The sequence below is a fragment of the Acomys minous genome (assembly GCF_964271855.1).
Source record: "Acomys minous genome assembly, chromosome: 7".
NCBI lineage: Eukaryota > Metazoa > Chordata > Mammalia > Rodentia > Muridae > Acomys > Acomys minous.
In genome coordinates, this window is record NC_140488.1 from 105,802,951 (window position 1) to 105,944,971 (window position 142,021).

General features: G+C 48.6%; 3 protein-coding genes and 1 pseudogene across 5 annotated transcripts; 2 read left to right on the top strand and 2 right to left on the bottom strand.

The window, feature by feature from the left end:
- Positions 1 to 48,529: 48,529 nt before the first annotated feature.
- LOC311601763 (germ cell-less protein-like 2) lies at positions 48,530 to 117,022 on the top strand. 2 transcript variants are annotated; one of them, XM_084789483.1, is made up of 2 exons: positions 48,530 to 48,602; positions 115,086 to 117,022. In XM_084789483.1, the coding sequence occupies exon 2, from the start codon at positions 115,185 to 115,187 to the stop codon at positions 116,685 to 116,687; it is 1,503 nt and encodes a 500-aa protein (XP_084645609.1). In that variant the 5' UTR covers positions 48,530 to 48,602; positions 115,086 to 115,184; the 3' UTR covers positions 116,688 to 117,022. The 2 variants fall into 2 exon arrangements, with proteins under 2 accessions (XP_084645609.1, XP_084645610.1); XM_084789484.1 differs by lacking the exon at positions 48,530 to 48,602 and adding an exon at positions 88,975 to 89,050.
- Positions 48,532 to 72,780, top strand: LOC311601764 (germ cell-less protein-like 2). Its single transcript, XM_084789485.1, has 2 exons — positions 48,532 to 48,602; positions 70,845 to 72,780. Exon 2 carries the CDS (start codon positions 70,945 to 70,947, stop codon positions 72,442 to 72,444), a length of 1,500 nt encoding a protein of 499 aa, XP_084645611.1. The 5' UTR covers positions 48,532 to 48,602; positions 70,845 to 70,944; the 3' UTR covers positions 72,445 to 72,780.
- On the bottom strand, positions 80,806 to 81,510 carry LOC311601430 (ubiquitin domain-containing protein 2-like; annotated as a pseudogene). Its single transcript has one exon. The product of its transcript is annotated as a ubiquitin domain-containing protein 2-like (transcript).
- Positions 97,852 to 98,580, bottom strand: LOC311602119 (uncharacterized protein). Its single transcript, XM_084789794.1, has 2 exons — positions 98,365 to 98,580; positions 97,852 to 98,190 (listed from the first exon to the last, which is right to left on the bottom strand). Exons 1-2 carry the CDS (start codon positions 98,512 to 98,514, stop codon positions 97,972 to 97,974), a joined length of 369 nt encoding a protein of 122 aa, XP_084645920.1. The 5' UTR covers positions 98,515 to 98,580; the 3' UTR covers positions 97,852 to 97,971.
- Positions 117,023 to 142,021: the final 24,999 nt, after the last annotated feature.

Below are 142,021 nucleotides of genomic sequence, written 5' to 3' on the forward strand. Positions count from 1 at the left end.
CAAGTCTCATATAAGGGAAAACTCATCAGAATAATGGCTCATTTCTCAATGGAAATATTGAAGTCCAAAAGAGTTTAGAGCAATGCATTTCAAATCCTAAAAGACCATGGGGACAAACTTAGACCAATATACCCAGAAAAACTATCTGCCAGAGTTGAAAGAGGAAGAAAATCCTTCCACAATAAAAATCATAATCCACAAGCCAACATTAAAGAAAATATACAGATCAACATTTCAAGTAAATGAGAGGGAAGTGCTTATCCAAGAGACTGTAGGAAAAAAATAGAAAGCAATAATTACTAAAGCACTAAATACAACTGAAAACAAAATCAATGTAGCCAAAATTTGACAACACAATCACTTCCATTAACACACACATTTCAATAACGAATTTAAATACTAATAACCTCAATTTTCCAACTGAAAGACACTGGCTGGCAAAATCAAACTATCTGATGTCTACAATAAACAAATCTTGGCTTAAAAGATAGGCAGCACCTTAGATTAAAAAGGATGGACAGAAGTCCAATCAAATGGGATCAGGAAGTAAGCAGATATTACTATCCTAGTATTTGACTCAATAGACTTCAAACTAAAATTAATCAGATGAAGAAAGACACTTTATTCTAATCAAAGGAACAGTTAACCAAGAAGACATCCAAGTAACATAGTATAGACTGAGCAGGATATATGAAAATACTGAGAAAGAGCAAGAGTTGTAGGAGTATTTGGAGGGAGGAAAAGGAAGAAGGAAATTATGTAATTATATTATAATATCAATACATAATGAAATAATCTTTAAACTAAAATGTATTATTAGTGTAAGATTCTCAATAAAGATGAATTTTCTTCAGCTGTCAGGAGGATAAAGCTCATATCCCTTTGGCTAACCTTTTATATTTAGCAAAGTGTTATTTAACTAGTGAAAAAAGTTCTAGAAATCCTACTACTGAAATTTTAAGACAATTATTGAAATAATTCTTGGAATCTACATGGCTCTTTTCTTCTTTACTAAGAACTGAGATGTTATTCCCAGAACTCATGAAAGTTCATAACATTCCTAGGTAATGAGGAAGTCAAGATACTACTGTCTTTTGTAGATTTGATCACCTTTTTATTCAACTGCATTTTGATGAATCTGGCCAATGTTGATAGACAGAATATTATTTGTGATTTCAGGGAGCTTTGATTTTCACAAGGTAGAGGGAAAAAGATATAGACAACCTCTATAATTCTAGAGAGTCATGACTGAATTAAGAGATAGATATTAGCCAAAATAAGGATACTAATTCCAACAGGAATTGTCAGAGCAAGGTATGAGAAGGTATTTGAGTAAATAACTGAATAATAATAAGTTACTCCATATAATAATTTAAGAGAGAAAGGTTCTAGCTCAGTGGTTTTCAACCTTCCTAATGCTGTGACCCTTTAATATAGTTCTTCATGTCATGGTGACACTCCAACCTCAAGATTATTTTTATTGCTACTTCATAACTATAAATTTGCTACTGCTATGAATCATAATGTAAATATATTTTACATGTGACCCCTGTGGGTGTCAATAGACCCACAGGTTGGGAAGCACTATTCTAGAGAGAGAAATTAGCTGAAAATTGGTAATATTAAAGTTGTTTGTACATAGCTATGAATTCAGTAAGAGTGTATCATTATCCTTCTCTCTACAACTAACTTTTTGTTGTTTTCTGGTATTTGTTTTATTGAAGTACCAAGACATTAGAGACAATATTACTGTCTGTTACTCAATTGTTATCCTGACCTTAGAGATAAAGTGAAGAGACTAGAGGTAAATAACTAATTAGAAATGGGACAGATTTCCTTCCTTACTATAAATCATATAGGCCATATCTATGTATTAAAGCTAGCCCATGGATGTCATAACACATATGTCTCTAGCTATATTTTGAAGCAGGCACTACAAGTCATCTACTTTATACCGTTTCTTTCTATAAGGGTTCTGGATGACAAATAAGCACATGCCAAACACCAAATATGGGCTAGGTGCATATTAATCTTCAGAAGAGTTTGGAAGTAAATTTTTTACTATCTTATTTCACAGATAAGGAAATAAAGCTTACAAAGAAAAAGTAACCCAAGGTCACATGGTAAAAGTGTTGGACATAAAGTTAGGTCCCTTGGCAACAATACTCTAATTATTTCTTTTTAATACTGGCATAAATAAATAAGAAAGAAGGTAAAACACCAAAGAAGATAAGCAAAGAAATAACTGATTTTTCCCATAGATTGCTCTTCTTCCTCTCTCATCATCTTTCACTTACTTTGTTCCTCTTGTTGTATCTACTTCATTCAATTGTGCAATACATTTGCTTACTGTTTGTTTTATATGTGAGGAAGACTCACATACCTTAAAACTCCTACACTGATCAGCCATCGGATAGGAAATGACCTTGGGCCATGTAGTTCTTTGTAGTTGAGGCAGTGTAGAATAGGTGTGACAGATGAAGCAAACTAAGTCCTGAGTTGAAGGGGAGCCTGGGTGTTGCTTTTCCCCATTTACAGAGTCACTGCATATTTTAATCAGAGAACTGACCTGAGTTACATTTTCAAAGTCTGTCTATCCTCTTTTGTGTAAAGGGTACAAGTACAGGCACTATAACAAGGCATTTGGGTATGTTATAACCACAGGGTCAATAATATGTCTTCATGATATTTACAGTCAAAGTGAAGGTGACAGTAAATATAATAGTATGTTAAAGGATATGTCAAAAATCCCTAACTTTTGGAAAAACTGAAAATTTGACCTGGGTATGAAAGGGGAGAATTCATGGATAGCAATAATAAATGGGGAGATTAGTTAATGAGAAATGTAATAGTTTAGCAGAAAAAACTAAGGGAATTATAGAGCTAGAAAACCTATGTGAAAAAAACATGAAAAAGAGCTGGGCACTGTTGGCTCAGTTTATTAACAATTAAACTTTATTATACAACCCAACTAACACACACAAGAAGGAAAAAAAGGTTAAAGGGATAGAAGAATAAACCTCCTGGAATCCTTCGGCAGGACGGGTCCTTAGGTGTCTCTGTCCCACGAGCTGGTCCAGTCCCTTCCTCTCTCTCCGCGCCTCTTCCTTCTCTCCTTCTACCTCTTGTTTTTCTCTCCCCCACCTTCCCAGTCATATGTAAAGGGCGGTCCCTTCTCCCTTCGAGGGTCAATTAGGAAAACAATAGCCACGGTGGGGTTCCTAGGTAGGCTTCCTGAATTCCAAGCCCAGGAAGGCTCCAAACAGTCTCTCACAAGGTATTCATGGTGTGCCCCAAGGGTAAAGCCCGCCAAGACTGCTTCCACCTGCGACAAAGCTTAATCTTTTCCACAGGGCACGGTGACACACAGCTGTAATCCCAGAACTTGGGAGGCAGAGGCAGGCGGATCGCTGTGAGTACGAGGCCAGCTTGGTCTACAAAGTGAGTCTCAGACAGCTAAGGCTACACAGAGAAACCCTGTCTCAAAAAACCAAAAGTAAGGAAGAAAGAAAGGAAGAAGACAAGCTATGTATAGAAAAACATTTTCCAGGTAAAATGAACGAAACCCAGGGTATTAGATAGGGCTTTGGTGTATTCAAAGGTAAATAAGGAAGCTAGTTGGACTGAAGCTGGAGAACAAAAAACAGTGACATAGAAGTCAAAGAAGAAATAAGAGGCCCAAATCTATAAGTTTCCATAAAATATTGTAGGGATTTTGGCATTTACACTGCATGAAACTGGAACCCTGTCAGGTTAGAATCCCCAAGAAACAGACCATGAACCAAGGTTAACACTGCTGACAATTCATTAAGAATGCCACAACCTGCGCAGGAAATGTGAGTCAGAACTATATGAGAAGTCAAGCTATAAAAAGACTCATTGACAGCCATATCCACAGGAAGCTCTTGATCTAGAATGGCCCTTCAAAGTAGGAAGACTCACATACCTTAAAACTCCTACACTGATCAGCCATCGGATAGGAAATGACCTTGGGCCATGTAGTTCTTTGTAGTTGAGGCAGTGTAGAATAGGTGTGACAGATGAAGCAAACTAAGTCCTGAGTTGAAGGGGAGCCTGGGTGTTGCTTTTCCCCATTTACAGAGTCACTGCATATTTTAATCAGAGAACTGACCTGAGTTACATTTTCAAAGTCTGTCTATCCTCTTTTGTGTAAAGGGTACAAGTACAGTGGGGAAAGTATGGAAGTAAGAAAAGTAATTAGGGTATTGCAATTTTAGAAATAAGCTTGAGGTCCCAATGAAAGAGACTGCTGTAGTATTCTATTTTATTTGGGGTCTTATATCTCTTCTTATCTTCCTTCCAACCCATGCCTTGTCCTTCCGGATACCTTTCAACCACCCAACAGTAGGTAGGAGAGAAAGAAGGTTAATGGGGAGAAGGGGGTGGAGTTCTCTTTAGCTACTTCGGCTTGTTAGGGTCCTCAGGTTCTTTGGCGCAATACCAATCTCAGTCGTCAGGATATTCAGCAGTCCAGCTAACCAGAAAATAGCAAATGAAACAGCAATCTTCCTCCTCTTCTGACTGTCTCCTCAAAGCCTTCCTTGAAGCGTCCTCTCTGTCCCTGGGCTCTGATATTTATTCCCCTTCACATTCCTCAGAGTTCAACTATTTCAGCTGGTAAGATCACACCCCTCTCTGAGCCTTTTGAGGTTGTTATCAACTGGCAAAGACCAGGCCCCCACACGAGGCAATTATAGTTAACAGAGTGGATAAACTAAGGCAGACCCATATCCCACACTTGGGATTAAAACAAAAAGATGTTTACATAACATAACTGAGTTGTGTTTTTGTTGTTGTTGTTTTGGTTTGGTTTGTTTTTTTTAGACAAGGTTTTTCTGTGCATCGCTGGCTGTCCTGGACTCACTTTGTAGACCAGGCTGGCCTCGAACTTACAGCGATCCGCCTGCCTCTGCCTCCCGAGTGCTGGGATTAAAGACGTGCGCCACCACCATCTGGCTTCATAACTGAGTTTTTAAAGAAACCAAAACTTCCAATACAGACTGACGTTCTTAATAAAATATCTTTACAAAGCAAAACATTGCTTCCAGCCAGAAAGGTGTGCTACTCACAGAACCAGAAAGAACAAACACCCAGACTGGAAGCTCACTTGGTTCTTACTCTAATGCAGATAGTGACTGATTTTTTTGTTTTTGTTTTTGTTTTTTGTTTTTTGCCTGTTGACTGGGCTCTGACTGCACAATCTTCCATGACTGGCTAGTTTGTTTTTTTTTTTAATCTACACAATGGAAAGTGGGAAGGAGTAAACCACTTAACTTACTCAAGTTCTGATAATGCAGCAAAGGCTTTGTATATGCAAAAATGTTACCAAGTAATGGAGGGGTTAGATATTTGAATAAAAGTTTTACAAGGTAAGGAAGATAAAGAGATTTGCATAAATGTTTTATTTAAATCCATGGGATTCGTGGACTTGTTCTAGAGAATGTGTATAAAGGCAAACCAATAATGTTGCACAGAACACTGTATCATAAAAGGCTAAGGGAGGAGTGTAACTAGGCTGCTTCTGCCAGTGGTTAGTTAGGTAACATTATTTCCAGTGAAGATTGCTTCAGCAGGGAATCAACTCCTGCCCCTGCATAATTCTGGGCTTTCAGAGTCTTTGGCCATCCCAGCTACTCTGAGTCAATTGAAGCTGTTGAGGCTCATTGCTATTTGATTGATTCCATGGACATTTATTGGATTCGTTGTTTGATGACTATTTGCTGGTTCCCATAGAAGTATTCCTTGGCTACGGGTCTCCCTTCTTTAAACACTAAAGAAGAAAAATCAAGAATATACACTCTGCCAGATTTAGCCAGGAGCACAATCATTGAAATGGCTTTAAGGCTTACTCCTTCCCGAACCTTCAGATACTTGAGATGCTATTAGTTCCCCTGTATACAATTGTGACTGTTCCTTATGAGATTCTATTCTGCACAAGCAGGAATGATTATATTCTAAAGGGATACTTGTGTCCCTCTTTGGGTATCACATTGTTGAAACAACAGTCCTCAGTGATTTGAGATTTCCCTCAGGAATCTCATGATGAGAAAAGGAAAGGGCCAAAGCCTGGTGCCAGCCAGAGGAAGAAGAGATTTCACGCAGTTCTGACAACTTGTCATATTACTTTGAAGAAGATACTGGGACTGGGACAATGATGGGTAAATGATAGATGGAACCAAACATTGAACAGGACTGTTTAGTTATGCATACCTTCTTCTAACAACTTAACTCTGGACCTCATGTTGAGACTCAGAAGATGGACATGGGTGGTAGTGTTCACTGGAACTCTTTGTGCCTTTTTCAATGTGGTCACATTGGGTCATTTTCCCCATTTAAAAAAGACTATTACTTGTATCTTTTTTACTTATTAAATTTAATTACTTGCATCTTTAATTGGCCAAGATGTGAGTAGTCTGTACGTAATGAGTACCACCAGTTGAAGGTAGAGAAAGAACAGATATACCAAGGTAACTATGCTGACAACTCATCCTCAACAAAGAAAGGGGGTATTGAAAGCAATGTGAATATATCGTTGTTTCATCTGAAGTTGATTATGCCTGTTAATACAGACAATTTTACAGAATGGAGGAAATGCACATCGTAATTTTGTACAACAAATAGAGCACATGAAGTGTATGTTGGCTTTACATAATTTGCCAAGACCAGCAGACCCAATGGGCTAAGCAATTATACCAATTATAGGCAGGGGTAATTTTGAGAAATAGAAAGAGATTCATTCAAGATGGCTACATTGAAAGAGGAACAGATAAAGGGGTCCAAGTCTACCTGACTTAGACTTTAGGCATAGAAGAAGAATTGGGGAAAGAAGCAAAAGGTGTGTACAATTAAGCAGTCCTGGTCTAGATGCAGACTGCTTGATCATTTTCTCGGCACCAGTGTTGCAAGGTGCTCCAAAAAGTCTTCATTTCTTGCGGGGATAAAGTGGCTCTCTGGAGATGCTAATTTCTCCTCTGGAATACAGCTTTGCACTCATGGATAATTGCCTTCATATGGGTGGAATATATGTCTTGTCCTGCAAGGGTTTTTGCTGTTGCTAGGATCTAGGTGACTATAAGGTTAGGAAAATGGACAGTACTACTTCCCCCCAGAGATGGCCAACGATTATCTTCATCTTAAGCTCCATTTACCCTGTCTGCTCCACAGGTGTCCTTCTCCCTTCACACTTGAAGCAGGAGGAGAGAGATTAGGTAGGTAGGAAGAATCAAAGCAGGACTTTGAGCCAAAGGGAAGGAGACACAGAATGAAGGCCGAGATTCCAGGCTCTTGTGTTGCTTTTTTTGGTTACCCTGTGAACCCACACGAGGTGCCAGTGCTGTAAAAGATGTTCTTTTTGGCCCGGCTCATTATGACATGGGTCCTTTATCCTATTCCACCTTTACTAGCTAACTCTCCTTACACTGTTTACTGCCTACTCCTAAGTTCCAGAATACTTCTTTCAAAACTCAACTTCCTAGTCTCTTGGCTTGTATATCCTACTGGGATGTACTTTGTTCTTGCTGGGCATTTCTTGTGTATAAACTGGCTTCATTTGTCAAGATGCATTTCATTTTTGAAGGCTGTTCAGCTCCCTAACTAAGTCAGTTGCTCACTGCCTCCTTTGTACTTATACAGCTTTTATTTCTCTGTTATAGCACTTGCTGATCACTCGCGCTCTGGCTCTATCCCAAAATGAGAGCTCATCAGAAGTAATGGCTGTGTAATCAAAGCACTCGCCATAATCTAGATACTTTCCTTCACAAACAAGTTGCCCTCCAGGGTTTCAGAAAGTGTTTTTAAATACTTGGTAGCTGAAAGACGCAATATTGTCCCGAGGTCTTCCCCCCCCAACACACACACACATAAAATAAAATAAAAGGATTTTCCATAATAGTCTTCAAAACCACTAGTGAGGAAGACCACTCTCCTAGATAATACTGCTAGTATTTCTGTGGCATCAGAAGTTTGCCTACACTGCATTGTTAGGACATAGTCCTGGACCTGTAAGCTTGATCCCACAGCCTGAATCAGGCCTGATCTCCCTGTAGTTCTTGCTTGGACTGAATACTAAATGTGTGCTGTGGTCTAACAGTTCTCAAATTGTAGTGGCTGGGTCCTAAACACTCCTTGTCATGCATATTCTGCTGAACCAAATCATGTGATGTAAAACTTCCTGCCACCCCTAAGTGGTTTCAAAAAGTCAAACCTCTCCTTTGTTGAAGGGATTGGTCCAAGGGTCCTCAGGGAGATTGTTCAGAAATTTTGTCCTGAGATGAAGAAAATAAAGGAAGAAAATACAATGTTGTTAGAATTATGTAGCCTTTACTTTGTACCTACATGGTTTTTCCCTTTGTCCTTGAGCTGCATAAGGCATCCCAGCTTCTTGCTAGTGTTTATCTTTTCAGTATACACAAAGCTCTCAGATGCATAATACTGTTTTATGTGTTTTAAATGTTTACATGTAGTACTCATACCAGACTTTTCTTCAAGTAGTTGTCTAGGTGTGGGTGAACCAGGTGGAGCCTCTATTTGTCTTAAGTGCTTTACAGTCTTTGGTGAGGATCTGCGCCGAGCAAGCATGTGAAAATGCTGCTGTGGTTAACAACGTAGTAGTCATTTAGAAACAGCTTTTGCTAGAAAGCATTGCTTACTCATTTGAGCCCATAAGGTAGCTAAAAGCCAGGGATGCCTGCTTTCATTTTCTATCTTAACACCTCATTGTCAGCTTTTACTGTGTCCTGTTCCAGACCCTCTAAAATACCTTAAGGTCTGTTGTCATTGTCATAAACCCACGGTGCCCTTTGATTTCAGGTTCGATAAACAGGTTTTTTTTTTTTTAAAGGGACAGAGTTAACCCCAAGCCATGGTGACTCTCAAAAGCCAAATCATCTCCCAAACAAAAGCCACTATCTGGGACACTGAGGCTGCAAAAGCAAGATAATCATTTCATAGAAACCAGGCTTCTCCCTCAGGCAATAAGGAGCTCTTTGAACCATCTTACAAAACCGGAACTGAGATAATAATCAACCAGACCATACTTGCACCAAGGCTGCTTGCTCCTCCCCCCAATTCCTCATCTCTTATAAACTTATACTTCCTGCCAGTGCCTAAATGTGGACTTGGGGGGTCATTGAAGCTCTTTATTTGTACCTACCACTGTAGCCACATTGTTTAAGTCCCTTTCCTCCAACTTTTCACCATTATTTGTCTCTTGAATGGGTGTATTGGGTAAAAGCCTAGCTTAGAGCACTAGGAGCCAGAGCTTTCACCCTACAGTCTCCAATAACATTAATAGTACTGTGAAGAGCAACTTGAAGTGAACAGATGAACATATCTGTCACAACTAGAGGCAGATACTGGAAATGTGAGCAATTTTTTCTATGAATGTCTTTCTAATAATATCTTCCTTAGAACTCTATGCAGGCAACTAGCCAAAGCAGTTTAATCAATTTTATTTGACAATATTGTGGTGACATTATATAGGAAATACAATTCCCTGTTTAGTATAGCTGAAAGGGAAGTGAGAGGCCAGCTCCTGGACAGAAAATGCATCCCATATAAATCAAAAGGCCAGTTATAAACTAGACTGGTCAGTACATGCTTTCAAGTGTTTTATAGAACGCTAACACAATTCTTTTGTCTCCAAGAAAGAGAGGGAGTCAAATCAATTAATTATTTACAATCTCACTCCCTCTGAATTACATTTTGCAGCTTAAAAGGCCACTGACTGAAAAAAAAAAAACCAGTTAAATAAAATAAATGGTGCCTCAGGTGCTGGCTATTTGTTTTGCTTGATTGGTTTGTGTATTTTCCTTGTTTTCTTCTCTTCACTTTGTTTCTCTTTGATTTCCTTTTTCCACAGGATAGAGTCCTTCCATGCATCCCAGACTGCCTTCACACTTGTGCTCCCCCTCCTTCAGCCTCCCTAGGACAAGAACTACTACCATGCACCATGATGCCTGGCTGGGTTCTGCATTTTCCTTCTTACTGTGTTTCTTGTGTTTCTGTTAAGAAAGGAGCTAAATAGGGATATCTTCTTTCTCACTTAATGAATCCTCGTGGTCTGAGGAGTCTTAGTGATTGGTTTGCTGTACTCTGGAAGAAATTTCTAACTGCCAGGTTGATCGACCTTGACAGAGAAAATATTACTAATGAATGTAGGCTAAGATTTTTGACAACAAACAAAACGAACAAACAAAAATAGCAGGACCAACCTGGAAAAGTTCAAACTTTTAATTACAAAAATTTACTGTCCTTGTTTTTCTTTCTTTATTTTTGTACAATGGCTGCAAATCCCACATAACCAAAGACAGATGTTGGTGGGGGTAACATGTATGTTGGGTTTAATATAATGTTGTAATCTACATTTGCCTTTCAATGATGACTCTATTTTGTAGAAATAATGAAAATTACTGGTGATTTTGAGCAGAATGGAAATAGGAACAAATGTGTCATCCAAAAGGTGCAAAGTTAAGAAGGACAGAATACAGCCAGAGTAGTTTAGCTGGAGAAAAACTTATTGCAAATGTATGTATATATATATATATATATATATATATAGAGAGAGAGAGAGAGAGAGAGAGAGAGGGAGAGAGAGAGAGAGAGCATTAAACTATGTCCTGAGGCACATACTAGTAACTAAAATAGTTTCGCTTTTTATAGAGATTTTCCCTTATTTATCTTTGATTTTATTATCCTCACTTATATTAATGAGCAGGTATATGAGGGTTTTCTTTTTTAATGTATTTTATTAATTTATTCATATTACATCTCAGTTGTTAGCCCATCCCTTGTATCCTCCCATTCCTCCCATCCTCCCACTTCCCCCCTACTCCCCTCCCCTATGACTGTGTCTGAGGGGGACCTCATCCCCCTGTATATGCTCATAGGGTATCAAGTCTCTCCTTGGTGACCTATTATCCTTCCTCTGAGTGCCACCAGGCATCTCCATCCAAGGGACATGTTCAAATATGGGGCACCAGAGTTTGTGTGAAAGTCAGATCTCCTTCTTCACTCAACAGTGGAGAATGTCCTCTCCATCGGCTAGTCTGGGTAGGGGTTCAAGGTTTATTACTGTATACTTTTAGTATTTTCCTGTTTCTTCTGGTGGAGCTGATTCTTAGAAAACCATCTCATCCTCCATAGATGATTACTGTGCTGTCCTCTTATCTACTTCATCCTAAAAGTGAGCACACAAGGTAAGCTTTTTGAAACAGTACTGAGGCTTGGGAAGAAGCTCAGAATTAAGATGGGAAATGCTACCTTGAGTACGACGACAACAACTGACAACTATTAATGTAACATTTATATAATTCCTGATTGTTTTGTGGTTCTTCTTGATGTAGGTGTATGTAATAATACAAATGTCTATATAAAAATTTAAAAATGAATAAAAACTTAAGAAGAAAAAAATTTAAAAGAACAAATAGTTACATAAAAAATGGCATACCTTATTAATCTAAACAATACCCAGAATTTTTTCTTCTCCATTATAGCTCTGGTTCCCAGGGAAAATAGGATACATTACATCTACAGGCTGGAGCAGTTCATGCTGGGCTGGAGCCATAGCTCCATGCTACTGGCTGCAGTAGCCTAAGGAGTTGTTGCTTTCCCACGTCTCTATTTAAGTGAACCCAGATCCTTGCATTAATTGCAAAAAGGAATTTCAGTACGAGCCAATATTAAGCAGAGTTAGAGTTTCCTAAAAAGCATTTTAGACATATATTTGGGCACCGGGGGGTTTATTAGAAAGAGAAGTGCATACAAGAAAAGAATAAGACATGCACACTCAAGTATGAACAGGGGCTGCTCAAAGCAAAATCACACTTTATTGTCTTTGTATTAGTCATAAATGTGATTTTGTTGAGATCTGCAGTATTATCTTCAAAGGGTTGCTGAGGAACTTATCTGAGGTTTTCTGGCAGTTCCTGAGATGCACAGGATAGGAGTTTAGCTGATAAGTCAAAACCTTAGATCATAGGAATGTAGTGAGTTAGGAAATCTTGCAGGCATGCCTAACCTTTGAGGTTGTGAAAATAATGGTTGTCTTTTGCAATGTTCACTCTTGAGAACTGCAAAAGGAAATAATAAAAACAAATGCTTTTTTATCTATAAAAGTCCCTTTTGTCCCACTATTCTCATCCTCTGTCTCCAGTGTGCTTAATGCTTTGTTTTATGTCTTCTCTTTTGGGAAAACCCTGCGTGAAGTAGAATATGGAAATCTACTGAATGTGGCACACATGTCTGTCTCCAGTCACATTTCTACTTTTCCTGGACTGTGACTAGGTCAGAAAACAGTGACAGATGATTGGACACTTCTCTTTTTAGATTGATTTTGGGTAGGAGCTAAGAAACCAGATCACCACAAAGATCAGTGCTAACTCAGCTTAGCATTGGGAGAGTGATCTGATAGTGATGTTTATACCAATCTGTCAAGAGCACACATAATGTGTGAAAGTCTTACCAACTGATGAATTGAGATGGGGATTACACGAGGAGAATATCACCAGAAGAGACCAAACAGGAAGTGAACAGTGTGCAGTGGGGTCCGTTTTAAATTAGAAGCCAAATAATTTTTTTTTATCAACTCTAAAGGCAGCAAAGTGGGAATAATATCACTTCCGATGTGGCATCACATTTTATTACCTCAGTACCACTGGGACTTGCACAAGATCTCTAAAGCACCAGCAACAGGTTTTGCCAGTACAGAGAAGCAAGTACATACTTAGATATTATTTATGAATCGTAAAAGTACAAAGAATACAAGAAGAATAGGACTAGAAATTAGTACGGGAGAAATAGAGTAGAAATAAAAGGGAATGGCAAATCAAAGGAAGACAAAAATTACAAAGAACACAGAAAATTTATCCAATGGATTGGAACAGAAAGCAATTCCGATAAGAAAAAGAAATATAAATCTTTTTTTTTAAAGTTTCTTTCTTTCTTTCTTTCCTTTTTTTATTAATTTATTCTTGTTATATCTCAATGGTTATTCCATCCCTTGTATCCTGCCATTCTTCCCTCCCTCCCATTTTCCCCTTATTCCCCTCCCCTATGACTGTTCCTGAGGGGGATTATTTCCCCCTGTATATGTTCATAGGGTATCAAGTCTGTTCTTGGTAACCTGCTGTCCTTCCTCTGAATGCCACCAGGTCTCCCCCTCCAGGGGACATGGTCAAAGGTGAAGCACCAGAGTACGTGAGAAAGTCATATCACACTCTCCACTCTACTGTGGAGAATGTTCTGACCATTGGCTAGATCTGGGTAGGGGTTTAAAGTTTACCGCCTGTATTGTCCTTGGCTGGTGCCTTAGTTTGAGCGGGACCCCTGGGCCCAAATATGCCTATCATAATGTTCTACTTGTAGGTTTCTAGGACCCTCTGGATCCTTCTACTTTGCCATTCTCCCATGCTTCTCTCATCTAGAGCCCCAATAGGATGTCCTCCCCTCTGTCTCAGTTTCCTGGTAAGTGAAGGCTTTCGTGGGACATGCCCCTTGGGCTAATATGCAGATATAAGTGAGTATATACCATTTGACTCTTTCTGCTTCTGGGTTAACCTCACTCATCATGATTATTTCTAGTTCAATACATTTGTCCACAAATTTTGGGAATTCCTTGTTTTTAATAGCTAAGTAGTATTCCATAGTGTAAAGGTACCATAATTTCTTTATCCATTCTTCTACTGAGGGACACTTAGGCTGTTTCCAGGTTCTGACTATTATGAATAAGGCTGCTATGAACATTATGACGGGCAGATCTGGGCCCAGGGGTCCTGCTCAAACTATGGCACCAGCCAAGGACAATATGTGCAGTAAACTTCGAACCCGTAACCAGATCTACCCAATGGACAGGGCATTCTTCACAGTTGAGTGGAGAGTTGGGTCTGACTTTCACACGAACTCTGGTGCCCCATATTTGACCACATCCCCTGGATGGGGAGGCCTGGTGGCACTCAGAGGAAAGATAACAGGCTACCAAGAAGAGACTTGATACCCTATAAGCATATACAGGGAGAGGAGATCCCCCTCAGTCACAGTCATAGGGGAGGGGAGTAAGGGGAAAATTGGAGGGAGGGAGGAATGGGAGGATACAAGGGATGGGATAAAAATTGAGATGTAATATGAATAAGTTAATAAAAATATTTTTAAAAATTGAACAGAAAAAGCACAACATGTATTGTTCTACTAACTCTACTTTGTCACACACTGGCAACCTCTTTAACACCTAGAGTGACTAGATGTTGTAAATTAGGACTCCTTTGTCCTGTATATATACTATGTACATGGCAAAGCCCAACACAGTGGGCTATGGTTCCTCTTCCACCCATGGAGCAGAGACTCAGAGCTCTGCATTTCCTTCACCTGGGAACCAGGACACAAATATAATGTTGTCAACGCAGGAGAGGTTTGCCTATTCCTCCCCAAACAATATTTCAGGTGAATCCTAACAAAAAATGTATTTACATAATGTTTTCCTACTACTTATAAAATATGTCAGGCACTTCAGAGCATCTAGAGAGACATTTCCAAATACTTGGCTCTTCAAACACACACACACACACACACACACACACACACACACACACACACACACACACACACGGTGGGGGTAAGAAATGAGGAACAGAATGCATACACAATACCATAGTTAGAATAAAAAAAAAAGACATCTTCTTCACACGACCAATCTGGCTCTGGACCTCTTCCTCCTCCTGCTGGGTCTACTGAACAAACAAGGACAAGTGTTGCTCCTGTGGTCTTTCTAGAGGCGGCCTAAACAATTCCATTTCAAAGTCACTTCTAGAAGACATGTCTAAGATGTTTCTTGTCTTAAAGATGACTGGGTGCACATATGATTTCCTACCTCTACCCTGCCTCCACAATCTCTACAGCTAGATGTCCAGATTCAGCCAAAAAGTCTCTTTAAAATGGTCGGGAGAAAGGTTGATACCAGCTTTTTCATATTACAAATACACAGGTCTTCTAAGGCAGCAGGTAAATCTTGGCCAGCGTTTCCCACTGGCAGCATGCGGTTGTTGCATCCTGGCTTCTCTCGGGTGGAAGGAGGACCCGCTGCCTGAGGATAGCTTATTCCTCCTGCCAGTGTGTGGGAGTCTGCTCACCTTCCTCGGGACCATCGAGGGGGCTCATGTTAAAAATAGAGGTTGACACCCCCTTCAAGGACCTTTGGTGTCTCATACGGATGGTTACACTGGGGAAGTGGAATTGTTAAACTTGGTGTTTGAGCAGATGCTGTTACCAGGTGGTAGAGGTGAGCTAGGAGAAAGAGTAGTACTCAGAAAAAGGCACTGTACCTGCTGGCACAGGTTGTCTAGCCATTGTTTAGGTGTGCATTTAGTTATTGGTGCCAGGTATTAGAGGGTAAGTCCCAGTGCCCAAAGGATGTCAGAAGTAGCAAAACACTCTGTCCTGCTAGCCTTTTGGGAGGGCTGTCTTCTTGCCGTGGCCTTTGTTCATTCTCTCCCTAGCATCTTCACACTAAGTAGGGTAGAGAAGAGGATGGGTTTTTGCCAGAGCCCCCACATTCCAGAGGACAGTTTACAGTTGTACCCAAACCAAGAAAAATGATGACAGTACACAATAAATGAGAGGTGAAAAAGTTGAAATTATACCAAATACCATAATGACAAAATTTATCATTAAAGGTTAGGTGAAAAATACTTGAAAAAACAGAAGAAATGAGCAAGCATCTAACCTTATGTGGCCTGCCAGAATTGAATCCATAGGGACATTAAAAAGTGAGAATGGACTAATTTGGCAACAGATAGGACTCAAAAATACAGGTCAGAACCAGAAGCAGATCAAGCCTTCACAGGCCATCCTTAGTGACCCACTGGTCTCCACTAGGTCCCACACTTCAAAACAGCAGCACCAACTGGAGGCTGAGAGTTTCAACGTGAGAAGCCACGGAGAACATTTCAATGCAAATTATAATAGAGGAATTAAGTGCATCTGGAGGTTTTTTTGGTTTGTTTGGTTGGTTTTTCATTTTCAATTCCATGGAAGTTTGGGGAATATTGGACTTTAAAGAATATTCCATGTGTCTTAGTCAGAGGTTTTTTTTTCTTGCTGTGATAAAGAGTATGGCCAAACATAAGTCGAGGAGAAAAGGGTTTATTTGGTTTACATTTTCACGTTGCAGTCCATTATTATTGTTGTTATTTACTTTTTGTTTTGTTTATTTCGAGACACGGTTTTTCTGTGTAGCCTTGACTGTCCTGGACTTGCTTTTTGTAGACCAGGCTGGTCTTGAACTCTCAGTGATCTGCCTACCTCTGCCTCCCGAGTGCTGGGATTAAAGGCGTGCGCCACCACGCCCGGCACAGCCTTACAAATTTAAACTATTTAAATTTTGTCTTTAAAAAATATCCACCTCTTTAAAAAAAATCTAAAGTCTCTGAAAACTCCCAAATCTCCTTTTGAAAAATTTGAAGTCGGGGCTGGTGAGATGTGTTAAGAACACAGACCAAAAATAAATAAATAGATAAAATAAAAAAATAAAAATAAGAACATAGGTTACTCTTCCAGAGGTCCTGAGTTCAATTCCCAACAGCTCACAACTGTCTATAAAGAGATCTGATGCCCTCTTCTGGCATGTAGGTGAACATGCAGACAGAACACTAACACATTAAAAAAAAAGTCTGTAAATAAATAAATAAATAAATAAATAATTTTGTAAGTAAAAGAAAGAAAAATGTATAGTCTCTCAACTCAGGGCTCCTGTAAGCAATATATATATATTTCTTCAAGAGCGAAGAATCAGTGCACAGTCACAATCAGATCAAAGCAAAGCCAAACTGTAACTGTGGAAACAACCCAGTGTTCAATTATCTGGGATTCACTTATGATTTTCTGAGCGTCTCCAAGGGGCTTGGGACACTTCTCGGGCTCTGCCCACTGCAGCACACACAGCTTGTCTTCTAGGCTCAGGCCAGCTCCACTCAAAAGCTACTGCTGTCTTTGGTAGTCATGTCATGGATCTGAAATCTCCAAAAGTCTCTGGTCCTTTGCCTTTCTTGAGGCCTCTTCATGGTGTCAAGCGTCAGTTTCTCTGCAAGGCCCCTTTAATCTTAGGCCATCAGCTGCCACTGAGGCTGCACCTTCACGGACGGCCTCTCCCGGCCTCTCCCAGTGCCAAGTCAGCTGCTCTTCATGGCTTCAAACCCAGTACTACCCGGATGACTCTTACACTACTACCAAGTTCAGCTGCCAGCACAAGGTACAACCTTGGCCACCTCTGGGACACAGCTTCTGTGTGCTGACTCTCAGGAAACACTTGCCAGAAGATTTTAACTTCAGAAATGCTGGTCTCTCCTCCATCACCACTAATTTCTCAGCTCCAGCTAACCAGCATCAGTTGTCCCAGCACAGCCAAGGTTTCATTTCAATGGTGCCAGTCTCTCATTAATCACAGCTGAATCTTCAGCCCCAACTGAGCAGAACCATAGACTCTTAATTAAAAATAGCAAATAGTCTTGAAGTAGTAAGTAAGTAGTCCCCTACTTCCCTCTGGACCTTCACAAGCCACGCCTCTTTCATCTTCATTTCTCTCAACACTCTTTTCTTCCAAGCTCCCACAGAACAGCTCACTAAGCTTTGACTCTCCAGAGACTTTTCTTGCCCAAAGTTCCAAAGTCCTTCCATAATCTTCCCCAAAGCAACATAATCAGGTCTGTCACATTAATACCCCACAATCCTTGTGCCAATTTCTGTCAGGTGACTGTAGCTTGTGTCAAGTTGACATAAAACTAGACAGCACATCATGGGTGAGTATGTACTTTTCAGCTTTTGGATGGAATGGAATGTCTTAGTTTCTCTTTTGAAAGTTGTCCTGCAGGCAAATGGATGGATCTGGAAAAGATCATCTGGAGTAAGGTAACCCAGACACAGAAAGGCACACATAGTATGTACTCACTTATAAGTGGATATTAGCCAGGTAGTACAAGATAACCATGCTACAATCCACAGACCTAAAAATGCTACATAACAAGGAGGACCCTAGGGAGGATGCTTAGTTCTCATTCAGAAGGACAAACAGAATAGACACTAGAAGGTAGAAGAGAAGGAACAGGATGGGAGCCTACCATAGAGGTCCTCTGAAAGACTCCACCCAGCAGGTGATCAAAACAGATGCTGAGATTCACAGCCAAACCTTGGGGAGAGCACAGGGAGTCTTATGGAAGAGTAGGGGGATAAAAGGACCCTGGAATGGACAGGAACTCCACAAGGAGACCAACAGAGCCAATAAATCTGGGCCCAGGGGTGCCTGTGGAGACTGATGCACCAACCAAGGACCATGCATGGAGAGGACCTAGACTCCCTGTTCAGATGTAGCCAACAGGCAGCTCAGTATCCATGTAGGTCCCCTAGTGAGTGGAGCCGGGGCTGTCTCTGACATGGACTCTGTTGCCTGCTCTTCAGTCACTTCCCCCTGGCAGGGTGGCCTTGCAGGCCACAAAAGAGAATGCAGGCTGTCCAGATGAGACTTGATAGGCTGGGGTCAGTTTGTAGGAAGGAGAGCTCCTCCTTTCTGAGGACTAGGGGCAGAGGATAGGGGATAGTAGAGAGGGAGGGTAGGACTGGGAGGAGGTGAAGGAGATAAAGTGAATAAATTTAAAAAATAAATTTAAGTTTAAAAAAAAGGTCTACAGGCATGCGCAGAGGTCCATTTCACAGATATTTCTAGATTCTGTCACATTGACAGTTAGCTTTAACCTTCCTAAATCTCTTTTAGATTAATTTGATCTATGATATCATTTAGCTTAATTTTTTGTTTTCTTTTGTTGGAATGATCTGTCTATTGATGACTATGTTGAAGTCACATGATTAGTGCTTGGAGGTTAATCTGTATCCTTGTATCCAATAGCATTTGCTTTGTTAAGTTAGCTGTGCCTGTGTTCTGTGTACCTTTAGAATTGTAATGTCTTCTTGGTGGAATCTTATTTTTATCAATAGAAAGTGACTTTCTGAATGTTCTCTGACTGGTTTTGGGCAAAAAATCTATTTGATCAGGTATTAGCACATGCTTATTTCTTAATTCCGTTTGCTTGGAGTACCGTTCTCCATCTTTACTCTAAGGTAGTATATATATATTTTATGATGAGGTGCCTTTCCTTTTTTTGTTTTGTTTTTCAAGACAGGGTTTCTCTGTGTAGCCCTGGCTGTCCTGGACTCGCTTTGTAGATCAGACTGGCCGTGAACACACAGGGATCCACCTGCTTCTGCCTCCCTGAGTGTTGGGATTAAAGGCGTGCACCACCACCTCCCAGCTGAGGTGCATTTCTTAGAAGGATCATATGGATGAATTTGTATTTTAAACCATACTGGTAGTCTGTATCTTTTTTAATAAATATTTTATTTTTGTACATATAAATTTATATTATTACACATATATAGAAAAGATTACCTCTGGCAAGAAGAACCATGACACAATCAGGAATTATATAAATGTGACATTCTTAGTGTTTTGGCTATTTGTATTTGACAGCCTTGAAGAAGACATCTTTTCTATCTTGGTGCATCTAAATTTCTGAATGTAGTCTGTATCTTTTGATTGGGAGATTAAGACCATTAATATTCAAACTTGTTATACAAAGGTGTATTTTAATCCTTTCATTTTGCTTTTTATAGGATTTAGTGTTTTGCTATTTCTCATTTGCTAGTGTGATTTAGTCTTTCCTGTAGCACCATGGGTATGTTTATCTTTCTCTGCAGATATCTCCTGCAGGGCTAGCTTAGTGGTTATGAACTCCTCTAGCCTGTTTTTATCATGGAAGGTTTTTCTTTCCGTGGCAGTTTTACTGAGATCAGTTGTCTGAGTTGGCATCTGTGTCCTTTCAGAACTTGAAAACCACCATTCCAATCCCTGTTAGACTTTACATTTCTGTTAATAAACCTGCTGTTACTCTGATGTGTGTGCCTTCATATATGCAGAGATTTCAGTACTTTGTCATTTATCCTAAATTTCCTGAAAATGTGATTCACACATGGGCTGGGGCTACCAAGTTGATGACATGGAAGGCTTTGCCTTTTCCTTTTGCAACAGGGTCTCTTTGCATAATCCTTGCCTATACAACCTGTTAGATTGACTTTCAACTCACAAGATCCACTGGCTACTGCCTCCTGAGTCATGAAATTAAACGTGTGTGCCACCCCACCCTGCATTCAGGTTTTTACTTTAACCCACCTCACCATTGCTGCTCTATTGGAGTGCCTGGAAGAGGGTAATCCTGGTGTCTCTAGTCTCGTCTCTCTCTTCTGCTACCATCTGTAATTTTTGTTTCACTTTCTCTCTCACCCCCTTTTATTTTTTAATTATTTTTGTTTTTTATATATACATTTATATTAGTACACACATATACAATAAACTACCTACAGCAAGAAGAACCATGACACAATCAGGAATTATATAAATTCAGTCGTAGTGTTTTGGCTATTTGTATTTGACATCCTTGAAGAAAACATCTTTCCTATCTTGGTCTGTCTAAAATTCTGAATGTAAATCAATATCTATCATATCGCATCTTCATCAACTTAAAACATCTATCTAGACCTAAAAACATTTTAACCCCCAAACAACTAAGCATAATTGTAAAAACTAAGCTATCTAGTCTTCAACTCCATCAGAGACTTGAGAAGGAATAAAATTAATTATATAAGTAGACAGGAAGTGCAGGTTAGCAGCTTCCAAAATGAGAGAATGGCAGACAGTTTGCTGCCTGAACAGTCACCCAAAACTCCCTATAACCTTGTAGCATCATCTTCAGCCTTCTGTCCCAGTATATCTGACAGACATATTTGTGTCTCACCCCCTTTTAAGCCCCTTTAAAATTCTTAGGCAAAAATCCATGACTGGGGAGACCATAGGCCCTAAGGAGAAACATATTCTTGCTGTTAATGTGTATGATCATGTTGTCAAACTGCCTTGTAAATATTTATGTTTATACCCACACATTTACGCTACTTTCAACTTCAGCCAGTGAAGCTTTTAAAAAATAATTTATATATTTTTGTTTTATGTACATTGATGATTTGCCTTCATGTGTGAGAGAGTTGGATTCCCCTAGAACAAGAGTTATAGATAGTGTGAACTGTCATGTGGGTGTTGGGAATTGAACCTGGGACCTCTGCAAGAGCAGCCAGTGTTCTTAACCACCAAGCCATTCTCCAGCCCTGAGTAAAGCTTTGTTTGTAGTGGATAGTGGTTAATCCAGTGACTCATAACTGGTAAAAGTACTCACCCTAAGTGTATATTACTGCTCAGCTATGGATAGTCCAGCTATATCAGCCTCCCAAACCCAAGACTCAGGGAATATCACAGAAAAAGAAGGCCAAAATAATCTTAGAACCAGTGGGTGGTGAGGAGGGCTGTGGGATGCTGATTTGTGGGCATGATATGCCTCAGTGGTCACCTGCATACAGGCTGCACAAAGCCAAGCCAGTCAAAATTCCAGTATAAATCAGAGGTAGGGGATGTGTCCCTGAGGCCTCACACCTACTGGAAGAGCTTTTAGCAGTTGTTGGCTTTGGAGGGAAAGACAGTCATGATTTTTTGGGAACAGTGGTGCTGGTAGATTGTCTATACAATGGATATACAACCAAGTGCAACACTAATTGGCCTCAGAAGATTGTTGGTGACAATTAAAAAAAGAGGACATGGCCAGGTGTGGTGGTGCACACCTTTAATCCCAGCACTCAGGAGGCAGAGGCAGGTGGATCGCTGTGAGTTCGAGGCCAACCTGGTGTACAAAGTGAGTCTAGGACAGCCAAGGCTACACAGAGAGACCCTGTCTTGAAATACTTAAAAAAAAAAGACATGAAGTTGGCACTGAGACAGGGTGGGGGAAGTAGGGGGGTTGTGGGGAGGTAATACTGGGCCAAATGATCAAATGCATAGGATAGATGTATGAAGTTTTAAAATAAGGAATAAAACTATTACAAAAATGTAAATCTCATTAAGCCCACTTAACCATGTAGGTCATCACAATGGTCCCTTTGGCTATTGTATACTCTCACCCTTGTGTGATTTCCAGTGTTCACTAGTAAACCTCACTTATCTTCTACACTCTAAAAAATATGTCTGTCACTGAGAATACAGTGTCAATTGTATGTGGCTCTTTGTCCTAAACATGGTCGTACCCATTCTCTATCACTATGACAGAAGAGCTCACTAGACTGTGCACATCTAGACAGGATAGGTTCTGAATTCTTCTGTTTTGTAAAGGAAGCCCTCCACCAAAGAAACTACCTGCAGATTTAACAGACAGACAACAGAATGGGAGAAAATTTTGCCAGTGAAATGGTAGGTTATTAATATACCCAGGATTTATGAAGGCCCACAAACACCAAAAACCAAACTGTCAGTCAACAAATAAACTAATGAAATGAACAAATCTCATAAGAAAAAAAAAGACAAAGCAGAATATCTTTTAGGTGTTTACTATCTCTGGCTATGAGAGAAATGCAAATTAAATCTACTTTGAGATGAGAGCTCATTTCAACCAAGTCAAAATGGCTGTCACCAAGAAATTTGAAAACAAATGCAGTGAGGATGCCAGAAAAGAGAAATCCTTTCTCATTGCTGGTGGGAGTGCAAGCTAGGGTAGCCATTTCGGAAGGAAGTATGATGGTCCCTCAAAAAAGTGACCCATCTGAACTACTCCTGGGCATATATATGCTCAAAGGACTCTTTGTTATACTACAGACCGACTTGCACATGTATACATGTTTATGTTCGTTCTGTTCATATTAGCTAGGAAATGGAATCAGCTTAAATTCCCATCAATAGATGGATGAATAATAAAGACATGGTGTTGGTACATGATGGAAGTTTGCTTAACTGTGAAGAAGGGCGATGTTTGCAGGAAAATGGGTGGAACTGGAAAGCATTATATGAACCAAGGTGATCCAAATTCAGAAAAACTTCAAGTGCATGTTCTTTTACGCAGATTCTACCCTTCTACCATATAATGTGTTCTTGTATGTATATGAATACATGTAATGTGAATAAAATGTAAAACACTAGAAAGATTAAGAGAAGGTGAGAAGATGTGCTGAGGAAGGGGTAGAGTGCAAATGGACACTTGTGAAATGGAAACAAAAGGATGAGCGGAGGAAGAATGTCAAGGGGCGGGGGTGCAGGTAATGAGGAGGGAGAATAAGCCATTGTCATTTGTTCTGTTTGAATATGCAATTATAATACCTAATACTTTATATGGTAATTTAAAATTAAAGTAATTTATAAAACTTAGACTAAAATATATGAATGTGCTTGGGGTATGCTTTTGAACTACATTAGTATGTGGTGGTTATAGCTGCTGCTGTGGAGTTTTTTTTCTTTTGATTTGAAAAAGCAATTAGCAAATATTATGAGAAATTGAGACTGAAAAAAAACTTATACAGGATTTTACCTCAGGCACACTCAACTAAAATGTTAACTAATCGACACATTAACTATGAACATTCTTCCTGATGGAATATTTGAACCTGGTGTTTTCAAATCTTAACTTTTGAAATGGATGCTGAGGAAAAATATCCTGCTGCAGGATTTATAACAAGACAAAGTGTGACTTCTGTTAAAATACACTTTCATTGCTGGGCATGGTGGTGCATGCCTTTAATCCCAGTGCTCGGGAGGTAGAGGCCGGTGGATCTCTGTGAGTTTGAGATCAGCCTGGTCTACAAAGTGAGTCCAGGACAGCCAGGGCTGTTACACAGAGAAACCCTATCTGGAAATGCTCCCCCCAAAATGCTTGATTTCTGGGCTTCAATCTATAGAGGATATACATATATTTTGTCAGTGCTGATATGAGATAATTCTGTTGCTAACAGATTTCAAACTTAAGTTCTAGGGGGAAAACCATACTTTACACTGAGCATCCCTCAAAGACTGACTCATTGGAATTTCCATGACTGTGGGGAGGTTGTAAATGTTGCAGGTCCAGAGCCTAACCTAATTGCAAATTATCTTGGATTATGTGTACACTCCCAAATAGCCATTTATTGCCTACCTTTGTATATGGCATAGGTTCTTATCACTATGACTTAAAACCTTTGTAATGTATTAATTTGAGGGATCACTGGCTTCCACCAATTCAAAAGCTAAGAATGTCATCAGACAGCATATGAGACCTATAGAAGAGGATTCCTTGTTTTGCCTATCTGTTGTTTCCACTAGTTTAAATAATTAATTAGTTTATTTTTGAGAAAAAGTCTTAGGATGTGGCACTGACTTGTCCTGGAATTCACTATATAGACTAGGCTGACCTCAAACTCACAGAAATCTACCTGCCTCTGCCTCCCGAGTGCTGGCACCACCATGCCTGTCACCAACAATGTACTTTAAAAGTATCTGACTTATGTCTTTCTTTTCTTTGTTCCTATAAAGACTTCATTAATCTGTGACTATGTTGAAACTTGGATTTTCAGTAAAGATAATCCCTATTCCTGGGCCACGGTCACTCTTTTTGGCTCCAGAATAAACTCTTTTTTGCAGTTTTTCGAGACAGGGTATTACTGTGTTGCCTTGGCTGTCCTGGACTCACTTTGTAGACTGGGCAGTCCTCAAACTCACAGACATCCACCTGCCTCTGCCTCCCTGAGTGCTGACATTAAAGGTGTGTTACACCACAGCTTGCTCAGAATTATAAATATTATGTTTGCATTGTAAGTAATGTCATGATATTGGATGTTTTTAATGTCTAATTGTGTGTGTGTGTGCGTGCGCACGCGCACACACACGCGCACACGCAAAGACAATATTAGATCTCGAGTCTTTGTTAATTAGGCCATTAAACTGAATATTTATGTTCATAACAAAATATTATCTTTATGTGATTTATGTATATGATACTACGATTATGCAGCTCTGGTAGATGCAGCGTGATGAAAATGCTATTAGAAATTAGTTTCAGATACATCTTTAATTACTTTGTGTGTATTTAATATTGCCAAAAAGCATATTGTTACCAAGGAAAACTCCCGTTGGGGAGTTCTTATTTTCATTAATTAAAGAATTTTAAAACAGATTCAAATGAAAGCTTGAGGACAATTTTATAAGAGTCTGAGAGAAAAACAACAGGACAGCCAAACTGTAGATCTTGGCTGGTCCCTGGAGGAGGGAGACAGAGAAGGGAAGGAAGCAAGCTCTTTTGCAATGGAAGTCGTAAGGAGCCATATAGTAGAGAGGGTGGGTGAGGGAGAGAAACAGCAAAAAGCCCGGAGCACGAGAGAAAGATGCGCAGGATTTGATTAGTATTCAAAAGAAAAGGATAAAATGAAGAAATGGGAAAGGTTATGTTCTAAGTAACTAAAATAAGCAGACAGGGTGTTTGTTTGTTTGTTTTCAGTTACATGTCAGAAGCTCTTCAGTCTTTTGCCATAATTGAGGGGCTTCTAGGACGGATTAGTGCTCCTGTCTCTCTAACACCTTCAGATAACTCAGATTTCTTGGCCAAGTGCTTAACAGGCCGCGATTCTTTAACTCTTCTATTTTTGGTTGTGAGCCTAGCCTTTAACAGCTGTGCCATCTTGCTAGCCCTCTGTAAGTCTTCAAAGGAGGCGAGAATAGTATGCAATGTTTTCTAAGAGTTTAGAATGTCAGGACTCTACCCAAGGCTAAACTTTGAACTTGGATTTTCTTGGTCCGACCCAGAGGAAATAGCTTTGCCTTGGACCACAACAAAGCTCAGATACCCCCATCTTTTTTTATAAGGAAATGTAAAAGACTGGCAGGGTTGATACCTTTCTAATGTTAACAAAGAAAAGTGGAAGTGGGGTTCATCCTCAATAATTTCCAAAGTTGCTAATCTGTGTAACATTATAATAGAATTTCTGCATCTAAAATCCATTGTGTAATTTGCTCCTTCCTTCCTTCCTTCCTTCCTTCCTTCCTTCCTTCCTTCCTTCCATCCTATTCCTCTATTGTTGCACAAAAAGTTAGTGATATGGGACAATTAAGATCCTCAAGAGCACTGAGGGAGACTTTCTTTCTCACATCAGGTGAGCATAAATAAGTTTACAAGGATTCAGGACAAAACAGCCTCAAAAGCATCCTCATGCAAGTGGCTTCTGGGTCCTTTGTCTTAGCAAAATGAAAAAATTTCAATTCACACACAACAGGAGGCTGATTTTGGAAATGAGCTTTATTATAGGATTTTTATGTGAATGCTTAAGAGGAAACAAATAAGGCAGAGCTTTGGTGTAGCAGAAGCAAGTCCAAGAAGATGGGTTGCCATGGAACTTTTAGTTTAGGGGTGGTATGTTCAGCAATGGAAGTCAGCAAGTAGCTATATAATACAGGAAGGGGAGGACATGGAGCTTGCTTCTGAGAAGGAGTGAGAAAACCCAGAGTGTCACAGAAAGCAGCTTTAGGCTTTTGGCCTATGAGAGAGGAGGGGGAGGGATGGAGGGAGAGAAGGAGGGAAGAAGGGAGGGAGGGAAGGAGGGAAGGAGGGAGATAGAAAGGGAGAAGGAAAAAGGTGACATTTCTTGAGTTTGAACTCCAAAAAGCAGGCAGGCTTGGTGTTGCATGGTGGAAGCTCTGTAAGGCAGTATGTTGTTGAGGGGGCTTCTGGAAATTTAAAGTACACTATCTCACAGTGGAGCTAGATAGCTACCTCTCTCAGATCCTTATCACATCTTCAAGGTAAGTCAGCTTTCCTATGGAGAGTGATCCCCTAGACAGGTGGTGAGCAGACTAGATGGATCAATACTGTGTTATTTCTTTTTTGGATATTTTATTTTATGGGGTACAGAGGTGTGTCAATGCTTAAGAGTTCTTCCTGCTCTTCCCAGAAGACCCAAGTTCAGTTTCCAGACATCCAAGTTGAGCAGCTCATGCCACTTGTAACTCCCACTCTAGCGTATCAGACACACTCTTCTGGTTTCTGAGGGTGTACTCACACATGTGGCACACACACACACGCACATAAGATTTATATATACATGTATGTATGTGTATATAAGATTTATATATGTGTACACACACACACACACACACACACACACACACACACAGGCAGGTGTCTGCAGAGACCAGAGAGAGCAGCGGTTATGTGAATGCAGTTGCCTGGAGAGGCCACAGAGAGGCAGTGGGAGTATGAGTGTGGGTTCCTGAAGAAGCCGAAAGAGAAAGTTGGCAAATCACTGCAAAGACCAGAGAAGGGCAAGTGGGTGTGTGAGTTAAGGTGTGCGCATAGACCAGAGGTTGGCCGTGAGCATGTAAGTGCCTGCAGAAGCCAGAGGGAGGCAGTGGACGTGGGAGTACAGGTGACTGCAGAAGCCAAAGGGGTATGGTGGGCATGTGAGTGCAGCTACATACATATGGAAGTATGGGGCAGTAGGGATGTGAGTGTAGGTGTCTCCAGAGGCTGGGAGCAGTGCGCATGTGATGGATATGCTTGCATAGGCCAAAGGAGTATGGTAGGCATGTGAGTGCAGATACCTACAGAGAGAGGGGCAGCGGGTATGTGAGTGTGGGGACATGCAGAGTACTGAGTGGGCAGTGGTTATGTGAGTGTAGGTGCCTGTTGAGGCCAAAGTGGTTAGTGACCATATAGGTACAGGTGCCTGCAGAAGCCAGCGTTGGGGGGGGGAGGGGTCAAGTGGGATGTGAGTGCAGATGCCTGTAGAGGCCAGAGGGGGGCAGTGGGCATGGGAGAGCTCATTCCTGCAGAGGACAAGCAGGCAGTGGGCATATGAATGCAGGTGCCTGAAGAGGTCAGAGAGGGGCAGTGTATATGTGCATGCAGGTACCTCCAGAGGCCAGGTGTGGGCAGTGGCCATGTTAGTTCAGGAGACTTCAGATGACAAAGTGGAGCAGAGGGTATGTGAGTACATGTGCCAATAGATGCTAAGAGGGCAGTGGGACTCCGAGTGCAGGTTCCTGTAGTGGTCAGACAGGCATTAGATATTTGAGTAAATGTTCCTGGAGACACCAGAGGGGGCAGTGCACATGTGCTTGCAGGCGCAGATAGAGACCAGAGGGAAACAGTGGCCATGTGAGGGCATGTGCCTAGAGAGGCAAGAAGGGCAGTGGGCATGCTACCGTAGGTGCCTCAGAGGCCAGAACAGGGCGGTGTGCATGTGCTGTATGTGCTGTAATAGTGGGGCACCTGGGGAGGGGGTGCAGTGTGAATGCCACTGGAGGTGCCTGCCTAGTCTAGGATGTTTAGTGGCCATGTGAGTGCAGGTGCACACTTAGACCAGTGGTGGGAGGTGGGCATGTGAGTTCATGTTCCTGTGAGGACAGGAGAGCAGTTTGACCAGGAGTGTAGGGGCTTCCAGGGGTCAGATGTGGGAGATTGGCCTGTGAGTGCAGAGGACAGATGGGGCAGTGTGCATCTGAGTACAGTTGCCTGCAGAGAACACAGGGGGGCAGTGTGTGGGAAAGATTAAGCTTTGTCACAGGTGGAAGCAGTCTTGGCGGGCTTTACCCTTGGGGCACACCATGAATACCTTGTGAGAGACTGTTTGGAGCCTTCCTGGGCTTGGAATTCAGGAAGCCTACCTAGGAACCCCACCGTGGCTATTGTTTTCCTAATTGACCCTCGAAGGGAGAAAGGACCGCCCTTTGCATATGACTGGGAAGGTGGGAGAGAGAAAAACAAGAGGTAGAAGGAGAGAAGGAGGAGGCGGGGAGAGAGAGGAAGGGACTGGACCAGCTCATGGGACAGAGACACCTAAGGACCCGTCCTGCCTTCGGATTCCAGGAGGTTTTACTCTTCTGTCCCTTTAACCTTTTTTTCCTTCTTGTATATGCTAGTTGGGTCGTATAATAAAGTTTAATTGTTAATAAACTGAGCCAACAGCAGTGGGTATATGAGCATAGGGGCCTCCAGAGGTCAGGTGTGGGTGGTTGGCCTGTGAGTGCAGGTGCCAACAGGGGTGGTAGCGAGCCACTCCCGTGAGTGCATATTCCAGCAGAAGACAAACAGGCAAGTGGCCCTGTGAGTGCAAATCTCTGCAGAGGTCAGAAGGGATTGGTTTGCCTGTGACAGAAGATGCCTTCAGAAGACAAATTCACAGTGGGCATGTGAGTATAGGTGCCTAAGGAGGACAGATTGGGGCAGTGTGCATGACTGGAGGGACATGCAGACTCATGGTAAGCAGTGGGCATGTGAGTGCAGGCTCCCGTTGAGGACAAGACAGCAATGGGTACATGAATAAAGTTGCCTGCAGAAGACAGAAGGGGCAGTAGAAATGTGACTGTAGGTGCCTGCTGAGGCCAGAGTGTAGCATTTAGCATGTGAGTGCATGTAGGAGTAGAGGCCAGAGAGAGGCATTGGGCATTGGAGTCCAGGTGCCTGCAGGAGTCAAAATGCGCAGCAGTGGAAATGTGAGTAGAGTTTTCTGATGAGACCTGAGAAGGGCAGTGCCCATGAGATGCAAGGATCTGGAGAGAGCACAGTGGGGCAGTGGGCATGTGAGAGTAGGGGCCTGCAGAGGCCAGAGGAGTCAGTCAGCATGTGAACACAGCTGCCTGCAGAGGACAGGAGTGCAGTGGGTGTGTTCTTTCAGATAACTGCAGAGACCAGAGTTAGGAATTGGGCATAGAATGCAGGTGCCTGCAGCCGCCAGGAGATCGGGGCAGTGGGCATGGGAGCAGAGGTGCCTGTAGAGGCCATGGGAGGGGGCAGTGGACCTGCTAGTGCAGGAACATGCAGAAATCAGAGTGGGACAGTGGGCATGTGAGTGCAGGTACCTGCAGAGGACAGGCTATCATGGGCATGTGAGTCCAGGTGCCTGCGCATGACAAATGGGGTCAGTAGGACTGGGCATGCATGGACCTGCAGAGTCCAGATGGCTGCTGTGTGCCTGTGAGTACATGAGACTGCACAAGACAAATGATGGGCAGGGTGCCTGTGAGTGCAGGTACATGCAGAGGATAATGGAGGTGGTGACATGTGAGTACAGGTGCCTGCTGATGCCGGTGGGGAATGGAATTTGAGTGCAGGAGAATTCAGAGGGCTAAGGGAGCAGGGGACATGTGGGTTCCCATGTGTGCACAGATGCCAAGAGGGCAGTGTGCATGTGAGTGCAGCTGAGCACCAACACCTGATGTGGTTGGTGAGCATGTCAGTGCAAATTGCTGAACAGGCTAAGCCACCATCGTGTATGTGAGTGCAGGTGTCCAGAGAGGCCAGAGAGGTGCAATGGGCACGTGAGTGTAGGTGAGGGCAGAGTACATAGCAGGGCATTGGGTATGGAGTGCATGCACGTGCAGAATGCTGGTGTCTGGAAAGGCCAGAGAGGAGTAATGTGCATGTGAGTGTAGGTGAGTACAGAGACCATAGGGGAACAATGGGTATGTGAGTGTGTGTGCCTACAGAGGCAAGGGAGCCAGGGGTCATGTGTGTGCAGTTGACTATGGGGAAAAGAAGACAAGGGCATGTGAGTGCAGGTGCCTGCAGTGCCAAGTGTGTCTGTGAGTGCAGCTGAGCACAAAGACCAGATGTGTTTATGGACATATAAGTGCAAATTGCTGAACAGTTGGGTCAGCCATTGAGGACTTGCGTTCAGGTGTCTAGAGAGTCTAGAATGGTGCAAATGGGCAAGTGAATGTAGGTGAGGGCAGAGGCCATAGGGGAACAGTGGGTATCATAGAGTGTGTGCATACAGAAGCAAGGGGGCCCGAAGTCATGTGTATGCAGTTGACTGCATGGTATAGAAAAAGATAAGTGCGTGTGGGTGGAGATGCATTCAGAAGCCAAAGAGAGGCAATCGGCATGTGTGTGCAGGTGCCTGCCAGGGACATGCAGGCATAGTTTTCATGTGAGAGCCTATGTTTGCAGAGTCCAGAGAAGGGCAGAGGGCCTGTGAGCCCAAAAACCTGCTGTATCCAGGGTGTCAGTGGACATGTTATTGCAGATGCCCACAGAGTCCAGTGGGTGAAGGGAGCATATGAGTTCAGGTCCCTGCAGAAGACAGAATAGCAGTGGCTCATGTGTGCTGTGTCAGCAGCTGTCAGGAGTGGGAGGCTGGCCTGTGAGTGCAGGTTCATACAGAGGCCAGAGAGTGGAATGTGCATGTGAGTGCAGTTGCCTCATGAGGCTACAGAGGAGGAAGAGGGCATGTGAGAGCATGTACACCAGAGAGCAGAGTGGGCCATTGGGTATGTGAGTGTAGGTACCTGCAGTGGCCAGGTGGTTAGTGGCCATGTTTGCACAGGTGCCTTTCAGAGGCCAAGAGTGCAGTGGCTATGTGAGTGCAGATTCCTGCAGAAGCTAGAGGTTGGCATTGGGCATGAGTGTGCAGGTGTCAGTAAGGGCAAAAGGAGAGGCAGTGAGCATGTGACTGCTACAGATAGCAGGAGGGCAGAGACCATGTGAGTGTGGATAAACACCAAACCAGAGGTTGGTAGTAGACATGTTAGTGCAGATTCCTGCACAGGCCAGGCAGTCAAGGGGTATGTGAGTGCCATTATCTGGGACGTACAGGGAGGAGCAATTGTCAGGCAAGTATATATGAGCACAGAAATAAGGGGTCCAATAGTCATGTGAGTGCTGTTGACTGCAGGATATAGATAGTGTCGATGCCACCCCCGACCAGCAGGAAAGACACCAACACCGGGAACTCTTCTACCGGAGTGACCCCGGGAAAAGCTCCCACAGAACCTTTATAGTGTGCCTGGTCCTATCAGAGACTGCCACGTTGTCGCTCTTGGTTGGTGTGTGTGGATCACGCCACCTCACGCTATGCCTTCAGGCATGCGTATAAGGGGCTCACTCAAGAGCGCATTGCGCCAGGGAAGCAGCAGGGGGTGCTGCTATCTGTGGCTCTCCACAGTTTCCCCTTATTCATTAAATTTTGAGCAAGTGGCACAGAGAATGCCTGGTAGGTTGTCTCCCCTGCACTGGAGAAATAGGAACCTAGGTTCTGACAAGATGGTTGAACATTGGCCATGTAGCCCGTCCCCAACATCTTCTTCTCCTCCCTCTCTTATTAGAAAAGGAGGTAGATGGATCCATTATATACAGGTGAGCTTGGGTCCCCGGAGGGAGCGGGCATTAACCAGAGGTGGAGGGAGCATTGACCTGATCCTCCTGGGGCCAGATTGGCCTGTCAAGATGTCTTTTTGAGGAGGAGAGGGAGGTCCAGATCTGCTGTCTGTGGGCATCCCCAACATACAGCGAACAAGACAGTTTCTGACATCAACCTCTATGCAATCAGGTTTACTTCTCGGGGGACTCAGAGTTGGACAATCGGGTCCTCCCCCTGCGGTACCTCATCCTACACCCCTTGCAGGTGCCCATGCCTTACGGCAGGCAATATCTGAGTATATGCCATTCTCACCATGCCAAGGAAGGGGAAACGGAAGCACATTAGTATCATGGCCTTGGTCTGCCAAGTGAACGGAGGATCTATACCAGTCACTGACTACTTCTCTATCATGCCAAGCCACACTTGAGGAGATTGCCCAGCCTCCAGTGCAGCAAATGCTTGCACCATAAAGGCCTGCGTGCGATGTTGGCGGGCGTGCATTCTGCATATGCACCAGAGTGCTAGGCAACTGATAAGGACCAGACACACTGTCAAAGTTCTTATTTCCACCCATTCCTGCAGATGAGAGAAGGCGTTCTGGAACCACTGCGACAGCCCAGAGACCATGGAGACGTCAACTCGTGTAGAATTGATGTGCACTATGGAGAGACGCAGTTCCTGCAGAAGACTATCCAGGCTTCTGCTCCAGTTACCTGCAAGATGCTGGGAGAGACTGCTAGACAAGTTAGCCGCTCTACTGAAGTTATGATAAGTTACTGAGGTGACACATAATCCTGGATATCTCCATTGGCAGCTAAGCTGCATAATTTCCATCAAAATGTCTATTTGTTCTTGAACCAGGTCAATACGCTGGTTTACAATCATGATTCCTCCTTTTAGCTGGCTATTGATGGAGCTTTGTAGATCTAGGGCCTCTAGATATGAAGGCAGGCCATCAGCCAGAGGCCCAAGTGGCATTAGCCTGCTGTGGCTTGTCGCACCAGGGGCTATCAAACCAAGCACCTGTTTGATTGTATAATTGTACACAATCACTGCCTTCAGAAATGTTGTTAATAATCTGAAAACATAAGCTTCCCTTAAGGGGAAAGCCCATATTTTCTGTATCAGGTGCAATCTCTTTTGTCAATGAAACATTGGTGGTGCAGATTCTTGGGAAAATTGCGGTTGTATGTAATACTGGTAATGGTTTTGGAAAACCCGACAAGATTCCCCACCTATACTCAGGCTGTGTCATGGAGCCCGGAATGTTTCCCACCATTATCATCCAGATTCCCATCTATGGGGTCAGGCTCTGCCAGAAGCTTTGAAACATCATCATTCCTTCTTTTTGTAAGTCGAGTTAACCTTTCAGGCACCCACACTGGTTGGTCTGCATCCTGTGGAAAGGCACAAACAGATCCTCTTGCCCAGACCAATACTGGGTCTGGGCCCTTCCACTGCCCTGTAAGGACATCCTTCCACATGACTGTGCCTTTATAAGTAGAGTCTAGGCTCTCATGATGCTCGGCGGCCGTCATGCTGGACTTATCTAATTGAAACAAATTTATGGTTCACATAGCCAAAGAAAGGCACTCTCTAGGTGTTCTTTTATACCCTATTCCCCTTTTTTGTTTTTGAAGGCATTCCTTAAGGGTGCGATGTGCTCTTTCAATGATGCCTTGTCCCTGAGGATTATAAGGGAGGCCGTGAAGTAACGTAACACCCATCTGTGCACAGAAGGAGGTAAAAGTAGCAGATGTATAAGCTGGACCATTATCAGTTTTATAAGTTTTTGGCATGCCCCAGGCACTCCATGCCGCAAAGCAATGATCAATAACATGATGGGATTTTTCTCCTGTATGTGGGGATGCAAATATAATACCTGAGGCAGTGTCAATCGAAACATGCACATATTTTAGCTTCCCAAATTCTGGTATATGAGTGACATCCATCTTCCAGATATGCAAGGGACATAGGCCTCGAGGATTTACCCCCAGGGGTAGTTGAGGCCTAAAAGGAGCACATGCTTGACATTCTTTCACCACAATTTGTGCCTCCTCTCGTGTAATGGCAAAGCGGGAAGCTAAAGTTTTCGCATTAACATGAAAATAAGAATGGAATTGACGGGCTCGATCCAGATTAGTCAAAGCAGTTAGGATTAAATGGGCCCATGTAGCTTTATCCACTATATCATTACCTTCTGATAAAGGCCCTGGGGGTCCGGTATATGCTCGAATATGTTGAATAAAGAAAGGTTGAGTATGTTTCCAAATGAGGGTTTTTAATTGGGATATCAATTCTCCAATCACACTTTTCATGTTAATTTTCCCTGTTATCTCTAACTCTTTGACTATATTAACCACGTATTTGGAGTCAGAGAGAAGATTAAAAGATTGTGGGAATTCTTGAAAAACAGTGATGACAATTTGTAGTTCAATTATTTGAGGTGAAGCAGAGGCAAATTTCTTTATTACTGGCTGGCCTCCATCAATTGAATATGCTCCACGCCCTGTTTTAGATCCATCAGTAAAAATAGTGGGACAATTTTTTAATGGTTGCTTAGATGTGACCACAGGAAAAATAATTGGATGCTCTGAGACAAACTGGAGAATGGGATCTTTGGGGTAGTGATTATCAATATCACCAGTATAACTGCAGTGAAGTATTGCCCAATTATCCAGAGTATGAGAAAGTACTTCAAATTGTTGAGCTGTATAAGGTATAATAAGCTTCTCAGGCCATTGTCCAAAATATTGTAGGCTTTGATGTAAACCTATAAAGGCCAATTGTGCTACTGCATCAGGATAATGACTGAGTGTTTTTCCTGGGGAAATCTTTGGATGAATCCATAATAAAGGTGCCGATTGCCATAACACACCCGTAGGTTGTCTATATGAGGGCAAGATTAATAATTGGAATGCTATATTGGGATCCCATCTGGTAAGACTTGCAGTAATTAATCCATCCTCAACAAGGGATAAGGCCGCTCTCGCCTCAGGGGTAAGAATTCTAGGGGAAGTTAAGGCAGGATCCCCAGGCAAAATATCGTACAGTGGTTGTAATTGAGAATTAGTGAGTTTTAAGTAGGGTCACAGCCATTGTATACCCCCCAGCAATTTTTGGAAATCATTAAGTGTTTTCAAACTATCAGTTCTTAATGTAATTTTTTGTGGGGTAACTCTATCCTGACATATTCTTGTTCCTAGATAATCAATAATTGTAGCCTTCTGCACCTTCTTTGGAGCAATGAACAATCCTTTTACCTTTAAGCTCAGGACTAGCCGGGTGTACGCTTGAACTAAAACCTCCTCACTCTTTGCATAAATCAAAATATCATCCATGTAATGAAAGCACTTAAGTTGAGGAAATTCTTTCCTAAATCCCCGAATGGCATCAGTGACATATAACTGACACATCGTAGGACTATTAACCATTCTTTGTGGTAACACTACCCATTCAAATCTCTGATCAGGCTCTGTATGATTTATTGAGGGTACTGTGAAAGCAAATCTCATTGTGTCTTTTGGAGACAGAGGAATGGAGAAGAAGCGATCCTTGATGTCTACCATAATAATATGCCAATTTTCAGGTAAAGTGGATGGCAAATGGAGGCCTCTTTGGACTGGCCCCATTGGCATCATCTGATTATTAATAGCTCGCAAGTCATGTAATAACCTCCATTTACCTGATTTCTTTTTTATAACAAAGATGGGTGTATTCCATGGTGAAACTGAGGCCTGTAAATGACCTAGTTCCAGCTGTTCCCTAACCAGCTCATGAATGGCTTGCAATTTTACTGAGGGCAGGGGCCACTGGGGAACCCATACAGGTTCCTCAGTTTTCCATGTAATGGGAATTGTATCCTCAGTGGCCTCTAGGAAAAACCCAGACCCTTACGGTCAAGCTTTGGGATGCCAGCAATAGGATCTGGGCGTCCCTGCAAATTTTTTCCAAGTCCTTTTCCTTCAATATATCCCATATTATTCATCATCTCCTGAGATTGTCTGCTGCTGGGATTGTCACTCCTGATTAGTGATCTTATATCCCATTGCATTCAATAAATCTCTTCCCCACAAGGTTATGGGGACTTCTAATACATAGGGTTGGAAAACTCCTCCATGTCCTTCTTCATCTTTCCAATTTAGCATTCTGGCACTAATATTTGGGGTTTTCTTGAAACCCAGCCCTCTGAGTAAGTGACTAGAGGTTTGAACAGGCCATCCGGGGGACCAATCACCTTTAGCAATTATACTTTTGTCTGCCCCGGTATCCATAAGGTCAGTGATTGCTTTTCCTTCTATTAAAAGTTTTAGAATGGGGCGATTTTGTAAATTCGCAGCCACGTAAACTGAAGCTCCTGAGGATCCAAATCCCTTCTCTCCATGTGTTTGATCTTTTGCCGGGAATAAATTATGACAGCTAGGAAGAATGAGCAACTGCGCTAGCCGGTCACCGGGTGAAATTGCTCTCACCCCACAAGGAGATGATATCATAATTTTTACAGTGCCTGTATAATCTGAATCAATTACACCGGGATGAATAATAAGGCCTTGCAATGTAGTAGAACTATGGCCAATTAGTAGTCCCACTGTGTCTTTTGGTAGAGGGCCAGTGAAATCAGTGGCTACCAACTGAGGCCCCATTTGTGGGGTCAGTATGAGTCTGGTGGTGGAACAGAGGTCGAGGTCTGTGCTCCCTCTAGTAGCTCTCCGGGGCATTGCCATTCTATGGGAGGACACAGACTCGGCCACTGTTCTGGAGCTCTGGTCTCCTCCATTGCCCCATATATTTGAGGGCCCTGAGGACAAGGGTCCCGTGTCCCGTTTTTTGGCCATGTTCCTCCAAATCCTGCTGCTAGTGGTTGACCATTAATGTCTTTTACTGACCGGCATTCATTGGCCCAACGATTTTTTTTCCTGCATTTGGGACAGAGGCCAGGTGTTTGTGGCGGAGGATTTTGACTATTCTGATTAATCCCCTTGGGACACTGGTGTTTGAAATGTCCTTCTTTGCCGCACTTGAAACAATTTTGAGGACCAGTAATTCCATTTCTATTCCTTCCTTGGGCTGCCTGCATCACAGCTGCAGCCAATCCTGCATTTGATAATGGTCCTCCTATCTCTCTGCAGATCTTTAACCACACATCTAAAGATTTATGTTTGTATGGATTTATGGCTTGTCTACACTCCTTGGTACACTGCTCAAAAATAAGTTGTTTTATCAAAGGCATTGCAGTATCTGGGTCGCTGAAGATCTTTCCAGCGGCATCAACTAATTGGCCACAAAGTTGGCAAATATTTCATTGCCTCCTTGAATAATTTTAGTGAGATTTCCGGATACTTCCCCTCCTTTAGGAAGGGCTTTCTATGCCCTTCTGCCAATAAAAGTAATTTGCTCAAAAACTTGCACCGGATATCCTGTCTGTTGGTTAGCGAAACGTCCCTGCCCCATAAGCATATCCTGGTCCCATGCCGGTTGTCCGTTAGCTGCATTGGCAGCTGCCTGCTCAGCTGAGAACTCAATGTAATAAGCTTTCCAATCTAAATAGGCGCCAGGTGAAAGGCAGGCTCGTGCTAAATTTTGCCAATCTGAGGGTGTCATGCACTATCTCCCTAGAGATTCCAAAGGCTGCGGTCGTGCCATAAGCACGAACAGACTCAGCCAGTCTTTGGACAATTTTAAAATCCAAGGGTTCATGATAACGATTCCCTTGTGCATTCTGAAAAACTGGGTAACAATGAGGGGCATTTTGCAAATGAAATTGCCTCCATACCTCAGGACAGGCAGACCTACCTCCCCCTGGTATATAGGGCGGGGGTCTTATTCCACCTGGAGATTCAGGTGGCTCTGGCTTAGGAGCTGAAGGCTGCGTAATCTTAATCTCCTTCTTTTTTGGTATAATAATGCTATCTAGCTATTCAGCCAACTCCTCTAATTCTTTGTCCTCAGGGCCAGAATCATCCCCTTCAATACTTCCTCTGTCTGATCTTACGGACCGTTCCTCTTTCACTTTCCCCAAAACATAATTCCCCATTTTGTCCGAGTCCCGGAACTTTATTGTCTCAAAGCCTGAGAACTTAACAGTTATGTCCCACTTACCGGGAACTTACCAGTTAGCTGCCCTGGCTGCCGCAAGTTCTGAGATTCCCCGTAGGGGCCACCAAAATGTTGATGCCGCCCCCCACCAGCAGGAAAGACACCAACACCGGGAACTCTTCTTGCAGCAGTTTATTCAGGAACCTTGACTACCAGAGTGATCCCGGGAAAAGCTCCCACAGAACCTTTATAGTGTGCCTGTTCCTATCAGAGACTGCCACGTTGTGGCTCTTGGTTGGTGCATGTGGATCAGGACATCTCACGCTATGCCTTCAGGCATGCCCATAAGGGGCTCACTCAAGGGCGCATTGCGCCGGGGAAGCAGCAGGGGGCGCTGCTATCTGTGGCTCTCCACAAGATAGAGCATGTGCATGTGTGTAATGTAGTGCAATGCCTACAGAGGCCAGAGAGGGGCAGAGAGCATGTGTGTCCAGATGCCTGAAGAGGACAAGTTTTCAGTTGACACATAGATAAAGAGTACAAATAGATCAGGGTTCCAATACACATGCAGGTGTAGATGCCTAAAGAGGTCAGAGATGTCAAGTAGGCATGTGAGTTCATGTTCCTGCTGAGGACAGAAGAGTAGTTTGTCCAGGAGAGTAGGGGCCTCAAGAGGTCAAATGAGGGAAGTTGGACAGTGAGTGCAGGTGCCAATAAGGGCTTGCAGTTAGCATGTGCTCATACATGTGCCTGCACAGGACACATAGAGGCACTGGTCCTGTGAGTGCATATCCTGCAGATGCCCACAGAGGTCATAATGTGGCATTTGTTATGTGAATGCAGGTGTCTCTGGAGGGCAGAGAGGTGCAGTGGGAAAGTGAGTGCAGGTGCCTGCTGTGGCCAGAATAGGCAGTGCGTATGTGAGAATATGTAGAGCAGAAAGTGGAACAGTGGCATCGGAGTGCAGGTACCTAAGGGGCCATGGTGGTCAGCGGCCATATGAGCACACGTGCCTGCAGACTAGGAGTTCAGTGGACATGGGAGTGCAGATGCCTGTAGAGGTAAGTGTGGGGCAGTGTGCATGTGAGTGTGGGTTCCTGCAGAGGCTAGGGCAGGCAGTAGGCATGTGACTGCGCATGCAGAGGACAGGATGGCAGTGGACACATGTGTGCAGTTTCCTGAAGACAGATGATGTCAGTGAGCATAACAGTGCAGTGCGCTCTGAGGGTGAAAGAGGTCAACGGGCCTGAGAGTGCAGGGGCCTTCAGAGGACAGAGAGGGGCAGTGGGCCTGTGATGCCAGGTGTCCTCAGAGGACAAAAGAGTGCAGTGTGCGTGTGAGTGTGGGTTCCTGCAGAGGACAGGGTAGCAGTGGGCTGTGAGTGCAGGTGGATGCTGAAGACACATGAAGGTAGTGACATGTGAATAGACATGACTGCTGAGGCCAGAAGGGTAAAGCAGCCATGTCAGAGAAGATGCCTGCAGATGCATGAGAGAGACAGTAAGGATGTGAATACAGGTTTCTTTAGAGGCCAGACTGTGGCAGTTTGAGATTTCAGGTGCCTGCAGAGCCTAAGGTTTCAGTGGAGAGGTAGGTATAGATGCCTGTAGTAGCTAGAGATGCGTATTGGGCACGAGAGTGTAGGTTCCTGAGGAGGGGAAAAGGAGACAGTGGGCATGAGAGTGCAGGTGCCTGTAGAGGGGAAGGAGACAGTGGGCATGAGAGTGCAGGTGCCTGTAGAGGGGAAGGAGACAGTGGGCATGAGAGTGCAGGTGCCTGTAGAGGGGAAGGAGACAGTGGGCATGAGAGTGCAGGTGCCTGTAGAGGGGAAGGAGACAGTGGGCATGAGAGTGCAGGTGCCTGTAGAGGGGAAGGAGACAGTGGGCATGAGAGTGCAGGTGCCTGTAGAGGGGAAGGAGACAGTGGGTATGAGAGTGCAGGTGCCTGTAGAGGGGAAGGAGACAGTGGGCATGAGAGTGCAGGTGCCTGTAGAGGGGAAGGAGACAGTGGGCATGAGAGTGCAGGTGCCTGTAGAGGGGAAGGAGACAGTGGGCATGAGAGTGCAGGTTCCTGTAGAGGGGAAAGAGACAGTGGGCATGAGAGTGCAGGTGCCTGTAGAGGGGAAGGAGACAGTGGGCATGAGAGTGCAGGTGCCTGTAGAGGGGAAGGAGACAGTGGGCATGAGAGTGCAGGTGCCTGTAGAGGGGAAGGAGACAGTGGGCATGAGAGTGCAGGTGCCTGTAGAGGGGAAGGAGACAGTGGGCATGAGAGTGCAGGTGCCTGTAGAGGGGAAGGAGACAGTGGGCATGAGAGTGCAGGTGCCTGTAGAGGGGAAGGAGACAGTAGGCATGAGAGTGCAGGTGCCTGTAGAGGGGAAGGAGACAGTGGGCATGAGAGTGCAGGTGCCTGTGGAGGGGAAGGAGACAGTGGGCATGAGAGTGCAGGTGTTTGTAGAGGGGAAGGAGACAGTGGGCATGAGAGTGCAGGTGCCTGTAGAGGGGAAGGAGACAGTGGGCATGAGAGTGCAGGTGCCTGTGGAGGGGAAGGAGACAGTGGGCATGAGAGTGCAGGTGTTTGTAGAGGGGAAGGAGACAGTGGGCATGAGAGTGCAGGTGTTTGTAGAGGAGAAGGAGACAGTGGGCATGAGAGTGCAGGTGCCTGTAGAGGGGAAGGAGACAGTGGGCATGAGAGTGCAGGTGCCTGTAGAGGGGAAGGAGACAGTGGGCATGAGAGTGCAGGTGTTTGTAGAGGGGAAGGAGACAGTGGGCATGAGAGTGCAGGTGTTTGTAGAGGAGGTACTGGGACAGCAGGCATGTGGATAGAAGTGCCCCAGAGGCCAGAGAGAGGCAGTGGGTGTGTGAGCACCGGAGCCTGCTGAGGACAGAGATGGAGAGTAGGAGTATGAGTGCATGTACATGCAGAGAGCAGAGTGGGCCATGGAATATGTGCATATCTGTGCCTGTATGAGCCTGAGTGCTCTGTGGCCGCATTTGCACAGCTGCCTTCTAAAGGTGAAGAATACAGTGGGCCTGTGTGTGCAGAATCCTGGAAAAACCAGAGGAGGCAGGTGGGCATGATTTTGCATGTGCCTAAGGAGGCAAAATGGAGGCAGTGGGCATGTGACTGCTGCTACCTGCAGATGGGTGCAGTGGGCATTTGAGTTCATGAGTCTTCAAAGGACTAAGTATAGCAGTGGGCATGTGACTCCATGTGTGGGCAGATGCCAGGATGGCCTTAGACATATGATTGTAGCTATGGACCAAGACCAGAGTTGGGCAGTGGACATTTTAGTTCAGATTCCTGAGCAGGCCAGGCAGTCATTGTGTATGTGAATACAAGTTTCTGGGGAGTCCCGAGAGCTGCAGTGGGCACATGAGTTCAGGTGTCTGCAGAGATCTCCAGTGTGAGGTTGAGCTATGTGAGCAGATGCCCAAAAAGGCAGGAAACAGGATAGATAAATGTGACTTTAGTTGCCTGCTGAAGGGGGTATAGTGGCCTGTGAGTCCAGGTACCTGCAGAGAGCAGAGTTGGGCAGTGGCCACATAAGTGTAGGTACCTGTAGAGACCAGAGTAGGGCAGTGGCCATGACAGTGCAGGTGCCCCCCGAGGACAGAAGAGTTCAATGGGCATGTGCGTGTAGGTCCCTGCTGAGGCCAGAGTTGAGTAGTGAGCATGTCAGTGCAAGTGCCCGTGAGTGCAGGGACATAAAGCAAGCAGAGTGGGGCAGTGGTCACAGGAGTGTAGGTGCCTGTAGAGGTCAGAGTAGGGCATTGGGCATGAGAGTGCAGGTGCCTGTAGAGGGAAATGGAGGAGGTGACATGTGACTACAGGTGCCTGCTGATGACAGTAGGGAGTGGGATTTGAGTGCAGAATTAAGAGGGCTAAGAGGAGCAGGGGGCATGTGGGTTCCCATGTGTGTACAGATGCCAGTAGGGCAGTGTGCTTGTGAGTGCAGCACAGAACCAAGACCAGATGTGTATGGTGGACATGTCAGTGAAAATTGCTGAACAGGCTAAGCCACCATTGGATATACGAGAGCAGGTGTCTAGGAGGCCAGAGAAGTGCAACGGGCACGTGAGTGTAGGTGAGTGCAGAGGCCATAGGGGAACAGTTGGCATGTGAGTGTGTGTGCCTACAGAGGCAAGGGGGCTAGTGGTCATGTGTGTGCAGTTGACTGCAGGGTATAGAAGATGACAAGTACATGAGCCTGCAGATGCATTAAATAGCCAAAGAGAGGCAATGGGCACCTGTGTGCAGGTGCCTGCCAGGGACATGCAGACGTAGTTTGCATGTGAGAGCCTGTGTTTGCAGGATCGAGAGAAGGTCAGTGGGCCTTTGAGCCAAAGTGCCTACAGTGCCCAGGGTATCAGTGGACATATAATTGCAGATGCCCACAGAGACAGAGAGTGAAAGAAATGTGTGAGTTCAGGTCCCTGTAGAGGACAGAATAGCAGTGGCTCATGTGTGCTGTGTCGGCAGCTGTCAGGAGTGGGAGGCCCGCCTGTGAGTGCAGGCTCATACAGAGGCCAGAGAGTGGAATGTGCATGTGAGTGCAGTTGCCTGATGAGGCCAGAGGGGGCAGTGGCCATGTGAGTATCGGTCCTTCCAGAGAACACAGTTGGCCAGTGATGCTAAGGTGTCCTCATAGACAGAAGTGTACAGTGGGCATGTGAGTGCAGGTGCTTCCAAAGTCCAGATAGGGAAGGTAGGCGTTTGAGCACAGATGCTTACAAAAGCCAGATGGGGACAGTTGGCATGTGGGTACAGGTGCCCAAAGGGCAGATTCAATCATTGTATATGTTACTGTAGGTGACTGCAGAGGCCAGAGTAGTTAATGGACATGTTTGTCCAGGTGCCTTTCAGAGGCCAAGATTGCAGTGGCTATGTGAGTGCAGATTCCTACAGAGGCCAGAGGTGGGCAGTGTAGGTGTCAATAAGGGCAAAGGGGAGGCAGTGGGCATGTGACTGCTACAGATGGCAGGAGGGCAGAGTGCATGTGAGTGTAGCTAAGAACCCAGATCAGAGATGGGCAATGGACATGTTAGTGCAGATTCCTGAACAGGCCAGGCAGCCATTGCATATGTGAATGCAGTTATCTGGGGAGGACAGAGAGGCGCAATTGCCAAGTGAGTGTATGTGAGTGCAGAATTAAGGGGGAGCCTTAGTCATGTGAGTGCTGTTACTTCAGGTATAGAAGAGGGCTTGTGCATGTGTGCAGTGTAGTGCCATGCTTATAGAGGCCAGAGATGGACAATGGGCATGTGTGCTCAAGACCCTGCAGGGGACAATAGGCATTTCTGTTGACATGTAGGAATAGATTCCTGGAATAAACGTGATTCCAAGGCACAGAGGTGTAGATGCCAGCAGAGGTCACAGACGGGGGAATGGGCATGTGAGTTCATGTTCCTGCAGAGAACAGGACAGCAGGTTGCACATGCATTCAGGATTCTCCAGAGATCAGATGTGGGAGGCTGGACTATGTGTGCAGGTGTTGAGAAGGGCTGGCAGTAAGCATGTGAGTGCATGTTCCTAGAGGAGACAGATAGGGGCAGTGGGCATGTGAATAGGTGCCTACAGGGGCCAGGTAGTGACGGTGGGCATGTGGGTACAGGTACCTAAGGACAGATTGGGGCAGAGTGCATGTGAGTGTAGTTACATGCTCAGGCCAGGTAAACAGTGTGCACATGAGTGCAGACTCCTTCAGAGGACAGGATTACACATGTGCTCAATTGCCTGCAGAAGACAGATGACAGTGCAGGCGCAGTCGGAACCTGCAAGAGTTCAATGGTCATGAGAGTGTAGGTGCCTGCTGAGGACAGATTGGGGCAGTCGGCTTGTGAGTGCAAGTCCATGCAGAGAGCAGAGTGGGCAGTGGACATGTTGGTGTAGATGCCAGTAGAGGCCAGGGGTGGCAATTGGGCTTGAGAGAGCAGGTGACTTCAGAGGCAAAGGGGAGGCAGTGGGCATGTGACTGCTGGTGCCTAGAGATGCCAGGGGACAGTGGACTTTTGAGTGCAGGAGCCTTTAGAGGGCTACATGGGGCAGTGGGCATGTGAACGCACGTGTCTGAAGATACCAGGAGAGCACAGGCAATATCAGTGCTAGTGCCAGAAGATACCAGAACAGCGTGCATGTGAGTGTAGCTAAATGAAAAGACCAACTGTGGGCAGTGGGCATGTTAGCACAGATTCCTGCCCAGGCCAGCCAGTCACTGGTCGTGTGTGTCCAGGTGTCTGGAGAGGCCATCGAGGCACAACTGACAAGTGAGTGTAGCTGAGTGCAGAGGCCATAGCTGGGCATCGATATGTGAGTGCTGCAGAGAAAAGAGGGCAGTGGTCCTAGGAGGGCAGATGACTGCGGGGGATAGAAGAAGGCATGGGCATGTGAGTGCAGGTGCCTGCAGAGGCCAGAGACATGCAGTGGGCATTTGTTTGAAGGTGTCTGCAGGGGAGAAAGTAGGCAGTTTGCATGTGAGTACAGAGCAAAGGAAGGCTGTGGACATGGGTGTGCAGGTGCATGCCAAGACCAGAGCTGGGAGGTAGACATGATACTGCAGACTCCTGCAGAGGCCAGGCAGCCACTGGGTATGTGAATGCAGGTGCCTCTAGAGGGCTGAGAGGTGAAGTGGGAAAGTGAGTGCATGTGCTTGCTGTTGCCAGAGGGGGGCAATGTGTATGTGCATCCATGTACCTGCAGAGAGCAGAGTGGGACAGTAGCATCAGAGTGCCCGTACCTAAGGAGCCATGGTGGTCAGTGGCCATATGAGCACACGTGACTGCAGACTAGGAGTTCAGTGGACATGTGAGTGCAGATGCCTGTAGAGGCAAGTGTGGGGCAGTGTGCATGTGAGTGTGTGTTCCTGCAGAGGGAAGCAGTAGGCATGTGAGTGTTTACTCATGCAGAGGACAGGATGGCAGTGGACACATGTGTGCAGTTGACTGCAGGAGGCAGATGATGTCACTGGGCATGTCAGTGCAGTGTGCTCTGAGGATGGAATAGGTCAGTGGGCTTGAGATTGCAGGGGCCTTCAGAGGACAGAGAGGGGCAGTGGGCCTGTGATGCCAGGTGTCCTCAGAGGACAGAAGAGGGCAGTGTGCATGTGAGCATGGGTTCCTGCAGAGGACAGGATACCAGTGGTCATGTGAACACAGGTAGCTGCAGAAGACACATGGTGGGAGTGACATGTGATTAGACTTCCCTGCTGGTGACAGAAGAGTGAAGTGCCCATGTCAGAGAAGATGCCTGCAGATGCAGGAGAGACACAGTGATTGTGTGAGTACAGGTCCCTGCAGAGGACACAGTGTGGTAGTTTAACTGAGAGTCCAGGTGAGTGCACAGGCCAAGTTGTAAGTGGAAGGTAGGTGCAAATGCCTGCAGTAGGCAGAGGTGGGCATTGGACACTAGAGTGTAGGTAACTGAGGAAGGGAAGGGAGTCATTGGGCCTGAGAGTGCAGGTGCCTTATGATGCCAGAGGGGCATGGCAGTTTTGAATGAAGCAGCCTTCGGAGGGATACGTGGAGCAGTGGGTGCTTGAGTGTACATGCCATCAGATGCCATGCGGACAGTGGGAATGTGAGTGCAGGTGCCTTCAGAGGCCATGAAGGCAGTGGGCATGCGTGTGCAGGTGCCTGCAGGGCACAGAGCAGAGTAGTTTGCATTTGAGAGCATCAGGTGCTTGAGGAGGCCAGAGACAGTCAGTGGCCCATGAGTCCAGGTTCCTGCAGTGGCCAGGGTCTTAGGAGACCTGTAGATGTAGATGCTTGTAGAGGTCAGAGGAGGAGAGAGGAACATGTGAGTTCACATTCCTGCTGAGAACAGGAGAGCAGCTTGCCCAGGAGTGTACATGCCTACAGATGTCAGATGTAGGAATTTGCTGCTAATAAGGGCTGGCAATGAGCACGTGAGTGCATGTGCCTGCACAAGACCTGTGGAGGAAATGGGCAGTGAGGGAAATCCCTGCAGAGGACAGGACAGCAGTGAGCATGAGGACACAAGTGCCTGCAGAGGATGTACTGGGACACCAGGCATGTAAATAGAAGTGCCTCCAGAGGCCATGGAGAGGCAGTGGGTGTGTGCGCACAGGAGCCTGCTGAGGACAGAGGAGAGGAGCAGGGATGTGAGTGCATGTCCATGCAGAGAACAGAGTGGGCCATTGGGTATGTGTGTGTACCTGCCTCCTGTGGCCAGAGCCCTCACTGGCCACATTTGAACAAGTACCTCTAAAAGCCAAGAATGCACTGGGCATGTGAATGAAGATTCCAGTAGAAACCAGAAGGGGCAGTGAGCATGAGAGCGCATGTGCCTAAGGAGGCCAGTAGGAAGTAGTAAGCATGCTACTGCTGGTACCTGCAGAGTGTGTCAGTGGACATTTGTGTTCAAATGGCTACATGGAGCAGTAGGCTATGTTAGTGTCCATGTCTGCAGATGCGAGGATGGCCGAAGGCATGTGAGTGCAGGTGCCTGCTGAGGTTCCCAGTGTGAGGTTGGGCTGTGAGACCAGGTCCCCACAAGGGCCAGACACAGGAAGTGTGCATGTGACTACAGTGGGTATGTGAGTGGATATGCCCACAAAGGCAAGGGGGCCAGTGGTCATGTGTGTGCAGTTGACTGCAGAGAACAGGAGAAGAAAAGTGCATATGAGTGCAGAGGCCTGCAGAGGCCAGAGAGAGGACGTGGACGTGTGTGTGCAGGTGCCTGCAAGGGCACAGAGCAGGGTGGTTTTCATTTGGAAGCAGGTGCCTGAGGAGGCCAGAGAGGGCCAGTGGGCCTCCTGTGAATCCAGGTGCCTGCAGAGGCCAGGTTGTCAGGAGACCTGTAGGTGTAGATGCTTTCAAGGGTCAGAAAGTGGAGGGGGACAGTGAGTTCTCACTCCCACTGAGAACAAGAGAGCAGTTTGCCCATTATTGTTTGTGCCTAAGAGGTCAGATACGATAGGTTGGACTGTGAGTGCTGGTGCCAACAAGGGCTGGCAGTGAACACGTGAGTGCATGTTCCAGCACAAGATACACGGAAGTTCTGGCCAGTGAGTGAAGGTCCCTGGAGAAGACAGGACAGCCATGTGCATGGGAATGCAGGTGTGTGCAGAAGACACATGGGGACAGCAGGCATGTGAATAGAAGTGCCTCCAGAGGACAGAGAGAGAGAGGCAGTGGGTGTGTGAGTTAAGGTGCATTCTGAGGTCAGATGGTAGCCTGTGGCACGTGAGAGCATGTGCATGCAGAGAGCAGAGTGGGCTATTGGGTATATGTGCATGTAAGTGCCTGCAGAGGTCAGGATACTCAGTGGCCACATTTGCATGGGTGCCATCTAAGGGCCAAGAATGCAGTGGGCATATGAATGATGCAGATGCCTTCAGAGGCCGGAGAGGGGCAGTGAGCATGGGTGCCCCAGTGCCCTCAGAGGAAAAGGATTCAGTTGACCCCTAGATGCAGAGTCCAGCATAGACCAGGGAACCAGTTCACATGTAGGTGTAGATGCCTGCAGAGGTCAGAGAGGGGAGGTGGGCATGTGAGTTCACACTTCTATTGATGACAGGATACTAGTTTGCCTCCTGAGGTTAAAGTAGGAGGTGGACTGTAGGCGAAGGTGGAAACAAGGGCTGGCAGTGAGCACAGGAGTGTATGTGCCTGCACAAGACCCATGGGGGCCTTGGGTATGTGAGTGCATGTCCTGCAGAGGTCAGAAGTGGGAGATTGGCCTGTGAGTGCAGGGGCCTACAGAGGTCAGGAGGGGAAGTGGGACTGTGAGTACAGTTGTTAGCTGAGGTCATAATGTGGCATTTGGTATGTGAATACAGGTGTCAGTGGCTATATGATTCAGGTGCCAGCACAGGGCAGAGCGGGACATTGTGCATATGAGAGCCTGTGCCTGCAGATGCCAGATAGGGGCAGTGGGTTTCTTAGTACAGGTGTCTGCTGAGACCACACTGCATCTATGGGTATGTGAGTGCATGTCCATCCAGAGAGCAGAGTGGGCCATTGGGTATGTGAGTGTAGGTGCCTGCAGTGGCCAGGGTAGTTAGTGGACATGTTTGCACAGGTGACTTTCAGAGGCCAAGAGTACAGTGGCTATGTGAGTGCAGAGTCCAGATGTAGGCATTGGGCATGAGAGTGCAGGTGTCAGTGAGGCAAAGGGGAGACAGTGGACAAGTGACTGGTACCGATGGAACGAGGGCAGTGTCCATGTGAGTGTAGCCAAGACCAGGAGTGGGCAGTGGGCATGTTTGTTTTGTTTTGGTTTTGGAGGCAGGGTTTCTCTGTTTAGCCTTGGCTGTCCTGGGCTTATTTTGTAGACCAGGCAGCCTGCCTCTGCCTCCCAAGTGCTGGGTTTAAAGGCGTGCGCCACTACACCTGGCTTGAGCAGTGGGCCTGTTAGCGCAGATTCCTGTTGAGGCCAGGCAGTCACTGGGTATGTGAGTGCAGGTGCCTGTAGAGGACAGAGAGAAACAGCGGACATTTCTTTTCAGGTCTCTGCGGAGAAGTTCGAGGTCAGAAAGGTTTGGTTTGCCTGTGACATACGATGCCTCCAGAAGACAAATGGCACAGAAGGTATGTGAGTCTAGGTGCCTCAAAGAGGTCAGCTGGTGATGGTGGGCATGTGGGTACGGGTACCTAAGGAGGATGGATAGAGGCAGTGGGCATGTGACTGGAGGGCCGTGCAGAGTCATGGTAATCAGAGGGTGTGTGAGTGTCGGCAGGATGTGACTGGAGGGCCATGCAGAGTCATGGTAATCAGAGGGTGTGTGAGTGTCGGCTCCTGCAGAGGACAGGAGAGCAATGGGCACATGAAGACAGCTGGTCATAGAATACAGAAGGGTCCGTGGGCCTGACAGTGCGGGTTCTCTCTAAGGATGGGAGAGTTGAATGGGGATGTGAGTGCAGGGTCTGCAGATGCCAGAGAAGGCAGTGAGGCCAGAGGAGGCCAGGTGAGTGCAGGTACCCACATGGGTCAGATGGTGGGAGTGTGTGTATGAATACATGGACCCACCAAAGGCAGCGTGGGGCACGATGTGTGTGAGCGTAGGTACATGCAGAAGCCAGAGCAGGCAGTGGACCCTGAATATATGTTCCTGCAGAGAACAGATCACCCATGAGCATATGAATGCCGGTGGCTGTGGAAGACATGTGGTGGCAGTAGGCATGGGAATAGAAGTGCCCCCAGAGCCAGAAAAAAGGCAGTGGGTGTGTGAGCACAGGGGCTTGTGGAGGGTAGAGGCAGGGAGCAGTCAGAATGTCAGTGTGTATAGATGCAGAGAGCAGTGTGGGAAATTGGATATGTACGTGTAGGTGCCTGCGGTGGCCAGTGTGGTTAGTGGCCACATTTGCGCTAGTACATTCTTTTTGTTTGTTTGTTGTTTGTTTTTCAAGACAGGGTTTCTCTGTATTAGCCTTGTCTTTCCTGGACTCGCTTTGTAAACCAGGCTGGCCTCGAACTCACAGCGATCCGCCTACCTCTGCCTCCCTAATGCTGAGATTAAAGGTGTGCACCACCATGCCAAGCTTGCACAGGTACCTTCCAAGGGCCAAGATTTCAGTGGGGATGTGAGTGCAGATTCATGCAGGGGCCAGAAGGGGACAGTGGGCATGAGAGTGCAGGTCCATTCAGTGGTCAGTAGGCATTGGTTTGCCTGTGACAGAAGATGTCCCCGGAAGACAAATGAGGGCATATGAGTATAGGTACCTATAGAGGTCAGATGGTGACAATGGGCATGTGGGTACAGGTACCTAAGTAGGACAGATGGGGCAGTGTGCATGGGGCTGTTTGTACCTGCAGAGGTCATGGTAAGCAATGCACACTTGAGTGTAGACTCCGGCAGAGGACAGGGTATCAATGATCACCTGAATGCAGTTGCCTGCAGAAGACAGACTGGGACATTGTGCATGTGATTGTAGGGACCTGCTAAGGCCAGAGTAAAGCCTTGGGTATGTGAGTGCAGGCAAGTGTGTAGGCCAGAGAGAGGCAGTGGGCATTGGAGTCCAGGTGCCTGCAGTGGTCAAAAAGCAGCAGTGGACATGTGAGTAGAGTCACCTGATGAGACCTGAGAAGGGCAGTGCCCATGAGATGCAGGGAGCTGGAGAGATCAGAGTAGGGCAGTGGGCAGGTGAGAGTAGGGGCCTGCAGAGGCCAGAGGAGCCAGTGAGCATTGAACACAGCTGCTGCAGAGGACAGGAGTGCAGTGGGCGTGTTCTTTCAGATAATTGCAGAGACCAGAGTGAGGAATTGGGCATAGAATGCAGGTGCCTGCAGAGGCCATGGGTCCAGTGCAGTGGGCATGGGAGCACAGGTGCCTGCAGAGGCCAGATAGAGGCAGTGGGCATGTAAGTATAGCTCCCTGCAGAGGCCAGAGAAGAGCATTTCTCCTTGTGAGTGCAGCTGCCTGCAGAGGCCAGAGAAGAGCTGTCAGTATGTGAGTTTAAGTGCCTTCAGACAATAGAGTGTCAGTGTACAAGTAGATATAGGTGCCTGCAGTGGTCAGAGGTGGGAAGTGGCCTTGTGACTTCAACTTCCTGCTGAGGACAGGATAGCAGTGGGCCCATGGGTCTAGGAGCTTGCTGAGGTTAGAAGTGGGAGGTTGTCCTGTGAGAGCAGGTGCCTACAGACACTGGAGAGGGGAAGTGTGCATGGGAGTGTGGCTGTGTGCAGAGGCTGTGTGAGCGTGAGTGCTGGTTACTGCAGAGGGCAGGCTGTCAATGAGCATAGGAGTCCAGGTGGCTGCACAAGACAGAAGGGGAGTAGACCTGTGAGTGCAGGTGCCTATGGAGGATGGCGGTGCCTCCAGAGGTCAGATGGTGGCTGCGGGCACGTGGGCACAGGTACCTAACGAGGACAGAGTAGGGCAGTATGCATGGGACTGGAGGGACTTTCACAGGCTAAGATAAGTAGTGGGCGCATGAGTGTAGGCTCCTGCGGATGACAGGATAGCAATGGGCACATGAATGCAGTTGTCTGCAGAGGGAAAGTGAGTGCAGGTGCATGCAGAGGTCATGAGCACAGGGGTTTTGTGAGTGCCAGTGTCTGCCGAGGTCAGAAAAAGCAGTGGGCATGGGAGTGTAGCTACTGTGGAGGCCAGAGAAGGGCAGTGGCCATAGGAGTCCAGGTGCCTGCAGTGTAGAGGACAGGGCATGGGCATGTGAGTGCAGAGTCTCACAGGGTGTCAGAGAGGGGCAGTGCGCATGTGTGTCCAGGTGACTGCAGAGGACAGGGTTTCAGTTGACACATAGTTGCAGAGTCCAATATAGACTCCCCTATCCAACACACATGTAGGTCTAGATGCCCGTAGAGGTCAGGTATGGGAGGTGAGCGTGTGAATTCACATTCCTGCTGAGGACAGAGCTTTGCCATGGAGTGTAGGGGCCTCCAGATGTCAGATGTGAGTGCAAGTGCCAACAAGGTCAGTGAGCACGTGAGTGCATGTGCCTGCACAGGACACATGGAGACAGTGGACATGTGAGTGCAGGTCTCTGCATGGGTCTCTCAGTGGGAGGTTGGTATGTGAGGGCAGATGACTACAGAGGTCAGGGCAAGTAAGTGGGAATGTGACTACAGTGGCATTCTGCATGTGAATACAGGTGTCTATACAGGGCAGAGAGGTGCAGTGAGAAATGAGTGCAGCTGCCTGCTGTGGCCAGAGGGGGGCAGTATGTATGTGAGTACATGTCCCTGCAGAGAGCAGAGAGAGCCATTGGGTTTGTGACTGTAGGTTTTGCAGGGGCCAGGGAGGTTAGCATAGGTGCCTTTCAGAGGCCAAGAGTGAAGTAGATAAGAGTACAGATTTATGCAGATGTCAGGGAGTGGAAGTGGGAATGTGAGTACAGTTGCCAGCTGAGGGCAGAATGTGGCATTTGTTATGAGAATACAGGGCACATAAGTGGGAATGTGGTACAGTGGCATTTTGGATGTGAGTCACAGAGGTGCAGTGAAAAAGTGAGTGCAGTTGCCTGCTGTGCCCAGAGGGGGGCAGTGTGCATGTGAGCACATGTCCCTGCAGAGAGCAGAGTGGGACAGTGGCATCAGAGTGCAGGTGCCTAAGCAGCCATGGTGGTCAGTGGCCATATGAGCACACGTGACTGCACTAGGAGTTCAGTGCCCATGGGAGTGCAGATGCCTGAAGAGGAGCCAAGTATTGTTTTTAAAATTATCTGTATTATCTGTAGGCCTGGCTAGCAAGCAATCAAGACCCAGACACTTGTTATAGTTTAAAATAGCCTCAGTTAACCTGTGGCAGGGCAGATAGCAATCCTCTAAACTACCTCCCATAGTGGGGCAGGTATAGGATCCCTGCCTCAGTCCCATGCCATCTGCTTCTATTAACGTCTAGCAAGCTACCTCCCATCCATAATCCCAAATACTTGCTCATGTTCTTCATCTGGGCCAGGTTCTCCATCCACGTTGGCCATGTGTTCTCCTTCATCTAACCCATGGCGGCCTTCCTCTCTTTACTTCAGTTCTCTCTCTCTTTTTCTCCTGGCAGTCCTTCTTCTTCCCAGAATTCCTCTCTCCCCTAGCCTCACCTATCTCCTTTGCCCTGCCCAGGTGGGATGGGTTTTCATTAAGCAAAAGGTGGGTCAGACAGCAAGCAGTAATTAGCATAAAAATACATCAGACCATCCACCAACAGCCAAATGTGAGGCAGTGGGCATGTGAGTGTGGGTTCCTGCAGAGGCTAAGGAAAGCAGTAGGCATGTGAGTGTTTGCTGCTCCTGCAGAGGACAGGATGGCAGTGGGCTCATTTGTGTAGCTACCTGCAGAGGACAGATGGGACAATGGGCATGACAGTGCAGTGTGCTCTGAGGACAGAAGAGTTCAGTGGGCACATGACAGTGCAGGTGCCTTCAGAGGACAGTTAGGGGCATTGTGCATGAGACTGTAGGTGCCTGGGGAAGGGAAGGGAGACAGTGGGCATGAGATACAGACTCCTGGTAATGCCAACTGGTCATGGCATATTTGAATGGAGCAGCCTTCAGAGTGGTAAGTGGAGCAGGGTGTTCTTGAGTGCGTGTGCCTGCAGATACCATGATGGCAGTGGGCATGTGAGTGCAGGTACCAACAGAAGCCAGGAGAAGAGTGGGCGTGTGAGTGCCGGTGCTTGCAGTGCATAGAGCACTATAACCTGCCAATGAGTGCAGGTGCCTGAGGAGGCCAGAAAGGTCCAGGGGGCCTGTAATTCCAGGTGCCTGCAGAGTCCAGGATGTCAGGAGGCCTATAGATTTAGATGCCTGCAGAGGGCAGAGTGCAGAGGGAGAGGCAGAGGCCAGAAGGCAGAGACAGAGTGAGAGGCACAGGGAGGGAACAGAAGGCAAAGGCAGAGGGCAGATATGCTGAGGCAGAGGGCAGAGGCAGAGGGCAGAGTGCAGAAGAAGAGGCAGATGGCAGAGGGCAGAGGTAGAAGGCAGAGGAAGAGGGCAGATGTAAAAGGCAGAGGCAGGGGGCAGAGCGAAGAGGCAGAGAGAGGGCAGAAGGCAGAGGCAGAAGCAGAGGGCAAAGGGCAGAGGTAGAGGGCAGAGGCACAGGCACAGGCAAAGGTAGAAGCAGAGGCAGATAGCAGCAGAAGAGGCAGAGACAGAGGGCAGAGGCAGAGGGCAGAAGGCAGAGGCAGAGACAGAGGGAGAAGCAGAGGGAAGATGACAGAGGCAGAGGCAAGAACAGGGTCTGGGGGCAGGAACAGATACAGAGGCAGAGGCAGAGGGCAGAGGAAGAGGGCTGAAATGCTGAGGCAGAGAACAGAGGGTAGAGGCAGAGACCAGAGGCAGAGGGGAGAGGCAGAGGCCTGAGGAAAGAGGCCTTAGGGCAGTGACCTGAGGCCTGAGGGCACTGGCCTGAGGGTAGAGTCCCGAGGGCAGAGGCCTAGGGGCAGAGGCCAAAGGCCAGAGGGCAGAGGCCTGAGCTCTGAGGGCAGAGACAGATTTAGAGGCAGAGGCTATAGGCAGAAGGCACAAGCAGAAACAGAGTGCAGAGGCAGAGGGCAGAGGCAGAGGCAGAGGGAGAGGCAGAGGCCAGAGGCTGAGGCCAGAGGCTGAGGCCAGAGGCTGAGGCAGAGGCCAGAGGCTGAGGCCAAGGCAGAGGCCAGAGGCTGAGGCCAGAGGTAGAGGCAGAGTCCAGAGGCAGAGGCAGAGGCAGAGGCAAAGGCAGAGGGCAGAGGCAGAGGCAGAGGCAGAGGGAGAGGCAGAGGGAGAGGCAGAGGCCAGAGGCTGAGGCCAGAGGCTGAGGCCAAGGCTGAGGCCAAGGCAGAGGCCAGAGGCTGAGGCCAGAGGTAGAGGCAGAGTCCAGAGGCAGAGGCAGAGGCAGAGGCAAAGGCAGAGGGCAGAGGCAGAGGCCAGAGGCAGAGGCAGAGGCAGAGGCCAGAGGCCAGAGGCCAGAGGCAAGAGGCAGAGGTAGAGGGCGGAGGCTAGAGGTAGAGGCAGAGGCAGAAGCAGAGGCAGAGGCAGAGAGCACAGGCAGAGGCAGAGGCAGTGGCAGAGACAGAAGCACAGGCAAAGGCAAAGGGTAGTGGAAGAGGCAGAGGGCAGAGACAGAGGCAGAGGCAGAGGCAGAGATGCACAGAGAGAGGACAGAGTGCAAAGTCAGAACCAGAGGCAGAAGCAGAGGCAGAGGGCCAGGAAGAGGGAGGGAAGAGAAAGCAGAGGCTAAGACAGAGGGCGGAGATGCTGAGGCAGAGGTCAGAGGTCAGAGGTCAGAGGCAGAGGGCAGAGGGAGAGGCAGAGGCAGAGGGCAGAGACAGAGGCAGATGAAGAGGACAGACACACTGGAGGCAGAGGGCAGAGGGAGGGGGAGAGGCAGAGACAGAGGGACAGGAAGAGGGCAGAAGGCAGGCACAGATTGCAATGGTCAAAGGGCAGAGCTCAAAGGCAGAGTGTAGAAGGAAGAAGCAAAGGGTATGAGGCAGATGCCCAGGCAGAAGGAAGAAGAATAGGGCAGAGAGAGATGGCAGAGGGAGAGAACAGGGTCAGAGGTAGAGGTTAGAGGGGAGAGGCAGAGGGCAAAGGGCTGATGGTAGGAGCAGAGGGCAGAAGAAAATGGAGAGATGAGAAGGCAAAGGGGGTGAGGCCTGTGGGCAGAGGTCTGAGAAGAGAGGCCTGAGGCCTGGTTCCAGAGGCCTGAAAGCATTGCCCTTAAGGAAGAGGCTGGGGCCAGAAGGCAGAGGCCTGAGGCCTGAGGGCAGAGGCTTGAGGACAGAAGATGTAGGCCTAACTGAAAAGAACTAAGGGCAGAGGCTTGACACTGCCTGAGGTCAGAGGCCTGAGAAGAGAGGCCTGAGGCCAGAGGGTAGAGGACTGATGTCTAAGGTCAGAGAACTGAGGCCAGAGGCCTGAGGGCATTGGCCTTATGGCAGAGGTCGGAGGCCTGAGGGCAGAGGTTAGAGGGAAGAGGCCTGCGGGCAGAGGCCTGAGGACAGAGGATGTAGGCCTAACTGAAAAGGCCTATGGGCAGAGGCTTGACCCTGCCTTAGGTCAGAGGCCTGAGAAGAGAGGCCTGAGGCCAATGGCAGAGGCCTGAGTAAACAGGCAGAGGCCTGAGTAAACAGACCGAGGCCTGAGTAAACAGGAGGAGACATGAGTGCAGAGGCCAGAGGGCAGTGACCTGAGGCCTGAGGGCAGAAGCCAAAGCCAATGGGCAAAGGGCTGAAGCCAGAGACCTGAAGGAATTTGCATGGGGGCAGAGGCCTGATGGCAGAGGCCTGATCCCTGTGAGCAGAGGCCTGTAGGCAGAGGCTGAGGGGAGAGGCAGAGGCCTGAGGAAAGAGGCCTTAGGACAGTGACCTGAGGCCTGAGGGCAGAGTACTGATGGCAGAGGGCAGAGGGTAGAGGAGAGAGGTCAGAGGTCAGAGGCCTGAGCTCTGAGGGCAGAGGCAGATTTAGAGGCAGAGGCAGAGGCTAGAGGCAGAAGCAGAAACAGAGGGCAGTGGCAGAGTCAGAGGGAGAGGGAGAGGGAAGAGAGAGAGGCAGAGGGCAGAGGTAGACACAGTGGCTATGGCAGAGAGTAGAAGCAGGGAACTGGTGGCAGAAGGCAGATGCAGAGGGTAGAGGACAGAAGCAGAGGTAGAGATGCACATGCAGAGGCAGAGGCAGAGGCAGAAGCAGAGGCAGAGGGCAGTGGAAGAGGCAGAGTGCAGAGTCAGAGGCAGAGCCGGAGGGCAGAGCAGAGGGCAGAGGGCAGAGGGCAGAGGCAGAAGTAGAGGTAGAGGCAGAAGCAGAGCCATAGGGCAAAGGCAGAGGGAGAAGGAGAAGCAGGGGGAGAGGACAGAAGGCAGAGGGTAGAGGTGCAGAGGCAGAGGCAGAGGGGAGGGACAGAGGGCAGGGGCAGAGGGCAGAGGGTAGAGGGAGAGGGCAGAGGCAGAGGGCAGAGGGCAGAGAACAGAGGGCAGAGGGCAGAGGGCAGAGGGCAGAAGCAGAGGGCAGAGGCAGAGGCTACAGGCATAAGCTGAGGCCACAGGCAGAAGGTAGAAGCGGAAGCAGAAGCAGAGGGCAAAGGGTAGAGGGCAGAGGGCAGAGGCAGAGGGGCATAGGCACAGGAAAGAGCCAGAAGGGAAGAGGCAGAAGCAGAGGGCAGAGGGAAGAGGACAGAGGGAAGAGGAAGAGAAGAGGCAGGGACAAAGGCATAGGCAGAAGCAGAGGCAGAAGGCAGGGGCAGATTGCAGTGGTCAAAGGGCAGAGCACAAAGGCAGAGTGTAGAAGGCAGAAGCAAAGGGTATGGGGCAGATGCCCAGGCAGAAGGAAGAAGAGGACAGAGAGAGATGGCAGAGGGAGAGAGCAGGGTCAGAGGTAGAGGTTAGAGCGCAGAGGCAGAGGGCAAGTGGCTGATGGTAGGAGCAGAGGGCAGAAGAAAATGGAGAGATCAGAGGGCAAAGGGTGTGAGGCCTGAGGACAGAGGCCTGAGGCCTGAGTGCAGAGGTCTGAGAAGAGAGGCCTAAGGCCTGATGGCAGAGGCGTGAGAGGACCTACAGAGGACCACAGAGGCCTGTGGCCACAGGCAGAGACAGAGGGCAGAGGCAAAAGCCTGAGGCCCGAGGGCAGTGACCAGAGGCCTGAGGGCAGAGGCAGTGGCCTGAGGGCAGAGAGCAGTGACCTGAGGCCTGAGGGCAGACGCCTGAGCTCTGAGGGCAGAGGCAGATTTAGAGGTAGAGACAGAATTTAGGTATAAGCAGAGGCCAGAGGGTAAATTTAGAGCAGAGGCAGAGGGAGAGGGCAGAAGGCAGGGGGCAGATTGCAGTGGTCAAAGAGCAGAGCAGGGTCTGAGGGTAGAGGTCTGATACCTAAGGTCAAAGGCTTGAGGCCTGAGGTAAGAGGCCTGAGGCCAGAGGCCTGAAGGCATTGGCCTGAGAACAGATGCCTGAGGACAGAGGACATAGGCCCAACTAAAAAGGACTAAGGGCAGAGGCTTGACCCTGCCTGAAGTCAGAGGCTTGAGAAGAGAGGCCTGAGGCAGGTGGCAGAGGCCTGAGAGCAGAGGCCTGAGGCCTGAGGGTAGAGGCCTAATGCCTAAGGTCAGAGGCCTGAGGCCTGAGGTCAGAGCACTGATGCCAGAGGCCTGAGGGCATTGGTCTTAGGGCAGAGGCAGGAGGCCAGAGAGCAGTGACCTGAGGCCTGAGAGCAGAGGCCAATGCCAGAGGACCAAGGGCTGTGGCCAGAGACCTGAAGGAATTTGCAAGGGGGAAGAGGCCTAATGGCACAGGCCTGATCCCTGACAGCAGAGGCCTGTAGGCAGAGGCAGAGGAGAGATACAGAGACCTGAGGAAAGAGGAAAGAGGCCTTAGGGCAGTGACCTGAGTGAGGCCTGTGGGCACAGGCCTGACAGCAGAGTCCTGAGGCCTAAGGGCAGGGGCAGAGCCCTGAGAGTAGAGGACAAAGGTCAGAGGGCAGAGGCCTGAGCTCTGAGGGCAGAGGCAGAGGCCTGAGGGAAGAGGCCTGAGCTCAGAAGTCAGAGGCACATTTAGAGGCAGAGGCAGAGGCAGAGGCAGAGGCAGAGGCTATAGGCAGAAGGCAGAAGCATAGGGCAGAGAGCAGAGGCAGAGGCAGAGGCAGAGGCAGAGGCAGAGGCAGAAAGAGAGGGCAGAGGCAGAGGCAGAGGCAGAGGGAGAGGGCAGAAGGCAGGGCATATTGCAGTGGTCAAAGTGCAGAGCACAAAGGCAGAGTGTAGAAGGCAGAAGCAAATGGTATCGGGCAGATGCCCAGGCAGAATTTAGAAGACAGTAGAGGGAGAGAGCAGGGTGAGAGGTAGAGGTTAGAGTGCAGAGGCAGAGGGCAAAATGCTGATGGTAGGAGCAGAGGACAGAAGAAAATGGAGAGATCACAGGGCAAAGGGGGTGAGGCCTGAGTGCAGAGTCCTTGGAAGGAAGGTCTGAGGCCTGATGGCAGAAGCCTGAGGCCTGAGGACAGAGGGCTGAGGCCTAAGGGCATTGACCTTAGGGCAGAGGAAGGAGGCCAGAGGGCAGAGGCCTGAGACCAGAGCATAGAGGACTGATGCCTAAAGTCAGAGGCCTCAGGCCTGAAACCAGAGGCCTGATGCCAGAGACCTGAGGTCATAGGCCTGAGGCCTGAGGTCATTGGCCTGAGAGCAGAGGCCTGAGGCCTGAGGTCATTGGCCTCAGGGCAGAGGCCTGAGGCCTGAGGTCATTGGCCTGAGGGCAGAGGCCTGAGGCCTGAGGTCAGAGGCCTGAGGCCTGAGGTCATTGGCCTGAGGGCAGAGGCCTGAGGCCTGAGGTCATTGGCCTGAGGGCAGAGGCCTGAGGCCTGAGGTCAGAGGCCTGAGGACAGAGGATATAGGCCTAACTGAAAAGGCCTAAGGGTAGAGGCTTGACCCTGCCTTAAATTAGAGGCCTGAGAAGAGAGGCCTGAAGCTGATAGCAGAGGCCTGAGGAAACAGGCAGAAGACTGAGGAACGAGGCAGAAACATGAGTGCAGAGGTCAGAGGGCAGTGACCAGAGGGCTGAGAGCAGAGGCCATGGCCAGAGGGCAAAGGGCTGAGGACAGAGACCTGAAGGAATTTGCCTGGGGACAGAGGCCTGATGGCAGAGGCCTGATCCCTGAGAGAAGAGGCCTGTAGGCAGAGGCAGAGGGCAGAGGGAGAGGCCTGAGGCCTGAGGCCTGTGGGCAGAAGCCTGAGGCCTGAGGGCAGAGACAGAGGCCTGAGCACTGAGGGCAGAGAATGATTTAGAGGCAGAAACAGAGGCTATAAGCATAAGCAGAGGACAGAGGCATAAGGCAGAAACAGAAGCAGAGGGCAGAGGCAGAGAGCAGTGTTAGAGGCAGAGGGCAAAGGGCAGAGGCAGAAGGGTAGAGGGCAGAGGGCAGAAGGCAGAAGGCTGTGGGCAGAAGGTAGAGGCAGAGGCAGAGGGAGGAGACAGAGGCAGAGGCAGAGGGCAGAGGGCAGAGGGCAGGCACAGATTGCAGTGGTCAAATAGCAGAGCACAAAGGCACAGTGTATTAGGCAAAGGGTATGAGGCTGATGCCCAAGCAGAGGGTAGAAGAAGAGGGCAGAGAGAAATGGTAGAGGGAGAGAGCAGGATGACAGGTAGAGGTTAGAGGGCAGAGGCAGAGGGCAAAGGGCTGATGGTAGGAGCAGAGGGCAAAAGAAAATAAATCAGTGGGAAAAGGGGGTGAGGCCTGAGGGCAGAGGCCTGAGGACTTATGGCAGGGGCCTTTGACTTCAGAACAGAGGCCTGAGGGCAGAGGCCTGACTCCTGGGGGAAGAGGCATGATGCCTAAGGTCAGACGCCTGGGCCCTAAGCCCAGGGGCCTGATGCCAGTAGCCTGAGGGCATTGGTCTGAGGGCAATGGTGAGGGGAGAGGCCTGAGGCCAGAGGGCAGAGGCCAGTAGCCTGAGGGCATTGGTCTGAGGGCAGAGGCCTGAGGCCTGAGGACAGAGGCCTGGGACAGAGGACATAGAGGGTAGAGGCCTGTGTATGTTACTGCAGGTGCATGCAGAGGCCAGGAATGGCAGTGTGTATGTGAGTGGAGGTTCCTGCAGAGGACAGGATAGCAGGGAGCGTGTGAGTGCAGGTGCCTACAGAAGACATATGATGGCAGTTGTCATATGGTTTCAGATGCCTTCAGTGGCCCGAGGAGGCAGTGGATATGTGAGTGCAGGGGCCAGCACAAAGCTTAAAGGGACACTGTGCATATGAGAGCCTGTATCTGAAAATGCCTGCTGGGGCCAGTGGCTTTGTTAGTACAGGTGTCTGCTGAGGCCATGTGAGATCATGTCCATGCAGAGAGCAGAGTGGGTCATTGGGTATATGTGTGTGTAGGTGCCTGCTGAGGCCAGGGTGCCCAGTGTCAACATTTGCACAGGTACCATCTAAGGGCCAAGAATGCAGTGGGCAGGTGAGTGCAGATCCCTGCAGAGGCCAGAAGGGGGCAGTGGTCATGACTGTGCATGTGCTTATACAGTCACAATGGAGGCAGTGGGCATGTGACTGCTGGTACCTGCACAGAAAGGCAGTTAGCATGTGTGTTCAGGATCCTTCAAAGGCTACGTGGAGCAGTGGGCATGTGCGTGTACATGCCTGCAGATGGTAGGTAGGCAGCAGGCATGTGAGTGGGGCTGAGCACCAAGACCAGATGTGGTTGGAGGAATTGTAAATGGAAATTGTGGAACATTCCAGGCAGCCATTACAAATATGAGTGCACATATCCAGAGAGGCCAGAGAAGAGCTGTGGGCACATGGGTGTAGGGGATCACAGAGGACAAAGTGGGGCACTGGTTATGGAGTGTATGTGCCTGCAGAGCGCTGTTGTGCAGAGCCACCACAGAGGCGCAATTGTCACGTGAGTGTAAGTGAGAACAGAGGACATAGCCGGGCATTGGTTACGGAATGTATTTGCCTGCAGAGTGCTGGTGTCTGGAGAGGCCAGAGATGTGTAATGGGCACATGAGTGTAGGTGAGTGCAGAGGACTTGGGGGGACAGTGGGTATGTGAGTGCGTGTGGAAGCAGGAGCCAGAGACAGACTGAAATGCTCCAAGCCTCTGAACTTGCAAGGCTTGGAAGGGAAGCTGGGTCTAAGACAGTACAGTCCTTAGGGGGAGGTTTTTAAGAGTAAACAAGATGATTTTCTGTCTTGAAAAAACTGAAAGACACAGTGACATTGTGCTTCTGGATTCCACGGGAGTTTGTTTATCTTAGCATACAAATAATTTTTTCAACGACAATTGAAGTTTTGTATATTCGCCTTGGGAAAAAAATCAGAATTTAAACTACACAATACCCGTATGCCTACACGCAGTGAGTCCCTGGCTTGTTCAGGAATCAGCACTGACAAGTCCACTGCCCAACTCTGGTGTTGGCCCATAGGTGCACTTGTATGCCTAGGGCCATCTTGCCATCTGCAGACAAGTCCACTCACAGGCCCACTGTGAACACACTTGTTCACTGCCCCTCTCTGGCTTCTATGGGCATTGCACCCTAAGACTCTGCTTGGGACAGCCTATTCAGTGAAGGGACCAATGAGAGGCCTTTCAGAGGCCGAGAGTGCAGTGGATATGTGAGTGCAGATTCCTGCAGAGGCCAGAGGTGGGCATTGGGCATGAGAGTGCAGGTGTCAGTAAGGGCAAAGGGGAGGCAGTGGGCATGTGATGGCTACAGATGGCAGGAGGGCAGAGTGTGTGTGAGTGTAGCTAAGAACCCAGACAAGAGTTAGGCAATGGACATGTTAGTGCAGATTCCTGCGCAGGCCAGGCAGTCACTAGGTATGTGAGTGCAGCTGTCTGGGGAGCACAGAGATGTGCAATTGTCAGGTGAGGGTATGTGAGTGCAGAAATGAGGGGGCCAGTGGTTATGTGAGTGCTGTTGACTGCAGAGTATAGAGGAGGGCGTGTGTGTGTTTGAGATGTAGTACAATGCCTACCAAGGCCAGAGAGGGGCAGTGGGCAAGTGTGTCCTAGTTCCTGCACAGGACAGGGTTTCAGTTGACACGTAGGAGCAGGACCCTGGAATAAACAGGGTTCCAATAGACACAGATGGGTAGATGCCAGCAGAGGTCACAGACGGGAGAATGGGCATGTGAGTTCATGATCCTGCAGAGAACAGGACAGCAGGTTGCCCATGCATTCAGGACTCTCCAGAGATCAGATGTGGGAGGCTGGACTATGTGTGCAGGTGCTGGAAAGTGCTGGCAGTAAGCATGTCGGTGCACGGTCCTAGAGAAGACAGATAGGGGCAGTGGGCATGTGAATAGGTGCGTACAGGGGCCAGGTGGTGACAGTGGGCATGTGGGTACAGGTACCTAAGGAGGACAGGTGGGGAAGTGTGCATGTGATTTTGGTACATGCTCAGGCCAGGTAAGCATTGCACACATGAGTGTAGGCTCCTGCAGAGGGCATGGCAACACTAGGCAAATGTGTGCAGTTGCCTGCAGAAGACAGATGATGTCAGTGGGCATGACACTGAAGATGCTCTCCAAGGATGGGAGAGTTCAATGGGCCTGTGAGTTTAGGTGGCTGCCAAGGCCAGAGGGGGGCAGTGGGCCTGTGAGTGCAGGTCCATGCAAAGAGCAGAGTGGGGCAGTGGACATGTTGGTATAGATGCCGGTAGAGGCCAGGTTTGGGATTTGTGCATGAGGGAGCTGGTGTCCTAGAGGCAAAAGGGAGACAGTGGGCATGTGCCTTCTGGTGCCTAGAGATGCCAGGGGACAGTGGGCTTTTGAGTGCAGGAGCCTTTAGAGGGCTGTATGGAGCAGTGGGCATGTGAGTGCATGTGTTTGCAGATGCCAGGAGGGCAGGGGGAATATCAGTGGTGATTCCAGATAAAACAGGAGAACAGTGTGCATGTGAATGTAGCTAAATGAGAATACCAGCTTCTGACAGTGAGGATGTCAGCAGAGAATGCAAAACAGGGCAGCCACTCACTGGTCATATGTGTGCAGGTGTCTAGAGAGGCCAGCGAGGTACAATTGACAAGTGAGTGCAGCTGAGTGCATAGGCCATGTGAGTGCAGCAGAGACAAGAGGGCAGTGGCCATAGCAGGGCAGGTGACTGCTGGGTATAGAAGAAGACATGGGCGTGTGAGTGCAGGTGCCTGCAGAGGCCAGAGAGATGCTGTGGGCATGTGAATGTGTGTGCCCGCAGGGGAGAAAGGTAGTTTGTGAGTTCAGAGCCAAAGGGAGGATGTAGGCATGGGAGTGCAGGTGCATGCAAAGAGCAGAGCTGGGCAGTACACATGTTAGTACAGACTCCTGCAGAGGCCAGGCAGCCATTGAGTGCAGGTGTCTCTAGAGGGCAAAGAGGTGCAATGGGGAAGTGAGTGCAGCTCACTGCTGTGGCCAGAGGGGGGCAGTGTGTATGTGAGCACATGTACCTACAGAGAGCAGAGTGGGACAGTGGCATCATGGTGGTCAGTGACCATATGCGCACACGTGCCTGCAGACTAGGAGTTCAGTGGACATGGGAGTGCAGATGCCTGTAGAGGTAAGTGTAGAGCAGTGTGCATGTGAGTGTGGGTTCTTGCAGAGGTGAGGACAGGCCATAGGCATGTGAGTGTTCATGCAGAGGACAGGATGGCAGTGGGCACAGGAGTGCAGTTGACTGCAGAAGACAGATGATGTCATTGGGCATGACAGTGCAGTGTGCTCTGAGGATGGAAGGCTTCAATGGGCATGTGAGTGCAGGACTGCAAGGGGCACTGGGCCTGTGATGTCAGGAGTCTTCAGAGGACAGAAGAGAGAGTGTGAATAAGAGGGTGGGGTCCTGCAGTGGACAGGACAGCAGTTAGCATGTGAATGCAGGTGCCTGCTGAAGACACAGGAGGGTAGTGACATGGAAATAAAGTTGCCGGCTGATGGCACAGGGTGGAGTGACAGTGTCAGAGAAGATGCCTACATAGACATTTGAGAGGCAGTGAGGATGTGAGTAGAGGTCTCTGCAGAGGCCAGAATGTGGCAGTTTGACTGTGAGTCCAGGTGAGTGAAGATCCCACAGTGTCAGAAGGCAGGTAGATGCAGATGCCGGTGGTAGCCAAAGGTGGGCATGCACATGAAAGTGTGGGTGCTTATAGCAGGGAAGGTGGACAGTAGGCATGAGAGTGCAGGTGCCTGTAGAGGGGAAGGAGACAGTGGGCATGAGAGTGCAGGTGCCTGTAGAGGGGAAGGAGACAGTGGGCATGAGAGTGCAGGTGCCTGTAGAGGCAAGTGTGGAGCAGTGTGCATGTGAGTGTGGGTTCTTGTAAAGGCTAGGGCATACAGTAGGCATGTGAGAGTTTGCTCATTAGAGGACAGGATGGCAGTGGGCACATGAGTGCTGTTGCCTGCAGGGGACAACAGGGGCAGTATGCATGGGAGGGCCAGTGTTTGCAGAAGCCAGAGAAGAACACTCAGCCTGAGGTCCAAGTGCCTGCAGTGCCCAGGGTATAGGTGGACATGTAAGTGCAGATGTCTGCAGCGCCCAGAAGGGGACGGACGCTTGTGAGTTCAGGCACCTGCAGAGGAAAGAATGGCAGTGGTTTCATGAGTTCATGTCTCAGCAGCTTTCAGCAGTTGTAGGTTGCACTGAGTGCAGGTTTATAGAGTGGCCTGACAATGCAACAGGCATGGGTGTGCTGTTTCCTGATGAGGCCAGAGGAAGCAATGGGCATGTGAATGCAGGTGCCTCCAGAGGGCAGAGAAGCGGTGGGTCAGTGATGCTAGATTTCCTGAAAGACAGAAAAGTGCAGTGGGCACTTGATGGCAGGTGCCTACAAAGGCCAGATGGGGACAGTGGGCATGTGGGTACAGGTGTCAGCAGAAGACAGGGTTTCGGCAGAGTCCAGCATAGGACAAGGTCCCAATTCACATGTAGGTGTAGCTGCCTGCAGAGGTCAGAGAGAGGAGGAGGGCCTGTGAGCCCACATCCCTGCTGAGGACAGGATAGCAGTTTGCCCATGAGCACTTATGGTCTTCCAAAGATTACATGTGAGGGGCTGGGTTGTGGGTGCAAGTGTCATCAAGGGCTGGCAGTTAGCATGTGAGTGCACGTGCCATCAAGGCAGTGGGTATTTGAGTTCAGGTGTCATCAGACGCCATGAAAGCAGTGGGCATGTGGGTGCAAGTCCATGCATGGCATAGTGGAGGGTAGTTTTGATTAGAGTTCAGGCACCTGAGGAGGCCACAGAGGTCCAGTGGGCATGTGTGTCCAGCTACCTGCAGAGGCCAGGATGTCAGGAGACCTGTAGATGTAGATGAATGCAGAGGGCCTGGGAGTTCTCGTTCCTGCTGAGGACAGGATACCAGCTTACCCAGGAGTGTGTCAGATGTGTGAGGTTGGACTGTGAGTGCTGGTGCCAACATGGTCTGGCAGTGAGCACGTGAGTGCATCTGCTGTCACAAGACCTGTGGAGGACTTGGCCAGTGAGAGAAATCCGTGCAGAGGACAGGAAAGCCATGAGTATGTGAATGCAGCTGCCTGAAGAAGATGTACTGGGACCGCAGGCATGTGAATAGAAATACCTCCAGAGGCCAGGGAAAGGCAGTGGGTGTGTGAGCACAGGAGCCTGCTGAGGCCAGAGGAGAGCAGCGAGAATGTGAGAGCAGGTGCATTCAGAGAGCAGTGGGGCAGTGGTCACATCAATGTAGGTTCCTACAGAGGCCAGAGTAGGGCATTGGGCATGAGAGTGCAGGTGCCTGTAGAGGCAAATGGGGGCGATGACATGTGACTGTGGTGCCTGCTGATGCCAGTGTGAAGGGGCCATTTATGCGCAGGAGCCATCAGAGGCCTATGTGGAGCAGTGGGTATGTGAGTGCACGATCCAGCAGATGCCAGGAGCGTAGTGGGAATGAGAATGCAGGTGCCAAAAGATGCCAGGAGAGCAGTGTGCATATGAGTACAGCTAAGTGAATACACAAGCTGTGGACAGTGGGCATGTTAGTGCAGATTCCTGCACAGGCCAGGCAGTCACTGGGCATGTGAGCATGTGTGTCTTCAGAGGCCAGAGAGATGCCACGTGCATTTGTGTACAGGTGACTGCAGAGGAGAAAGCGGGCAGTTTGTATGTGAGTGCAGAGCAAAGGGAGGATGTGGACGGATATGTTGTGAATGTGCTTGCTAAGACCAGAGCTGGGCCATAAACATGTTATTGCACACGCCTGCAGAGGCCAGGCAGCCTTGGGGATGTGAATACAGCTGTCTATAAAGGGTAGAGGGGTGCTGTGGGAAAGTGAGTGCAGTTGCCTGCTGTGACCACCAGGGGGCAGTGTGTATGTGAGCACATGGACCTGCAGATTGCAAGGTATGAAAGTGGCATGTGAGTGCAGGTGCCTAAGGGGCCATGGTAGTCAATGGCCATATGTGCACACGTGACCACAGACGAGGAGTTCAGTGGACATGTGAGTGCAGATGACTGTAGAGGCAAGTGTGGGGCAGTGTGCATGTGAGTGTGGGTTCCTGCAGAGGCGAGGACAGGCAGTAGGCATGTGAGTGTTTGTTCATGCAGAGGACAGGATAGCAGTGGGCACCTGAGTGTGGTTGCCTGCAGAAGACAGATGACATCACTGGGCATACAGTGCAGTGCGATCAGAGGATGGAAGAGGTCAATGGGTATGTGAGTGCAGGTTCCTTCAGAGGACAGAGAGGGGCAGTGGGCCTGTGATGTCAGGTGTCCTCAGAGGACAGAAGAGGGCAGTGTGCGTGTGAGTGTGGGTTCCTGCAGAGGACAGGGTAGCAGTGGGAGTATGACTGCAGGTGGATGCTAAACACACATGAGGGTAGTGACAAGTAAATAGCGTTGCCTGCTGAAGCCAGCAGGGTAGAGTGGCCATGTCAGAGAAGATGCCTTCCGAGGGCTAAGTGGAGTAGGGGGTATGTGAGTTCACTTGCTTGCAGATGGCATGAGGCGGTGGCCATGTGATTGCACTGGCTGCAGATGGCAGAAGGGCAGTGTGCTTGTGAGTGTAGCTAGCAACAAGAGCAGAGATGTGCAGTGAGCAAGTTAGTGCAGACTTTTGCCCAGGCAAGGCACTCATTAGGTACATGAGTAACAGTGCCTGGAGAGGATAGAGAAGGCCAATGGACACATGAGTGTGGAGACTACAGAGGACATAGGAGGAAAGTGGTGCTGGAGTGTGTGTACATGCATAGGCAGTGGGGCCAGTGGTCACGTGTGTGCAGTTGAGTGTGGGGAAGAGAAGAAGAAAGGTGCATGTGAGTGCAGGTGCCTGCAGTGCACAGGGTGTCAGTAGATATGTCAGTATTCCTGGCTGGCCAGGCCAGATGGTGAACGGAGCGTGTGAGTGCAGGTTCCTGCAGAGGACAGAGGGGCAGTGTGACAGTGATCCTAGGTGTCCTCAAAGACAGAAGAATACAGTGGACACGTGAGTGCAGGTGTGTACAGAAGACTGTTGGAGGCAGTGGCATGTGGATTCAGATGCTTACTAAGGTCACATGGGTCTGAGGGTTTGGGGGCCCAAGCACCTAGAGGACATATGCGACCACTGTGTATGTTACTGCAGGTGCATGAGGAGGCCAGGAAGGCAGAGTGCATGTGAGTGAAGGTTCCTGCACAGGACAGGATAGCAGCGAGCATGTGAGTGCAGGTGCCTGCAGAAGACATATGGGGGCAGTGGTCATATGATTCTTTATACGTTCTTTCGTTGAGGGACATCTAGGTTATTTCCAGATCCTGGCTATAATGTTCTCTGAACATAGTTGAGCATATCCTTGTGGTATATACGGCGGAGCATCTTTTTGGTATATGACCAGCAGTGGTATAGCTAGGTCTTGAGGTAAAGCTAGTCTCAGAATTCCCGAGAAAGTGCCAGATTGATTTCCAAAGTGGTTGTCCAAGATTGCACTCCCACCAGCAATGGAGGAGCGTTTCCTTTTCTCCACATCTTCTCCAGCATGTGCTGTCCCTTGAGTCTTTGATCTTAGCAAATTTAATGGATATAAGATGGCATTTCAGAGTCACATTGGTTTGCATATCCGTGATGACTAAGGACATTGAACATTTCTTTAAGTGTTTCTCAGCCATTAGAGATTCCTCTGTTGAGAATTCTCTGTTTAGCTCTAGATGCCATTTTTATTTAGATTATTTGGTTTGCTAGTGTCTAGTTTATTGAGTGCTTCATATATTTTAGATATTAGCTCTCTATCAGGTGTGTGTCTGGTAACGATCTTTTCTCATTCTGTAGATGAATGCAAATAGATCCGTATTTATCACTGTACACAAAACTCAAGTTGAAGCAGATCAAAGACCTCAACATAAAACAAAACACACTAGATCTTTCTAATTTTTTAGTGTAGACACTTCCTCATAGGACCACTTCCAGTGTGTCTCAAGGGCATTATTATGCTGTGTTTTTGTTTTCACTTAATTTCAGGAATAAATTTCTTTCTTGATTTCTTCTTTGACTCATTCACCACTGTACAATGAGTTGGTAATCCCAAGTGTTTGTGTATTTACTGCATTGTGGGTTTTCCTCTTTCTTTCTTTCTTTCTTTCTTTCTTTCTTTTTTCCTGTCAATTTTAAGCTTTGTTGCATTTGTTCACATAGAATACAAAAATTGATTCCAATCTCATTGAATCTGTAAAGATTTATTTTGTGTCCCATGATGGGTTGTATTTTAGAAACACTTCAATGTACTGCTGAGTAGATTGTGTGTTCTTTGGTGTTTCACTAGAATAGTCCGTAGATATCTATAAAATCCTACTGATGTGTTAATGTCAATTAATATTGTATTTCTCTATTTCTTCTTCACACAATCTATTAGAGAAGGTGGGTATTGAAATAAATTCTTAATTAATTGATGTTAATCGGCCTTTAATTCTAGTACATTTTTACAATATAACACTGGGCACCCCTGAGTGTGAAACTATTAAGTTTAGGAGAGTAATGCTTTCCTGGTTAACTGCCCTCTTGGCTAGAATGAAGTTTCTGTTTTGTCATTTTAAATTAGCTTCATTTTGAAGTCTGGTTTTTTTTCACATATTGGAATAGGGGTACCTTGTTACTTCCTTTTGTCATTTGACTGGAATAGTTTAAACTATCCTTTGATTCTAAAGCTGTGCCTATTGCCAAATATGGTGCTACACACCTTTAATCCCAGGGCTCAGGAGACAGAAGCAGGTGGATCTCTGTGAGTTTGAGGCTAGTGCTGGTCTACAGACTAAGTTCCAGGACAGCTCAGACTGCACAGAGAAATCCTGTCTTGAAAAATCAAAAAGGAAGGAGAGGAAGGGAGGAAGGAAAAGAAAAGAATCTGTGCCTGTCTACAAAACTGAGATGTGTTTCTTGCAGGCAGCCAGCGGGTAGATTTCATTTACTGATGCCCTCAGTCTGTGTTTTTGGATTGGAGACTGAGGCCATTGATATTTAAAGTTATTATTAAAATGTACATGTTAGTTGTGGTAAGCAAGTTACTGACTTTGTTATTGTTATGTGTACTCTCACTGGTAATTTGTGTTTTAATAAAAATGCTTTCCTATTTCTTTCCACATTTTTCTACTGTGCTCACTCATCTTCTAAGCCTAAAATAATGCTTTCTATATTTCCCCTATGTTTCATTTGTGAAAACTTATACAGCTACTAAGGCACTCTGTGGGTTGGTTCCTCAGGAAAATGGGAATTGATCTACCCCCAAATCCAGCTGTACCATTCTTGTAATTTAGGGGCTCTAGGGAAGGCTCATCAGTTAAGAGCACTGGGGCTTCCTCCAGAGGTCCTGAGTTCATTCCCCAGCAACCACATGGTGACTCACTCACAACCATCTCTTATGAGATCTGGTGCCCTCTTCTGGCCTACAGGAGTACATGCAGGGAGATCACTGCATACACAATAAATAAATCTAAGAAAAGAATTGCAATTTATTTACAGTAAGCTTGTCCCACAGAAACTGAATAAGTAAATTCAAATCATTAAAATAAAAACATAAACAATCATACACATAAACATTAACCCAACTGGATTTATATGGAACCTCTAGTAACTATATTTTTATTCTATATATGAATAAGCATAGTATGCAAAAATTTTTTAATTACTTTTTCAGATTTCATCTAAACTGTTATCCCATCACTTGTATCCTCCCATTCCTCCCTCCCTCCCACTTTCACCCTATTCCCCTCCTCCAGGTCCATGACAGAGGGGGACCTCCTCCCCTTCTATATGGTCATAGGCTATCAAGTCTCATCTTGGTAGCCTGCTTGTCCTTTCTCTGAGTGCCACCAGGCCTCCCCACCAAGGGGAAGCGGTGAATATGGGGCACCAGAGTTCATGTCAGAGTCGTGCATAGATGAAATTAATACTTGTCTTTTATTGTAATAAAAATGGCTAATAAAATAAGCAGTAACGATGCTTTCCATTGTTAAAAGTTGTTGGTCAGTGATTATATTCAATCCTACTGACGGTTGAGTGCTCCGTCACACTCCAGGGGTGAGAGTTGTAATATATACAGCCTTTCATCGATGTGGCTTTGGCTTGGCTGTCATCATAGAAAAGAAAATTCAGCTTACAAGGCTGAGGCAGTAGAGTTCTTTATTTGGATGACAGAAATCAGCTTAAGCAACAAGTGTGACCCATTAGGAAACAGTGGAGAAAGGGGGGGGGAGAGAAAAGGGACGGGGACAAAGGAGGAGATAAGTTAGAAATAAGAGAAGGAAAGGAGAACAGGAGGGAAGAAAGGGAGAGAGAGAGGAGGGAGGTGGAGCGAGAGAGGGAGGGAAGGAGGGAGGGGCAGGAACAGGGAGGGAGAGGGAGGGAGGAAGTCAGCATGCTAGGTTACACTGCATAGTTTTCAAGGGGCCTGCTATCAGGGGGCGGGGCCACAGGTCAGGGCAGACATAGACAATGGATAATGGCCTGCCTTCTCTGTGACATTGTCTCTGTCTTAGAGAAACCCAGCGAGTCTAGGCACTGGTGCCAGACTCCAGCCATGGCCATGAGAGAGAAGCCTCTACAAGGGTCTTTTAGAGGTTCCCCGAGGTTTCATCAATGGGGCTTTTAAACAGTCGGACCTTGAGATGCCAGGATTCCAGTTTGGTAGATCCAGAGCCACCAGAAGCTACACCAGGACCCAGTTTAGCGTCAAGGAGCCGCAAGCGCAAACTGGGCAGTTGCGAATATTTGGGATCAAGCTTTGACATCTGTGAATCTGAAAACCAGGGACTGAATCTACTTCAAGTAGTTGGCATTTTTTGCATAAAAAGACTCAAGCTTTCATCCAGGCATGCCTACCAGACCTTATTTTTGAAAGGGGAGGATAGTGACATTAAAATCCGTGCTCTAGGGAAAATATGGCTTTTACACAAAGTGTTTTTATGTCAGTCAGGCTTGTTTGCTAATATTCTCAAAGGTACTTGGAAAGAATTGACCAACAGCATTATAGAACTGAGAATTAAGGACAAGAGTATAGATAGAAGGTCTTTAAACTTTGTATTCGGTTCCTTGTACCTGGACGAAGACTTGCCATTAACACCTCTTCAAGTTCCTCATGTGTTGGCAGCAGCCTGCCTGCTCCAGGTAGAGCGCGTGATTCAGCAATGTAACGAGACCATGAAGAAAACCATCGGTATGAAAACTGTGTGTTCGTATTACGCAGCGGCAGAAACACACGAATTGAAAGATGTAAAAATACGGTGCTTTGAATGGCTTCTTCACAATTTCATGACACATGCAAGAGTTCAGCTTTACAAGGAACTGAATGTAAAGCTTGTGTACCTACTTGTATCATCTTCCGATTTACTAGTGATGGGAAAGGAGATCGATGTGTACAGCAGAGTTAAGGAATGGATGTTCCTTTGTCTTCATCCAAGCTGGAAAGGTTCCATGAAACACCTTGTAGACTGTACCAACAGCTGGCTTTCCCAGAACACGGAACATTTGGGGAGCATGTCTTTTCTTGAAAGCGAGGAAGGGCTGATGTTCCAGCCGGTGTTTAAACAGCTGAGGCTTCAACACATCATCTATGACCTGCCCCCCACACGCGTTCTCGAGCGAGATCGGCTAATCCCTTCAGCATGGCTGTCCTCTGTGTATAAACAACAGTGGCTGGCTTTGTTTCACGCAAAAGACAAGGAAATTGGACCACAAACCATCAATGAAGAAGAACTGGAAAGGTGCAGTATGAGATGCGGTAAAAGGATCAGGAAAGACGGTAAATACTCTTGGAAGTGGTCAGCCTGCAAATTTAGCTTTCCTTTACTCGTCACTTTTACTAGTTACTGCATAATTTTCAAGCAAAGGTATCTGTGGTGTGATGGCTCTCGCTGTCTAAATCATAGAAGAAATGTAGTATTCAGAATAACTCTGGTGCATTTTGATTCCGATGGGAAAATCGATTTTAGGAAAACAACTGGTTATAAAATCCTTACCCTTGACGACGAGGAGCATGTTGTAATGAAGTTGGGTGACACAGCACTAACTTTCCCTTTATACATATTCTGCAATTTCCTCTTCATACTGCCAACTGCCGAAGACCTTGCCAAGTATTAGACCGTATGAGGATTTGGCAATCATTTAAAAACGTTTAATTGGAAGGCCTCATGATGAATAGTGAAGATAACCAACAAAATGAAAAAGATAACTAGTCTAGTACCATCAAAAATAAATTTTCCATCTTCACCTTATTTCCATGTAATGATGAAGAAAACTTTGACCTCCTACAAAATATTTGTCAAATCAAATCAAAAGAAGCTAGTCTTTTGATTTTTCACTTACCAGCAAGAGTCAAGCTTCCAGCGGAAATAAGAGAATATCTTTGCAGGGAAAATCTTCTCTATGAACTTGTGAAGTAGATTTGACCCTAGCCAAGGTTGAGACAAAATAAAAACCTCTCCATTGCCAGAACTGTTGTGATCCATGCCTTTATGATAATATTATGTAAGTCATTGGTTAAGAAAGAATAATTGAGATTAGTCACTGCTAATGTATGCTTTCAAATAACGTCAAGCTTTTCCATGTCATGTAACATAGGGTCATTGGTATTTTAGAATTGGTTTTCCAGAGAGTTCAGTTTTGTATGATTTGGTTAATTTTTGCTGCTGATTATCTCTAACTACAGTTGCACACAAATAGATATAAATATCTTATAATTAACTACCATGTTATATGATATATAAGCAAGTGAATTATATATGTAATATATGTACATAGAAGTATATATGTTTACATACATATATTCATGTATTTATATAACTGTAAATACCAAAAATGCAATTTTTAAATGTATAAATAAACAGAGAAGTGAAAAATAGACCTTTATGATACCTATTATCTTTTTTTTGAGACAAGATATCTCTGTGCAGCCTTGGCTATCCTGGACTTGTTTTGTCAATCAAGCTGTCCTCGAACTCAGGGGTCAGCGTGCCTCTGCCTCTCTAAGTGCTGGGATTAGAGGCGTGCGCCACTGCACCCAACTGTTATACCTGTTATCTAGCTATCAACATATAAATCATTTCATGGCCAAGTGTTTGGATGTGTCTGCAGATGTCATCATGTCCAAAGCCCTGCAAGTGTAGCTATGGACCAAGACCAGAGTTGGGTAGTGAACGTGTTATCGCAGATTCCTGAACAAGGCAAACAGTCATCGGGCATGTGAATACAGGGACTGTGGAGGACAGACAGCTGCAGTGGGCACATGAGTGCAGGTGCCTGCAGAGGTTCCCAGTGTGAGGTTGGGCTGTGTGAACAGGAGCTCATAAAGGCCAGAAACAGGAAGGGCACATGTGACTTAAGTTAACTGCTGAGGCCTGAAGGGGGGATTAGGGTGGAGGTATAGTGGGGGGGTTGTTAGGGTGAACTTGTAGTGGACCTGTGAGACCAAGACCTGCAGTGGGGCAGTGGTCACATGAGTGTAGGTGCCTGCAGAGGAGAGATGGTTGCTGTGATCCTGTGAGTGTATGTGACAGCACAAGACAAATGATGGGCAGTGTGCCTGTGAGTGCAGGTTCCTCTAGGGGCCAGACAGGCATTGGATATGTGAATGCATGTTCCTGGAGAGGCCAGAGGGGAGCAGTGGTCATGTGATTGCAGGTGCAGACAGAGACCAGAGGGATGTGCCTACATAGGCAAGAAGGGCAGAAGGCATGAGTGAAGGTGCCTGCAGAGGCCAGAGGGAGGCAGTGTGCATGTGCTGTATGTGCTGTAATAGTGGGGAGCCTGGGGATGGGGGTCAGTGTGAATGCCACTGGAGGTGCCTGCCTAGTCTAGGATGTTTAGTGGCCATGTGAGTGCAGGTGCACACTTAGACCAGTGGTGGGAGGTGGGCATGTGAGTTCATGTTCCTGTGAAGACAGGACAGCAGTTTGACCAGGAGTGTAGGGGCTTCCAGGGGTCAGATGTGGGAAGTTGGCCTGAGTGCAGAGGACAGATGGGGCAGTGGGAATGTGAGTACAGTTGCCTGTAGAGAACACAGAGGGGCAGTGAGTATATGAGCATAGGGACCTCCAGAGGTCATATGTGGTTAGTTGGCCTGTGAGTGCAGGTGCCAACAGGGGTGGTAGCGAGCCACTCCTGTGAGTGAATATTCCAGCAGAAGACAAACAGGCAAGTGGCCCTGTGTGAGCAGATCTCTGCAGAGGTCAGAAGGGCTTGGTTTGCCTGTGAGAGAAGGTGCCTCCAGAAGACAAATTCACAGAGGGCATGTGAATATAGGTACCTATAGAGGTCAGATGGTGACAGTGGACACGTGTGCACAGGTACCTAAGGAGGACAGATTGGGGCAGTGTGCATGTGAGTCTAGGTGCCTATAGAGGTCAGATGGTGACAGTGGACACGTGTGCACAGATACCTAAGGAGGACAGATTGGGGCAGGGGGCATGTGAGTCTAGGTGCCTATAGAGGTCAGATGGTGATGGTGGGCATGTGGGCACAGATACCTAAGCAGAGTCACCTGATGAGACTGAGAAGGGCAGTGCCCATGAGATGCAGGAAGCTGGAGAGAGCAGAGTAGGGCAGTGGGCAGGTGAGAGTAGGGGCCTGCAGAGGTCAGAGGAGCCAGTGGGCATTGAACACAGCTGCCTGCAGAGGACAGGCATGCAGTGGGTGTGTTCTTTCAGATAACTACAGAGAACAGAGTGAGGAATTGGGCATAGAATGCAGGTGCCTGCAGAGGCCATGGGTCCAGTACAGTGGGCATGGGAGCACAGGTGCCTGCAGAGGCCAGGGGAATGGGGTAGTGGACATGGGAGCAGAGGTGCCTGCAGAGACCAGGGGAGGGGACAGTGGCATGGGAACAGAGATGCCTGCCGAGGCCACTGGAGGGGACAGTGGGCATGGGAGCGCAGGTGCCTGCAGAAGACAGTTGGAGGCTGTGGCATGTGAGTGCAGGTGCATACATAGGTCAGATGGGTGCAGTAGGCATGTAGGAACAGGTACCTAGAGGGAAGACTTAAGCATTGTGTGTGTTACAGGGGGTATATGAAGAGGATAGAGAAAAGCAGTGGGCATGGGAGTGTAGCTACGTGTAGAGGCCAGAGAAGGGCAGTGGGCATGTGTGTCCAGGTGCCTGCAGGATAGAGGAGAGGGTAGTGGGCATGTGAGTGAGGAGGCCTGCAGCAGCCAGCGGGGGGCAGTGGGCATGTGTGCCTTGTGCCTGCAGAGGACAGTTGTCAGTTGATCTCTCGGTGCAGAGTCCAGCATAGACCGGGGTTCCAATTCACATGTAGGTGTAGATGCCTGCAGAGGTCAGGTACGGGAGTTGGGCTTGTGAGTCCACATTTCTGCTGAGGAAAGCGTAGTGGTTTGCCCAGGAGTTTAGGGGCCTCCAGAGGTGAGATGTGGGAGGTTGGAGCGTGTGTGCAGGTGCCAACAATTGTTGGATGTAAGCACTTATTCATTAATGCACTTGCATAAGATGCATGGAGGCATTGGACATGTGAGTGCATGTCCTGCAGAGAACAGAAGCCGGAGGTCAGCCTGTGAATGCAGATACCTACAGAATTCAGGAGGGGAAGTGGGAATGTGAGTACAGTTGTCAGCTGAGGTCATAATGTGGCATTTGGTATGTGAATACAGTTTCTATAAAGGGCAGAGAGCTGCAGTAGGAAAGTGAGTGCAGTTACCTGCTGTGGCCAGAGGGGGCAGTGTGTATGTGAACACATATAATTGCAGAAAGCAGAGTGGGGCAGTGGCATCAGAGTGCAGGTGCCTAAGGGGCCATGGTGGTCAGTGGCCATATGAGCACACGTGACTGCAGACGAGGAGTTCAGTGGACATGTGAGTGCAGATGCCTGTAGAGGCAAGTGTGGAGCAGTGTGCAAGTCAGTGTGGGTTCCTGCAGAGGCTAGGGCAGGCAGTAGGCATGTGAGTGTTTGCTCATGCAGAGGATAGGATGACAGTGGTCACATGTGTGCAGTTGCCTGCAAAAGACAGGTGGGGGCAGTGAACATGAAGTGCAGTGCGCTCTGAGGATGGAAGAGTTCAATGCACACGAGAGTGCAGGAAAACTTCAGAGGACTGAGGAGGGCTGTGGGCATTTGTGTACAGGTGCCTACACAGGTCAGAGAGGGACGTTGTGGCTAAGAGAGTGTGTGCCTACAGAAGTCAGACAGGGGCAGTGTGTTTGTTAGTACAGATGTCGGCTAAGGCCAGACAGGAGCACTGGGCCTGTGAGAGCATGTCCACGCAGAGAGCAGAGTGGGCCATTGTGTATGTGAGTATAGCGACCTGCAGTGGCCAGGGTGGTTAGTGGCCATGTTTGCATTGGTGCTTTTAAGAGGTCAAGAGTCCATTGGGTCTGTGAGTGCAGATCACTGCAGAGGCCAGAGGCGGGCATTGGGCATGAGAGTGCAGGTGTCAGTAAGGGCAAAGGGGAGGCAGTGGACATGTGACTGTTACACGTGGCAGGAGGGCAGAGTGCATGTGAGTGTGGCTAACACCAAGACCAGAGGTGAGCAGTAGACATGTTAGTACAGGTTCCTGCACAGGCCAGGCATTCATTGTGTATGTGAAACAGGTGTCTGCGGAGGCCAGAGAGCTGCAGTGGGCACATGAGTGCAGGTGCCTGCAGAGGTCCCCCAGTGGGAGGGTGGGCTGTGTGAACAGGTGCCCACAAAGGCCAGAAATAGGAAGTGCACAAGTAACTAAAGTTACCTGTAAGGACAGAGGTGTGTGTGTGTGTGTGTGTGTGTGTGTGAGTTCAAGTACATGCGTACAAGGGTGTGTCAGTGGCATATGATTGAAGGTGCCTGCAGAGTCCAAATGTCGGCTCTGTGTCTGTTTGTGCATGAGGCTGCAGAAAACAAAGGATGTGCAGTGGTTATGTGAGTGACAGTTATGTGAGTGCAGAGAGCAGTGTGGGTCAGTGGACACATGAGTGTAGGTGCCTGCAGAGGGCAGAGGTGGGTATTGGGCATGAGAGTGCAGGTGCCTCAAGAGGGAACTGGGGGTGATGACCTGTGACTGCAGGTGCCTGCTGATGCCAGTGTGCAGTGGCCATTTAAGTGCAGGAGCGTTCAGAGGGCCAAGAGATATAGTGGGCATGTGAGTGCATGTGCGTGCAGATGCCAGGAGGGCACTGGGCATGTCAGTGCAGCTGAGCCCAAAGACCAGGTGTGGTTGGGCATGTCAGTGCATTGCAGAACACACCAGGCAATCATTTGTTATAAGAATGCAGGTGTCTAGAAGGTTAGAGAGGTACAGTGGGCATGTGCTTGTGGGCTAGTACAGAGGACATAACGGGGCACTGGTTATGGAATGTATTTGCCTGCAGAATGCAGGTGCCCAGAGAGGCCAGAGGGGTGCAGTGGGCATGTGAGAGTAGGTGAGTGCAGAGGCCACAGGAGAGCAGTGGGCATGTGAGTGTGTGTGCCTATAAAGGCAAGGGCCAGTGGTCATTTGTGTGCAGTGGACTGCAGGGTATAGAAGATGACAAGTGCTGAGTGCAGATGCCTGCAGAAGCCAGAGAGAGGCAATGGGCATGTGTGTGCAGGTGCCTGCAGGGGTCAGAGCGGGGGGGGGGGGTAGTTGACTTGTGAGAAACTGTGTTTGCAGAGGCCAGAGGGGGGCAGTAGGTCTGTGAGTACAGGAGTGGGAGGGCCGGCCTGTGAGTGCAGGTTCATAGAGAGGCCAGAGAGTGGAATGTGCATGTGAGTGCAGTTGCCTGCTGTGGCCAGAGGGGGCAGAGGGCATGTGAGTGCAGGAGCCTTCAGAGGACAGAGGGGGCAGTGGGTTGTGATGCTAGGAGTCCTCAAGGACAGAACAGTGCAGAGAGCATGTGCAGGCAGGTGCCTATCAAGGCCAAATTGGACCATTGGGCATGTGGAACAGGTATCTAGATGGCAGATTCGACCACTGTGTATGTTACTGTAAGTACGTGCAGAGGCCAGGAACGGCAGTGTGCATGTGAGTGGAGGTTCCTGCAGAGGACAGGATAGCAGTGGGCATGTGAGTGCAGGTGCCTGCAGAAGACATGTCGTGGCAGCAGGTATATGAGCGCAGATCCCTTCAGAGGCTAGAGACAGGCAGTGGATATGTGATTCAGGTGCCAGCACAGGTCAGAATGGGACATTGTGCATATGAGAGCCTGTGCCTGCAGATGCCAGATAGGGGCTGTGGGTTTCTTAGTACTGGTGTCTGCTGAAGCCAGACAACAGCAGTGGGAGCATGTCCATACAGAGAGCAGAGTGGGCCATTGTGTATGTGAGTGTAGGTGCCTGCAGTGGCCAGGGTAGTTAGTGGACATATTTCCTTTTCTATTAAATATATATATATATCACAAAACACCTACATACTAAGATTATACACATCAGGTAATGATCCAGTCTTACATCAGTCTATTGACAAGTACCAGCACCTAGTTTTTTTTTCTCACCACACCTGGGGGATCATTATTCAGAGTATATGTTCCTTTAAAATGAAAACAACAAAGAAAATTCTTAGAGAGGACAAGCCCTCAAAAAAGAAACAAGACCTTTGACCAAACATAGGTTATTGGTGATAACATCAAATTCCCTTTAGAAAGGTAATAGGTTTAAACACTCTTTTCCAGTTGATTGACTTTGGGAGAGATGGTTATTCAAGGTGACAAACAAATGAGGGTTCTTGATGGTGGGGCGATGCACTGAACTACCCTACCTCTCCACATGAGAGTGTGAGCGTCCTTTTTTGTTGTTAGAGCTGTGTGCTTTTCCTGAATTTGGAATCAGCCACCATCAAAGCTAAATTATGTGCAGTCACCTTTTTAAAAATGATGAACATTTTAGGGAGGTGGCTAGAGTTCTCAGAAACTTGTTACATTATAGGAAAAATTTAGCAGGTTATGGGAAATTTAATTCCACTTTAAACATTACATCTTAAAGTAGCTAGAGGTTTCATTTTGCCACTACAATTATGAATGGTGTTTTACATTTAAATAGGTATTGGAGGTTTGCTGTTTCCCCCTGAGAAGAGCAAACAACCTCCTGTCATCTACTGCTCACACCTCACAAACTCTCAAAGCTCTAGTGTGGCCACATGTTATCTCCCTTGAGAAAGAGCCTTACTATGTAGCTCTGGCCGGCCTGGAACTAGCTATGTATTCCAGGCCGGTCTCAAATTCTGAGATCTGCTTGCTTCTGCCTCCCACAGCCTGGGATTAAAGGCAGGTACCACCATGGCCAGAAGAAGCAGCATTTAAGAGCCTGCAGATTAAATACAACTTTGGCAGCTTTCTCCAGCCTTCTCCAGAGAAGGTAAGGCTGGTTCACAGTGTGTCCATCCCTTAGCCTTGTGTGCAGACAGTGCTTAGTTCACCTTTGCTGGGAAGGTGCAGGAAGAACACTGCCCACCCACAATGACCAGTGAGAGTGAGGTGACAATACTCCACTCTAGAGCCAGGTGCCACCACCTATTCTCACCAGTATTGTGTAAGTGACACTAGTAAACTGCCACACTTGAAAGTTTTGAAGTAAAATTTTCTTCGAGGCTGAGACTAGGCACAGTTTTTCCAGGAGAGGCAGAGAGGGCTTTACTCGCATCCCCTGCAGGCAGGAAAGAGGATTGCTTTTAGAATATTCTGGAGTGGAAGCAGCTATACTCCATTTCTGGGTAGCCTGGCCCAGAAAGATAAAGGTGGGGCCAGCCAGCTCCACAATGGCCACACAGAGTGGCAGGACCAGTGAAAGCATAACACAGAAGCTGGGGTCAAGCCCGGGTGCCAAAGACAATCTAAAACTCTGCGCAGCAAGACGAGACTTCCCAACTGAGAATGAGAGCTCTGCCTGACTAAATTACCGCCCAGTGTGCCAGGGGGTGTGCCTGCTGCCCGCTGGACGGCAGCAGAACTGAGTGGATGTGAATAAGGACCATGACTAGGAGGGGCGGGGAAGCAACACTGACAACCCCCACTCTCCACTGCCTCCTGATGATGCAGGAATACAAACCCAGAGAGGGAACAAAGCCCTCTGCTCTTTTAGGTTCCACCAAGAAACAAAACAAAAACCCAAAACAAAATACAAACAAACAAGAACAAAGTTTTTTTTATAACTGTTATTGATGGTTCTAGAAATATAATTTGACATATATGTTAAAAAGTCTGCATCCAAAAGGTGCTTGGTGCTGTTCCTGATGGGTCTGCTGTCTGTCCACATTCTAATTCATTTAAATACAGCCATTACATAGTTGATAAATATTTTAAAATAAATGATTGTCTATTTCTTAACTGCCTTTCAAATTAGAAATGGCAATTACAGGAGTCTGAGAGGCTGGCTCTGTGTGTTTTATCTCCATCACAGGTGGAATTTTTCACTGGTAATCCCTCAAAACTAAATCTATTCCTACGGAGTTCAGAGCAGTGAAAATAAATCTCATGCTGTGCAATAGGAACTTGTAAGAATAAAAAGGAGCCAAGGGATCTAGAGAGCAGGCAAGCCCCACTCAGTTCTCCACTGGTGTTGGGTTGTGCACAGGCTGGCTCACTATAACCTGCACCACATAGTCTTTGGGGATCTTCAGCTCCACAAGCTCCATCTTATCGGTGAGAGGCCTTCCAAAGAACCACCGCTGGCTGCCTGGCTCCACGCCCTCTGTGGCGTGTAAGCGCCTCTTCAAGTGGCACCCCGTGTCTGTGCTGCGCACCACTGGCTTGAGGTCTCTGCCTGTGGAGAGGCGCAGATGGAGCTGAGATTCATGTCCAGAGTTGGGAGGTGGCTCATGGATATCCAGAGTCTTCTATGTCACTCTTTCCCCCTATCATGTTGATTGGTGGTGCCAAGCAATAGACTGGCAGCTGGTATGGGTTCCCCAGGTCATTGTAGCGCTCTGTCAGTGCACCCCATGTGGTTGTGTTATGTTTGCACCATCAATGATTGCCTGTGCCAGTTCATGGCCATTGCTGTCAAAAGCGTGTGCAGCAGCCTTCAAGGCACCCCAGATCTCTTTCCGGCCTTCAACAGCTGGTGCAGTGTGCCAAAATTTGTCCCTCTTGCTGCACAGTTGTCCATCTGTCATGGGAAAATCGCTTTTCCATTTTGGTTTCTCCTTTTTCAAAGGCTGGTTGTGACCTAGAGCAACTCCAGTGCTGTCAGAGTTCTCCTTGCGGCTGCTGGAGGAGCCGTGCTGGGCGCCCACGCACCTGCCCATGGGGCCTTGGCCTCTACCTCCAGGCGCCCATCCTTGCCAGAGCGTCAGCCTGCTCCAGCTGCTGCCTCTTAGGGCCAGGCTCAGCTCTCTCTTTGCCCATCCTCCGCCCCCATGCCACTCCTCCTGCTGCCTCGCCCAGCCCTCCATGCCACCACTACCTCAGCCAGGGCTGCCCAGCCTGCAGGCCCCTGAGCCTCCCTAGGCTCCCGGTCACTCCTTCCAGGTCAGGCTCGGCGCGTCCCAGGTGGGCCACAGTGCCCTCAGTGCCCACTAGCCCCTCGCCTTCCTGCGCCCCCCCACTTCTCGGCAAGACGTGCCATGCTGCATCCTGGCAGCCAGGCCCCATCGCCTCTGCCCACAGATCCCAGTGGACATATTTTCATAGGTGCCTTTCAGAGGCCAAGAGGGCAGTGGCTCTGTGAGTGCAGATCCCTGCAGAGGCCAGAGGTGGGCATTGGGCATGGGAGTGCAGGTGTCAGTAAGGGCAAAGGGGAAGTAGTGGGCATGTGATTGCTACAGATGGCAGGAGGGCAAAGTGCATGAGAGTGTAGTTAAGCACCCAGACCAGAGGTGGGCATTGGACATGTTAAGTGCAGATTCCTGCACAGGCCAGGCAGTCACTGGGTATGTGTGTGCAGTTATCTGATGTGGACAGAGAGATACAATTGCCAGGTGAGTGTATGTGAGTGTTGAAATAAGGGGACCCTTGGTCATGTGAGTGCTGTTGACTGCTGGGTATAGAAGAGGGCGTGTGCATGTGTGCAGTGTAGTGCAGTGCTTATAGAGACGAGAGGGGGACAATGGGCATGTGTGTCCAAGTGCCTGCAGGGGATGACCGGGTTCCGTTCGACATGTAGGGAATTTATTCCTGGAATAAACAGGGTTCCAATAGGCGCAGAAGTGTAGATGCCTGCAGAGGTTACAGACAGGAGAATGGACATGTGTGTTCATGTTCCTGCAGAGAACAGGACAGCAGGTTGCACATGAATGCAGGGCCTTCCAGAGATCAGATTTGGGAGGCTGGACTATGTGTGCAGGTGCTGAGAAGGGCTGGCAGTAAGCATGTGGGTGCACGGTCCTAGAGGAGACAAATAGGGGCAGTGGGCATGTGAATAGGTGCGTACAGGGGCCAGGTGGTGACGGTGGGCATGTGGGTACAGGTACCTAAGGAGGACAGGTGGGGAAGTGTGCATGTGATTGTAGGTACATGTTCATGCCAGGTAAGCAGTGCACACATGAGTGTAGGCTCCTGCAGAGGACAGGGTAACACTAGGCACATGAGTACAGTTGTCTGCAGAAGACAGATGACATCACTGGGCATGGTAGTGCAGGTGCTCTCTGTAGATGGAAGAGTTCTGAAGGAGAGAAACCTGTGCTTTAGGATCCCAAGTGCAGGATTGAACGGTCTAGTAAGGGAACAGGTGATGTTAATTCATAGAAGAGCAACCACCTCATGCAGGAGCTTAATTGCTACCAGATGAAAAAGATCCTGTGAACAGACTCTGGGAGGAGATACATAAATGAGCCCAGAGCTGGCGGCGGGGCGGATTGGAGACTTGGGATAGATTTGGCTGTTCATCACTGCCCTTCAAGACGCTCCTAGAGAAATCCACTTGAGGGAAGGCTTCAGAGCTCTGGCTCCTGCTGAGGCTCTGAGGTCTTATTACCCCAGGTTCCAGTGGAGGAAATCCTGCCACTCCTGATCGAAGAATCATTCCTCGGGACTGATATCCTTAAGGTTTTGTTGTTGTGTCAATTAATCTTCATTTCCTACTGTTTGGGTTAATCAGGTTATAATTGACGTAGGCTGTTAATGAAATATTTTGGTTAAGAAAACTGAGTCTACAGAGTTCAGTGGTCATGAGAGCGCAGATGCCTGCTGAGGACAGATGTGTGCAGTGGGCCTGTGAGTGCAGGTCCATGCAGAGAGCAGAGTGGGCCAGTGGACATGTTGGTGTAGATGCCAGTAGAGGCCAAGGGTGGCAATTGAGTTTGAGAGAGCAGGTGACTTCATATGCAAAGGGGAGGCAGTGGGCATGTGACTGCTGTTGCCTAGAGATGCCAGGGGACAGTGGCTTTTGAGTGCAGGAGCCTTTAGAGAGCTACATGGGGCAGTGGGCATGTGAGTGCACATGCCTGAAGATGGCAGGGGGCTTGAGGAATATGTGTGGCATTGCCAGAAGACACCAGGAGAACAGTGTGCATGGCAGTGTTGTTAAGTGAAATGACCAGCTGTGGGCAGTGGGCATCTTAGCACAGATTCCTGCCCAGGCCAAGAAGTCACTGGTCCTGTGTGTGTGTGTGTGCAGGTTTCTAGAGAAGCCATCGAGTCAGTATTGTCTAGTGTGTGTAGCTGAGTGCAGAGGCCATAGGGGACAGTGGGGATGTGAGTGCTGCCGAGGCAAGAGGGCAGTTGTCATGTGAGGGCCGATGACTGCAGCGTATAGAAGAAGGCATGGGGATGTGAGTACAGGAGCCTGCAGAGGCCAGAGAGATGCAGTGGGCATTTGTTTGCATTGCCTTCAGGGGAGAAAGTTTGTATGTGAGTGCAGAGCCAAAGGGAGGCTGTGGGCATGGGCATGCAGGTACATGCCGAGACCAGAGCTGGGCAGTAGACATGTTAGTGCAGATGCTTGCAGAGGCCAGGCTGCCATTGGGTTGTGAATACAGGTGTCTCTAGAGGGCAAAGAGATGCAGTGGGAAAGTGAGTGCAGTTACCTGCTGTGGCCAGAGGGGGGCAGTGTGTGTGAGCGCATGTACCTGCAGAGAGCAGAGTGGGACAGTGGCCTCAGAGTGCAGGTGCCTAAGGGACCATGCTGGTCAGTGGCCATATGAGCACACGTGACTGCAGACTAGGAGTTCAGTGGACATGTGAGTGCAGATGCCTGTAGAGGCAAGTGTGGAGCAGTGTGCATGTGAGTGTGGGTTCCTGCGGAGGCTAGGGCAGGCAGTAGGCATGTGAGTGTTTGTTCATGCAGAGGACAGGATGGCAGTGGGCACCTGAATGCGGTTGCCTGCAAAAGAGAGATGAGGGCAGTGAACATGGAGTGCAGTGCACTATGATGATGGAAAGGTCCAGTGGACATGAGAGTGCAGGAAAACTTCAGAGGACAGAAGAGTGCAGTGTGCATGTGAGCATGGGTTCCTGCATAGGACAGGATAGCAGTGGGCATGTGAACACAGGTAACTGCGGAAGACACATGGTGATAGTGACATGTGATTAGACTTCCCTGCTGAGGCCAGAAGAGTGGAGTGACCATTTTAGAGAAGATGCCTGCAGATGCAGGAGAGAGGCAGTGAGTATGTGAGTACAGGTCCCCGGAAAGGCCAGATTGTGGCAGTTTGCTGAGAGTCGAGATGCCTGCATAGCCAAAGTTGTAAGTGGAAGGTAGGTGCAAATGCCTGCAGTAGGCAGAGGTGGGCATTGGGCACCAGAGTGTAGGTGACTGAGGATGGGAAGAGAGACACTGGGCCTGAGAGTGCAGGTGCCTGATGATGCCAGAGGGGCATGGCAGTTTTGAATGCAGCAACCTTCAAAGGGATAAGTGGATCAGTGGGTACTTCAGTGCACGTACAATCAGATGCCATGAAGGCAGTTGGCATGTGTGTGCAGGTGCATGCAGAGGCCATGAAGGCAGTGGGTATGTGTGTGCAGGTGCATGCAGAGGCCATGAAGGCAGTTGGCATGTGTGTGCATGTGCATGCAGAGGCCATGAAGGCAGTTGGCATGTGTGTGCAGGTGCATGCAGAGGCCATGAAGGCAGTTGGCATGTGTGTGCAGGTGCCTGCAGGGCTCAGAGCAGGGTAGTTTGCATTTGAGAGCAGCAGGTGCCTGAGGAGGCCAGAGACAGTCAGTGGCCCATGAGTCTAGGTTCCTGCGGTGGCCAGGGTGTTAGAAGACCTGTAGATGTAGATGCTTGCAGAGGTCAGAGGGAGTAGGTGGACATGCGAGATCAAATGTCTTCCAAGGACAGGAGGGCAGTTTGACCAGGAGAGTGTGTGCCTACAGATGTCAGATGTAGGAATTTGGACTGAGTGCTGGTGCCAGCAAGGGATGGCAGTGAGCACATGAGTGCATGTTCCTGCACAAGACCTGTGGAGGAAGTGGGCTGTGAGGGAAATCCATGCAGAGGACAGGACAGCCATGAGGATGAGAACACAGGTTCCTGCAGAGGATGTACTGGGACAGCAGGCATGTGAATAGAAGTGCCTCCAGAGGCCAGAGAGAGAGAGAGGCAGTGGGTGTGTGAGCACAGGAGCCTGCTGAGGCCAGAGGAGAGGAGCAGGGATGTGAGAGCATGTCCATGCAGAGAGCAGAGTGGGCCATTGGGTGTGTGAGTGTAGATGCCTGCAGTGACCAGGGTAGTTAGTGGACATGTTTGCCCAGGTGTCCTTCAGAGGGCAAGAGTGCAGTGGCTGTGAGTGCACACATCCCAGCAGGGGACAGGGATTCAGCTGTCATGTAGGAGCAGGTTTCTGAAAGACCAGGATTCCAGTGGACACAGAGGTGTAGATGCCTGCAGACGTCACAAAGCAGGGAAGTAGGCACTGAGTTCACGGTCCTGCAGAGGAAGGATAGCAGTTTGCCCAGGAGCGTAGGGGCCTGAAGGCCTCAGATGTGGGAAGTTGGACTGAGAGTGATGGTGCCAACAAGGGCTGGCAGTGAACACGTGAGTGCAGGTGCCTGCACAGGACACATGGAGGAAGTGGGCAGTGAGTGAAGGTCCCTGCAGAGTACAGACAGCCATGAGCATGTGAATGCAGGTGCATGCAGAAGACACATGGGGGCAGCAGGCATGTGAACAGAAGTGCCTCCAGAGGACAGAGAGACTGTGGGTGTGTGAGCACAGGAGCCTGCTGAGGCCAGAGGTGGGGAGCAAGAATGTGAGTGCATGTACATGCAGAGAGCAGGATGGAGCATGGAATATGTGCATGTACGTGCGTAAAGGGGCCTGGGTACTCCATGCCACATTTGCACAGCTGCTTTCTAAAGGTGAACAAGGCGGTGGGCCTGGGAATGCAGATTCCTGCAGAGGCCAGAGGCAGCGGGTGGACATGATTGTGCATGTGCCTATGGAGGCAGTGGGCACGTGACTGCTGGTACCTGAAGAGGGGGCCAGTGGGCATTTGTGTTTAGGAGCCATAGGCATGTGAGTACAGCTATGGGCCAAGACCAGATTTGGGTAGCAGGATGTTAGTGCAGATTCCTGAAGAAACCAGGCAGTCATTGGTCATGTGAATACAGGTGTCTTCAGAGGCCAGAGAGCTGCAGTGGCACATGAGTGCAGGTGCCCGCAGAGGTCCCCAGTGTGAGGTTGGGCTGTGTAAACAGGTACCTGCAAAGGCCAGAAACAGGAATCCAATGTGACTATAGTTGCCTGCTGAGGCCTAGGAAGGATAAGTAGGCATGTGAGTCCAAGGGCTTGCAGAGAGCAGAGTTAGGCAGTGTGCACGTGAGTGTAGGTGCCTTCAGAGGACAGATGGCTGCTGTGTGCCCATGAGTGCATGAGGCTTCACAAGACACGTGATGGATAGTAGGCCTGTGAGAGCAGGTGCATGCAGAGAACAGTGGGGCAGTGGTTACATGAGTGTAGGTGCCTACAGAGGCCAGAGTAGGGCATTGGGCATGAGAGTGCAGGTGCCAGTACAGGCAAATGGGGGCAATGACATGTGACTGTGGGTGCCTGCTGATGCCAGTGTGAAGGGGCTATTTATGCGCAGGAGCCATTAGAGGCCTATGTGGAGCAGTAGGTATGTGAGTGCACGATCCAGCAGATGCCAGGAGCGTAGTGGGAATGAGAATGCAGGTGCCAAAAGATGCCAGGAGAGCAGTGTGCATGTGAGTACAGCTAAGTGAACACACAAGCTGTGGGCAGTGGGCATGTTAGTGCAGATTCCTGCACAGGCCAGGCAGTCACTGGGCATGTGAGCATGTGTGTCTTCAGAGGCCAGAGAGATGCCACATGCATTTGTGTACAGGTGACTGCAGAGGAGAAAGTGGGTAGTTTGTATGTGAGGGCAGAGCAAAGGGAGGATGTGGACATGGGTGTGAAGTTGTTTGCCAAGACCAGATCTGGGCCATAACCATGTTATTGCACACGCCTGCAGAGGCCAGGCAGCCTTGGGGATGTGAATACAGCTGTCTATAAAGGGTAGAGGGGTGCTGTGGGAAAGTGAGTGCAGTTGCCTGCTGTGACCACCAGGGGGCAGTGTGTATGTGAGCACATGGACCTGCAGATTGCAAGGTATGAAAGTGGCATGTGAGTGCAGGTGCCTAAGGGGCCATGGTAGTCAATGGCCATATGTGCACACGTGACCACAGACGAGGAGTTCAGTGGACATGTGAGTGCAGATGACTGTAGAGGCAAGTGTGGGGCAGTGTGCATGTGAGTGTGGGTTCCTGCAGAGGCTAGGGCAGGCAGTAGGCATGTGAGTGTTTGTTCATGCAGAGTACAGGATAGCAGTGGGCACCTGAATGTGGTGGCCTGCAGAAGACAGATGATGTCACTGGGCATTACAGTGCAGTGCGATCAGAGGATGGAAGAGGTCAGTGGGCATGTGAGTGCAGGTTCCTTCAGAGGACAGAGAGGGGCAGTGGGCCTGTGATGTCAGGTGTCCTCAGAGGACAGAAGCATGCAGTGTGCGTGTGAGTGTGAGTTCCTGCAGAGGACAGGGTAGCAGTGGGCTTGTGACTGCAGGTGGATGCTAAACACACATGAGGGTAGTGACAAGTAAATAGAGTTGCCTGCTGAAGCCAGCAGGGTAGAGTGGCCATGTCAGAGAAGATGCCTTCCGAGGGCTAAGTGGAGTAGGGGGTACGTGAGTTCACTTGCTTGCAGATGGTAGGAAGGGAGTGGCCATGTGATTGCAGTGGCTGCAGATGCCAGAAGGGCAGTGTGCTTGTGAGTGTAGCTAGCAACAAGAGCAGAGGTGTGCAGTGAGCAAGTTAGTGCAGACTTTTGCCCAGGCAAGGCACTCATTAGGACCATGAGTAACAGTGCCTGGAGAGGATAGAGAAGGCCAATGGACACATGAGTGTGGAGACTACAGAGGACATAGGAGGAAAGTGGTGCTGGAGTGTATGTACATGCATAGGGAGTGGGGCCAGTGGTCACGTGTGTGCAGTTGACTGTGGGGAAGAGAAGAAGAAAGGCGCATGTGAGTGCAGGTGCCTGCAGTGCCCAGGGTGTCAGTAGATATGTCAGTGTTCCTGCCTGGCCAGGCCAGATGGTGAAGGGAGTGTGTGAGTTCAGGTTCCTGCAGAGGACAGAGGGGCAGTGTGACAGTCATCCTAGGTGTCCTCAAAGACAGAAGAATACAGTGAACACGTGAGTGCAGGTGTGTACAGAAGACTGTTGGAGGGAGTGACATGTGAATTCAGATGCTTACTAAGGTCACATGCGTCCGAGGATTTTTGGGCCCAAGCACCTAGAGGACATATTCGACCACTGTGTATGTTACTGCAGGTGCATGAGGAGGCCTGGAAGGCAGAGTGCATGTGAGTGGAGATTCCTGCAGAGGACAGGATAGCAGCGAGCATGTGAGTGCAGGTGCCTGCAGAAGACATATGGGGGCAGTGGTCATATGAATACAGATGCCTTCAGATGCCAGGGGCAGGCAGTGGGTTGGTGAGTACAGGTGCCAGCACAGGGCAGAGAGGGACATTGTGCATATGAGAGCCTATGTCTGCAGATGCCAGATAGGGACAGTGGGTTTGTTAGTACAGGTGTCTGCTGAGACCAGTAGAGAGCAGTGGGCATGTGGCAGCCTGTCCATGCAGAGAGCACATGTGCCTTTGTGCAACATAGTGCAAAGCCTACAGAGGCCCAAGAGGGGCAGTGGGCATATGTGTTCATGACCTGCTGAGGACAGGGTTTCTCTTGACATGACAGCAGATTTCTAGAAAATCCAGTGTTCCAAAACACATGTAAGTATAGATTCCTGAAGAAGTGAGATATGAGGGAAAGTGGCATTTGAGTTTAAGTTCCATCAAAGGATAGGAGAGCTGTTTTCGTGAATGTAGGGGCTTTCAGAGGTCAGATGTGGGATATTAGACTGTGAGTGCAGGTGCTGAAAAGAGCTCACAGTGAGCATGAGGTCAGATGGTGACAGTTGGTATGTGTGCACAGGTATCATAGGAGGACAGATTGTGGCAGTGTGCGTGTGGCTGTAGGGACATGCAGAGTCACGGAAAGCAGTGGTCACGTGAGTGTAGGCTCCTGCAGAGGACGGGAGAGCAATGAGCACATGGATGTAGTTGTCTGCAGAAGACAGATGGGGGCAGTGGTCATGAGAGTGCAGGTGCCCTCTAAGGATAGAAGAGTTTATTCAGCAAGTGATTACAGGTGCTTGCTGAGGCCAGAGTTGAACAGTGAGCCTCTAAGTGCAGGTGCCTGCTGATGCCAGAGAGAGGCAGAGATTTTGTGAGTGCAGTTGCCTGCTGAGGCCAGAGGAGGGCAGTGGCATGTGAGTGAAGGTCCATGCAGAGAGCAGTGAGGGGTAGTGGACATGGCAGTGTAGATGTCTAGAGGGGTGAGGGGTGGACATTGCACATGAGAGAGCAGGTGCCTGCAGAGGCAAAATGGAAACAGTGATCATGTGACTCCTGATGCCTGGAGAGGCCAGGATGCATGGTCTTTTGAGTGCAGGAGTCTTCAGAGAGCTATGTGAAGCAGTGCTCCCATGCCACTGCCCTACTCCCTGGCTTCTGCATGCACCTCTGTTCTCATGCCCCCTGGCCTCTGCATGCCCTGTGCTAAGGAAATCAGTAGGCATGTGAGTATTTGCTGCTCCTGCAGAGGACAGGATGGCAGTGGGCTCATTTGTGTAGCGGCCTGCAGAAGACAGATGGGGCAGTGGGCATGACAGTGCAGTGTGCTCTGAGGACAGAAAAGTTCAGTGGGCACATGAGAGTGCAGGTGCCTTCAGAGGACAGTTAGGGGCATTTTGCAGGAGACTGTAGGTGCCTGGGGAAGGGAAGGGAGACAGTGGGCATGAGATGCAGACTCCTGGTAATGCCAGCCAGTCGTGGCATATTTGAATGGAGCAGCCTTCAGAGTGCTAAGTGGAGCAGGGTGTTCTTGAGTGCATGTGCCTGTAGATACCATGATGGCAGTGGACATGTGAGTGCAGGTGCCAAAAGAAGCCAGGAGAAGAGTGGGCATGTGAGTGCTGGTGCTTGCAGTGCATAGAGCACTATAACCTGACAATGAGTGCAGGTGCTTGTGGAGGCCAGAGAGGGACAGTGGCGTGTAAGTCCAGGTGCCTGCAGAGTCCAGGATGTCAGGAGGCCCATAGATGTAGATGCCTGCAGAGGGCAGAGTGCAGAGGCAGAGGCACAGGGTAAGGTAGAGGGAGGGAAGAGAAGACTGAGTCAGAGGACAGAGGCAGAGGGAGAAGGCAGAAGGTAGAGGCAGAGGGCAGAGACAGAAAGGCAGAGGGAGGGAACAGAAGACAGAGGCAAAGGAAGAGGGCAGAGATGCTGAGTCAGAGGGCAGAGGCAGAAGGCAGAGTGTATAAGAAGAGGCAGAGAGCAGAGATACAGGGCAGAAGGTAAATGGCAGAGGGCAGAGGGCAGGGGTAGAAGGCAGAGGCAGAGGGCAGAGCGCAGAGGCAGAAGCAGAGGCAGAGTGTAGAAGCAGAGGCAGAGGGCAGAGGAAGAGGCAGAGGAACAGGGGGAGGAAGAGAGTGGGAAGAGAATGGAGAGGCAGAAGGCTGAGATGCTGAGGCAGAGGGCAGAGGGCAAAAGCAGAGGCAGAGGGCAGAAGCAGAGGGCAAAGGGCAGAGGGCTGAGAGCATAGGAAGTCCCAGATTCTGAGGCAGAAGGCAAAGGACAAAGGGTAGAGGGCAAAGAGCACAGGAAGCTGAGGCTGCACAGGAAGCACAGAGGCTGAGGCAGAGGGCAAAGGGCAGAGACAGATGCAGAGGCTGAGGAAGAGGGCAGAGGGTAGAGTTAGAGGCCAGAGTGCAGAGGCAGAGGGCAGAGGCAGAGGGCAGAGGGCAGAGGGCAGAGGGCAGAGGGCAGAGGACAGAAGGCAGAGAACAGAAGGCAGAGGCAGACAGCAAAAGGCAGAAGCAGAGGCAGAGGGCAGAGGGCAGAGGGAAGAGGGAAGAGGGAAGAGGGAGGGGCATAGGGCAGAGGGCAGAAGGGAAGAGGCAAAGGGAGAGGCAGATGAAGAGGGCAGAAGGCAGGCACAGATGGCAGTGGTCAAAGGGCAGAGCACAAAGGCAGAGTGTAGAAGGTAGAAACAAAGGGTACGGGGCAGATGCCCAGGCAGAAGGAAGAAGAGGGCAGAGAGAGATGGCAGAGGGAGAGAACAGGGTCAGAGGTAGAGGTTAGAGGGCAGAGGCAGAGGGCAAAATGCTGATGGTAGGAGCAGAGGGCAGAAGAAAATGGAGAGATCAGGGGTCAAAAGGGGTGAGACCTGAGGTCAGAGGCTTGAGGCCTGAGGGTAGAGGCCTGATGCCTAAGGTCAGAGGCCTGAGGCAGGATATCAGAGGCCTGATGCCAGAGGCCTGGGGCCTGAGGGCAGAGGTCTGAGGACAGAGGATGTAGGCCTAACAGAAAAGGCCTAAGGTCAGAGGCCTGAGAAGAGAGGCCTGAAGCCAATGGTAGAGGAATAAGGAAATAGGCAGAGGCCTGAGTACAGAGGCCAGAGGGCAGTGACCTGAGTCCTGAGAGGAGAGAAGAAGGTAGAGGGCCAAGGGCTGAGGCCAGAGACCTGAAGGAATTTGCATGGGTTCAGAGGCCTGGTGGCAGAGGCCTGATCCCTGACAGCAGAGGCCTGTAGACAGAGGCAGAGGCCTAGGGGCAGAGGGCAGAGGCCAGAGGCCTGAGCTCTGAGGACAGAGACAGATTTAGAGGCAGAGGCAGAGGCTATAGGCAGAAGTCAGAAGCAGAAACAAGAGTGCAGAGGCAGAGGGCAGAGACAGAGGCAGAAGGAGAGGGCAAAAGGCAGAGGGCAGAGGTAAAGGGAGAGGCAGGTGCAAAGGCAGATGCAGACACAGAGGGCAGAGGGCAGTGGGCAGTGGGCAGTGGGCAGAGGCAGGGGCAGGGGCAGAGTCAGAGGGTATAGGCAGAGGCAGCGGCAAAGGTAGAGGGCAGAGGCAGAGGGCAGAGGGCAGAAGCAGAAGCAGAGGCTGAGGCAGAGGCAAAGCTAGAGACAGAGGAGAAGCAGAGACAGAGATATAGGCAAAGGCAGAGGGCAGAGGGCAGAGGGCAGAGGCAGGGGCAGGGGCAGGGGCAGAGTCAGGGTATAGGCAGAGTCGGCAGCAAAGGTAGAGAGCAGAGGGCAGAAGCAGAAGCAGAGGCTGAGGCAGAGGCAAAGTCAGAGACAGAGGAGAGGCAGAGGCAGAGATATAGGCAAAGGCAGATGCAGATGCAAACACAGAGGGGAGATGGCAGTGGGCAGAGGGCAGAGGGCAGAGGGCAGAGGGCAGAGGGCAGAGGCAGAGGCAGAGGGCCAAGGAGAGGCAGAGGCAAAGAGCAGAGGGCAGACAGCAGAGACAGACTCAGGCTGAGAGAGGGGGCAGAGGCAGAGGCAGAGGCAAAGGCATACACAGAGGGCAGAGGGCAGAGGCATTGGGCAGAAGCAGAGGGAAGAGGGAAATGCACTGGGCAGACAGCAGAGGTAGGAGGCAGAGGGCAGAGAGCAGAAGCAGACGCAGAGGGCAAAGGGCAGAGGGCAGAGACAGACTCAGAGGCTGAGAGAGAGGGCACAGCCAGAGGCCAGAGGCAAAGGCATATGCAGATGGCAGAGGAGAGACATAGACACAGGCAAAGCCAGAAGCAAAGGCAGAGGGCAGTGGAAGGGGCAGAGGGAAGAGGCAGAGTCAGAGTACAGAGTGGAGAAGCAGAGGGCAGAGACAGAGGCAGAAGCAGAGGCAGAGATGCATAGAGACCAGAGTGCAGAGGCAGAGACAGAGGCAGACATAGAGGCTGAGGGAGAGGGCAGAGGGCAGAAGTAGAAATCAGATGCAGGGGCAGAGGCAGAAGCAGAGGGCAAAGGGCAAAGGGTAGAGGGTTGAAAGCACAGGAAGATGCACAGGGCAGAGAGCAAAGGCAGAGACAGATGCAGAGTCTGAGGGAGAGGGAGAGGGCAGAGGGCAGAGGGCAGAGGGCAGAGGGCAGAGGGCAGAGGGAAGAAGGAGATGCACTGGGCAGACGGCAGAGGCAGAAGGCAGAGGCGAAGGTCAGAGAGAAGAGGGAAGAGGGAGAGGGCAGAGAGCAGAGGGCAGAGTTAGAAGGCAAAGGGCAGAGGGCCAAGAGCACAGGAAGAGGCAGAGGCTGAGGCAGAGGGCAAAGGGCAGAGGGCAGAGGACAGGGGGCAGAGAGCAGAGACAGACTCAGGATGAAGGAGAGGGCACAGGCAGAAGCCAGAGGCAGAGGGCAGAGGGCAGAGAGAAGAGGCAGAGATAGACGCAGAGGCTGAGGGAGAGGGCAGAGGGCAGAGGAAGAGGCCAGAGGCCAGAGGGCAGAGGTAGAAGGCAGAGGACAGATGGCAGAGGTCAGAGGCAGATGCAGACCCAGAGGCTGAGGTAGAGGGCAGAGGCAGAGGCAGACCACAGGCGGAGGCAGAGGGTAGAGGCAGAGGCAGAGCACAGAGGGTAGAGGACAGAAGCAGAGGTAGAGATGCACATGCAGAGGGCAGAGGGCAGAGGACAGAGGGAATAGGCAGAGGCAGAGGGCAGGGGCAAAAGCACGGGGGAAGGGGCAAAGGAAGAGATGCACATGCAGATGGCAGAGGGCAGAGTATGAGGCTGAGGATGAGGAAGAGGAAGAGAAGGCAAAGGCAACAGGGCTGAGATGCTGAGGAAGAAGGCAGAGGTCAAAGGCAGAGGGCAGATTCAGAGGCAGGGGTGGAAGGCAGAGGCAGAGGCAGAGGGCAAAAGGCAAAGGGCAGAGGGCCAGGAGCACAGGAAGATGCTGAGGCAAAGGGCAGAGGGCAGAGAGCAGAGATAGACGCTGAGGGAGAGGGCAGAGGGCAGAGGCAGAGACCAGAAGCAGAGAGCAGAGGGGAGAGGCAGAGGTAGAGGTCAAAGGTCAGAAGGAAGAGAGAAGAAGGAGATGCAGAGGGCAGAGGGCAGAGGGCAGAGTTAGAAGGCAGAGGCGGATGCAGATGCAGAGGGCAAAGGGCAGAGGGCAGGGGCAGAAGCAGAAGGAGAGGGCAGTGGAAGAGACAGGGTAGATTCAGAGGGAGATGGTGGAGATGGAGAGGCAGTAGTAGAGTGCAGGGACAGAGGGCAAAGGCAGAGGGAGGGGGCAAAGGTCATAGGCAGGGGCAGGGGGCAAAGCACGAAGGGCAGAGGGCAGAGAACAAAGGCAGAAGCACAAACAGAGGGCAGAAGGCTGAGGCAGAGGGCAGAGGGCAAAGGGCAGAAGCAGATTCAGACACAGAGGCTAAGACAGAGAATATAGTCAGAGGCAGGGGCAGAGGGCAAGGAAGAGGGAGCGAAGAGAAAGCAGAGGCAGAGGGCTGAGATGCTGAGGCAGATGACCAAGGGTAGAGGCAGAGATAGAGTCAGAGGCAAAAGCCAGAGGCAGAGGCAGGGGCAGAGAGCAGAGGCAGAGGCAGATGGCAGAATGCAGAAGCAGAGACAGAGGCAGAGGCAGAGGGTAGAGGGCAGAGGCAGAAGAAGAGGCAGAGGGCAGAGGCAGAAGAGGCAGAAGCGGCAGAAGCAGAGGATCAAGAGCCCAAGAAGTCACATAGGCTGAGGCAGAGGACAGAGGGCAGAGGGCAGAGGGCAGAGGGCAGAGGCTAAAGGACAGAGACTGAGGGAGAGGGCAGATGACAAAGGCAGAGGCAGAGGACAGAGGACAGAGGCAGAGGGAAGAGGCAGAGGACAAAGGGCAGAAGGAGATGCAGAGGGTAAACGGCAGAGAGCAGAGGACAGAGCACAGAGGCAGAGGGCAGAGGGCATAGGGCAGAGGCCGGAGGGCTAAAGCAAATGCAGAGGACCAAGGGCAAAGGGCAGAGTGCTAAGAGCACAGGTAGATGCAGAGGCAGAAGGCAAAGGGCAGAGGGCAGAGGGCAGAGAGCAGAGGCAGAGACAGACCCAGAGGCTGAGGCAGAGGCGGAGGCAGAGGGAGAGGTGAGAGGGCAGAGGGCGGAGAACAGAGGGCAGATGCAGACACAATGACTGAGGCAAAGCGCGTAGAGGTGTAGCACAGAGGGAAGAGCACAGAAGCAGAGGGCAGAGGACAGAAGTAGATGGCAGAGGGCAGAGGCAGAGGATGAGGGCAGAGGCAGAGAGAAAAGCAGAGGCAGAGGAAGAGGGCAGAGGCAGAGGGAAAGGGCAGAATGCAGGCGGCATATTGCAGTGGTCAAAGGGCAGAGCACGAAGGCAGAGTGTAGAAGGCAGAAGCAAAGAGTACGGGGCAGATGCCCAGGCAGAAGGAAGAAGAGGACAGAGAGAGATGGCAGAGGGAGAGAGCAGGGTCAGAGGTAGAGGTTAGAGGGCAGAGGCAGAGGGCAAAGGGCTGATGGTAGGAGCAGAGGACAGAAGAAAATGGAGAGATCAGAGGGCAGAGGCTTGAGGCCTAAGGACAGAGGCCTGAGGGCTGAGGGCAGATGCCTGAGGACAGAGGACATAGGCCCAACTAAAAAGGACTAAGGGCAGAGGCTTGACCCTGCCTGAAGTCAGAGGCCTGAGGCAGGTGATAGAGGCCTGAGAGCAGAGGCCTGAGGCCTGAGGGTAGAGGCCTAATGCCTAAGGTCAGAGGCCTGAGGCCTGAGGTCAGAGCACTGATGCCAGAGGCCCAAGGGCATTGGTCTTAGGGCAGAGGCAGGAGGCCAGAGGGCAGTGACCTGAGGCCTGAGAGCAGAGGCCAATGCCAGAGGGCCAAGTGCTGTGAACCCAGAGTCCTGAAGGAATTTGCATGGGGGAAGAGACCTAATGGCACAGGCCTGATCCCTGACAGCAGAGGCCTGTGGGCAGAGGCAGAGGAGAGACACAGAGGCCCGAGGAAAGAGGCCTTAGGGCAGTGACCTGAGGCCTGTGGGCACAGGCCTGACAGCAGAGTCCTGAGGCCTAAGGGCAGAGGCAGAGTCCTGAGGGTAGAGGACAAAGGTCAGAGGGCAAAGGCCTGAGCTCTGAGGGCAGAAGCATTGGCCTGAGGGAAGAGGCCTGAGCTCAGAGGTCAGGGGCAGATTTAGAGGCAGAGGCAGAGAGCAGAGAGCAAAGGCACAGGCAGAGGCAGGAGAGGGCAAAAGGCAGAAACAGAGGCAGAAAGAGAGGGCAGAGGGAGAGGCAGAGGCAGAGGGAGAGGGCAAAGGGCGGAGAGCAGAGGACAGAGGCAGACACAGTGGCTGAAGCAGAGGGTAGAGGCAGAGAACAGAGGGCAGAAGTAGACTGCAGAGGGCAGAGGGCAGAGAACAGAGGGCAGAAGGTAGAGGATGAGGGCAGCAGGAGAGGCAGAGGGAGAGGACAAAAGGCAGAGGGAGAGGCAGAGGGAGAGGACAAAAGGCAGAGGGAGAGGACAAAAGGCAGAGGGAGAGGACAAAAGGCAGAGGGAGAGGAAGAGGCAGGGACAAAGGCACAGGCAGATGCAGAGGCAGAAGGCAGGGGCAGATTGCAGTGGTCAAAGGGCAGAGTGCAAAGGCAGAGTATAGAAGGCAGAAGCAAAGGGTATGAGGCAGATGCCCAGGCAGAAGGAAGAAGAGGAAAGAGAGAGATGGCAGAGGGAGAGAGCAGGGTCAGAGGTAGAGGTTAGAGGGCAGAGGCAGAGGGCAAAATGCTGATGGTAGGAGCAGAGGGCAGAAGAAAATGGAGAGACCAGAGGGCAAAGGGTGTGAAGCCTGAGGGCAGAGGCCTGTGACCTCAGAACAGAGACTCTCCTCACTGTCCTACTCCTCCCTAAATTTCTAAAGGATGCAGGCTAAATCAGTGTTGCCCTTGCAGCGCCCCCCACCATTACTGTCTTTGTGACATAGTGGCACCTTTTAATAGGGTGTGGTCTTTGACCCTTCTGAGAGTCTTTAGTACAGGAGATCAAATGCAGGGCTGTAACACACACCTCAAGGAAGTAGGTGTCATAAAGGTTGTGTGTGACCTATGCTGGGGCTAGAACTGCCAACCACACCTCATTTCATATAGCTGCAATATCCTGAGACCAAGCCCCAGCCCTATGCAGTGACATTTAGGGATACCCAGGGCTTTCCCTCTGATCCTGTGAAGTACAGCCTCAGGGACATTGGGTTTCAGCTCCATTCTGACCCTCCAGTGTCTGCCTATCAGAGGACTGCACATCTTACTCCAAACCTTGATGTTCCTTGTCATCTATCTACCCTTCCCTTCCCTCCCTCCCTGCTCCACCATCAGAGACTGAGAGTGACATAAATGTTTTCACATCCGGTTAATTTTATTGTCACCAACATGAAAACTACCATGTGGTGAAGTTTTTTGTTTTCACATCATTGACCACGGATCAGGTGCCAACCTATTCACCGATGTGCTCGTTGTCTACAAGCGGGCTGGGTCCTCATTGCAAATGAGCGCACCCTCTGGGCCAGGTTGAGTAGGCTCCGGTGCGGTCGTGTTGGCACTTTCCTTCACTTGCTCATGAATAAGTGATGTCAATCTAGCAGTTTTACTTGGCTGTTTAGGTGCTCTCAGCGTCACGGTTTTCTCCGGAGCTTTCTTCCTAGTGGTCTTCGGTAGCGCTTTCTTCTTCTGGGAGATCTGAAAGGATCACACATTAAGGTCACAAGGTCACTGGCTTGGGAAAAGACAGCATGAGGTGTGGGCTTTATGAAAAAGAGGAGAGGTAGAAGAGTTTATGGCGGGCCAGAGAAAGTCGTCAGGAAAGAGGTCTCTGGAGAAAGGAAGGAATGAGCTTAGGTTGGGTCCTCTCACCTTTGGAGGTTTTTCAACAGAAAAATAAGGTTGAGTCTTTTGAACACTAGAAGCCTTGCGCTGCTTCTTGGGTTGCTTCTTGGGTTTGGCTTTGGAGGTTGACGGGGTTGGTGGATTTTCCACCTTGGGCGCGGGGGCTTTCCTGGGCATTCTTGTCACTCTGAAGTTTTAGAGTAGACTGGACCAGAGCACTGAGCACCCCTGCTCATCTACTCTGCTACAACAATGGCGGGCCCCACCCCTCAGCCCTGATTGGTCAGCGAAGTCCTCCCCAGCCAATAGCAGCTAAGGAGGGGCTGAGACCTCACAAAGCCCTACCTCTGACCAGTTTGAGGATGAAGGGAGTCCAGGGCAGGCTGCCTGACAATCCCAGATATGCCTTATGCATCAGAAAGTGCCACCTTCACCCCCTAGCGAGGGAGGTACTGTGCTAGAACTAAAAGTCTGACTGAAAACAGGAGGCTTTGCTTAAAACTCATACACCTGCTCATGGTTCCTCGCTTCTTCATATGCATGTTAGATTGCTAGAGTTTGCTACTTCAAACTGGTTAAACTAACCCCTGATCTGTATTTCTGGATACATTGACTTTCCCTTAGTTCCTCATAGTATTTTTTGATAGGATGCCTAATTACAACCCAAAGTAATAGGGCCTTATTATGAGTACAATGATTATGAGGATCATTATAAAACTTCAATAGCAAAAGCCACGTGCCCAATAAAGACATTTCCTTCACAAAGTACAGCCAAAACCATGTTTCCCATATTGACATCACCTTTCCTATTACAATTTGCCATCTAAGACTGCCTATTTTTTTTTAAAAAACCCTAGCTTAAAATAGATGGTTTTTATGTCAGTGTTTTCATTTATTGACAGAATATAGAGTCAAGTGCCCAGTGTTTAAGATTCTATGTTCATTTGTTTGGAGTATTGAACTCTATCACACTGTGTTTTTTATTTCATGAGATTCTGTTCCTCTTATTTTGTTCCCTTTTCCTTTGTAATAGCACTACTGGTCTTCTCATCAGGTGACCTTGACAAATGTATTTAAATTAGAGCCTCATATGTATATTTGTTCTTGTGAAATATATTTGTGTGATCGAGTATGTACTGTGATGAGCTGTGCTGTGCTATCTGTAGCTTACTGCTTCTCACTGTGCAAGGCATTTCATGGGAATGTGCATACCAATTTTAGCAGGATTGTTCCCATCCTCTTTTGAGGGAAACCTATGTTGGTTCAGTATCCCATGGCACAAATATTGATGTTCTGTTCACTGTTAGTTATGCCTCTCATGGAGTTCTAACCATACATGTGTGGCCAGGGAGAGACTGTCTTGGTCTTAGATTAATGTGATTGTCTCATCACCTGGTCCTGTTTGAGAGTTCTATAAATTGAGTTCTTTCTACAACACAGACATTCCTTACCATTCTTAAGGATACAGCTGATGTTAGGGTGCCAGCAAGGACCAGTTATGATGACCACCATCTTCCCAGTCATGTATTCATCTACTGTTCTCAGTTGAGCTATTTAAACAGAGATTTCCTGCGAGCTGAGCTTCTGCATCCTCCATCTTCAAGAAGGCATCATGGGCCAGGAGGCAAAACTAGTTTTTAAGTTCATTTTCTCCTTTCATTCCTTGATGGCAGCTGCTCTGAAGTGGGGGCTGAGCCGACATTCCCACCAAGCAGCAAGAAAGCCATGGGATTCAGCTCTCCATTCACCCCTCTCTGGGTTTCTCAAGACCTAGAGGGAAGCTCCTCTCCTATGACAAGAAAGGTGGCAGAGTTGGTGTGTGTATCCTTTTAGCAAGCCAAGGCGGTGGTGGCACTTACCTGTAACTCCAGCTGAGTCAGGGAGCAGAAGCAGGCAGATTTGTGTAAGTTCAAGTTCAAGTTCAACTCTACAGAGTGAGTTCCAGGACAGTCAGGGCTACACAAAGGAACTCTACCTCGAAACAGCACAACACAAAACAAAACAAAAAAGAAGCTGAATGATGACCTGATCATAAACTCCCTTGTCCTGGAGAGGTATTGGTAGAGCCCATCACAAAAGTGAATACATGCAGTGTTATTAGAAACCAACATGAGATTGAACACAGATTGACGGTAACTATAAACACTCTAAATCATGCTCACAAATATTTTGACAAGCAATTGCAAATTTGTTAACATTCAACAAAAAGACATTATTAGTTAGAAATGATAGAACTGAATAAAGTAAAGTAACCTAAAATGAGTAGCTTTTTCCAGTATGAAGAATACAAGAAAGGATAGGTGCACTTGAGAAAACACCAATATAATTCATCTATTCTGAACAGAAAGACTATGAACTTTAAGAAACCATAGAAACTTAGGAGTTAATAAGAAAAGACTTGACTTTCTAGTTATGGATATTCAGAAGGAAATGAGGGTCAGAGTGAGGCTGATGTTTTAGTTTCTCTTCTGTTGCTCTGATAAAATGTCATGGTCAATGCAACTTACAAAGAAAGAGTTTGAGTCTTTGGTCCTAGAGAATTAGAGTTCACAACTGCAGGGACAGTATGGCAGCAGATAGCTAGACCATGAAGCTGAGAGATCTTATCTTTGATCAAAAGCATGAAACAGAGAGCACACTGGAGTAGGGTGAGGGCATGAAATTTCAAAGCCTACCTCCAGTGAGTTGTTTCCTACAGTGAGGCTGAATCATCTTCCCCCAAAAGTGCCAGCAACTGGAAACCAAGTGTTCAAATACACAGTCTATAGAATTTTCATGCGAACTACCTCACTTCACTCACTGGCCGCATATTTAACACAACAAAACACTATTACATATTTCTTACATACAATGCTAGAGAGAATACATTACCATTTAAAGGGGGAGATGTTGGCATGTTGTAAAGAAATAGTGGACCAAAGCGAGACCATAGGCCAGCAGGGCAAACTCCAAATCCTGTAGCTTCCTGTCTGATGTCTGAGACTTTAATTTCAAAGGGATCTACCCCTCCAGCTTTGCTGCCTCTAGCACACATTTCTCTGGTTCAGCTCCCTACATGAACCTTTTTTTGACAAATATCTCATGCTTCTGGTATGTCCAATGTCTTAGCAACTCTACTGCAATTAAGATTTCACTTTCAGAGCTTCCTGTGATGTTCTTCAGGGCCTCTTGTTTTCACAGGATTTTCTTTCTTTCGAGGACTCTCCATTATGTTGCCTGGCCTCAGCTGCTCTCTGAAACCACAGAGGAAGAACTTCCTCATTCTTATATGCTTTATACTTCCAAATCAGTTTAGCTACCACATTAGTATGGACTTTGGTCCCCTTCAACCACTGCACCACCAACTTTTGTATGTTGAAGCAATTGCTTTCTAAGAGCAGAAAATGCCTTAGGGTCTTTTTCAAAACTTGGAGGCTTAGCTGGGAACCGTTTTTGTTTTGTTTTGTTTTGTTTTGTTTTTTTCTGAACCAGAAGAGTACAGGCCTCTTTTTGATGCTTCCAACCTCCTTAACAATTACTTTTCTTCTTTCAGCTCATAACTTGGCTGTAGCCATGAGTTTCATAGTCCTTTATTTCTCTCCAAATTGTTCTGCCATACTTCCTGGCAGTTAGAGATTCAATGTACAAGTTTTCTTTTTAATTCAAAATAAATCCTTCTAACATACGAAAAAAAAAAAAGAAAAAAAGAAAGAAAGAAAGAAATGACTTAATCATCAAGTATAATGGCTATAGATTTTCTTGTCAGCCGAAGAATAGAAAAGATAGGGATGATTAAGAGGTTTGGAGCAACAGGAATATATGTATCACTATATACAAATATTTCACTGAAGTTCTATATAAAGGCACATGCCAGTAGAGGGGAGGGAGAAAGTGGGCATGAAAGTGCAGGTGCCTATAATGAGGAAGGAGACAGTGGGCATGAGAGTGCAGGTGCCTGTAGAGGGGAAGGAGACAGTGGGCATGAGAGTGCAGGTGCCTGTAGAGGGGAAGGAGACAGTGGGCATGAGAGTGCAGGTGCCTGTAGAGGGGAAGGAGACAGTGGGCATGAGAGTGCAGGTGCCTGTAGAGGGGAAGGAGACAGTGGGCATGAGAGTGCAGGTGCCTGTAGAGGGGAAGGAGACAGTGGGCATGAGAGTGCAGGTGCCTGTAGAGGGGAAGGAGACAGTGGGCATGAGAGTGCAGGTGCCTGTAGAGGGGAAGGAGACAGTGGGCATGAGAGGGCAGGTGCCTGCTGCTCTAGCAGCTCATGGCACATTTGAATGCAGAATCCCTCAGAAGGCTAAATGGACAACAGTGTATAGTGCATACAGAGGCCAGAGAGGAGCAGTGGGCATGTGTGTTCACGTGCCTGCAGAGGACAGGGTTTCAGTTGACACGTTGGGGCAGATTCTTGGAAAGAACATGGTTCCAATAGCACAGAAGTGTAGATACCTGCAGGTGTCATAGAGCAGAAGTTGGCCTGTGAGTTCACGTTCCTGCTGAGGACAAGGCAGCAGCTAATTCAGGAGTGTAGGGGCCTCCAGATGGCTGATGTGCAGATTTGACTGTGAGGTCAGGTGAAGAAGAAGCTGAAATTTAGCTGGTGTCCACACATTCCTATGGAAGAAAAAAGTGGGCAGTGAGCAGATGAGTCGAGGTGCCTGCAGACATAAGATGGTGATGGTGGGTATATGGGTGCAGGTCCCTGATGAGGACAGATTGAAACATTGTGTATGTGATTGTAGGGACCTGCTGAGGCCAGAGTAAAGCACTGGGTATGTGAGTGCAGGCCAGAGAGAGGCAGTGGGCATTGGAGTACAGGTACCTGCAGTGGTCATAAAGCAGCAGTGGGCATGTGAGTAGAGTTGCCCATGAGATGCAGGGAGCTGGAGAGAGCAGAGTGGGGCAGTGGGCAGGTGAGAGTGGGGGCCTGCAGAGATCAAAGGAGCCAGTGGGCATTGAACACAGCTGCCTGCAGAGGACAGGAGTGCAGTGGGCGTGTTCTTTCAGATAACTGCAGAGACCAGAGTGAGGAATTGGGCATAGAATGCAGGTGCCTGCAGAGGCCACGGGACCAGTGCAGTGGGCATGGGAGCACAGGTGTCTGCAGAGGCCAGGGGAGTGTGGAAGTGGGTATGGGAGCCCAGGTGCCAGGAGATTCCAGGGCAACATGGCAGTGGGCATGAGAATAGAGGTGCCAGCAGAGGCCAGGCAGAGGCAGTGGGGGAGTGCAGGTCCATATAAAGCCAGAGAAGAACAATTGTCCTTGTGAGCGCAGCTGCCTGCAGAGGCCAGAGGAGAGCAATGGGTATGTGTTTCCAGGTGCTTGCATACACCAGGGTCTCAGTGGGCATGTAGGTGTAGATGCTTGCAATGGTCAGAGGTAGGAAGTGAGATTCTGACTTCAACTTTCTGCAAAGGCAAGACAGAGGGAGTGGGCTTGAAAATATAGCTCCCTATAGAGGCCACATGAGAGCCGTTGTCCTTGTGTGTGCAGCTGCCTGAGAGGCCAGAAGAGAGCAGTGGGTCTATGATTCTAAATGTGTGCAGACACCAGAGTGTCAGTGGACACATAAGTGTAGATGCCTTCAATGGACACAGGTGGGAGGCCAGAGAAGGGCAGTGGGCATGTTTGTCTAGGTGCCTGCAGAGGGCAGGGTTTCTGTTGCCATGTCAGTACAGTTGCCTGGTGAGGCCAGGATGTGGCATTGGTATGTGCCTATAAAGGGCAGAGGTATGGTGGGAAAGTGAGTGCAGTTGCCTGCTGTGGCCAGAGGGGGGCAGTATGTATGTGAGCACATGTACCTGCAGAGAGCAGAGTGGGACAGTGGCTACAGAGTGCAGGTGCTTAAGGGGCCATGGTGGTCAGTGGCCATATGAGCACACGTGACTGCAGACTAGGAGTTCAGTGGACATGTGAGTGCAGATGCCTGTAGAGAGGTAAGTGTAGAGCAGTGTGTATGTGAGTGTTGGTTCTTGCAAAGGCTAGGGCATACAGTAGGCATGTGAGTGTTTGCTCATTAGAGGACAGGATGGCAGTGGGCACATGAGTGCTGTTGCCTGCAGGGGACAAGAGGGGCAGTATGCATGTGAGGGCCAGTGTTTGCAGAGAGCAGAGTGGGACAGTGGCTACAGAGTGCAGGTGCTTAAGGGGCCATGGTGGTCAGTGGCCATATGAGCACACGTGACTGCAGACTAGGAGTTCAGTGGACATGTGAGTGCAGATGCCTGTAGAGAGGTAAGTGTAGAGCAGTGTGTATGTGAGTGTTGGTTCTTGCAAAGGCTAGGGCATACAGTAGGCATGTGAGTGTTTGCTCATTAGAGGACAGGATGGCAGTGGGCACATGAGTGCTGTTGCCTGCAGGGGACAAGAGGGGCAGTATGCATGTGAGGGCCAGTGTTTGCAGAAGCCAGAGAAGAACACTCAGCCTGAGGTCCAAGTGCGTGCAGTGCCCAGGGTATAGGTGGACATGTAAGTGCAGATGTCTGCAGAGCCCAGAAGGGGACGGACGCTTGTGAGTTCAGGCACCTGCAGAGGAAAGAATGGCAGTGGTTTCATGAGTTCATGTCTCAGCAGCTTTCAGCAGTTGTAGGTTGCACTGAGTGCAGGTTTATAGAGTGGCCTGACAATGCAACAGGCATGGGTGTGCTGTTTCCTGATGAGGCCAGAGGAAGCAATGGGCATGTGAGTGCAGGTGCCTCCAGAGGACAGAGAAGCGGTGGGTCAGTGATGCTAGGTTTCCTGAAAGACAGAAAAGTGCAGTGGGCACTTGATGGCAGGTGCCTACAAAGGCCAGATGGGGACAGTGGGCATGTGGGTACAGGTGTCAGCAGAAGACAGGGTTTCGGCAGAGTCCAGCATAGGACAGGGTCCCAATTCACCTGTAGGTGTAGCTGCCTGCAGAGGTCAGAGAGAGGAGGAGGGCCTGTGAGCCCACATCCCTGCTGAGGACAGGATAGCAGTTTGCCCATGAGCACTTATGGTCTTCCAAAGATTACATATGAGGGGCTGGGTTGTGGGTCCAAGTGTCATCAAGGGCTGGCAGTTAGCATGTGAGTGCACGTGCCATCAAGGCAGTGGGTATTTGAGTTCAGGTGTCATCAGGCGCCATGAAAGCAGTGGGCATGTGGGTGCAAGTCCATGCATGGCATAATGGAGGGTAGTTTTGATTAGAGTTCAGGCGCCTGAGGAGGCCCAGAGGGCCAGTGGGCATGTGTGTCCAGCTACCTGCAGAGGCCAGGATGTCAGGAGACCTGTAGATGTAGATGAATGCAGAAGGCCTGGGAGTTCTCGTTCCTGCTGAGGACAGGATACCAGCTTACCCAGGAGTGTGTCAGATGTGTGAGGTTGGACTGTGAGTGCTGGTGCCAACATGGTCTGGCAGTGAGCACGTGAGTGCATCTGCTGGCACAAGACCTGTGGAGGACTTGGCCAGTGAGAGAAATCCGTGCAGAGGACAGGAAAGCCATGAGTATGTGAATGCAGCTGCCTGAAGAAGATGTACTGGGACCGCAGGCTTGTGAATAGAAATGCCTCCAGAGGCCAGAGAGAGGCAGTGGGTGTGTGAGCACAGGAGCCTGCTGAGGCCAGAGGAGAGGAGCAGGGATGTGAGAGCATGTCCTTGCAGAGAGCAGAGTGGGCCATTGGGTATGTGTGTGTACCTGCCTCATGTGGCCAGGGTCCTCAGTGGCCACATTTGCCCAAGTACTTCTGAAAGTCAATAATGCAGTGGGCATGTGACTGAAGATTCCAGCAGAGGCCAGAGAAGGCAGTTGTCATGAGAGCGCATGTGCCTAAGGAGGCAAATAGGAAGTAGTAAGCATGCTACTGCTTGTACCTGCAGGTACTTCAGAGGCCCAAGGCAGACAGTATATATGTGAGTTCAGGTGCCAGGACAGGTCAGAGCAGGATATTGTGCATATGAGAGCCTGTGCCTGCAGATGCCAGATAGGGGCAGTGTATTGTTAGTACAGGAGTCTGCTGCTGCAAGATGGGAGCAGTGGGCATGTGAGAGCATGTCCATGCAGAGAACAGAGTGGGCCATTGTGTATGTGATTGTAGGTGCCTGCAGTTACCAGGGTAGTTAGTGGACATGTTTCCACAGGTGTCCTTCAGAGGGCAAGAGTGCAGTGGCTATGTGAGTGCACATGCCTGCAGGGGACAGGGATTCAGTTGACATGTAGGAGCAGGTTGCTGAAAGACCAGGATTCCAGTGGACACAGAGGTGTAGATGCCTGCAGAGGTCACAAAGCAGGGAAGTAGGCACTGAGTTCACGGTCCTGCAGAGGAAGGATAGCAGTTTGCCCAGGAGCGTAGGGGCCTGAAGACCTCAGATGTGGGAAGTTGGACTGAGAGTGATGGTGCCAACAAGGGCTGGCAGTGAACACGTGAGTGCAGGTGCCATGCACAGGACACATGGAGGAAGTGGGCAGTGAGTAAAGGTCCCTGCAGAGTACAGACAGCCATGAGCATGTGAATGCAGGTGCATGCAGAAGACACATGGGGGCAGCAGGCATGTGAACAGAAGTGCCTCCAGAGGACAGAGAGACTGTGGGTGTGTGAACACAGGAGCCTGCTGAGGCCAGAGGTGGAGAGCAAGAATGTGAGTGCATGTACATGCAGAGAGTAGGATGGAGCATGAAATATGTGCGTGTACGTGCGTGAAGAGGCCTGGGTGCCCCATGCTGCATTTGCACATCTGCCTTCTGTATCGTCAATTTTCTTAACCAATATATTTTATTAATAACTTAGTGACTGAGCATACATCACTTATAACCCGACTAACCAAAACAATAGGAAATGAGGATTAATGGACACAATAAAAAAAAAAACCATGAGGATATCAGTTCCGAGTGGTGATTCTCCTGGCGCAATGTGCAGGATTTCTTCTGCTGAAACCTAGAGTAACCAGAACCCAGAACTTCAGCAGGAGCCAGAGCCCTGAAGCCTTCCCTTGAGCGGTTCTCTCTATGAGCGTCTGGAAGTGTAGCAATGAACAGCCAAAAACTATCGCAAGTCTCCAAAAAGCCCCGCCTCCAGTTCTGGGCTCATTTATATACCTCCTTCCACAGTCTGGTCACAGGATCTTTTCAGCTGGCGACAATCAAGCTCCTGCATGAGGTGGTCAGTCTTCTAGTGGATTAACCCCACCTGTTCTCTCACAAGACCGTTCCAATCTCGCACTTGCCATCCTAAAAAACAGGTTTCTCTCTACTTCAGCCTTCTAAAGGTGAAGAAGGCAGTGGGCCTGTGAGTGCAGATTCCTGCAGAGGCCAGAGGCAGCGGGTGGACATGATTGTGCATGTGCGTATGGAGGCAGTGGGCACGTGACTGCTGGTACCTGGAGAGGGGGCCAGTGGGCATTTGTGTTTAGGAGCCTTAAAGGGGCTCCGTGGAGCCATAGGCATGTGAGTACAGCTATGGGCCAAGACCAGAGGTGGGTAGCATGCATGTTAGTGCAGATTCCTGAAGAAACCAGGCAGTCATTGGTCATGTGAATACAGGTGCACCAGAGAGCTGCAGTGGGCACATGAGTGCAGATGCCCGCAGAGGTCCCCAGTGCGAGGTTGGGGTGTATAAACAGGTGCCTACAAAGACTAGAAACAGGAAGCCACATGTGACTACAGGTGCCTGCTGAGGCCTAGGAATGGTAAGTGGGCCTCTGAGTCCAAGGACCTGCAGAGAGTAGTGTTGGGCAGTCGGCATATGAGTATAGGTGCCTGCAGAGGACAGATGGCTTCTGTGTGCCCTTGAGTGCATGAGATTTCACAAGACAGGTGACAGATAGTGGGCCTGTGAGAGCAGGTGCATGCAGAGAGCAGTGGGGCAGTGGTCACCTGAGTGTAGGTGCCTACAGAGGCCAGAGTAGGGCATTGGGCATAAGAGTGCAGGTGCCTGTAGAGGCAAATGGGGGCGATAACATGTGACTGTGGGTGCCTGCTGATGCCAGTGTGAAGGGGCCATTTATGCGCAGGAGCCATCAGAGGCCCATGTGGAGCAGTGGGTATGTGAGTGCACGATCCAGCAGATGCCAGGAGCGTAGTGGGAATGAGAATGCAGGTGCCAAAAGATGCCAGGAGAGCAGTGTGCATGTGAGTACAGCTAAGTGAACACACAAGCTGTGGGCAGTGGGCATGTTAGTGCAGATTCCTGCACAGGCCAGGCAGTCAGTGGACATGTGAGTATGTGTGTCTTCAGAGGCCAGAGAGATGCCACATGCATTTGTGTACAGGTGACTGCAGAGGAGAAAGCGGGCAGTTTGTATGTGAGTGCAGAGCAAAGGGAGGATGTGGAGGGATATGTTGTGAATGTGCTTGCTAAGACCAGAGCTGGGCCATAACCATGTTATTGCACACGACTGCAGAAGCGAGGTAGCCTTGGGGATGTGAATACAGGTGTCTGTCTATAAAGGGCAGAGGGGTGCTGTGGGAAAGTGAGTGCAGGTGCCTGCTGTGACCACCAGGGGGCAGTGTGTATGTGAGCACATGTACCTGCAGATTGCAAGGTATGAAAGTGGCATGTGAGTGCAGGTGCCTAAGGGGCTATGGTAGTCAATGGCCATATGTGCACACGTGACCACAGACTAGGGGTTCAGTGGACATATGAGTGCATATGACTGTAGAGGCAAGTGTAGGGCAGTGTGCATGTGAGTGTGGGTTCCTGCAGAGGCTAGGGCAGGCAGTAGGCATGTGAGTGTTTGTTCATGAAGTGGACAAGATAGCAGTGGGCACCTGAGTGTGGTTGCCTGCAGAAGACAGATGACATCACTGGGCATACAGTGCAGTGCGATCAGAGGATGGAAGAGGTCAGTGGGCATGTGAGTGCAGGTTCCTTCAGAGGACAGAGAGGGGCAGTGGGCCTGTGATGCCAGGTGTCCTCAGAGGACAGAAGAGGGCAGTGTGCGTGTGAGTGTGGGTTCCTGCAGAGGACAGGATAGCAGTGGGCTTGTGATTGCAGGTGGATGCTAAACACACATGAGGGTAGTGACAAGTAAATAGAGTTGCCTGCTGAAGCCAGCAGGGTAGAGTGGCCATGTCAGAGAAGATGCCTTCCGAGGGCTAAGTGGAGTAGGGGGTGCGTGAGTTCACTTGCTTGCAGATGGCATGAGGGGGTGGCCATGTGATTGCAGTGGCTGCAGATGCCAGAAGGGCAGTGTGCTTGTGAGTGTAGCTAGCAACAAGAGCAGAGGTGTGCAGTGAGCAAGTTAGTGCAGACTTTTGCCCAGGCAAGGCACTCATTAGGTACATGAGTAACAGTGCCTGGAGAGGATAGAGAAGGCCAATGGACACATGAGTGTGGAGACTACAGAGGACATAGGAGGAAAGTGGTGCTGGAGTGTATGTACATGCATAGGCCGTGGGGCCAGTGGTCACGTGTGTGCAGTTGAGTGTGGGGAAGAGAAGAAGAAAGGCGCATGTGAGTGCAGGTGCCTGCAGTGCCCAGGGTGTCAGTAGATATGTCAGTGCTCCTGCCTGGCCAGGCCAGATGGTGAAGGGAGTGTGTGAGTTCAGGTTCCTGCAGAGGACAGAGGGGCAGTGTGACAGTCATCCTAGGTGTCCTCAAGAACAGAAGAATACAGTGGACACATGAGTGCAGGTGTGTACAGAAGACTGTTGGAGGCAGTGGCATGTGGATTCAGATGCTAACTAAGGTCACATGGGTCTGAGGGTTTGGGGGCCCAAGCACCTAGAGGACATATTCGACCACTGTGTATGTTACTGCAGGTGCATGAGGAGGCCAGGAAGGCAGAGTGCATGTGAGTGAAGGTTCCTGCAGAAGACATATGGGGGCAGTGGTCATATGATTCTTTATACGTTCTTTGGTTGAAGGACATCTCGGTTATTTCCAGATCCTGGCTATAATGTTCTCTGAACATAGTTGAGCATATCCTTGTGGTATATAGGGAGGAGCATCTTTTTGGTATATGACCAGGAGTGGTATAGCTAGGTCTTGAGGTAAAGCTAGTCCCAAAATTCCCGAGAAAGTGCCAGATTGATTTCCAAAGTAGATGTCCAAGTTTGCACTCCCACCAGCAATGGAGGAGCGTTTCCTTTTCTCCACATCCTCTCCAGCATGTGCTGTCCCTTGAGTCTTTGATCTTAGCAAATTTAATGGATATAAGATGGAATTTCAGAGTCACGTTGGTTTGCATATCCGTGATGACTAAGGACATTGAACATTTCTTTAAGTGTTTCTCAGCCATTAGAGATTCCTCTGTTGAGAATTCTCTGTTTAGCTTTGGACCACATTTTTATTAGATTATTTGGTTTGCTAGTGTCTAGTTTATTGAGTACTTCATATATGTTAGATATTAGCTCTCTATCAGATGTATGTCTGATAAAGATCTTTTCTCATTCTGTAGATGAATGCAAATAGATCCGTATTTATCACTGTACACAAAACTCAAGTTGAAGCAGTTCAAAGACCTCAACATAAAACAAAACACACTAGATCTTCCTAATTTTTTAGTGTAGACACTTCCTCATAGGACCACTTCCAGTGTGTCTCAAGGGCATTATTATGCTGTGTTTTTGTTTTCACTTAATTTCAGGAATAATTTTCTTTCTTGATTTCTTCCTTGACTCATTCACCACTGTACAATGAGTTGGTAATCCCAAGTGTTTGTGTATTTACTGCATTGTGGGTTTTCTTCTTTCCTTTTTTCTTTCTTTTTTTCTTTCCTTTTTTTCTGTCAATTTTAAGCTTTGTTGCATTTGGTCACATAGAATACAGAAATTGATTCCAATCTCATTGAATCTGTAAAGATTTATTTTGTGTCTCCTGATGGGTTGTATTTTAGAAAATCTTCAATGTACTGCTGAGTAGATTGTGTGTTCTTTGGTGTTTTGTTAGAATAGTCAGTAGATATCTATAAAATCCTAATGATGTGTGATGTCAATTAATATTGTATTCTCTATTTCTTCTTCACACGATCTATTAGAGAAGGTGAGTATTGAAATAAATTCCTAATTAATTGATGTTAATCGGCCTTTAATTCTAGTACATTTTTACAATATAACGTTGAGCACCCCTGAGTGGAAAGCTTATAAGTTTAGGATAGTAATGCCTTCTTAGTTATCTGCTGTCTTGGCTAGAATGAAGTTTCCATTTTATCTTTTTAAATTAGTTTTATTTTGAAGCAAATTTTTTCACATATTGGGATAGGGGTACCTTGTTACTTCCTTTTGTCATTTGACTGCAATTTTTAAACTATCCTCTGTTTCAAAAGCTGTGCCTATTGTTGAACATGATGCCGCACACCTTTAATCCCAGGGCTCAGGAGACAGAAGCAGGTGGATCTCTGTGAGTCTGAGGCCAGCGTGGTCTACAGACTGAGTTCCAGGACAGCCCAGACTCTACAGAGAAATCCTGTCTTGAAAAACCAAAAAGGTAGGAGAGGAAGGGAGGAAGGAAAAGGAAAGAATCTGTACCTGTCTACAAAACTGAGATGTGTTTCTTGCAGGCAGCCAGCGGGTAGATTTCATTTACTGATGCCCTCAGTCTGTGTTTTTGGATTGGAGACTGAAGCCATTGATATTTAAAGTTATTATTGAAATGTACATGTTAGTTGTGGTAAGCAAGTTACTGACTTTGTTATTGTTATGTGTACTCTCACTGGTAATTTGTGTTTTAATAAAAATGCTTTCCTATTTCTTTCCACATTTTTTCTACTGTGCTCACTCATCTTCTAAGCCTGAAATAATGCTTTCTATATTTCCCCTATGTTTCATTTGTGAAAACTTATTTTTTTTACTTTATTAATTTATTCTTGTTACATCTCAATGGTTATCCCATCCCTTATATCCTCCCATTCTTCCTTCCCTCCCATTTTCCCCTTATTCCCTCCCCTATGACTGTTCCTGTGAGGGATTACCTCCCCCTGTATATGTTCATAGGGTATCAAGTCTCTTCTTGGTAACCTGCTGTCCTTCCTCTGAGTGTCACCAGATCTCCCACTCCAGGGGACATGGTCAAAGTTGAGGCATCAGAGTATGTGAGAAAGTAATATCCCACTCTCCACTCTACTGTGGAGAATGTTCTGTCCATTTTCTAGATCTGGGTAGGGGTTTAAGGTTTACCACCTGTATTGTCCTTGGCTGGTGCCCTTAGTTTGAGCGGGACCCCTGTGCCCAAATCTGCCTATCATAATGTTCTACTTGTAGGCTTCTAGGACCCTCTGGATCCTTCTACTTTGCCATTCTCCCATGCTTCTCTCATCTAGAGTCCCATTAGGATGTCCTCCCCTCTGTCCCAGTTTCCTGGTAAGTGAAGGCTTTCATGGGACATGCCCCTTGGGCTAATATGCAGATATAAGTGAGTGTATACCATTTGACTCTTTCTGCTTCTGGGTTAACTCACTCATTATGATCATTTCTAGGTCAATCCATTTATCCACAAATTTCGGGAATTCCTTGTTTTTAATAGGTGAATAGTATTCCATAGTGTATATGTACCACAGTTTCTTTATCCATTCTTCTACTGATGGACACTTAGGCTGTTTCCATGTTCTGGCTATTATGAATAAGGCTGCTATGAACATGGTTGAGCAAATTTTCTTGTTGTGTGCTGGAGCATCTTCTGGGTATATTCCAAGGAGTGGAATAGCTGGGTCTTGAGGAAGCCCTATTCCCATTTTTCTGAGATAGCACCAGATAGACTTCCAAAGTGGTTGTACTAGTTTGCATTCCCACCAGCAATGAAGGAGTGTTCCTCTCTCCCCACATCCTCACCAGCATGTGGTGTCACTTGAATTTTTGATCTTAGCCATTCTGATGGGTATAAGATGGAATCTCAGAGTTGTTTTGATTTGCATTTCCCTGATGATTAAGGAGGTTGAGCATTTCTTTAAGTGTTTCTCAGCCATTTGATATTCCTCTGTTGAGAATTCTCTGTTTAGTTCCAAGCCCCATTTCTCAATTGGGTTATTTGGTTTGGTGGTGTTTAATTTCTTGAGTTCTTTATATATTTTGGATATTAGACCTTTGTCAGATGTAAGGTTGGTGAAGATCTTTTCCCAGTTTGTAGGCTGTCGCTTTGTTCTCTTGACAGTGTCTCCTGCCTTACAGAAGCTTCTCAGCCTCATGAGGTCCCATTTATTAATTGTTGACATTAATGTCTGGGCTGTTAGTGTTCTGTTCAGGAAGTTGTCTCCTGTGCCAATATGTTCCAGGCTCTTCCCCACTTTTTCTTCTAAGTGACTTAGTGTCTCTGGTTTTATGTTGAGGTCTTTAATCCACTTGGATTTGAGTTTTGTACAAGGTGACAAATACAGGTCCAGTTGCATTTTTTTACACATAGACATCCAGTTAGACCAGCACCATTTGTTGAAGATGCTATCCCTTTTCCATCGAATGGATTTGCCTTCTTTGTCGAAAATCAAGTGAAAACTTATACAGCTACTAAGGCACTCTGTGGGTTGGTTTCTCAGGAAAATGGGAATTGATCTACCCCCAAATCCAGCTGTACCATTCTTGTAATTTAGGGGCTCTAGGGAAGGCTGAGCAGTTAAGAGCATTGGGGCTTCCTCCAGAGGTCATGAGTTCATTTCCCAGCAACCACATGGTGACTGACTCACAACCATCTCTTATGAGATCTGGTGCCCTCTTCTGGCCTACAGGAGTACATGCAGGGAGATCACTGCATACATAGTAAATAAATAAATCTAAGAAAAGAATTGCAATTTATTTACAGTAAGCTTGTCCCACAGAAACTGAATAAGTAAATTCAAATCATTAAAATAAAAACATAAACAATCATACACACAAACTTTAACCAAACTGGATTTATATGGAACCTCTAGTAAATATATTTTTATTCTATATATGAATAAGCAAAGCAAGCAAAAAATTTTTAAAATTAATTTTTCAGATTTCATCTAATCTGTTATCCCATCACTTGTATCCTCCCATTCCTCCCTCCCTCCCACTTTCACCCTATTCCCCTCCCCTAGGTCTATGACCGAGGGGGACCTCCTCCCCTACTATATGGTCATAGGCTATCAAGTCTCATCTTGGTAGCCTGCTTGTCCTTTCTCTGAGTGCCACCAGGCCTCCCCATCGAGGGGAAGTGGTGAAATATGGGGCACCAGAATTCATGTCGGAGTCGTGCATACATGAAATTAATACTTGCCTTTTATTGTAATAAAAATGACTAATAAAATAAGCAATAACGATGTTTTCCATTGTTAAAAGTGGTTGGTTAATGATTATATTCAATCCTCCTGACAGTCGAGTGCTCAGTCACACTCCAGGGGTGGGAGTTGTAATATATACAATCTTTAACTTTGATCGATGTGGCTTTGGCTTGGCTGTCATCATAGAAAAGAAAATTCAGCTTACAAGGCTGAGGCAGTAGAGTTCTTTATTTGGATGACAGAAATCAGCTTAAGCAACAAGTGTGACCCATTAGGAAACAGTGGAGAAAGGGGGGGGAGAGGAAAGGGACGGGGACAAAGTAGGAGATAAGTTAGGAGAAGAACATGGGGAGGGTGGTCAGGGCAGGGACAAAGGAGGAGATAAGTAAGTTAGAAATAAGAGAAGGAGAACAGGAGAGAAGAAAGGGAGAGAGAGAGGAGGGAGGTGGAGGGAGAGAGGGAGGGAAGGAGGGAGGGGCAGGAACAGGGAGGGAGAGGGAGGGAGGAAGTCAGCATGCTAGGTTACACTGCATAGTTCTCAAGGGGCCTGCTGTCAGGGGGCGGGGCCACAGGTCAGGGCAGACATAGACAATGGATAATGGCCTGCCTTCTTTGTGATGTTTGTCTCTGTCGTAGACAAACCCAGCGAGTCTAGGCACTGGTGCCAGACTCCAGCTATGCCATGAGAGAGAAGCCTCTGCAAGAGTCTTTTAGAGGTTCCCGGAGGTTTCATCAATGGGGCTTTTAAACAGTCGGATCTTGAGATGCCAGGATTCCAGTTTGGTAGATCCAGAGCCACCAGAAGCTACACCAGGACCCAGTTTCGCATCAAGGAGCCGCAAGCGCAAACTGAGCAGTTGCGACTGTTTGGGACCAAGCGTTGACATCTGTGAATCTGAAAACCAGGGACTGAATCTACTTCAAGTTCTTGGTAGTTTTTGGAGAAAAAGAGTCAAGCTTTCATCCAGGCATGCCTACCAGACCTTATTTTTGAAAGGGGAGGATAGTGACATTAAAATCCGTGCTCTAGGGAAAATATGGCGCTTACACAAAGTATTTTTATGTCAATCAGGCTACTTTGCCAATATCCTCAAAGGTACTTGGAAAGAATCGAACAACGACGTTATAGAACTGAGAATTAAGGACAAGAGTATAGATAGAAGATCTTTATGCTTTGTGTTCGGTTCCTTGTACCTGGACGAAGACTTGCCATTAACACCTCTTCAAGTTCCTCACGTGTTGGCAGCAGCCTGCCTGCTCCAGGTAGAGCGCGTGATTCAGCAATGTAACGAGACCATGAAGAAAACCATCGGTATGAAAACTGTGTGTTCATATTACGCAGCGGCAGAAACACACAGGTTGAAAGCTGTAAAAACAAGGTGCTTTGAATGGCTTCTTCACAATTTCATGACACATGCAAGAGTTCAGCTTTACAAGGAACTGGATGTAAAGCTTGTGTACTTACTTGTATCGTCTTCCGATTTACTAGTGATGGGAAAGGAGATCGATGTGTACAGCAGAGTTAAGGAATGGATGTTCCTTTGTCTTCATCCAAGCTGGAAAGGTTCGGAAGAACAGCTTGTAGACTGTACCAACAGCTGGCTTTCCCAGAACACGGAACGTTTGGGGAGCATGACTTTTCTTGAAAGCGAGGAAGGGCTGATGTTCCAGCCGGTGTTTAAACAGCTGAGGCTTCAGCACATCATCTATGACCTGCCCCCCACACGCGTTCTCGAGCGAGATCGGCTAATCCCTTCAGCATGGCTGTCCTCTGTGTGTAAACAACAGTGGCTGGCTTTGTTTCACGCACATCAAGACAAAGAAATTGGACCACAAACCATCAATGAAGAAGAACTTGAAAGGTGTAGTATGAGATGCGGTAAAAGGATCAGGAAAGACGGTAAATACTCTTGGAAGTGGTCAGCCTGTAAATTTAGCTTTCCTTTACTTGTCACTTTTACTAGTTACTGCATAATTTTCAAGCAAAGGCATCCGTGGTGTGATGGCTCTCGCTGTCTAAATCATAGAAGAAATGTAGTATTCAGAATAACTCTGGTGCATTTTGACTCCGATGGGAAAATCGATTTTAGGAAAACAACTGGTTATAAAACCCTTACCCTTGACAACGAGGAGCATGTTGTAATGAAGTTGGGTGACACAGCACTAACTTTCCCTTTATACATATTCTGCAATTTCCTCTTCATATTACCAACTGCCGAAGACCTTGCCAAGTATTAGACCTTATGAGGATTTGGAAATCATTTAAAAAACATTTAATTAGAAGGCCTCATGATGAATAGTTAGGATGACCAACAAAAATTGAAAGTTATGACTAGTCTAGTACCATCAAAAATGAATTTTTCCATCTTCAACTTATTTCCATGTATTAATGAAGAAAACTTTGACTTTCAACAAAATATTTGTCAAATCAAATCAAAAGAAGCTAGTCTTTTGATTTTTCACTTACCAGCTAGAGTCAAGCTTCCAGTGGAAATAAGAGAATATCTTTACAGGGAAAATCTTCTCTATGAACTTGTGAAGTAGATTTGACCCTAGCCAAGGTTGAAACAAAATAAAAACCTCTCCATTGCCAGAACTGTTGTGATCCATGCCTTTATGATAATATTATGTAAGTCATTGGTTAAGAAAGAATAATTGAGATTAGTCACTGCTAATGTATGCTTTCAAATAAGGTCAAGCTTTTCCATGTCATGTAACATAGGATTATTGGTGTTTTAGAATTGGTTTTCCAGAGAGTTCAGTTTGGATAATTTTTGCTGCTGATTATCTCTGACTACAGTTGCACACAAATAGATATAAATATCTTATAATTAACTACCATATCATATGCTATATAAGCAAGTGAATTATATATGTAATATGTGTACATAGAAGTATATTTTTACATACATATATTCATGTATTTATATAACTGTAAATACCAAAAATGCAATTTTTACATGCATAAACAAACTTGGAAATGAAAAATAGACCTTTATGATACCTATTATCTTTTTTTTTTTTTTTTTTTTTTGGTATTTTGAGACAAGGTCTCTCTGTGCAGCCTTGGCTGTCCTGGACTTGCTTTGTTGATCAGGCTGGCCTCGAACTCAGGGATCAGCCTGCCTCTGCCTCCCTGTATGCTGGGACTAGAGGCATGCGCCACTGTACCCAACTGCTATACCTGTTATCTAGCTATCAACATATAAATTATTTCATAGTATCCTGTTCACTTTCTCTGCCTTATCTTCTTTACCTGTGCTGTGAATTAAGAAAAGAACTTATGAACACAATTGCAGGGGAACCGATTCTTTTTCCTCACACTTCACAGGCTCAGTGTGCATGGCAGAAGCTTGAAGCAGCTGGTCACAGCACATCTACAGTAGAAAGAGATGAGCGCTGTGCACGTGCTCAGCCAAGTTTCTCCATCATAAGCTTCAGGCTCTCAGTCAGGGAATAGTGCCACCCACAGGAGAAGAGGCTTCCCACTTGAATTTGCCTAAGCAGGATAATCTCCCACAGGCCTGCCCAGAAGCCTGGACTCTCACGTAATTATCCATGCAGCTCACTACCACTTTATGCTATAAAACGCAGTTAGTCCAACTTTAAAAGTCTCCTGGAATAGTTCCAACACTTTTGTTTGTTTGTTTGACTTGTCTTCCTTATTTTTATTTCATACTTGGATGGATTTTATTTTTATCACATCCATCCTTCCTGCCTCTTTCCCCACCTCCTGGGTTCATCTTCTCACATGCCGCTCCCAACTGCATTTGTTTTTAGATGTAATCTACTGAGTCCAGTGTCTTGTCCATATGCACATGAGCAGGGAGGGTGCATGTGAGTTCACATTCCTGCTGGGGACAGGAGAGCAGTTTGCCCACGAGTGTCTTGCCTCCAAATGTCAGATGTGGCTAGAGGAGAAACTGCTGGTGCCCACCAGGCCTGGCAGTGAACACTTGAGTGCAGGTGCCTGCACAAGACACCTGGAGGAAGTGGGCTGGTGAGGGATGGTCCCTGCAGAGGACAGGACAGCCCTGAGCCTGTGGATGCAGATAGCAGCAGAAGACACATGGGAACAACAGGCATGTGAATAGAAGTGCCTCCAGAGGCCAGAGAGAGAGAGCCAGTGGGTGTGTGAGCCCAGGTGCCTGCTGAGGCCAGAGGCAGGGAGTAGGAGTGTTGAGTGCAGGTACATGCAGAGAGTAGAATGCGCCACGGGATATGTACAGAAGCCAGGGTGCACAGTGACCATGTTTGCACAGGTACCTTCTGAGGGGCAAGAATGCAGTGGGCATGTGAATGCAGATTCATGCAGTGACCAGAGGTGGGCCGTGGATATGGGAGTTCATGTGCCTAAGAGACAAAATGGAGGCGGTGGGCATGTGACTGCTGGTAGCTGCAGAGGGTGACAGTGGGCATTTGTGTTCAGTAGCCTTCAGAGGGCTACACGGAGCACTAGGCATGTGAGTGTGTGTGTCAGCAGATGCCAGGATGGCCATTGGCACGTGAGAGAAGCTATGGGTCAAGACCAGAGTTGGGCAGTGGACATGTTAATGTAGACTCCTGGACAGGACAGGCTGTCATTGGGCATGTGAATACAGTCTCAGTAGAGGTCAGAGAGCTGCAGTGGGCACATGAGTGCAGGTGCCTGCAGAGGTCCCTAATGTGAGGTTGGGCTGTGTGAACAGGTGCCCACAAAGGCCAGAAACAGGAAGTGTGCCTGTGACTACAGTTGTCTGCTGATGTCATGGGGGAGGTAAGTGGGTATGTGAGTCCAAGGACCTGCAGAGAGCAGAGTGGGCAGTGGGCACATGAGTGTAGGCGCCTGCAGAGGCCAGAGGTGGGCATTGTGCATGAGAGTGCAGGTGCATGTGGAGGCAAATGGAGGTGGTGATTTGTTACTACAGGTGGCTGCTAATGCCAGTGGGGAGTGGCCCTTTGAGTGCAGGAGCTTTCAGAGGGCTAAAGAGGCCAGAGAGATGTAATGGACAAGTGAATGTAGGTTAGTGAAGAGGACATAGTTGGGCGTTGGATATGGAATGTATATGCCTGCAGAATGTTGGTATCCAGTGAGGCCAGAGAGGTGCAATGGAGTGTAGGTGTGTACAGAGGCCATGGGGAAACAGTGGGTATGTGAGTGTATGTGCCAAGGAGCCAGTGGTCATATGTGTGCAGTTGACTGCACAGTATAGAAGATAACAAGTCTATGTGAGCGCAGGTGCCTGTGGGACCCAGAGAGAGGCAGTGGGCATGTAGGTGCCGGTGCCTGCAGGGGACAGAGAAGGTTAGTTTGCATGTGAGAGACTGTGTTTGCAGAGGCCAGAGAAGGTTAGTTTGCATGTGAGAGACTGTGTTTGCAGAGGCCAGAGAAGGTTAGTTTGCATGTGAGAGACTGTGTTTGCAGAGGCCAGAGAAGGTTAGTGAGGCTATGAGTCCAAGTCCCTGCAGTGCCCAGGACATGTAAGTGCAGATGCCTGGAGAGGGCAGATGGTGAAGGGAGCATGTGAGTTCAGGTCCCTGCAGATGACAGAGAGATGCAGTGGGCATGTGCGTGCTGTGTCAGCAGCTGTCAGGAGTGGGAGGCTGGCCTGTGAGTGCAGGTCCATACAGAGACCAGAGAGTGGAATGTGCATGTGAGTGCAGTTGCCTGCTGAGGCCAGAGCAGGGCAGCGGGCCTGTGAGTGCAGGTGCCTCCAGAGACCAGAGGGGAAGTGGGTCTATGGTCCTAGATGTCCTAATGAGAGAAGAGTGCAGTGGGTTTGTGAGTGCTGGTGCCTACAAAGGCCAGATGGGGGCAGGGAGCACGTTGTCACAGGCACCTAGTGGGCAGATTCAACCCCTGTGTATCATACTGTAGGTACATGCAGAGTCTAGGAACAGCAGTGTGCACCTGAGTGGAGCTTCCTGCAGAGGACACAGGATAGCAGTGAGCATGTGAGTGCAGGTGCCTGCAGAACACAGATGGCTGCAGTGTTCATATGAATGCAGATGCTTTAAGAGGCCAGAGGCAGGCATTGGATAAGTGAGTGCAGGTGCCAGCATAGGACAGAGAGGGACATTGTGCATATGAGAGCCTGTGCCTGCAGATGCCAGAAAGGGCCAGTGCATTTGTTAGTACAGGTGTCTGCTGAGGCCAGATAGGAACAATGGGCATGTGAGTGCATGCATATGCAGAGGGCAGAGTGGGGCAGTGGGCATGTGAGTTTAGGAGCCTGCGGTGGCCAGGGGTGGACATTTGGCATGAGAGAGAAGGTAGTTGTGGAGGCAAATTGGAGTCAGTGAGCAAGTGACTGCTGGTGTGTACCATTGCCAGGGAGCAGTGGCCTTTGGGGGTAGGAACCTTCAGAAGGCTAACTGGAGCAGTGGGCGTGTGAAGTCATGTGTCTGCAGATTCCAGGAGGGCAAAGGGAACGTGAGTACAGGTGCCAGAAGATACCAGGAGAATAGTGTGCATGTGAGTGTAGCTAAATGAAAAGACCAACTGTGGGCAGTGGGCATGTTAACACAGATTCCTGCACAGGCCAGCCAGTCACTGGTCATGTGTGTCCAGGTGTCTGGAGAGGCCAGCGAGGCACAACTGGCAAGTGAGTGTAGCTGAGTGCAGAGGCCATAGCTGGGCATCGATATGTGAGTGCTGCAGAGACAAGAGGGCAGTGATCCTAGGAGGGCAGATGACTGCGGGGGATAGAAGAAGGCATGGGCGTGTGAGTGCAGGTGCCTGCAGAGGCCAGAGAGATGCAGTGGGCATCTGTTTGCAGATGGCTGCAGGGGAGAAAGTAGGCAGTTTGTATGTGAGTACAGAGCAAAGGGAGGCTGTGGACATGGGTGTGCAGGTGCATGCCAAGACCAGAGCTGGGAGGTAGACATGATACTGCAGACTCCTGCACAGGCCAGGCAGCCACTGGGTATGTGAATGCAGGTGTCTCTAGAGGGGAGGGAGCTGCAAGGAAAAGGACCTGCAGCTGCAAGATGTGGCCAGAGGGGGGCAGTGTGTATGTGAGCACATGTACCTGCAGAGAGCAGAGTGGGGCAGTGGCATCACAGTGCAGGTGCCTAAGGGGCCATGGTGGTCAGTGACCATATGAGCACACGTGCCTGCGGACGAGGAGTTCAGTGGACATGTGAGTGCAGGTGCCTTGTAGAGACAAGTGTGGGGCGGTGTGCATGTGAGTGTGAGTTCCTGCAGAGGCTAGGGCAGGCAGTAAGCATGTGAGTGTTTGCTCATGCAGAGGACAGGATGGCAGTGGGCACATGAGTGCAGTTACCTTTGGGAGACAGATGACATCAGTGAGCATGACAGTGCAGGTGTGCCTGGAGATGGAAGAGTTCAGTGGGCATGTGAGTGAAGGAGACTTCAGAGGACAGAGATGGGCAGGGGGCCTGTGATGTCAGGTGTCCTCAGAGGACGGAGGAATGCAGTGTGCATGTGAGCATGGGTTCCTGCAGAGGACAGGGTAGCAGTGGTCATGTGAGTGCAGGTGCCTGCTGAAGACATAAGAAGGTAGTGACATGTGAATAGACTTGCCTGCTGAGGGTAGAAGGGTGGAGTGGCCATGTCAGAGAAGATGCCTGCAGATGCATGAGAAAGGCAGTGAGGATGTGAGTAGAGGTCCCTGCAGAGTACAGATTGTGGCAGTTTGACTGAGACTCCAAGTGCCTGCACAGCCCAAGACAGGAGTGGGAGGTGTGTGTAAATGCCTGCAGTAGCCAGAGGTGGGCATTGTGCAAGAGAGTGTAGGTGCCTGAGGCGGGGAATGGAGACAGTGGGCATGAGAGTACAGGTGCCTGCAGGGCACAGAGCTGGGTAAATTGCCTTAGGGAGCAGGTTCCTGAGGAGGCCAGAGGCAGTGGGCCTGTGAGTCCAGTTGCCTGCAGAGGCCAGGGTGTCAGGAGACCTATATGTAGATGCTTGTAGAGGTCAGAGTGGGGGAGGTTGGCATGTGTGATCAAGTTCCTCCCAAGGACAGGAGAGCAGTTTGCCCAGGAGTGTTTGTGCCTACAGATGTAAGATGTAGGAATTTTGACAGTGAGTGCTGGTGTAAACAAGGGCTGGCAGTGAGCACATGAGTGCATGTTCTAGCACAAGACCTGTGGAGGAAGTGGGTAGTGAGGGAAATCCCTGCAGAGGACAGGACAGCAGTGAGCATGAGGACACAGGTGCCTGTAGGAGACATATTGGGACAGCAGGCATGTGAACAGAAGTGCCTCCAGAGGCCAGAGAGAGGCAATGGGTAATGTGAGCACAGGAGCCTGCTGAGGCCAGAGGCAGAGAAAAGGAAGTTGAATGCATGTGCTTGCAGAGAGCAGAGTGGGCCATGGGATATGTGTGTGTACCTGCAGTCATCAGGATAGTTAGTGGATATATTTTTATAGCTGCCTTTCAGAGACCAAGAGTGCAGTGGCTATGTGAGTGCAGATTCCTGCAGAGGCCAGAGGTGGGCATTGGGCATGAGAGTGCAGGTGTCAGTAAGGGCAAAGGGGAAGTAGTGGGCATGTGACGGCTACAGATGGCAGGAGGGCAGAGTGTGTGTGAGTGTAGCTAAGAACCCAGACCAGAGTTAGGCAATGGACATGTTAGTGCAGATTCCTGCGCAGGCCAGGCAGTCACTAGGTATGTGAGTGCAGCTGTCTGGGGAGCACAGAGATGTGCAATTGCCAGGTGAGGGTATGTGAGTGCAGAAATGAGGGGGCCAGTGGTTGTGTGAGTGCTGTTGACTGCAGAGTATAGAGGAGGGCATGTGCATGTGTGCAATGTAGTGCAGTGCCTACAGAGGCCAGGGAGGGACAATGGGTATGTGTGTCCAAGTGCTTGCATGGGACGACCAGGTTCCCTTTGACATGTAGGGACAGATTCCTGGAATAAACAGGGTTCCAATAGGCACAGAGGTGTAGATGCCAGCACAGGTCACAGCTGGGAGTATGGGCACTTGATTTCATATTCCTGCAGAGAAAGGACAGCAGCTTGCATATGAATGTAGGGCCCTCCAGAGACCAGATGTGGGAGGCTGGACTATGTGTGCAAGTGCTGAAAAGGGCTGGCAGTAAGCATGTCGGTGCACGGTCCTAGAGGAGACAAATAGAGGCAGTGGGCATGTGAATAGGTGCCTACAGGGGCCAGGTGGTGACGGTGGGCATGTGGGTACAGGTACCTAAAAAGCACAGACTGGGGCAGTGTACATGTGAGTGAAGTTACATGCTCAGGCAAGGGTAAGCAGTGTACACATGAGTATAGGCTCCTGGAGAGGACAGGTTAACACTGGGCACACGAATGCAGTTGCCTGCAGAAGACAGGTGATGTCACTGGGCATGACAGTGCAGGTGCACTCTGAGGATGGAAGAGTTCAATGGGCATGTGAGTGTTGGTGCCTGCTGAAGCCAGAGGTGGGCAGTGGGCCTGTGAGTGCAGTTGCCTGCAGAGGCCATGAAGGCAGTGGGCATGTGTGTGCAGGTACCTGCAGGGCACAGAGCAGGGTAGTTTGCATTTGAGAGCAGCAGGTACCTGAGGAGGCCGGAGACAGTCATTGGACACACGATTCTAGGTGCCTACAGTGGCCAGGGTGTCAGGAGACCTTAAATGTAGATGCTCACAGAAGTCAGTGGGGGGACATGTTACTAACAAGGACAGGATAGAAGTTTGCCTAGGAGTGTATGTGCCTACAGATGTCAGACATAGGAATTTTCACTGTGAATGCTGGTGCCAACAAGGGCTGGCAGTGAACACGTGAGTGCATGTTCCTGCACAAGACCTGTGGAGGAAGTGGGCAGTAAGGGAATCACTGCAGAGGACAGGACAGCCATGAGAATATGAACATAGGGTCCTTCAGGAGACATATGGTGACAGCAGGCATATGAATAGAAGGACCTCCAGAGGCCAGCAAGAGGCAGTGGGTGTGTGAGCACAGGAGCCTGCTGAGGCCAGAGGAGAGGAGCACAAATGTGAGTGCATGTACATGCAGAGAGCAGAGTGGGCCATTGGGTGTGTGTGTGTGTAACTGCCTCCTGTGGCCAGGGTCCTCACTGGCCACATTTGCACAAGTACCTCTGAAAGCCAAGAATGCAGTGGGCATGTGAATGAAGATTCCAGTAGAGACCAGAAGGGGCAGTGAGCATGAGAGCGCATGTGCCTAAGGAGGCCAGTAGGAAGTAGTAAGCATGCTACTGCTGGTACCTGCAGAGGGCGCCAGTGGACATTTGTGTTCAAATGGTTACACGGAGAAGTAGGGTATGTTAGTGTCCATGTCTGCAGATGCCAGGATGGCCGAAGGCATGTGAGTGCAGGTGCCTGCTGAGATCCCCAGTGAGAGGTTGTGCTGTGAGACCAGGTCCCCACAAAGGCCAGAAGTAGGAAGTGTGCATGTGACTACAGTTGCCTGGTGAGGCCTGCAGGTTGGGTATTAGCCTGTAAGTCCAAGTACCTGCAGAGAGTGATGGGACAGTAGGCTCATGAGTGCATGTGCCTGCAGAGGAGAGATGGCTTCTCTAAGTCTGTGAATGCATGTGACTGCACAAGACAAACGATGGGCAGTGGGCCTGTGAATTCAGGAGACTGCACAAGATTCCAAAGAGCACAGAGGTGTAGGCTCCTGCAGAGGTCAGATATGGGGGGGAGGCGAATTTCAGTTCACATTCCAGCAGAAAACAGGGTGGCGGTTTGCATGAACATAGGGGCCTCCTGAGGTCACATTGGGACATTAGACTGAGTAGAGGTATTGAAAAGAGCTGGCAGTGAGTATGTGAGTGTGCAAATTCCAAGAGAAAAGTACTGGGGACAGTGGGCATGTGAGTGTAGTTCCTCCAGATGACAGATAGTGGTGGTGGGCATATGGCAACAGATACCTAAGGAGGACAGATTGGGGCAGTGGGCATGTGAGTCTAGGTGCCTATAGAGGTCAGATAGTGATGGTGGGCATGTGGGCACAGATACCTAAGCAGAGTCACCTGATGAGACCTGGAGAAGGGCAGTGCCCATGAGATGCAGGAAGCTGGAGAGAGCAGAGTAGGGCAGTGGGCAGGTGAGAGTAGGGGCCTGCAGAGGTCAGAGGAGTCAGTGGGCATTGAACACAGCTGCCTGCAGAGGACAGGCGTGCAGTGGGCGTGTTCTTTCAGATAACTGCAGAGACCAGAGTGAGGAATTGGGCCTAGAATGCAGGTGCCTGCAGAGGCTATGGGAGGAGGTAGTGGGCATGGGAGCAGAGGTGCCTGCAGAGGCCAGGGGAATGGGGTAGTGGACATGGGAGCCCAGGTGCCAGCAGAGGCCAGTTAGCGTTAGTGGACACAAGAACACAGGTATGTGCATAGGCCAGGGGAGAGGTGTGGTGGACCTGCAAGTGAAGGCACATGCAGAAAGCAAAGTGGGACAGTGAGCTCCTTAACGCTGGTGTCTACAGAGGACAGGCTCCCAATGGGCATGTGAGTCCAGGTGCCTGCGCATGACAAATGGGGTCAGTAGGACTGGGCATGCATGGACCTGCAGAGTCCAGATGGCTGCTATGTGCCTGTGAGTACATGAGACTGCACAAGACAAATGATAGGCAGGGTGCCTGTGAGTGCAGGTACATGCAGAGGATAATGGAGGAGGTGACATGTGACTACAGGTGCCTGCTGATGCCGGTGGGGAGTGGAATTTGAGTGCAGGAGAATTCAGAGGGCTAAGAGGAGCAGGGGACATGTGGGTTCCCATGTGTGCGCAGATGCCAGGAAGACAGTGTGCATGTGAGTGCAGCTGAGCACCAACACCTGATGTGGTTGGTGAGTATGTCAATGCAAATTGCTGAATGGGCTAAGCCACCATCGAGTATGTGAGTGCAGGTGTCTATAGAGGCCAGAGAGGTGCAATGGGCACGTGAGCGTAGGCGAGGGCAGAGGACATAGCAGGGCATTGAGTATGGAGTGCATGCACATGCAGAATGCTGGAGTTTGGAAAGGCCAGAGAGGAATAATGTGCATGTGAGTGTAGGTGAGTACAGAGGCCATAGGGGAACAGTGGGTATGTGAGTGTGTGTGCCTACAGAGGCAAGGGGGTCAGGGGTCATGTGTGTGCTGTTGACTGCAGGGTATAGAAGAAGAAAAGTGCATGTGAATGCAGATGCATTCAGAATCCAAAGAGAGGCAATGGGCACGTGTGTGCAGGTGCCTGCCAGGGTCATGCAGGAATAGTTTGCATGTCAGAACCTGTGTTTTTGGAGTCCAGAGAAGGGCAGTAGGCCTATGAGCCCAGGTGCCTGCCGTGCCCAGGGTATCGATAGACATTTAAGTGCAGATGCCACAGAGTAATGAGGGGGAAAGGAGCATGTGAGTTCAGGTCCCTGCAGAGGACAGAATAGCAGTGGGCTCATGAGTGCTGTGTCAGCCGCTGTCAGGAGTGGGGGGCTGGCCTGTGAGTGCAGGTTGTGGAATGTGCATGTGAGTGCAGTTGCCTGCTGTGGCCAGAGGGGGCAGAGGGCATGTGAGTGCAGGAGCCTTCAGAGGGCAGAGGGGGCAGTGGCTTGTGATGCTAGGAGTCCTCAAGGACAGAAGAGTACAGTGGGAATGTGCAGGCAGGTGACTACAAAGGCCAGATGGGGGCAGTGGGCATGTAGTTACTGGTTCCTAGAGGACATATTCAACCATTGTGTATGTTACTGCAGGTGCGTGCAGAGGCCAGGAATGGCAGTGTGTATGTGAGTGGAGGTTCCTGCAGAGGACAGGATAGCAGGGAGCATGTGAGTGCAGGTGCCTGCAGAAGACATATGGGGGCAATGGATATATGAGCACAGGTGCCTTGTGAGGCTAGGGGTGGGCAGTGAATATGTGATTCAGGTGCCAGCACAGGGCAGAGCGGGACATTGTGCATATGAGAGCCTGTGCCTGCAGATGCCAGATAGGGGCAGTGGGTTTGTTAGTGCAGGTGTCTGCTAAGGCCAGACGGGAGCAGTGGGCATGTGAGAGCATGTCCATGCAGAGAGCAGAGTGGGCCATTGGGTATGTGAGTGTAAGTGTCTTCAGTGGCCCTGCAGGTTAGTGACCATGTTTTCATAGGTAATTTTCAGAGGCCAAGAGGGCAGTCACTCATTGAGTGCAGATCCCTGCAGAGGCCAGAGGTGGGCATTGGGCATGAGAGTGCAGGTGTCAGTAAGGGCAAAGGGGAAGCATTGGGCATGTGACTGCTACAGATGGCAGGAGGGCAGAGTGCATGAGAGTGTAGCTAAGAACCCAGACCAGAGGTGAGCAATGGACATGTTAAGTGCAGATTCCTACACAGACCAGGCAGTCACTGGGTATGTGTGTGCAGTTATCTGAGGTGGACAGAGAGATACAATTGCCAGGTGAGTGTATGTGAGTGTTGAAATAAGGGGACCCTTGGTCATGTGAGTGCTGTTGACTGCAGGGTATAGAAGAGGGCATGTGCATGTGTGTAATGTAGTGCAATGCTTATAGAGGCCAGAGAGGGACAAAGGGCATGTGTGTCCATGTGCCTGCAAGGGATGACCAGGTTCTTTTTGACTTGTAGGGACAGATTCCTGAAATAAACAGGGGTCCAATAGGCACAAAGGTGTAGATGCCTGCAGAGGTCACAAAGCAGGAAAGTAGGCATGTGAGTTCATACTCCTGCTCCTCAGGACAGGATAGTAGTTTGCCCATGGGTGTAGGCACCTGAGGAGATCAGATGTCAGAGGTTTGACTGGGAGTGCAGGTGCGGAAAACGGCTCGCACTGGACATGTGAATGACATTCCTAGAACAGAAAAATGGAGGCAGTGGCCATGCGATGCTAGGTGCCTACAGACGTCAGAATGTGATGGTAGGCAGGTGGGCACAGGTACCTGAGGGGGACAGATTAGGGCAGTATGCATGGGACTATAGGGACATGCAGAGACAGGGTAAGAAGTGGGCAGGTGATTGTAGGCTCCTACAGAGAACAGGATAGCAATAGGTACATGAATGCAGTTGCCTGCAGAAGACAGATGATGTCATCGGGCATGACATCATGCAGTGTGCACCGTGCATCATGCTCTGTGCAGTGCACTCTACAGATAGAAGAGTTCAATGGGCATGTGAACGCAGGACCCTGCTGAGGCCAGAGTTGAGTAGTGAGCATGTCAGTGCAGGTTCCTACAGATGCCAGAGGAGGCAATGCGTTTATGAATACAGATACTGACCAAGGCCAGAGTCGGGCAGTATGTATATGAGTGCAGGTACGTACAGAGGCCAGAGCATATAGTGGGCACTGAATGTAGGTTCCAGCAGAGGACAAGACATACATGGGCATGTGAATGCAGGTGGCTGCAGAAGACACATGTGGGCAGTAGACATGTGAATAAAAGTGCACCCAGAGGCCAGAGAATGGCAGTGGGTATGTGAGCACAGGAGCCTGCTTAAGGCAGAGGCAGAAAGCAGTGGGCATGTGAGAGCATGAACATGCAGAGGCCAGAGATTTCAATGGGCATGTGAGTGTATGTGTCTTTAGAGGACAAAGAGGTGCAGTGGGCCTGTGATGCCAGGTGTCCTCAGATGATAGCAGAGTGTAGTGTGCATGTGAACGTGAGTTCCTGCAGGAACAGAACAGCTGTGGGCATCTGAATGCATGTACCTTCCAACGACTCAAGGGGGTAAAGACATGTGATTAAAGTTGCCTGCTGAGGCTAAAAGGTGGAGTGACTATGTCAGAGAAGATGCATGAGACAGGCAGTGAGAATGTGAGTACAGGTCCCTGCAGCAGCCAGATTGTGGCAGTGTGAGAGTTCTGCTGCCAGAAGAGTACTCAGTGTTAGTAAACAGGTAGATGCAGATGCCTACAGTAACCAGAGGTGGGCATTGGGCATGAGAGTACAGGTGCCTGTATAGGGGAAGGAGACAGTGGGCATGAGAGTGCAGGTGCCTGTAGAGGGGAAGGAGACAGTGGGCATGAGAGTGCAGGCGCCTGTGGAGGGGAAGGAGACAGTGGGCATGAGAGTGCAGGTGCCTGTAGAGGGGAAGGAGACAGTGGGCATCAGAGTAAAGGTGCCTGTAGAGGGGAAGGAGACAGTGGGCATGAGAGTGCAGGTGCCTGCAGAGGGGAAGGAGACAGTGGGCATGAGAGTGCAGGTGCCTGTAGAGGGGAAGGAGACAGTGGGCATGAGAGTGCAGGTGCCTGTAGAGGGGAGGGAGACAGTGGGCATGAGAGTGCAGGTGCCTGTAGAGGGGAAGGAGACAGTGGGCATGAGAGTGCAGGTGCCTGTAGAGGGGAAGGAGACAGTGGGCATGAGAGTGCAGGTGCCTGTAGAGGGGAAGGAGACAGTGGGCATGAGAGTGCAGGTGCCTGTAGAGGGGAAGGAGACAGTGGGCATGAGAGTGCAGGTGCCTGTAGAGGGGAAGGGGACAGTGGGCATGAGAGTGCAGGTGCCTGTAGAGGGGAAGGAGACAGTGGGCATGAGAGTGCAGGTGCCTGTAGAGGGGAAGGAGACAGTGGGCATGAGAGTGCAGGTGCCTGTAGAGGGGAAGGAGACAGTGGGCATGAGAGTGCAGGTGCCTGTAGAGGGGAAGGAGAGAGTGGGCATGAGAGTGCAGGTGCCTGTAGAGGGGAAGGAGACAGTGGGCATGAGAGTGCAGGTGCCTGTAGAGGGGAAGGAGACAGTGGGCATGAGAGTGCAGGTGCCTGTAGAGGGGAAGGAGACAGTGGGCATGAGAGTGCAGGTGCCTGTAGAGGGGAAGGAGACAGTGGGCATGAGAGTGCAGGTGCCTGTAGAGGGGAAGGAGACAGTGGGCATGAGAGTGCAGGTGCCTGTAGAGGGGAAGGAGACAGTGGGCATGAGAGTGCAGGTGCCTGTAGAGGGGAAGGAGACAGTGGGCATGAGAGTGCAGGTGCCTGTAGAGGGGAAGGAGACAGTGGGCATGAGAGTGCAGGTGCCTGTAGAGGGGAAGGAGACAGTGGGCATGAGAGTGCAGGTGCCTGCAGAAGGGAAGGAGACAGTGGGCATCAGAGTAAAGGTGCCTGTAGAGGAAAAGGGAGACAGTGGACAGGAGAGTTCCAGGTGGCTGTAGAGTGGATGGAGCCCTCAAATGGCTGAGTGGAGTAAGGGGTACTTGAGTTCACTTGCCTGCAGATACCATTAATGGATTGCCATGTCATTTTTGTGGCTTAAGATGCCAGAATGGCCTTTTGCATGTGACTGTAGCTAGCAACAAGAGCAGAGGTGTGCAGGGAACAGGCTAGTGTAGACTTTTGCACAGGCAATGCACTCATTAGATATATGAATATCAGTATCTGGAGAGGCCAAGGAAGGCCAATGCCCATATGGGAGTGGAGAGTGCAGAAGACATGGGAGAAAGTACTGGAGTCTACGTACATGCAAAGGCAAGGTGGCCCGTGGTCATGTGTGTGAAGTTTACTATGGGGAAAAGAAGAAACATGCATGTGAGTACAGGTGCCTGCAGTGCCCAGGGTGTCAGTAGATACATATGTGCTGCTGCCTGCACAGGCCAGATGGTGAAGGGAGCATGTGAGTTCAGGTCCCTGCAGAGGATAGAATAGCAGTGGCTCATGGGTGCAGATGTCAGCAGCTGTCAGGAGTGGGAGGCCCGCCTGTGAGTGCAGGTTCATACAGAGGCCAGAGAGTGGAATGTGCATGTGAGTGCAGGTGCCTGCTGAGGCCAGAGGGGGCAGAGGGCATGTGCGTGCAGGTGCATACATAGGTCAGATGGGTGCAGTAGGCATATAGGAACAGGTATCTAGAGGGAAGACTTAAGCATTGTGTATGTTACAGCAAGTATATGAAGAGGGTAGAGAAAAGCAGTGGGCATGGGAGTGTAGCTACGTGTAGAGGCCAGAGAAAGGCAGTGGGCATGTGTGTCCTATTGCCTGCAGAGGACAGGGTTTCAGTTGACACTTATGTGCAGAGTCACTGCACTTGTAAGTGTAGATGCCTGCAGAGGTCAGAGAGGCATGGTGGGCAAGTGAGTCCACATTTTCTCTTGAGGACAGAAGTTTGCCAGGGAGTGTACGGGGCTCCAGATGTCAGATGTGGGAAGTTGGATTGTGTGTGTAGGTGCAAACAAGGGCTGGCAGTGAGCACATGAGTGCATGTGCCTGCACAAGACCCATGGAGGCAGTGGGCATATGAGTGCAGGTCTCTGCATTGATCTCTCAGGGGGAGGTTGGTATGTGAATGCAGATGACTACAGAGGTCAAGGCAGGTAATTGGGAAAGTAGATACAGTGGCATTTTGCATGTGAATACAGGTGTCTATAAAGGACGGAGAGGTGCAGTGAGAAAGTGAGTGCAGTTGCCTGCTGTGGCCACAGGAGGGCAGTATGTATGTGAGCACATGTCCTTGCAGAAAGCAGAGCGGGACAGTGGCATGTGAGTGCAGGTGCCTAAGGGGCCATGGTGGTCAGTGGCCATATGAGCACACGTGACTGCAGACTAGGAGTTCAGTGGACATGTGAGTGCAGATGCATGTAGAGGCAAGTGTGGGGCAGTGTGCATGTGAGTGTGTGTTCCTGCAGAGGCTAGGGCAGGCAGTAGGCATGTGAGTGTTTGTTCATGCAGAGGACAGGATGGCAGTGGGCACAGGAGTGCAGCTGACTGCAGAAGACAGATGACATCAGTGGGCATGACAGTGCAGTGTGCTCTGAGGATGGAAAAGTTGGGTGGACATGTGAGTGCAAGTACCTTCAGAGGCCAGGGTAGCACTGGGCATGTGTTTGAAAGAGAGCAGCAGGGGGCCTGTGATGTCAGGTGTCTTCAAAGGATAGAAGAGTGCCGTGTGCATGTGAGCATGGGTTCCTGTAGAGGACATGATAGCAGTGGACATCTGAATGCAGCTGCCTGCCGAGGACCGAGCTGGGAAGTGAGCTTGCTAGTGTAGGTCCCTGTATAGGTCTGAAGTGGGAGTTTGCTCTGTGGGTACAGATGCCTACAGAAACCAGAGATGGGCAGTGGGCATATAAGGCCAGGTGCATCACTTGCCATGTATAGTGCACTTTCCTGCAATAAGCCAGAGAAAGCTGGGGGGCATGTGAGTGCTGGTGTGAACATAGGCTAGAGGAGAGCCGTGTGCATGTGAGTTCAGCTTTCTGGAGAGGCCAGGTAGGCAGTGGGCCTGTGAGTGTAGGTTCATAGAGAGTCCAAAGGGCTCTTTGGCATATGAGTGCAGGAGCCAGCAACACTGGAGAGGACCACAGGATGGAGGGATAGCCCTGGGCATGTGATTGCAGGTGCCTGTTGAGGATAGATTAGGCCTGTGCATGTAAATGCAGGCTCCTGCAGAGGCCAGAGTAGCACCTGGCATAGCATTGCAAGTGTTTGCAGATGCTAGGTGAGTATACTGCATGTGAGTGTAGGCTCTTGCAGAGTACATGGAGGCACAGTGGGCATATCAATGCAGGTGCCTGCAGAGGCCAGAAGGCTCGGGGGTGGAGGGGTTGGGGGGAGGCATGTTGGGTATGATAGTGCAGAGAAGCAGAGGGAATATGAATTCAGGTGCCTGCATAGGCCAGATCTTGGAGGTGGGCATGAGAATTCAGGTGCTTTCTGAGGCCAGAGGAAGGTAGTGCACATGTGAGTGCAGGTGTCTTCCTATGTAGTCCAACAAAATGTGTCAAATCCCTGGAGTGAAGTTACAGACAGTTGTGAACCTGATGATACCAATTCTGGGAAACAAATTTCTGTCCTTTAAAATGACAAGCACTCTTAGCCATTGAAAAGTCTCTTCTGGGTTGGGGATTTAGCTCAGTGGTAGAGTGCTCGCCTAGCAAGTGCAAGGCCCTGGGTTAGGTCCTTAGCTCTAGGGGGGAAAAAGAAAGAAATAGAGCTGGGCAGTGGTGGTAATGCACGCTTTTAATCCCAGAACTTGGGAGGCAGAGCCAGGTGGATCTCCGTGAGTTCGAGGCCAGCCTGGACTACAGAGCGAGTTCCAGGACAGCCAGGGCTGTTACACAGGGAAATCCTGTCTTGAAAAAAACGAAACAAACAAAACAAAACAAAACAAAAAGAAAGAAAGAAAAGAAAAGAAAAAAAAAGAAAAGTCCCTTCTGCCTAGTGGATTAAATCTTAAGAATCTTAAGAGAAAAGCTGGTAGGATTTTGAATTAGATGAAAATGGAATGCCTTTATCCAGGGCCAGAGTTAAAAGTCAGACTTCATTCTTTTGTTAAGGAGGAAGCCGTTTTCCTCTAATGGGCCTCCACAAAGCCCTGGTATCTCCATGCCCAATATGGAATTTAAAATCTGAAGGCGGGGCAGATGTGATGTATCATTTTTTAGTGTTACCAAGAAAACTGGAGATGGGATTCAAAGCTGACTTTGAGGGAGGGGTCCATTCTAGATAATACTCAAAGCTACTAATCCCTGCAATTCTACTTCACCAAGACTTGAAACCTTAAAGTCATTGTACAGATGGGCTAAAAGTAGGGCCATACAAAATTGAGGTCTCTAATCTTGCTGTTTGAGGCCTTAAAGGGCCACCAAGCCAACCCTGATAGATGCTTAGATTGTGACATCTCTGGCAATTCTGACCTCAGCCAGGCCAAAACCAAGAAGACGTCAGGCTTCTGGCCAAAGACAAATATTAAGGCCCCTGTCTCTCAACTTGTAGGCTCCTCTTTCTTTTTGTAACAACTAGAAATAAATGCCAGATGTGCTGGGTGCTCTATTTTGGGTTGATTGTGTCTGCTATAATCAACTGCATGAGCATTTTATAGCTCCTATTCCTGTCTTCAACCCTCCGTTCTCTATCCTTGCCTGAACTTATCTCCCATTTTTTCTCTTGTTCAAGTCTATAGTTATATTTTCTTGGTATATTGCAACTTGTCAACATCATTTGGTAAACTTGGTGGTTTTCATCTATTCTGTGGAGACAGTTGCGTGCTTTCAAAACACTGACATGGTATTCTCTCCTTTCTCTTGTATCCCATGTGTTTATTAGGGTGTTGGGTGAGCTGGATGTAAATTCTTTCTAGAAGGGGGACTAATATTTTTAAAGGACAAAATATTTCTAGAAATTGTGTTTTTTTTCACTAGCCCATGCCCTTTCTTTTGCTTTGAGAGTGTGTGCTTCACTCACATCCATCAATTGTTGAGTTAGTGGAGCTAGAAACAGCTTAGAGGCTCCTCTTGCCTTTGGTCACAACTAGAATTAAATGGCAACAGTGTCTTAGTGCTTTATTTGGGGTTGATTATGTCTATTATAGTATTCCTAACGATGTTCTTAATCGCCAGGCATGGTGTCGCACACCTTTAAAACTCTGTCTCAAACAAAACAGGACAAAACAAAATGATGTTATTAATCTTTGGACCTGGAAAACTCTAGTGGTGTATAGATTTAATCTCATGTTGACAGTCAATCCACACTGAAATGGTTCTTAACTGTATATAAATAGATCTAGGATGTTATTTAAAGATATAATCTATCTGTTTTGTATGGTATTTGTTGGGAACCATAACACACACATACACATACACACACACCACAAATGGCTGCCTATGATTTTGACAATTAAAATTTTAAACCATTTAGTTGATACTATTGATTCTGTATTTATTTTTTCACCTAGTATGTCTATAATACAGATTTAGATGACAGCTATGCACACACACACATATATATATATACATATATATGAAAATTGATCTCACCTTAATTATAAAAATCTATAGTTTGACCATGTCCCCTGAATGGGAAGACCTGGTGGCACTCAGAGGAAGGATAGCAGGCTGCCAAGAAGAGACTTGATACCCTATGAGCATATACAGGGGGAGGAGGTCCCACTCAGTCACAGTCATAGGGGAGGGGAGTAAGGGGAAAATGGGAGGGAGGGAGGAATGGGAGGATACAAGGGATGGGATAACTATTGAGATGTAATATGAATAAATTAATAAAAAATAAATAATAACAATGAAAAGAAAAAACAAAAAAATCTATAGTTTGAAATTAATAAAGTTAATCATTTTCAAAATTGTAAATGTCCTCATGTAAAGATAACAATATAACACAAGAACCAAAACCTTTGTTTCTTTTTATGTATTCTATCATACATATGCATTGATCTCGTCCTGACTGCAACTTCCTCTCCTTCTCCTCCTTCCATTCTCTCCCCCCACCCACCTCCCCTCTCCCTCAGATCCACCCGCCTCTTCACCTCTCCTCAGAAAAGAGCAAGCTTCCCAGGGGCATCAACCAAATAAAGCATAACAAGCTACAATAAGACCAGGCACAAATGCTCACATCAAGGCTGGCTGAGGCAACCAGTGGGAGGAACGGGTCCCAAAGGCAGGCAAAGGAGTCAGAGATGGGGGCTCACTCCCACTGTTGGGAACTGCACAAAAATGCTCAGTTACACAACTGTAACATATATGCAGAGGACCTAGGTCACACCCATACAGGCTCCCTGATTCTGTAATTCAACTTGAGTCCCAAATAGTTGATTCAGTGGGCCTTGTTCTTGTGGTGACCTTGATCCCTCTGGCTCCTTCAATCCTTCCTCTCCATCTTCCCAGGATCTCACAAGCCTAGTATTTGTCTTTGTCTGTGGGACTCTGCATTGGCTCTCATCAGTCACTGAATGAAGTCTCTCTTATGAAAATTATGTTAGGCTCCTGTCCTAGCACATCCTGCAAGCGGGACAAACTCTAGGTCAGAGGTTTTCTTCTGGGTTTCACAATCCCTCTACTCAAAGCCTTACCTGAAGAACCCAATTCATATGTCTTTTTGGTTTTTCGAGACAGGATTTCTCTTATAGTCCTTGCTGTCCTGGACTTCCTTTGTAAATAGACCAGGTTGGCCTCAAACTCACATAGGTCTGCCTGTCTCTCTGCCTCCCAAGTGCTAGGATTAAAGGTATATTTGCCTTTAAGACTTTTGGCTATGTAGGGACTTGATTCAACAATGTCTAACTTCAGATTATGTTCAAGTATTTAAAATGACCACTTTATAAGCAATTATTTTAAATAGATTATAGTACAACTAATTTATCTGTGACAAGAAACATACATAGCCAAGTAGAAACATATATAGCCCTGTATCTAAATTATGAAAAATTTACTGATTTAAAAGCCAGTAAGGCTCATACATGTAAAGTAACCAATAAGTACTGTTACTTAGTTCACTGTCTTCTCAGCACCCAGGTGTAGAAGAAGGACATACAATAAGAGAGGCTATAGGCAACCAGAACCAGCCTGAGCAATACACAATAGGCCAGAACATGCCTTGCTTCCCTTGGCCATGAGCCACACTGAACAGCCTTCAGTAAATCCAATGAAGATATATATATATATATATATATATATATATATATATATATATATATATATCAAAACAAACAAACAAAAACATGACAGTAGCTGGATGAGAAAGACAGGCAACCCATGGAGAATGTGGACTTTGCAGCACTAACAAGGAATGCCCTCCCATCCACATAGCTGGATATCTAACTCAGCTCTCTCTTTTTTTTAAATGTAAGTAATTTATTCAGATTACATCTCAATTGTTATCTTCCCATTCCCCCCCTCCATCCCTCTCTCACTCAATTCCTCTCAAGTTGTTGTTTTGTTTTATTTGAGACAGGATTTCTCTGTGTATCTCTGTGCTGGAACCTCAGGCTTTAGACTAGGCTGGCCTCAAACTCACGGAGAGAGATTTGCCTGCCTCTGCCTCCCAAGTGCTGGGACTAAATAAAAGTGTGCTTCATCTTTACTGAACTGGTATATAAATTGGCCACATAGTTTAACATGAAAACTATGGCAAGACGTTTTCTAAATTACTTCTGAATGATTGGGATTGAAACATGTTTCTCACAGAGCCACAGATAGTTCCCCTTATCTTGTGGGAAGTCTAGGCCTCTCCAGTTTTGTAGGGCAATTGCAAGGGGATCTGACTGTAGTTTTAATACCTCTAGGTCCTGATCAACCTGTCTACTTAGTTTGGGAAGCGTCAGAAGAGGCACAGTTAGCCAAACCACTGGCACATGCCCACCAAGTGGTCTCTAGACAATGGTAATATTGCTGTTGTCCAGATGAATGAACCCACAAGGCAGGATAGTGGACATCGGAATAAGGGGACATGCCTGGGTTAAAGGTTTAGGACATTAGACAAGTTTCACCCCCTTGTAAGTCCTCTAATGTTAACCTGGGCTGCCCCCAGTCACAGTGAGATTTGTCAATCAATGTGCTGACAGTCGGGTTCCATACTGCCCCTATGTAGTGTGGGGGCTGGGTGTCTAAGCATAACAGCAATCCTGGTGGCTGATTTCTGGCTGGGAATGATTAACTATGTCCCTAGGGTCCCTTCCTGTGACGTGGAGTCTGATTCTCCAGGTTTTTCCTGTTTTCCAAAGGCCAGAATATTTTAAAGGGATTTTTCAGGAAGCCTCAGTTTTACAACCCCAAGTTTTGTAATGGAAATTCTTTTGTTCTGTAAACTATCGGGGGCCCAGTGACAGAGCATGTATAGAATTGTAAACTCTGTATTCCTATCTCAAAAGACAAACTCCCATGTCTTTCCTTTCCGCCCTACCATGAGACATTTATAGTGGACATCAGTAAGTAAAGGGAATCTGACTGTTGTTTTAATACCTCTAGGTCCTGACCAACCTGAAGGGGCACATTTAGTCAAATCATTGCCACAGGCCCACCAAGCAGTCTCAGGGATCGGTAATATTGCTGGAATATGGGTTATGGGTTTGGAATATGGAATATGGGTTCCTGGTTTGTTGTCACACTAGCTAGTACCTTCCCTGTTCCTGTCTTCCCCAGTTTCCAGCCCAAGCCTGAGGATGGCAGTGGGGGTTGGACCATGACTACAGTTCATACCCATAGTGCAAAACAGAAGACTCAGGAAGAGGGAGTGGAAGGGCTCTGGGGACAAATGAAACTTTATTTCAATGGGTCCATTTGGTGGTAGAGTCTGTGGCTTCCACTTTCTTGACCTGGGTGTGGTGGATCCATGGCACAATGTCAGCTATATTTGCCTTGTAGGGTCCTCTCCAGGTTAGTTCCAGCACCCCTTTTGTTATTCATTTCCTCCAGATGGTATTACTGGTGGTGGGCTCAGAGGTCATCCGGGTCTCTCGGATAGTCCAGTGAGTAACCTGTATGGAGAACTGGAGGGCCTGGAGTGACTTGACAAAGGAGTGGCTAGCAGTTTCTGCCAACTGCTGGTCTCTGAGCCTGGGAAGCAGCGGGTCAGGTCTTCTGAGCATAATCTCATAGGGGGTAAATCCCTCCCTCTGTGGGGTGCAGAGAGCCCAAGTAAGGCAAAGGAAGGAGGCCTATCCACCCCTTGCTGAACACTAATGAGATTTCTGTTAGAGTTTCCTTTAGTGCCTTTTTATTCCTTTTACCTGGCCAGAGCTCCGAGGTCTATATGCACAATGAAACTTTCTTTTTTTCTTTTTTAAAATTATATTTTATTAATTTGTTCAGATTACAACTCAATTGTTATCCTATCAGTTGTGTCCAACTGTTCCTCCCTCCCACTTTCACCCTATTCCCCTACCCTAGGTCTATGACGGAGGGGGACCTCCTCCCCGATTATATACCCAGGTGTGATGGCCTTTTACTGGTCAAACAGATTAGGTTCTTAGACAAGATACTGGTGGGGCTCAGAGACTGCAAGCAGTAATTAACATCAAAATATACCAGACCAACCTCCAACAGTTGTGTCTTCTCAGCTCAAGATCTGAAGGTGTGTTGTCCTTCCTGATCTGGATTACAGTCGCGGTTTCCTTCCTCAAACTTCAGGACTAGAAGTGGATCCACCCACTTCAAGCCAAGCAAAAAAAAAAATCTCTCACAGGTGTGCCCTCCACTTCTGGATTGTGGTTCATTCCAGATGTAGTCCGGTTGACAACCAAGAGTAGCTGGCATGCATGGAGTCTCAGGAAGCACCAGGTCATGGTATGTCATCAGGATATCAATAGGCCCCACTGGTCTTAGGGCCATTTGTTGGGCAGCCAAGTCAGCAGCCTGGCAATGGAAGATAGCAATTTTTAGAGGAAGGCAGATAGGCTCTAGGAGAGCAAAGATTTTTTAAATGTCCCTTTTCCTAGCAGTGAGAAGCCCTCTTTCTCTAGAGATCACACCGTAGACAAGGTTAGTAGTACAAGCACACTGAATGGTGGTACATATATATGGTGGCCTTTCCTTTTCCCTTTCTCAGAGCCAGGGTCAGATCAATTGGTTCTGCTTTCTGGGCTGAGGTACCTGGATCTGAAGGATGGCAGCAATCCTACTCTGAGACAGGCTCCTTTTGCCTCCCCTCAGCTGGTAGCCAAGATAGATAGCATCTAGTGTACAAAGTTGAGCTTTCTTAGCCGACATGCTGTATCCCAAGGTCTGCAACGTATTTTTAAATTTTTGAGACAGGGCTTCTCTGTGTAGTCTTTGCTGTCCTAGACTCACTTTGTAGACCAGGCTGGCCTTGAACTCATAGTGATCCACCAACCTCTGCCTTCCTAGTGCTGGGAATTACAGGCGTGTGCCACCACGTCCGGCCTAGGTCCTTAACTCTTGCAGCAGTCCCTTAGTAGCCTTTAATACTCTATTTCCCAGGAAACCAGGAGATCTGCACTTAATGTCTTGTCAAATAGTGTTGGAGACTTTTAATATCCTTGGAGCAACCTGGTCCAGGTAAATGGCCTGCTGTAGCCTCCCTCTTAGTCTTTCCATGTAAAAGCAAAGATGGATTGACCCAGCTCTGCCAGTGGGAAGCTGAGGAATGCATCCTTCAGGTCCAATACAGTATAAACCTGTTTCTCTGGAAGAATCAGACTCATGAGAATCAGAGGTCCCAGGTGTCTTCACAGGCAGGCAAGGTGCAACCCAGGGTGAGTGACAGGGCTCCAGGATACCTGTCTCTTCAAGCCAGGCAATGTGGACTGCAATTTTCCCTCTTGTGTCCAGGGTCATTTGGTATCATTTAATTTAGACAGGGGTATCCTAACTGGCAGGAACTTTATGTTGGGGCAGGCCTAGGGTCGAGGTTGGTTTCTGCCCATACCCCTGGTAATCTTTGTTGTCATTCTAAGAGATAGTCTAATTATAGCTTTTGACTGGAGGCTATGAGATATTCCTCTGAGAGAGGGTAAACTACCTCCACATAGCTAGGTATCTGTAAGTCTAAATGTGTCTCATTATCAGAGAAGATGATCATGGCTTTCACCAATCAGTTCTCTGTTGTTACGACACCTCTTAAACTACCTCCAGCAACTGGGACCTACTTATTCTTTTAAATTTATAACTTTCCCCCCTAATATCTGGGGCCACCTGGGTGACACAGGAAATATTTTTAGCAGCTGTCTTTAATCTTTTAAAAGGGACCTTGCAAAAGTTGTTTAAAGTTTCCTTTGTCAGTGTTGGACAGAAAAGAAAATTCATTCTCTCTAGGCTGACTTGTCTGGCAGTGATCCTCCATGCCCAGGCCAGGGACAGTTTTTTCTTTTCTTTTCTTTTTTTTTCAGAGAACGGTGGGTTTTACGTTTTACGGATCACTGGTTGAAAAGAGACACAACTTATGAATGAGAAAGGGGTAGAACTTTCTCTTTTCTTTCAGTCTCAGCCTAGGGGAACTTTTTCACCTCCCTGGGCTGCTTGAAACAAGCAGGGGACAGAGGGAATGTCCACTTGGGGAACTATTTCCCCCCTCCCTGGGTACATTCCATTTAGATGGCAGGGGCCCTAGTTGAAAGGCCTGGCCCCTCCCCACCTCCACACAGGAACCAAGCCTGACTGTGAGCAGGAACCAAGCAATGAAACAAGCAAATCTTTCAGCTATTGAAGTGGAACAGGTGGAAGGTTTTCTTTTGCTCCTCTCTGCAACCTGGCAGATCCAAAAGGATTCAGGTCTCCAACAGGAGGGAGCACAGGTCTTAAGCTACAGGGCTCTCACGCCAGATGTCTTAGTTAGGGGTTCTGTTGTGAAGATACACTGTGACCACTGCAACTCTTATAAAGGGAAACATTTAATTGGGGGGTGGTCTACTGTTCAGAGGTTTATCCATTATCATCATGGCAGGAAGCACGGTGGCATGCAGGTAGACATGGTGCTAGAGGACGAGCTGAGAGTTCTACATCTGCATCCGAATGCAGGAGGAAGAGATAGTGACACTGGGCCTGGCTTGAGCATCTGAAACCTCAAACCTGAACCTCTACTGACACGCTTCATCCAAGAAGGCCACACCTACTAAGAGTCCCACTCTCTATGAGCCTATGGGGGCCATATTCATTCAAACCACCACATTTCACTGCCTGGTCCCCATAGGCTTGTAGCCATACCATAATGCAAAAAGCATTCAGCCCAACTTCTATCTTCTACCCCATCTTCTAGTCTATCACAGTCTCAATAATGTTTAAAAGCCCAAACTTCAAAGTCTCTTCTGAGATTCATGCAATCTCTTAACTGTAATACCCTATAAAATCAAAATAAAAACAGATCACATACTTGCAACATACAATGGCCCAGGATATACATTACAGTCCCAAAAGAGAGGAATGGAAGCATAGTAAAGAAATAATTGGACCAAAGCAAGAACAAAAACCAGCTGGACCAACTCCAAACTCCGAATCCCCATGTCTGATGTCAAACTTCTCTTCAGATCTCCAACTCCTTTCAGCTTTGTTGAGT

Excerpts from the sequence above, each read along its gene's own strand:
- LOC311602119 (XM_084789794.1), bottom strand. The coding sequence starts at position 98,514 with ATGCCCAGGAAAGCCCCCGCGCCCAAGGTGGAAAATCCACCAACCCCG. Across the intron at positions 98,191-98,364 it reads CTGTTGAAAAACCTCCAAAG|ATCTCCCAGAAGAAGAAAGC; the intron begins GTGAGAGGACCC and ends TGATCCTTTCAG.
- LOC311601764 (XM_084789485.1), top strand. The coding sequence starts at position 70,945 with ATGGGGCTTTTAAACAGTCGGACCTTGAGATGCCAGGATTCCAGTTTG.
- LOC311601763 (XM_084789483.1), top strand. The coding sequence starts at position 115,185 with ATGGGGCTTTTAAACAGTCGGATCTTGAGATGCCAGGATTCCAGTTTG.